The 144,179-nt window shown below is 44.7% G+C and overlaps 2 protein-coding genes across 6 annotated transcripts; both read right to left on the bottom strand.

Annotated features, from left to right (window-relative positions):
• ZC3HAV1L (zinc finger CCCH-type containing, antiviral 1 like) lies at positions 46,958 to 66,828 on the bottom strand. The gene is given in 6 exon segments (XM_021079067.1): positions 46,958 to 49,358; positions 49,505 to 49,630; positions 51,410 to 51,668; positions 64,794 to 64,929; positions 65,825 to 65,957; positions 65,960 to 66,828. Coding segments are annotated over 6 exon segments (900 nt in total). The 5' UTR covers positions 66,189 to 66,828; the 3' UTR covers positions 46,958 to 49,341.
• ZC3HAV1 (zinc finger CCCH-type containing, antiviral 1) lies at positions 70,459 to 129,567 on the bottom strand. 5 transcript variants are annotated; one of them, XM_013990769.2, is made up of 14 exons: positions 127,363 to 129,566; positions 126,543 to 127,215; positions 106,392 to 106,527; positions 103,252 to 103,504; positions 98,690 to 99,451; positions 97,220 to 97,318; positions 94,158 to 94,281; positions 91,370 to 91,544; positions 87,332 to 87,449; positions 85,318 to 85,420; positions 83,851 to 83,941; positions 82,701 to 82,831; positions 82,223 to 82,344; positions 71,566 to 74,818 (listed from the first exon to the last, which is right to left on the bottom strand). In XM_013990769.2, the coding sequence occupies exons 2-14, from the start codon at positions 126,848 to 126,850 to the stop codon at positions 74,556 to 74,558; spliced, it is 2,685 nt and encodes an 894-aa protein (XP_013846223.2). In that variant the 5' UTR covers positions 126,851 to 127,215; positions 127,363 to 129,566; the 3' UTR covers positions 71,566 to 74,555.

Genomic DNA, 144,179 nt, shown 5'->3' with positions numbered 1-144,179 from the left:
GTGGTTGACAACACAGGGTTTAGACCAACACAGATCTGACTCTGAATCCTGTTTTATCATTTAAGAACTGTGTAACTTGGGGCATAACTCTTCTGAGCCTTGGTTTCCTCCCCTAAAAATGGAACTGTTAATACCTTTCTCATAGTGGTGTATGACAAAGAAAATCAGGTAAGTCACTCAGTATTGTAATTAGCATCTAATTATATACAATAATTATTATGGCTCAGTGCTTTGCTGGAATTTCATTTGAGAATTTTGTAACTATGTTCAAAAATGAAATTGGCTTCTAAGAGAATTTTTAAGGTGTTAAGAATAGCACCTATTTAACTCACAGATATAATTTGGGATTATGCCATATCATTTTTCTAAAAGAACTTAAATTTTTTATTACACATTGTAGAAAAAGCAGAACACGCCAAGAAGTATAGTTATGAATATTAAAATTATCTGTAATCTCACCACCCCAAAAGAAGCACTATTAATATAATTAGACTGCTCTTCCAGACACCTTAAACACATAAATGTGTGTGCACACAGACACACAAACACACACGCACACACATACAACGCTGATATAAAATTGGAAACAGACTCTATACAAAACTTTGTTTAATTCAACAATATATTATTGTTGACTCATCGGTAATGAAACCAACTGTATACATGAGGATGAGTATTTGATTCTTGGCCTCGATCAGTGGGTTGCCGTGAGCTATGCTGCAAGTCTGTAGGTTGCAGACTTGGCTCAGATCTGGCACTTCTGTGGCTGTGGATAGGCTGGCAGTTGCAGCTCCAATTCGATCCTTAGCCCGGGAACTTCCATATGCCATGGATGTGGCCCTAAAAAGACCCCCCGTCAAAAAAAACCCCCATAAAAAACCCCAATATAATATAAACATATTTTCACCTTAATAAATACTGCCAAGACATTATTTTTAATGAGGGCATTGTATTCCCAGATATGAACCTAACCTAAGTTGTTCAGCAAATTCCCTAATGTTGGACCTTGGATGGTTTCTAGTATTTTAGCATCATAAGCTAGGCTACACCACACATTGTGCTAGATTTTCTTTCTTTCTTTCTTTTTTTTTTGGCTGCACTCGAGGCACATGGAAGTTCCCAGGCCAGGGATCGAACTCACCTCGTCACTGTAGCCTGCACCGCAGTTGCAGCCTGTGCTACCGCTGCAGCACCAATCAGATCCTTAACCTGCCGCGCCACATGGGAACTTCCTGTGCGAGAGAGTTCTATCAGCCCATGTCCATCCTCCCCTCTGTCCACCATGCTGCTTGCTTCAGGAAGCTGGCTTCTGCAAGACCACATCACTGGCCTTCCTTTCTCTCTGGCTTCCTATGGCTTTGATCACTGGCAGGCACCAGCAAGAAATCAGATCAGAGAAAAAAAGGGAGATAAGCGTGTTTATTTCCTCGGCTCCCTCCCTGACGCACTACTAGTTGGCAGTGTCCTCGCTCCTGAGAACTAGAAGGCATCTGGTGGGAGGTTCCGTGGTGTGGCGCTCTCCCCAGGTTCCTGTCACGGGCCTCCCTTTGCACCTTCATGCTTAAGGCAGGGGGGTGTCCTTCTCCCGCCTGCCCAACTGCTCCACTGACCTCTGCTGGTTTCTCTGAACCTGGCCCACAGTTTTGTCAATAGCTTCTGCATGAAATTCTCACTTACCCAGTTTTAAGTGTGCCCTCTGTTTCTTGCGTGGACCCTAAAAAACATAAACAATTCTGTAAGTGAATCCCTCTACATATATTTATTATGAATGAATACTAGATGCATTGAGATGAATTTCTGAAACTGGAATTATTCAATCAAAGCGATGTGTATATTTTTCTCTTCTTTTTGGCTTTTTAGGGCCACACTCATGGCTGGGGGTTGAATTGGAGCTGCAGCTGCCAGCCTACACTGCAGCCACAGCACTTGGGATCCGAGCCATGTCTATGACTGAATGCCGCAGTTCACAGCCATGAAACTGAGTGAGGCCAGGGATGGAGCCCACATCTTCATGGACACTATGTTGGGTTCTTAACCCACTGAGCCACAATGGGAACTCCCAAATCCATTGTAGCTGTGGCCGTGGCATAGGCTCCAACCCCTAGCCTGCGAACTTTCCTATGCTGTGGGCGTGGGTCCCCCCCACCGCAAAAAAAAAGGATGTGTATTTTTAAGACCTCTTATGATATGACCAACTTGTCTTCCAATGGACTCTTCCTCCAGCGGCGCCCATCAGTGGCGGCCTTCAGGCCCCGTATCCACCTGGTTATTATAACCTATCTTGGGCTGTGTTTGTCAGCATTTCTATCATCTAGAGGTCATCTCATCCTTGTAAGTGTGTCAGAGGGGAGACTACTTACCCATCATTGCAGTCTATTTGTCTTGGCTGTTCCTGTATAACTTTCTCTGCTTTCCTCTGCTAGACCCATTAAACCGACTCACTCACCCACATTTGGCCTTTACGTACTCATTAAAATCTACCTGACCTCATCTTACCCATTTGCATGGGGCCATCTCCTCCCCCACGCTCTGTCCGTGGGGAAATTGTTTTCGTGTCCCCTTTCTTTGCAGAACCTTGTCACTCTTTGGATTTCAGTGAAGTTGACTGACTTGTGACCACAGCTCTCTCTGGGGCTCAATAAGAGTAATGCTTTTATGCATTATCTGGCTTTTTCTCGTAACGACCTGCGTCATGCGGTGAAGTGCAACTCCCCGGTGAAAGTTTTAAAACGTTAGTGAAATCTTAAGGATCTTTTTATAAAAATAAATTATGAAATTATTCAACACCACCTCCAGTGTGCATGTAATTGCTAATGGAAGGAATGAATACCTTACCTCTTGCATGTGACGTGGAAAACTGCTTGTAAAAATATGAATTGCTTAATAGTGCAAAATGCTCCCCCCACCCCTGTGCGCAAATACTGTCTAATGCGTGAGCACCTCCGGAACAACTGATTAGAACACAAAAGGAGAGAAAATGGACGCTGGAAGCTACTGGGGAAAACGATTTCGTTTTGTCAGATTCTCTTGCATCCACACTATGGGAAAGGTAGGACTTGCCAAGTTCATTTTGGTTTTGCTCACCTGCATGTTGGCACCAGTAAAATCCTGTGCAAAGTCTAACATCCTATCTGTTTCCAATATTGGTGGTGAAACTCACAGACCTGCCCAGCACTCAGAACCCATCACTTTTTGGAGCTCCTATTGTGGCTCAGCGGTAACGAACCCAACTAGTATCCGTGAGCCCACCGGTTGGATCTGTGGCCTCCCTCAGTAGGTTAAGGATCTGGCATTGCTGTGAGCTGTGGTGTGGATCACAGACTCAGCTCGGATCTGGTGTTGCTGTGGCTGTGGTATAGGCTGGCAGAAGCTCTGATTCAACACCTAGTCTGGGGATTTTCATATGCCATCAGTGCTGCCCTAAAAAGCAAAAAAGCAAAAAAAAAAAAAAAAAAAGAACCCACACTTTCTGTGTTGAGGACAGAGCATAAGCGATGTGGAGAAACATCTCTAATGATGTAAATGATGAGCAGAGAGAAGCAGAGGCCCATAGCAGGACCCCTCTTGCCCAGGTTTAAGGGCAGCGTTGATCTAACTCATCTCCATTTTGTTGAAGAGTTAAAGGACTTAGAAGAGTATTTGTCACACAAGAAATGAATGGAAGTTGTTATAATTATCACTACTTCTCTCTCTCTTTTTTTTTTTTTTTTTGTCTTTTTGTCTTTTTAGAGCCACACCCCCAGCATATGGAGGTTCCCAGGCTAGGGGGCTCAATCAGAGCTGTAGCCTCCAGCCTACGCCACAGTCACAGCAACGCAGGATCTGAGCAGCCTCTGTGACCTACACCACAGCTCACAGCAACACCGGATCCTTAACCCACGGAGCAAGGCCAGGGATGGAACCCCTGTCCTCATGGATACTAGTCAGGTTCATTACTGCTGAGCCACAATGGGAACTCCACTATTTCTCATTATTGATTAGACATATTTGCTTTATGTATCTTCTGGATATTGATTTTGGACCCTATGGCCTTTTATTTGGATTCCTAGTTCCAAAGTAGTTCTTTTTTGGTATTACTTTAATCTACCCCTTCTTGGTTGCCAAAACATTCTTGGTTATTAAAGTTCAATAATTTAAAATATTTATTCACATTTCTTGTTTTAAATGATGATATTTGACTCCCAAAGCAATAGAAATTAGAGCAAAAATAAACCCATGGGACCTCATCAAACTGAAAAGCTTTTGCACAGCAAAGGAAACCAAAAAGAAAACAAAAAGACAACTTTCAGAATGGGAGAAAATAGTTTCAAATGATGCAACCGACAAGGGCTTAATCTCTAGAATATATAAACAACTTATACAACCCAACAGCAAAAAAGCCAATCAATCAATGGAAAAATGGGCAAAACACCTGAATAGACATTTCTCCAAAGAAGATATACAAATGGCCAGCAAAAACATGAAAAAATGCTCCACATCGCTGATTATAAGAGAAATGCAAATCAAAACTACCATGAGATACCACCTCACACCAGTCAGAATGGCCATCATTAATAAATCCACAAATAACAAATGTTGGAGGGGTTGTGGAGAAAAGGGAACCCTCCTTCACTGCTGGTGGGAATGTCAACTGGTACAGCCACTATGGAGAACAGTTTGGAGATACCTTAGAAATCTATACATAGAACTTCCATATGACCCCGCAATCCCACTCTTGGGCATCTATCTGGACAAACTCTACTTAAAAGAGACACATGCACCCGCATGTTCATTGCAGCACTATTCACAATAGCCAGGACATGGAAACAACCCAAATGTCCATCAACAGATGATTGGATTCGGAAGAGGTGGTATATATACACAATGGAATACTACTCAGCCATAAAAAAGAATGACATAATGCCATTTGCAGCAACATGGATGGAACTAGAGAATCTCATACTGAGTGAATTGAGCCAGAAAGACAAAGACAAACACCATATGATATCACTTATAACTGGAATCTAATATCCAGCACAAATGAACATCTCCTCAGAAAAGAAAATCATGGACTTGGAGAAGAGACTTGTGGCTGCCTGATGGGAGAGGGAGGGAGTGGGAGGGATGGGGAGCTTGGGCTCATCAGACACAATTTAGAATAGATTTACAAGGAGATCCTGCTGAGTAGCATTGAGAACTTTGTCTAGATATTCATGTTGCAACAGAAGAAAGGGTGGGGGAAAAAATGTAATTGTGATGTATACATGTAAGGATAACTGACCCCCTTGCTGTACAGTGGGAAAATAAAAAAAAATTAAATTAAAAAAATGATGATATTTGACAGAATCTTTGGTATATTTTTGACCTTAAGGTTGAGGGTTTTTTTTGTTTCTGATTCTAGGAATCGCTCCTGTATTACCACTCTGATTAAGCTGCTAGGTTGGCACTTCCTCAGAGATTCTTTTTAATCTACAGTTGTATTTCTGGGTTCTGTTACCCAGGTCAATAATTTTGCTGGTAATACTATAACTCTCTTACTCAACCCTTCCCTGGAATGAATTTGATTTTTCAATTAATCTTTGGCATTGCCGATTGGCTATACTACAGATTTAATTATATAGTTATATACTTTTACTAAGCTTAAAACAATTAAGTATTATCTTAATTTGTATAGTACTTACAAACATATTAAAATCATCTTCGGAGTTCCCATCTTGGCACAGCGGAAACGAATCTGACTAGGAACCATGAGGTTGTAGGTTCGATCCCTGGCCCCACTCAGTGCATTAAGGATCTGGTGTGGCCATGAGCTGGGTGTAGGTCACAGATGCAGCTCGGATCCTGAGTTGCTGTGGCTGTGGTGTAGGCAGGCAGCTACAGCCTGAGTAGACCCCTAGCCTGGGAACCTCCATATGCCGTGGGTGTGGCCCTAAAAAGACAAAAGACAAAATAAATAATAAATAATACAATAAAATAATTTTCATCCTCATCTGTTTTTCCTCTAGTATTATTCCTCTAGTAGATTCCCAAGTAGATTTACTATTCTGCTTGGAATTTGTACTTCTACCATTGGTTTTGCTTTCTCTGCACGGTAACTTTTTTTGTTCTCAGGCTGTTTTCTCCCTTTCCTCATTCTTTGAGTGTTTTTCTACTGATTTTTTGATGTTAAAGTTTTTGTTTCAGATGCCTATGGGTATTTTAGAGGACTTTGTCAGTTTCAGTAGATATTACCTTAGAAAGAAGCTCAAAAAAGGTAAATTTATGTTTGGGGCATCCACCATGTTAGAAAACTTCAATTCACATCAACAACCTTTTTTTTTTTTTTTTTTTTTTTGTCTTTTCTTTAGGGATGCAGCCACAGCACACGCATGTCCCCAGGCTAGAGGTCGAATCGGAGCTGCAGCTGTCAGCCTATGCCACAGCCACAGCAACACCAGATCTGAGCTGTGTCTGTGACATACACTGCAGCTCTTGGCAACACAGGATCCGTAACCCACTGAGCAGAGCCAGGAATTGAACCCACATCCTCATGTGTACTAGTCAGGTTTGTTATTGCTGAGCTACAACAGGGACTCCAATGTGAATAACCTTTGAGATAAAAAATATATATGTAATTATTAACATAATGACATAATTATATCAGTGTCTTTACCTATCATATTTTTTTCTGCGCCTGTGGCATGTAGAAGTTCCTGGATGAGGGATCAAATCCATATCACAGCAGTGACAACACCAGATCCTTAACCCACCGAGCCACAGGGGAACTCCTAAAACCTTTCATTTAAATGAAACATGAGCCAAGAAGCAAAGCTTAGCAGTTAACTTCATTTTAATGAGGAAAATATTTAGGAAAATGTTTTTAGTTCTTTTCCTCTTAAGAACAGTCTTAGTTTCCTCAATAGGGTAGCAAATAAGACCTGGCACCTTGCGCCACCTACTTGTGCAGAATTCCTTCCCTGCCGAGAACTTCTACCAGTACTTGGTCAAATATCAGAGTGATTTTCATTAAATTATGGAAGGAAAATCATTGGGATAAATCTCTGTGTCCTATTTGTGAACATCCAGCTTATCACGCTTGGTAGACAGTGACTGCCAACACTGCTAGAACTTTGTTCTGCTTTTTTTTTCTTTCCAGGTTTGTGTCATTAAAATTGCCTTCTTGAGTTTATCAAAAGTAATGCCTGTAATTAATTTTTTAAATCATATAGATCATAAAGAAATTGAATCAATAATTTAAAAACTCAGAGTTCCCGTCATGGCTCAGTGGTTAACAAACAAGATTAGTATCTATGAGGACGAGGGTTCCACCCCAGCCTTGTTCAGTGGGTTAAGAATCTGGCGTTGCCATGAGCTGTGGTGTACGTGGCAGACACGGCTTGGATCCTGTGTTGCTGTGGCTGTGGTGTAGGCTGGCAGCTACAGCTCCGATTCGACCCCTCGCCTGGGAACCTCCCTATGCCACAGGTGCGGCCCTAAAAAGACAAAAGACAATAATAATAATAATAATTTTAAAAACTTCCCAAACAGAAAGCAACAGGCCCAGGCAGGTTCATGGGTGATTTTTACCAAAAATTTAAGAAAGAAACTGTACCAATTCTCTACCATCTTTTTCAGAGAATAGAAGCAGAAGGAATAATCCCTAACTCATTCTATGAGCCCAACATTATCCTAATACCAAAACCAGAAAAAAACATGATAAGAGGGGAGTTCCCGTTGTGGCGCAGTGGTTAACAAATCCGACTAGGAACCATGAGGTTACAGGTTCGATCCCTGCCCTTGCTCAGTGGGTTAACAATCCGGCGTTGCCATGAGCTGTGGTGTAGGCTGCAGACTCGGCTCATCCCCGTTGCTGTGGCTCTGGCGTAGGCCGTGGCTACAGCTCCGATTGGACCCCTAGCCTGGGAACCTCCATATGCTGCGGGAGTAGCCCAAAGAAATAGCAAAAAGACAAAAAAAAAAAAAAAAAAAAGATGAGAAAAGAGCCCACGAGCATAGTCTTGTGAGCATCTCTCTCATGAACACAGATGCAAAAGTGCTCAACAAAATATTCACAAATTGAACCCCAAACAGTTTGAAAAGAATTATACACCATGACCAAGTGGGATTTAATCACAGATATGCAAGGCTGCGTCAACTTTTAAACATCAGTGAGTGTAATCCAACACATTGACAGACTGAAAGAGAAAAATCACATGATTATATCAATAGATGCACAAGAAGCACTCGACAAAATCCAACCCAACAGTGTTAAAAACTCTCAGTAAACTAGAAGTAGAGGGAAATGTCTCCACTTGATAAAAACTGCCTATAAAAAACCTACAGCTAACATCATACTTAACAATGAGAAACTCCAAGTTTTAAGACAAGGATGTCCCCTTCTCAGCATTTCTTTTCAACATCAAACCAAAGTCCCTGCTAACGCAATAAGATAAGAAAAGGGTGGTATAGTCACCTTGGAAGAGTTTGGTGGTTTCTTATAAAGCTAAACATTCTCTTACCATGTGACTCAGCAATCATATTCCTTGGTATTTACCCAAAGAACTGAAAGACTTAGGTCCACACAAAAATTTTCACAGGCATATTACACTTTTGTTCATAATTGTCAAAACCTGGAGGCAACTGAGATGTCCTTCAGGAGGTGAACGAATAAACTGTGGTACATTCAGGCAATAAAGTATTATTCAGCACTAAAAAGAAATGAGCCTCCAAAAGACATGGAGGAAAGAAATGCATGTTACTAAGTAAAAGAAGCCAATCTAAAAAGACTACCTAGGAGTTCCCGTCATGGCCCAGTAGCTAACGAATCCGACTAGGAACCATGAGGTTGCGGGTTCGATCCCTGGCCCTGCTCAGTGGGTTGGGATCTGGTGTTGCCGTGAGCTGTGGTGTAGGTTGCAGATGCAGCTCGGATCCGCGTTGCTGTGGCTCTGGCGTAGGCTGGCTACAGCTCCGATTCGACCCCTAGCCTGGGAACCTCCATATGCTGCGGGAACAGCCCAAGAAATGGCAGAAAGACAAAAAATAATAATAATAATAAATAAAATAAAATAAAAAATAAAAAGACTACTTACTAAAAAAAATTTTTTTTAGTAAATAAAATAAATAAAAAAGACTATGTACTGTATAATTCCAACTATATGACATTCTGGAAAAAGGAAAACTATGGAAACAATAAAAAGATCAGTGTTTGTCAAGTAGAGGAGGGGAGATGACAGGCAGAGCACAGAGGTTTTTAAGGTAGTAAAAATACTCTGTATGATATTATAACGATGGATACATGTCATTATACATTATCCAAACCTACAGAATATGCAACACAAAGAGGGAACCCTAAGGTAAACTACGGACTTTGGGTGATAAGGATGTGTCAAAGCAGGTTTACCCTTGCTAAATAGTATGCCATTCTGGTGAGTGATGCTGATAATGGGAGAGGTTCTGTATTTGTGGAAGCAGAGGGTACATAAGAAATCTCTGTACTTTCCTGTCAATTTTGTTATAAACCTAAAACTGCTCTAAAACAATCAAGAGTACGAAAATGCAGCAAATAATAAATGCCCGCCAAGAGAATTGGGTTTAAATAAATGGTATATAAAAGTATAATGCAGCGATCAAATACAATTGTGAATGCTTTCACTTATGTGGGAAAATATCAATGCAGAAGCGCATAATATAAAATTACATTTAGGGAGTTCCCATCATGGCTCAGTGGTTAAGGAATATGCCTAGGAAGCATGAGGTTGCACGTTCGATCCCTTGCCTTGCTCAGTGGGTTAAGGATCTGGCGTTGCTGTGAGCTGTGGTGTAGGTCGCAGACTCGGCTCAGATCTGGCATTGCTGGGACTCTGGCGTAGGTCGGTGGCTACAGCTCCCATTAGACCCCGAGGCTGGGAACCTCCATATGCCACGGGTGCGGGCTTAGAGAAAGGCAAAAAAATAAATAGATAAACAAAATTACATTTATAGTATACTCTCAATATTTAAGAATTGTACATGAAAAAAGATTGAAAAATATCTTAAGTTATTAATACTGATTGTCTCTACCCGGTGGTTTTATGGGTGATTACGTCTTCCTTCTTAATGCTTAATTACTATACTCTCCAAAATTTCCACAATGATATATTATTATATTAAAAAAAAACTTCTAGAAAAACATCTCTAAATAATAATAGAGTAATTTAAGGATATAATAATATATTCTTTTAAAATTAATAAGGAAGGTGAAATGATAAGTGTGCTAACTAACCTTATGTGATAAACACTTTGCAATGTATACCTTAAACATATACAATGCTATTAGTTACATCTCAGTAAAGCTGGAAAAAATTTTAGTAAAATTATAATAACTTTACAAATCAATTTACTGAAACTTAAAACAGAACGTAGAACAAAATTTATATTTTGAGAATATAGCAATAAAAAGGAAATGACTACATATATATATAACATAAATGAATTTTATTTATATTTAGATGCATACACATAAAAGTTACCAAATATGAAAAAAAACATTAAAAGAATATATGCTATTATCAAACAGAGCTTATTCAAGAATTTAAGTTTTTTTAATATTATGAAAACCATGAATATACTCATATTAAGTGATTTAAATGATTTAAATTACATGATTATATCAAAAGATACCAATTCCTACCAAAAGCTTCCAACAACCAAGAATAGCAGATATTATTGCCCTTAGTACAGTAGAGAATATTTGTTTAAAACCAATAACTAACTTCATATTTAATGAAGAAATATCCAAAAATTTTTTTCTCCCAATTTTAACACCAAGACATAATAGAAATACATGAGAGAACAAATATTTTTGCAGCTATGATTTTATATTTAAAAAACTCAAACACGCCACCTAATACTGTTAGAACAAAGATAAACACAGATAAACACCTAAACACAGATAATATGGAAACCCAACAGCATAATGATAGAGATTCCCATAGTGAGTAGCAATACAGATACATTTAGCCAAGAAAGAATTTACGTAATAAGGGACATCTAACACCCTGACAAAAACACGAAAAAATTGTAATGAAAGAAATCAAGAGATACAGCATGAATGAAGAGACTTGATTCCTTAATGAAAAGGATTAGTAACATAAACGTGTCTTAAAGATTTAATTTTAGACCTAGGCAATTCAAGTTGAAGCATCAAAAGGATGTTTACCTTATATAACACATTCCTTCGGGAAAAAGTTTTTTGTGTTTTGTGAGTTTTTTTGGTCATTTTTGGCCATTTTGCAGCACATGGAGCTCCTGGGCCAGGGATCATACTGGAGCCGCAGCTGTGACCTAAGCTGCAGCTGCGGCAAGGCTGAATCCTTAACCCACTGTATTGGTCCAGGCATCAAGCCCATGCCCCCATGGCTCCCAAGACGCCACCAATCCTGTTGCGCCACACAGAAGCTCCAAAAAGTTTTTTTTTTTTTTTTTTTTTTTTGGTTTTTGGGAGTTTTTGGCCACACCCATACATAGCACACGAAAGTTCCCAGGGCCAGGGATGGAACCCATACTACAGCAGCAACCCAAGCCACAACAGTGACAACACAGGATCCTTTACCCACTGAGCCACCAAGGAACTCCAAAAAGATTTTTGGATATTATAATTTTAAAAATAGGAGTTCCCATCGTGGCTCAGTAGTTAACGAATCCAACTAGGAACCATGAGGTTGCAGGTTCGATCCCTGGCCTCCCTCAGTGGGTTAAGGATCTGGTGATGCCATAAGCTGTGGTATAGGTTGCAGACGCAGCTCGGATCCAGGGTTGCTGTGGCTCTGGCGTAGGCCGGCGGCTACAGCTCCGATTTGACCCCTAGCCTGGGAACCTCCATATGCCGCGGGTGCAGCCCTAAAAAGACCTCCCAAAAAATATGTATATATATATATATGCAGGGAGAAGATTTAAAATATATACGTGGGGAGAAAAACAATCGGTGAAGAGAAACATGATACTGATACAACAGATTCAAACGCAGTGTTTAATTCATTATACAGCAAAAAATACTTAACTCCAAAGTGTTGTAATTACCAAGAAGAATAAATAATGTTTTTGCTCAAAGTCAGGGAATCCCAACACACAGCACTGCAAAGCGATGTAGTTAAGTGCCAGAGCTGTGGGAACCCTAAGACAGCCACTTCTCTTGGGGTCAGGAAAGGCTAACCTGGCTTTTGAAAGAATCTCATTTCACCAGGTTTTGAGGCAGAAGGAGGGAGAGAGTGACACTGAGAGGGAACATCATTTACAAACAGTCACAAGATAAAACTGGCACATTCTAAAAATCACAAGTAGGCCAGTACACACAATATCAGTCTACATTTTAAAAATGCAGAAGTCAGAGTTCCCGTCGTGGCTCAGTGGTTAATGAATCCGACTAGGAACCATGAGGTCGTGGGTTCGATCCCTGGCCTCACTCAGTGGGTTATGGCTCTGGCGTTGCCGTGAGCTGTGGTGTACCTCGCAGAGGTGGCTCGGATCTGGTGTTGGTGTGGCTGTGGCATAGGCCGGCGGCTACAGCCCCAATTGGACCCCTAGCCTGCGAACCTCCATATGCCACAGGTGAGGCCCTAGAAAAGGCAAAAAGACAAAAAATAAATAAATAAAAAATAAAAATGCAAAAGTTAATTTTTAAAAATCAGAAAATATCTCATAAAAATCTGGATCTCTGGCTTCTTTTGACAAATTGGACAACAGGTCCAAACGGGCCAGGATTCCCACATGGAAATAAGAGGGAGTTGTCCCTTTCGTGTGGGACAATTTGCCACTGTGCTTCCTCTCTTCCCCGTTCCTTTTACACGCAGCTCCCTTTAACCTTTAACTCACTTCTGACCCCTGTAGGGATGTGAGTTTAGGACGCCCACTCTCTATGACGGGGACTAACGAAGGTTATAGCAGAAAAAAGCAAGGCAATTAGGTCTGCATTTCAAAAGGCCAACCAGGCAGCAGAGGGAGAGAAGGATGGTAAGGAGCTCAATAACATCTGCAAAAACCTATTCCACTACAAATTACAATGGGGGGAGTTCCTGTCATGGTGCAGTGGTTAACGAATCCGACCAGGAGCCATGAGGTTGCGGGTTTGATCCCTGCCCTTGCTCAGTGGGTCGAGGATCCAGTGTTGCCTTGAGCTGAGGTGTAGGTCGCTCAGATCCCACATTGCTGTGGCTGTGGTGTAGACTGGCGGCTACAGCTCTGATTCGACCCCTAGCCTGGGAACCTCCATATGCCTCGGGAGTGGCCCAAGAACTGGCAAAAAGACAAAATAAATAAATAATAAATAAAATAAATTAAATTAAAATAAAAATTACAACGGGGCTGTTGGGGGGGTGGGAGGGATGGACTGGCGATCCGGGATTGGCATGTGCACACTGAGGGATATGGAGTGACTGGCCAACAGGGAACTCTGCCCAGTGTTCTGTGACAATCCATGTGGGAAAGGAACCTGAGAGAGAAGGGATATGTGTCTGTGTCTGACTGGGTCACTGTGCTGTACAGTAGAAATGATCACAGCCTTGTAAATTAACTATATTTCCATAACACTTTCCAAATTTACAGTTGCGGCTGCCATTGTTGAAGTGGAGCAGCTGGTCACCTCGCACCTCCTACAAACATACTCTCAGAGGCACGACTTGGAAACCACTGAGTTATGCATCTGTGACATAAATGCAAGAGGTGATAAGGGTTTGGAAAAAAGACAGTGGGTTGGGGATGGAAAGGAAGGGGGAGAGAAGGTTAAAAATTTGATTTTTTTTTTTTTTTTGGTCTTTTTTTGCCATTTCTTGGGCTGCTCCCGCAGCATATGGAGGTTCCCAGGCTAGGGGTCGAATCAGAGCTGTAGCCGCCAGCCTACGCCAGAACCACAGCAACACCAGATCCGAGCCGTGTCTGCAACCTACACTACAGCTCACAGCAACGCCGGATCGTTAACCCACTGAGCAAGGGCAGGGATCAAACTCGCAACCTCATGGTTCCTAGTCGGATTCGTTAACCACTGCGCCACGATGGGAACTCCTGTTTTTTTTTTTTTTTTTTTTTGGCCACTCCCATGGCATACGGAAATTCGCAGGTAGGGACTGAACCCATGCCACAGCAGGGACCTGGGCCACAGCAGTGACAACATCGGGTCCTTAACCCACTGAGCCACCAGGGAACTCCTGAGAGATTTTTAAGGTGGAAAATTTTCTAACATGGGGTAACCAATCTGACAGAGGGAATAAGGAGAAAGAACACAGGACAATCTGCAGGATTTCGGCATAAGTCATCAGGTAATGACCCTCCAAAATAAAGAACAAAAGGAGGAAGAAATCTGGAGGAAAGTCAATCATTCACTTTGGAGTATGTTGAATTCATGGAGCCTAGAGATGCACAATTTCATCTCAGAAGCCCTGATAGATTGCCAAAGAAAACGCTAACCTGATAATTCTCTACTGGCTGAGTCATCAGATTAAAATAAATAAGAGAGAGAGGTACAATTACATCAAATGTTTCTATAGGATGAAAAGCAGCAGAACTAAGATTAAAATGAAATATTATAGAACTGAATAAAATATTGTAACCAAGATGATAGAGGGTCAATAACTTCATATATAAAAGCATAATTACAGGAGTTTCCACAGTGGCACAGTGGGTTAATGATCCTGCTTGTTTCTATGGCAGCACTGGTTTCTCCCCAAACTGGTGCAGTGGGTTAAAAGGGCCAGCGTTGCTACAGCTGCAGCTCAGATTCAATCCCTAGCCTGGGAACTTTCATATGCCTTGGGTATGGCCATTAAAAAAAAGGATACTTTAGAAGATCTATAAAAAGAATACAATAATGTAAAAGGCTACCAAGTCTTTTAATGTAAAGAATATGCATTTTTAAACTACACTGTTTCCATTAAGGATTTAATATGGATTATAAAAGAAATATAATAGTAAAAGAATAAAAATGAATGTAATAATAATAATGAATGTAAACATAAATTTAAAAAAATAGCACCAGGAGAAATTATAACTAGGAGAAAAAAAACAAGACGGCAGAACATAAGAACTTTCAGAAATACTGTTGTTGACAGTCAAAATGAAGAGATTAACCTAAGCCGCATGACTCTTTTTGTCCATCAGGAGAAAAGAGCAATTTCTCACTTTATAAAGGACATTTCTGCACACCTCCTCCAATAGAAATGTTTCATAATTTAAATTTTTCTAAATTAGGTAATTTAGCTTAATGAAAAGCTCACAACTTTGGCCCTGTTTCTCCAATGTTCTGTTATTGCTGGACAGTTAAATTAAAAAAAACAAAAAAACAAAAAACTTTACACGCCAACATTTGAGGCTATTACTGCAGCAAACACAGGAAAGAATCTCAAAAATCTGCTTCTCTGTGGTACCCCTCAATGAAAACAAAGAACTAAACAGCAGCTACAACTAGATAGACAGCTGGGTGCATGGAGGCAGAGAGAAGGGAGGGATGGGTCGGTATGAACCGGGTGAGGTGTGCAGACTTCTGATGGTCCATCCTGATCACAGGAAGAACGGATATAACTGAGAGGGATGGATGAGCTACGCAGCCTTCACACGACCCCATCTGAGCTTTGGTAGAAGGGGAATAAGGAAGAGAGACTAGACAGAGGGAGGTAGAAATCTCTGGGGAGCACCCGAAAGTTACACCCTCTGCGGTGTTGCCTGAGGATGGATCCATTAGAGCTGGATCTCATGCCACAGACAGGTGACACCCTTTTACGAAAATCAAGGAGCCTAATTAAAGGTCAACTCATATCCGCAGAGAGGACGGCCCCAGCAATAAAGGGCCTCCACAAACTGTACAAAATAGACACAGAGACAACAAAGAAAAATATTTACGTGCATATTTTTAAAGAAGAGAAAAATCACAAGACCGTATCATTCAGCAACTATAAGTGAAACAAGGAAAGGAATGGCTTTAAAAATTCAATACAGTGGGGGTTTTAAGAAAAGGGTTACACTCAAAGTTTGTCAGAAAGAATTAAAAGAGCCCAGAATAAGGGAAATGTTTAAGTAAACTACAATATATTAGTGTATGTGTGATTAAAATAATTATGCACGATAAACGTGAACATATGGAGAGATGCTTATGGACCATAAAGCAAAACAAATGCAGCATAATGTGTATGTATTCTGTGAATAGCACAGGGTAAACCGAGCGTCTCGGCGGATAGAAAAGCCCTTGGCTGGGTCCCAGAACCAGTCGGCAGGGTCTTGCCTCTTTAAGAGCTGGGGACAGCCAGCCTTGGGAAGGCCATCGGGGGCTGGAGGTTTGCCCGGGGCCAGCTCCACCTGCGCTCAGGCTTTACCCTCTCTCTGCCTGCTCAACATCCCACCTCATCCCCAGCCAACCACTCCCAGTCTTACCCTCCCAGCCTGGCACCTTCTACTGCTCCATCCTCTTCAATTCTCACAACAACCTGTGAGGTAGGTATAATTACGGCTATTATTCATAAACAATTAAAGACATGAATGGTTACAAAATAAAGCTCAGCGGAAGCCTGGTTTTCAGACCTTCCCACTGGACGAGTTGCTTCTTATTCCACTGACGTCCTTTAAGGTTTACCCGCATTGGGCTTCTTGGCCGAATCGGCAGGGACAGAGACCAGGGGACTGGTTTCTGCAGCCCCAGTTCTGTGGAGCCCTCGTGTCTCCAGGCCCTGGGAATGCTCAGCAGAAGAAGCTGAATTATCTAAAAAGAAGAAGAAAGAGATGAGGTGTCCTAAGAGAGCCCTTCATCATTCTAAATTTCTTTTTAGGCGTTCCCGTCGTGGCTCAGCAGAAGCAAACCTGACTAGCATCCATAAGGACGCAGGTTCGATCCCTGGTCTCACTCAGTGGGTTAAGAATCTGGTGTTGCCGTGAGCTGTTCCGTAGGTCGCAGATGCAGCTCGGATCTGGCGTTGCTGTGGCTGTGGTGTAGGCCAGCCCCTACAGCTCCGATTTGACTCCTCGCTTGGAAATCTCCATATGCCACGGGTGTGGCCCTAAAAGACAAAATAAATACACACATACATACATAAATACATTTCTTTTTATGTTGGGAGCATCAGCCCAGCTTATTGGATCTCAGATAAAATTCCCAGTACTCTGGATGTGGAGAGTTTGTGTCTTCTGGATTAATATATATATTAATATATATGTATATAATAACACATATAAAATGTATAATAAGCATGTATATTATATATAATAACGTGTAAGTATATATATTATACTTACGTATCTCAATAGCAAGTAGAAAGTCACATTTCATAGTTAGGAGAGACCCACTAAACAGGACCAGGTGAAGAAAATGACAGGCCCCAGTCATCATACAGAGTAGAAGGTCCCTGCCACCCTTCAGGGACACCCCTAAACAGCCTCTGACACTGCAGAGCCCTCCCTACCTTCAAACCACCACTCCTAAAGTCAGCCACTACCATCCTAACACAAGGAAATTCGATATCATAGCTTAGAGACTCTGACTCTGGTTTTTCCATTTTCCAAGGCTCCCCCCCCACCCACTGAAACTGATTTTCAGCTACAAGCAAATCTAATGGCATCAGTACTCTAAATGCATTATAAGTAAAAGAAGATTAAACCATACTTTGTATACCTTAAAAAAGGAAGACTAGGAGTTCCCATCATGGCTCAGCGGTTAGTGAACCATGAGGATGCGTGTTTGATCCCTGGCCTTGCTCAGTGGGTTAAGGATCTGGCGCTGCCCTGAGCTGTGGTGTAGGTTGCAGACGCAGCTCGGATCCCATGTGGCTGTGGCTGTGGCCTGCAGCTATAGCTCTGGTTCGACCCCTAGCTTGGGAACCTCCATAAGCCACGGGTAGAGCCCTAAAGAAGACAAAAAGAAAAAGAAAAAAGAAAGACTATGCAGTCATGTGGGAAAATATTTATGAAGTTGTATAATGTGAAAATGAAAGATATTAAACTAAAGCAGACTTAGACTGCTCGTATTTTTTAGTAACAGGACTGAAAAGCCTATAATTAAATGGTAACAATTACTGTGGATTAGAGTGAGTGGAATCATATGTGATTTTTATTTCTACTCTCTATTTTCCAAATTCTTCTGTAATGTGGTTAAAAATTTAAAAGGAAAAAGAACTCACTTTAATAAAAGGAAGCCATCCTTCCAATATCCTTACCTTTCTAGTAACTAGCCCACATCCCACCTCTTTTTTCCTAACAAGAGACTGTTTAGACTCTACTTCCTACTTTCTGACCCCGATTTATGAAGAAGCTACACTGTTCAAACACTTGGGCAGAAGCCATTAGCTGGCAGCGCTGAAAATAAACACCATCCTTCCCCGCCTTTGGTTAGAATCACAGTTCCAGATCACAGAATGTTGACTGATGAAGCTTCCCGAATAACAGAGCAGCAATTAACCCACTAAGCGCTTTCTACCCAGACTCACTTTCAGGTCAGAACTACATTACTGACAACACTTTGTCTATCTCCGAGAGTCTCACCTTTATTTTCAAGCATCTTGTGCAGCTTCACGTGCTTGTAGGTAGAAATTATCTGAAAATTAACAACACTTGAAATATTCAGTCCTTGGTCCTGCAGCATCTTCAGGGCTGCAGAGTGAATGAGCTGATGGGATCGCTTGCATTTCTGCAGCCTGCACTCTCCCCTGACAAACAACTTGCACACATGAAACTTGTTGCATTTATCCTTGAGGTTGCAGTAACCATACAGGGCTTCGCCTTTGTTGTAGAGCAAACAGACCTGGTACAGAAAGGAGGCAACACTTGCAACATTCATTTTCACTGTATCTCTTAAGGCAAGAAAGGACAGCTTCTCTAAACATCTTCTGACCCTCAAGAGCTGTTAAAATCACTGGGTGAAAGATGGCTTTGTATGTAGCAGTTCCTCCACCCACATCTCCCCTTCACCTTGCCTGGAGCGCTTCCTTCCCTTTTTTTTTAACCTTACAGATTTTCCCCAAGCATCCGTCCTTCAGTATATGACATGCACCTACATCCCAATGGCAGGCTCCACTGGGAAACCGACTTGGACAAACAGCATGAACACACAGTTCATCAGACCAGGGCATTTTCTGGGGAGCACCTTCAACACTGGCATTGGGACAACTAATGTAAATCGGGTCTGTCCCAGGCAAACCAAGACCCTCCCGATGGGGAACTTTATAATGGTGGAGCGGGCGGTCAGTCCCGAAACCACTAGTCAATCTGGACCTCACACACATAAAAAATGACCAGACATGGAGTCCCCGTGATGGCGCACTAAAGACGAATCCAACTGGGAACCATGAGGTTGCTGGTTCAATCCCTGGCCTTGCTCAGTGAGTTAAGGACTAGGCGTTGCCGTGAGCTGTGGTGTAGGGTGCAGATGCGGCTCGGATCCCGCGTTGCTGTGGCTGTGGTGTAGGTCAGCGGCTACAGCTCCGAATGGACCTCTAGCCTGGAAACCTTCCTATGCCGCAGGAACGGCCCAAGAAATGGCAAAAAAAAAAAGAAGAAGAAGAAGAAGAAGGAAATACAACTTCCCTGGTTTCAGCGTGAAAGCCCCCATGGATGGAAACGCCTTGGTCCAAGCAGGGTCTGTTCCTCACCCTAAGAGTAAACCACATTATCCAAAAAACTTACTGCCACGAAAATCAAGCCTAAATCCAATCACGGCTCAGACCTAACTATCAATTTATGTCCATTCAGGGTACAGAGGAATGTGGCAAATGACATTAGAGGCACACAATTATCTGAACCTAAAATGTGGGCAATTCTGCTGGACACAAACGACCTGGTTTAAAACAAGATGGTATCCGAGAACTATGGGTGGTTGCCAGAGGGGAGAAGAGGGAGGGACGGGCGGAATGGGTGAAGGAAATTAAGAGGTACAAGCTTTCTTTAGAAAACAAGTCATGGGGGAGTTCCCATTGCTGTGCAGTGGAAACGAATCTGACTAGTATCCATGAGGACATGGGTTCAATCCCTGGCCTCACTCAGTGGGTCCGGGGTCTGGTGTTGCCATGAGCTGTGGTGTAGGTCATAGACGGGGCTCAGATCCCACATTGCTGTGGCTGTGGCGTAGGCCAGCAGCTGCAGCTCTGATTTGACCCCTTAGCCTGGGAACATCCATGTGCCGCAAGTGCAGCCCTAAAAAACAAACAAACAAACAAGTCATGGGGCTGTAACATACAGTATCAGGAATATGGTTAGAAATACTGTAATAACTTTATACAAAGACAGATGTTAGACTTACTGTGATGATCACTTCATAATGTGTACATGTGAAACTAACATAATACTGTGCATCAATGATATTTCAATCAATAAGGCAAAAAATGGTATCCTACCTATAACTGTGATGCCCGTTTTCTAAAATGAACTCATAATTTTAGTGCCAATCCTACCTCCTCCAAAGAATTCCTATAAAATAGTTTTAGGAATTTAAACAATTCTAAAGCTTATCTGAAAAAGGAAACAAATGAGAATCGGTTAAAAGAAAAAAATGTGAAAAAGAGTAATGGGCACAGAGGCTTGTACCATCAGATCTTAAAAAATATAAACTACTTTCATTAAACAGCATGATTCTGTTTCCAGAATGTACCAGAGATCAAAGAAAACAGGTCCTAATAATTGATTCACTTTGCTGTACACCTGAAACTAATACGACATCATTAAGTCAAATATCCTCCGGTAATGCCAAAAAGAGAGAGAGGAAACATGGGGGAAAAAGTGAAAAGAAAAAGAAATTTGATAGCCATGTCACAAAATACTGTGTTTTGGAGTTCTCTCGTGGCAGAGTAGGTTAAGGATCCAGTGTTGTCACTGTAGCAGCTTAAGTCACTGCTGTGGCACTGGTTTGATGCCTGGCCTGGGAACTTCCATATGCAGCTCACATAGCCAAAAAAACAAAACAAAACAAAATACTGTGTTTTATATGTTGAGAAATATTTCCCAGTTGCCCTGTAGGCTCCAACCTGAGTCAGTGCTACAGAGAGGTTTTAATGGGCAAAATCAGGAATTAGACTCAAGTCTATCTGCAGAATCCATGAGGTCTTAACCGTAGCGCCCGTCGGCGTTAGGCTTTTCACACATGTTGTGATGCGATAAATCCCTTCTACCTTATACAGTGATTGAATGACATGGTGCCTGTACAGTGTTTCACCACCTGCCTGGTACATACTAAGTGATCAGTAAGTTATTAAAAAAAAGAAAAAAGAAAATAGACCCTAGACCTACTTCTTCAAGATTTGTTAGAGCAGAGCAATAAGACCATTTGAGCTTAATATCATCTTGCAGAAGACTTCACTGATATTGTTTCATGAGTTTTTTACATTTCTATTTTAATGCCTTTATTTTTAAGAAAACTGATTCTAACTTTCTCTTTCTTCTTGAATCAATTTTGACAAGTCACATTTATTCTAGAAATGTGTCCATTTCATGTAAGTTTTCAAATGTATCAGCATAACAAGTTTCCTTTTCCTTTTGTTTTTTTTTTTTTTTTTTCTGTCTTTTTAGGGCCGCACCCACAGCATATAGAAGTTCCCACGCTATGAGTCGAATTGGAGCTGTAGCCACCAGCCTACACCAAAGCAACGCCAGATCCGAACTATGTCTGCAACCTACATTGCAGCTCACAGCAACCCCGGATCCTTAAACAAGGGAGCGAGGCCAGGGATCAAACCCACGTCTTGATGGACACTAGTCAGGCTTGTTACACAGAGCCACCAGGGAACCCCCAACAAATCTTCCTATTTCCAATGTATGTGCTTTCCAACACCCCATTTTCCAATTCCCAAGTTTAACACAATTCCGACAATGACTTCGAGGAGACAGACTTGGAGACAATGTCAGATCCTACAGGTTGCAGATCACATGTCCAGGTTGTCACCTGTGCATCTGACCTAGCGCAAACTCTCCCTTGGGTTCAATTAATTTGCTAGAAAGACTCGCAGACCTCAGAGAAACATGTTACTCACTAGATTGTTACAAACGGATATAACTCGCAGCAGCTGGATGGGAGAGAGGCTGGGGAGGGTACGTGGGAAAGGGCTTGGAGCATCCACGCACCTTCTGGGTGCCACTCTCCCCAAATCCCCACATGTCACAAACCCCAAAGCTCTCTGAAGCCATCCTTCTGGATTTTTATGGAGGCTTCTTTACAATGGCATGGCTGATTAAATCACTGGCCACCGGTAAGTGAACTCAATTTCTAGCCCCTCGGAGTTCAGTGGTTAACGCATCTGACTAGGAACCATGAGGTTGTGGGTTCGATCCCTGACCTTGCTCAGTGGGTTAAGGATCCAGCGTTGCCGTGAGCTGTGGTGTAGGCCATCGGCCTGCAGCTCTGATTTGACCCTTAGCTTGGGAACCTCCATGTACCGTGGGAGTGGCCCTAGAAAAGGCAAAAAGACACACACACACACAACACACACACACAAATTTCTAGCCCCTCTTGCCTCCCAGGAGGCAAGGGTGGAACTGAAAGTGCCAACCTTCCAATCACATGACGGGTTCTTCTGGAAACCAGCTTCCATGCCTAGGTTACCTAGGGGTTTTCCAAAAGTCACTTCAGGAACAAAACGGAAGTCACGTTTTTTTATCGTTGTCAACTTTTAGGAATTCCAAGGGTTTTAGAAGCTCTGTGTCTGAGGCAGAGACGAAGCCAAATATGTGACTCTTATTATAAATCACAAGATCACAATGTGTCCCGCACTGGTTTTTGTATGTATACGGTGTCTACAGTATGTACTGTATCTTTAAGATAGTGGTAAAAAGGGATCATGAGGCATTTTCACATAAAAGACGCGAGGGGCCATTGCTGCCTCATCCGCTGTGCTTGTCCATGATCCCTGGGTGTCCAAGTGGCCATGATTTGAGCCACATGACACACACCGTCCGAACCCAGATGATTAGACCAAAAGCCAGGCTCTTGTCGTAAGTGCAGCCAACGCATCACTCACAGAGGCCTAAGTGCAGCTCACAGAACAGTGAAGTAGTTTAATACGACAAGATGAGGCTGAACCCAGGATACTTGGGCAGAAACCATAAAGAAAGATTCAGGAGTTCCCATCGTGGTTCAGCAGTTAACGAATCTGACTAGCACCCATGAGGACACGGGTTCAAGCCCTGGCCTCGCTCAGTGGGTCAAGGATCTGGCGTTGCCATGAGCTGTGGTGTAGGTCACAGATGTGGCTTGGATCCTGCATTGTTGTGGCTGTGGTGTAGGCTGGCAGCTACAGCTCCAACTGGACCCCTAGCCTGGAACCTCCCATATGCCGTGGGTGTGGCCCTAAAAGACAAAAAGAAAGAAAAGGGATTCAATAAGTTTAACAATGTAAAAGTGTTAAATTTCGATATGTCAAAAAATTCTCATAAACACTAACGGTAAAGAGAGGAGTTCCCTGGTAACCTAGCAGTGTAAGGAACCAGCACTGTCAGTGCTGTGCAGCAGGTTTGATCCCTGGCCTGGAAAACTTCCACATGCCCATGGTGTGGACAAAAAGAAAAAAGGTAACAGGGAGTTCCCATATTGGCACAGTGGAACAAAGCCGACTAGTAACCATGAGGTTGGGGGTTTGATCCCTGGCCTTGCTCAGTGGGTTAAGGATCCAGGTTGCTTGATATGTGAGGTCACAGACGCAGCTTGATCTGGCGTATGTGACTGTGTGTAGGCCGGCAACTGTAGCTCTGATTGCACCCCTAGCCTGGAACCTCCATATGCGCAAATGCAGCCTAAAAAGATAAAAGACAAAAAAAAAAAAAAAAAAAAAGAAAAAAAAAAGGTAAAAGATGTTGCACGGCCTTTCTCTTGGAACAGAAGGACGAGACCTGCCTAGTCTGCCTTATAGCTGCCTCATGCTCCTTCCTTCCTGCAAGAACCAGCTCCAGTGGCTGCTGGATTCCATCTGGCAAAATGGTTGGAATCTATTTGCTATGACATCCAAACCTGGCTTCAAACTTGAGATGAGAAAAGTGATGGATGTGGAAAGTACTCAATTCTGTCTTACCATCTTTTTTCAGAGAATAGAAGCAGAAGGAATAATCCCTAACTCATTCTATGAGCCCAACATTATCCTAATACCAAAACCAGATAAAAAACATGATAAGAGGGGAGTTCCCGTTGTGGCGCAGTGGTTAACGAATCCGACTAGGAACATGAGGTTTGCGGTTCGGTCCCTGCCCTTGCTTCAGTGGGTTAACAATCCGCATTGCCCGTGAGCTGTGGTATAGGCTGCAGACTCGGCTCATCCCGCGTTGCTGTGGCTCTGGTCTGGCGTAGGCCAGTGGCTACAGCTCCGACTGGACCCCTAGCCTGAACCTCCATATGCTGCGGGAGTAGCCAAAGAAATAGGCAAAAAAGACAAAAAAAAAAAAAAAAAGATGAGAAAAGAGCCCACGAGCATAGTCTTGTGAGCATCCTCTCCATGAACACAGATGCAAAAGTGCTCAAAAAATATTCACAAATTGAACCCCAAACAGTTTGAAAGAATTATACACCATGACCAAGTGGGATTTAATCACAGATATGCAAGGCTGCGTCAACTTTTAAACATCAGTGAGTGTAATCCAACACATTGACAGACTGAAAGGAGAAAAAATTCACATGATTATATCAATAGATGCACAGAAGCACTCGACAAATCCAACCAACAGTGTTAAAAACTCTCAGTAAACTAGAAGTAGGAGGGAAATGTTCTCACTTTATAAAAATCGTCTATAAAAAACCTACACTAACATCATACTTAACAATGAGAACTCCAAGTTTTAAGAACAAGGCTGTCCTCTTCTTCAGCATTTCTTTTTAACATCAAAGCCAAAGTCCCACACTAACGCAATAAGATAAGATAAGGGTGGTATAGCCACCTTGGAAGAGTTTGGTTGGTTTCTTATAAAGCTAAACATTCTCTTTACCATGTGACTCAGCAATCATATTCCTTGGTATTTACCCAAAGAACTGAAAAACTTTAGGTCCACACAAAATTCTTCACAGGCACATTCACCATTTTGTTCATAATTGTCAAAAACCTGGAGGCAACTGAGATGTCCTTCAGGAGGTGAACGAAATAAACTGAGGTACATTCAGGCAATAAAGTATTATTCAGACACTAAAAGAAATGAGCCCCCAAAAGACATGGAGGAAAGAAATGCATGTTACTAAGTGAAAGAAGCCAATCTAAAAAGACTACCTAGGAGTTCCCGTCGTGCCCAGTAGTTAACGAAATCCGACTAGGAACCATGAGGTTGCAGTTCGATCCCTGGCCCTGCTCTGTGGGTTGATGATCCGCGTTGCCGCTGAGCTGTGGTGTAGATTGCAGATGCGGCTCGGATCCCGCTTGCTGTGGCTCTGGCGTAAGGCCGGTGGCTACAGCTCCGATTGGACCCCTAGCCTGGGAACCTCCATATCTGCAGGAACAGCCCAAGAAATGGCAGAAAGACAAAAAATAATAATAATATAAATAAAATAAAATTAAAAAAAAAGACTACCTACTTAAAAAAATTTTTTTAGTAAAAAAAATAAATAAAAAAGACTACGTACTGTATAATTTCCAACTATATGACATTCTGGAAAAAGGAAAACTTATGGAAACAATAAAAAGATCAGTGTTTGTCAAGTAGAGGAGGGGAAGATGACAGGCAGAGCACAGAGGTTTTTAAGGTGGTAAAAATACTCTATGATAATTTATAACGATGGACACATGTCATTATACATTATCCAAACCTACAGAATATGCAACACAAAGAGGGAACCCTAAGGTAAACTACGGACTTTGGGTGATAAGGATGTGTCAAAGCAGGTTTTCCTTGCTAAATAGTTATGCCATTCTGGTGAGTGATGCTGATAATGGAGAGGTTCTGTTATGTGGAAGCAGAGGTACATGAGAATCTCTGTACCTTCCTGTCAATTTTGTTATAACCTAAAACTGCTCTAAAACAATCAAGAGTACGAAAATGCAGCAAATAATAAATGCCCGCCAAGAGCAATGGGTCTTAAATAAATGGTATATAAAAGTATAATGCAGCGATCAAATACAATTGTGAATGCTTTCACTTATGTGGGAAGATATCAATGGAGAGAGCATAATATAAAATTACATTTAGGGAGTTCCCATCATGGCTCAGTGTTAAGAAATCTGCCTAGGAAGCATGAGGTTGCACGTTCGATCCCTGCCTTGCTCAGTGGGTTAAGGATCCGGCTGTATGCTGTGAGCTGTTGTTGTAGGTCGCAGACTCGGCTCAGATCTGGCATTCTGGGACTCTGGCGTAGGTCGGTGGCTACAGCTCCCATTAGGACCCCGAGGCTGGGAACCTCCATATGCACGGGTGCGGGCTTAGAGAAGGCAAAAAAATAAAATAGATAAACAAAATTACATTTATAGTATACTCTCAATATTTAAGAATTTGTACATGAAAAAAGATTGAAAAATATCTCAAGTTATTAATACTGATTGTCTCTACCCGGTGGTTTTATGGGTGATTACGTCTTCCTTCTTAATGCTTAATTACTATACTCTTCCAAAAATTTCCACAATGATATATCTATTATATTAAAAAAAACTTCTAGAAAAACATCTCTTAAATAATAATAGAGTAATTTAAGGATATAATAATATATCTTTTAAAATTAATAAGGAAGGTGAAATGATAAGTGTGCTAACTAACCTTATGTGATAAACACTTTGCAATGTATACCTTAAACATTATACAATGCTAGTTAGTTTACATCTCAAGAAAGCTGGAAAAATATTTAGTAAAATTATAATAACTTTACAAATCAATTTACTGAAACTTTAAAACAGAACGTTAGAACAAAATTTATATTTTTGAGAATATAGCAATAAAAAGGAATGACTACATATATATATAACATAAATGAATTTTATTTATATTTAGAGCATACACATAAAAGTTATACAAATATGAAAAAAACATTAAAAGAATATATGCTATTATCAAACAGAGCTTATTCAAGAATTTAAGTTTTTTTTAATATTATGAAAACCATGAATATACTCATATTAAGTGATTTAAATGATTTAAATTACATGATTTATATCAAAAGATACCAATTCCTCCAAAAGCTTCCAACAACCAAGAATAGCAGATATTATTGCCCTTAGTATAGTAGAGAATATTTGTTTAAAACCAATAACTAACTTCATATTTAATGAAAGAATACCCACAAATTTTTTTCTCCCAATTTTAACACCAAGACATAATAGAAATACATGAGAGAACAAATATTTTTGCAGCTATGATTTTATATTTAAAAAAACTCAAAACACGCCACCTAATACTGTTAGAACAAAGATAATTCACCTAAACACAGATAATATGGAAACGCAAACAGCATAAATGATAGAGATTCCCATAGTGAGAGTAGCAAATACAGACACATTTAGCCAAGAAAGAAATTTACGTAATAAGGGACATCTAACACCTTGACAAAAACATGAAAAAAATTATAATGAAAGAAATCAAGAGATACAGCATGAAATGAAGAGACTTGATTCCTTAATGAAAGGATTAGTAACATAAACGTGTCTTAAAGATTTAATTTTAGACCTAGGCAATTCAAGTTGAAGCATCAAAAGGATGTTTTACATTATATAACGCATTCCTTAGGGAAAAAGTTTTTTTGTGTTTTGTGAGTTTTTTGGTCATTTTTGGCCATTTTGCAGCACATGGAGCTCCTGGGCCAGGGATCATATTGGAGCCACAGCTGTGACCTAAGCTGCAGCTGCGGCAAGGCTGAATCCTTAACCCACTGTATTGGTCCAGGCATCAAGCCCATGCCCCCGTGGCTCCCAAGACGCCAACCAATCCTGTTTCGCCACACAGAAGCTCCAAAAAAGATTTTTTTTTTTTTTTTTTTTTTTTGGTTTTTGGGAGTTTTTGGCCAACACCCATACATAGCACAACGAAAGTTTCCCAGGGCCAGGGATGGAACCCACTACCACAGCAGCAACCCGAGCCACAAACAGTGACAACAACAGGATCCTTTACCCACTGAGCCACCAGGGAACTCCAAAAAGATTTTTTGGATATTATAATTTTAAAAAATAGGAGTTCCCATCGTGGCTCAGTGGTTAACGAATCCAACTAGGAAACCATGAGGTTGCAGGTTCGATCCCTGGCCTCCCTCAGTGGGTTAAGATCTGGTGATGCCATAAAGCTGTGTAGGTTGCAGATGCAGCTCGGATCCAGGGTTGCTGTGGCTCTGGCGTAGGCCGGCGGCTACAGCTCCGGATTTGACCCTAGCCTGGAACCTCCATATGCCGCGGGTGCAGCCCTAAAAAGACCTCCCAAAAAATATGTTGTTATATATATATATACAGGGAGAAGATTTAAAATATATACGTGGGGAGAAAAAACAATCGGTGAAGAGAAACATGATACTGATTACAACAGATTCAAACGCAGCGTTTAATTCATTATACAGCAAAAAATAACTTAACTCTCAGGTGTTGTAATTACCAAGAAGAATAAATAATTGTTTTGCTCAAAGCAGGGAATCCCAAACACACAGCACTGAAACGATGTAGTTAAAGTGCCAGAGCTGTGGGAAGCCTAAGACAGCCACTTTCTCTTGGGGTCAGGAAAGGCTAACCTGGCTTTTTGAAAAATCTCATTTCACCAGGTTTATTTGAGGCAGAAGGAGGGAGAGAGTGACACTGAGAGAACATCATTTACAAACAGTCACAAGATAAAAACTGGACATTTCTAAAAACCACAAGTAGGCCAGTACACACAAACATCAGTCTACAATTTAAAAATGCAGAAGTCAGAGTTCCCGTCATGGCTCAGTGGTTAATGAATTCGACTAGGAACCATGAGGTCGTGGGTTCGATCCTGCCTCCACTCAGTGGGTTTAAGGCTCTGGCGTTGCCGTGAGCTGGTGGTGTACCTCGCAGAGCGGCTCGGATTCTGGCGTTGCTGTGGCTGTGGCGTAGGCCGGTGGCTACAGCCCCAATTGGACCCCTAGCCTGCGAATTTCATTATGCCCATGGTGAGGCCCTAGAAAAGGCAAAAAGACAAAAATAAATAAATAAAAATAAAAAATGCAAAAGTTAAATTTTTAAAAATCAGAAAATATCTCATAAAAATCTGGATCTCTGGCTTCTTTTGACAAATGGACAACAGGTTCCAAACGGGCCAGGATTCCCCATGGAAATAAGAGGGAGTTGTCCCTTTCGTGTGGGACAATTTGCCACTGTGCTTCCTCTCTTTCCCGTTCCTTTTACACGCAGCTCCCTTTAACCTTTAACTCACTTCTGACCCCTGTAGGGATGTTGAGTTTAGGACGCCCAGTCTCTATGAAGGGGACTAACGAAGGTTATAGCAGGAAAACGCAAGGCAATTAGGTCTGCATTTCAAAAGGCCAACACGCAGCACAGAGGGAGAGAAGGATGGTAAAGGAGCTCAATAACATCCGCAAAAACCTATTCCATTACAAATTACAATGGGGGGAGTTCCTGTCATGGTGCAGTGGTTAACGAATCTGACCAGGAGCCATGAGGTTGCGGGTTTGATCCCTGGCCTCGATCAGTGGGTCGCAGGATCCAGTGTTGCCTTGAGCTGTGTGTAGGTCGAAACGCGGCTCAGATCCCGCATTGCTGTGGCTTGTGTGTTAGACCGGCGGCTACAGCTCTGATTCGACCCTAGCCTGGAACCTCCATATGCCTCGGGAGTGGCCCAAGAACTGGCAAAAAAGAAAAAAAATAAATTAATTAATTAAATTTAAATTAAATTAAAAAAAAAATTACAACGGGGCTGTTGGGGGGTGGGAGGGATGGACTGGCGATCCGGGATGGGCATGTGCACACTGAGGGATATGGAGTGACATGGCCAAACAGGGAAACTTCTGCCAGTGTTCTGTGACAATCCATGTGGGAAAGGAACCTGAGAGAGAAGGGATATGTGTCTGTGTCTGACTGGGTCACTGTGCTGTACAGTAGAAATGATCACAGCCTTTGTAAATTAACTATATTTCCATAAACACTTTCCAATTTACAGTTGCGGCTGCCATTGTTGAAGTGGAGCAGCTTGTCACCTCGCAACCTCCTACAAACATACTCTCGAGGCACGACTTGGAAACACTGAGTTATGCATCTGTGACATAAATGCAAGAGGTGATAAGGGTTTTGGAAAAAGACAGTGGGTTGGGGATGGAAAGAAGGGGAGAGAAGGTTAAAAATTTTGTTTTTTTTTTTTTTTTTTGTTCTTTTTTTTGCCATATTCTTGGGCTGCTCCCGCCAGCATATAGAGGTTCCCAGCTAGGGTCGAATCAGAGCTGTAGCCTGCCAGTCTACGCCAGAGCCACAGCAACACCAGATCCGAGCTGTGTCTGGACCTACACTATAGCTCACGGCAAATGCCGGATCGTTAACCCACTGAGCAAGGGCAGGGATCAAACTCGCAACCTCATGGTTCCTAGTTCGGATAGGTTAACCAACTGCACCATGATGGAACTCCTGATTTTTTTTTTTTTTTTTTTGGCCACTCTCCCATGGCGTACGGAAATTCGCAGGTAGGGACTGAACCCATGCCACAGCAGGACCTGGGCACAGCAGTGACAACATCGGATCCTTAATCCACTGAGCCACCAGGGAACTCCTGAGAGATTTTTAAGGTGGAAAATTTTCTAACATGGGGTAACCAATCTGACAGAGGAATAAGAGAAAGAACACAGGACAATCTGCAGGATTGGCGTAAGTCATCAGGTAATGACCCTCCAAAATAAAGAAACAAAAGGAGGAAGAAATCTGGAGAAAGTCAGTCATTCACTTTGGAGTATGTTGAATTCATGGAGCCTAGAGATGCACAATTTCATCTCAGAAGCCCTGATAGATTGCCAAAGAAAACGCTAACCTGATTAATTCTCTACTGGCTGAGTCATCAGATTAAAATAAATAAGAGAGAGAGGTACAATTACATCAAATGTTTCTATTAGGATGAAAAGCAGCAGAACTAAGATTTAAAATGAAATATTATAGAACTGAATAAAATATTGTAACCAAGATGATAGAGGGTCAATAAACTTCATAAATAAAAGCATAATTCAAGGAGTTTCCACAGTGGCCACAGTGGGGTTAATGATCCTGCTTGTTTACTGTGGCAGCACTGGTTTTTGATCCCCAAACTGGTAGTGGGTTAAAAGGGCCAGCCATTGCTACAGCTGCGGCTCAGATTCAATCCCTAGCCTGGGAACTTTCATATGCCTTGGGTATGGCCATTAAAAAAAAAAGGATACTTTAGAAGATCTATAAAAAGATACAATAATGTAAAAGGCTACCAAGTCTTTTAATGTAAAGAATATGCATTTTTAAACTACACTGTTTCCATTAAGGATTTAATATGGATTATAAAAGAAATATAATAGTAAAAGAATAAAAATGAACGTAATAATAATAATGAATGTAAACATAAATTAAAAAAAAATAGCACCAGGAGAAATTTATAACTAGGAGAAAAAAAAACAAGACAGGCAAACATAAGAGCTTTTCAGAAAATACTGTTGTTGACAATCAAAATGAAGAGATTAACTAAGCCGCATGACTCTTTTTGTCCATCAGGAGAAAAGAGCAATTTCTCACTTTATAAAGGACATTTCTGCACACCTCTCCAATAGAAATGTTTCATAATTTAAATTTTTCTAAATTAGGTAATTTAGCTTAATGAAAAACTCACAACTTTGGCCCTGTTTCTCCAATGTTCTGTTATTGCTGGACAGTTAAATTAAAAAAACAAAAAAAACAAAAAACTTTACACGCCAACATTTGAGGCTATTACTGCAGCAAACACAGGAAAGAAATCTCAAAAATCTGCTTCTCTGTGGTACCCCTTGATGAAAACAAGAACTAAACAGCAGCTACAACTAGATAGACAAGCTGGTGCACGGGGCAGAGAGAAGGGAGGGATGGGTCGGTTAATGAACCGGGTGAGGTATGCAGACTTCCATGGCCCATCTGATCACAGGAAGAAGGATATAACTGAGAGGATGGATGAGCTACGCAGCCTTCACACGACCCCATCTGAGCTTTGGTAGAAGGGGAATAAGGAAGAGAGACTAGACAGAGGGAGGTAGAACTCTCTGGGAGCACCCCGAAAGTTACACCCTCTGCGGTGTTGGCTGAGGATGGATCCACTAGAGCTGGATCTTCATGCCATAGACAGGTGACACCCTTTTACGAAAATCAAGGAGCCTAATTAAAGGTCAACTCATATCCGCAGAGAGGACGGCCCCAGCAATAAAGGGCCTCCACAAACTCTACAAAAATAGACACAGAGACAACAAAAGAAAAATATTACGTGCATATTTTTAAAGAAGAGAAAAATCACAAGACCGTATCATTCAGCAACTATAAGTGAAACAAGGTAAGGAATGGCTTTAAAAATTCAATACAGTTGGAGGTTTTAAGAAAAGGGTTACACTCAAGTTGTTTTCAGAAAGAATTAAAGAGCCCAGAATAAGGGAAATGTTTAAGTAAAACTACAATATATTAGTGTATGTGTGATTAAAATAATTATGCACGATAAACGTGAACATATGGAGAGATGCTCATGGACCATAAAGCAAAACAAATGCGCATAATGCGTATGTATTCTATGAATAGCACAGGGTAAACGAGCGTCTTGGCGGATAGAAAAGCCCTTGGCTGGGTCCCGAACCAGTCGGCAGGGTCTTGCCTCTTTAAGAGCTGGGGGCAGCCAGCCTGGGGAAGGCCGTCGGGGGCTGGAGGTTTGCCCAGGGCCAACTCCACCTGCGCTCAGGCTTTACCCTCTCTCTCTGCCTGCTCAACATCCCACCTCATCCCCACAGCCAACATCCCAGTCTTACCCCCAGCCTGGCACCTTCTACTGCTCCATCCTCTTCAATTCTCACAAACAACCTGTGAGGTAGGTATAATTATGGCTATTATTCATAAACAATTAAAGACATGAATGGTTACAAAATAAAGCTCAGCGGAAGCCTTGGTTTTCAGACCTTCCCACTGGACAAGTTGTTCTTATTCCAACTGACGTCCTTTAAGGTTTACCTGCATTCGGCTTCTTGGCCGAATCGGGCAGGGACAGAGACAGGGGACTGGTTTCTGCAGCCCCAGTTCTGTGGAGTCTCGTGTCTCCAGGCCCTGGAATGCTCAGCAGAAGAAGCGAATTATCTAAAAAAGAAGAAGAAAGAGAAGGTGTCCTAAAGAAGCCCTTCATCATTCTAAATTTCTTTTTAGGGCGTTCCGTCGTGGCTCAGCAGAATGCAAACCTGACTAGCATCCATAAGGACGCAGGTTTGATCCCTGCTCTTCGCTCAGTGGGTTAAGAATCTTGGTGTTTGCCTGAGCTGTTCCGTAGGTCGCAGATGCAGCTCGGATCTGGCGTTGCTGTGCTGTGGTGTAGGCCAGCGCCTACAGCTCCGATTTGACTCCTCGCTTGAAATCTCCATATGCCACGGGTGTGGGCCCTAAAAGACAAAATAACATACATACATTACATAGTAAATACATTTCTTTTTATGTTGGGAGCATCAGCCCAGCTTATTGGATCGATCTCAGATAAAATTCCCAGTACTCTGGATGTGGAGAGTTTGTGTCTTCTTGGATTAATATATATATTAATATATATGTATATATACACATATAAAATGTATAATAAGCATGTATTATATATAATAACGTGTAAGTATATATATTATACTTACGTATCTCAATAGCAAGTAGAAGTCCATTTCTTTTTTTTTTTTTTTTTGTCTTTTGTGTTGTTGTTGTTGCTATTTCTTGGGCCGTCCCGCGGCATATGGAGGTTCCCAGGCTAGGGGCTGAATCGAGCTGTAGCCACCGCTACGCCAGAGCCACAGCAACTCGGATCCGGCTGCGTCTGCAACCTACACCACAGCTCACGGCAACGCGGATCTTAACCCACTGAGCAAGGGCAGGGACAACCCGCAACCTCATGGTCTAGTCGGATTCTTACCACTGCGCCACGACGGGAACTCCGAAAGTCACATTTCATAGTCTAGGAGAGACCCACTAAACAGGACCAGGTGAAGAAAATGACAGGCCCCAGCTCATCATTACAGAGTAGAAGGTCCCTGCCACCCTTCAGGGACACCCCTAAACAGCTCTGACACTGCAGAGCCCTCCCTACCTTCAAACCACCACTCCTAAAGTCAGCCACTACCATCCTAACACAAGGAAATTCCATATCAAAGCTTAGAGACTCTGACTCTGGTTTTTCCATTTTCCAAGGCCTCCCACCCACTGAAAACTGATTTTCAGCTACAAAGCCCAATCTAATGGATCAGTACTCTAAATGCCATGATAAGTAAAAGAAGATTAAACCATCTTTGTATACCTTAAAAAAGGAAACTAGGAGTTCCCATCATGGCTCAGTCGGCTAGTGAACCCGTAAGAACCATGAGGATGCGGGTTTCGATCCCTGCCTTGCTCAGTGGGTAAGGATCCGGCGCTGCCTGAGCTGTGGTGTAGGTTGCAGACGCAGCTCGGATCCCATGTGGCTATGGCTGTGGCCTGCAGCTATAGCCTCTGGTTCGACCCCTAGCTTGGGAAACCTCCATAAGCCATGGGTAGAGCCCTAAAGAAGACAAAAAAAGAAAAAGAAAAAGAAAGACTATGCAGTCATTGGGGAAAATATATTTATGAATTGTATAATGTGAAAACGAAAGATATAAACTAAAGCAGACTTAGACTGGCTCGTATTTTCTTAGTACAGGACTGAAAAGCCTATAATTAAATGGTAACAATTACTGTGGATTAGAGTGATGGAATCATAATTGATTTTTATTTCTACTCTCTATTTTCCAAATTTCTTCTGTAATGTGGTTAAAAATTTAAAGGAAAAAGAACTCACTTTAATAAAAGGAAGCCATCTTCCAATATCCTTACCTTCTAGTAACTAGCCCACGTCCCGCCTCTTTTTTCCTAACAAGAGACTGTTTAGACTCTACTTCCTACTTTCTGACCCCGATTTATGAAGAAGCTACACTGTTCAAACACTTGGGCAGAAGCCATTAGCTGGCAGCACTGAAAATAAACACCATCCTTCCCCGCCTTTGGTTAGAATCACAGTTCCAGATCACAGAATGTTGATGATGAAAGCTTCCCGAATAACAGAGCAGCAATTAACCCACTAAGCGCTTTCTACCCAGACTCACTTTCAGGTCAGAACTACATTACTGACAGTACTTTGTCTATCTCCGAGAGTCTCACCTTTTATTTTCAAGCATCTTGTGCAGCTTCACGTGCTTGTAGGTAGAAATTATCTGAAAAATTAACAACACTTGAAATATTCAGTCCTTGGTCCTGCAGCATCTTCAGGGCTGCAGAGTGATGAGCTGATGGGATCGCTTGCATTTCTGCAGCCTGCACTCTCCCCTGACAAACAACTTGCACACATGAAACTTGTTGCATTTATCCTTGAGGTTGCAGTAACCATACAGGGCTTCGCCTTTGTTGTAGAGCAAAACAGACCTGGTACAGAAAGGAGGCAACACTTGCAACATTCATTTTCACTGTATCTCTTAAGGCAAGAAAGGACAGCTTCTCTAAACATCTTCTGACCCTCAAGAGCTGTTAAAATCACTGGGTGAAAAATGGCTTTGTATGTAGCAGTTCCTCCACCCACATCTCCCCTTCACCTTGCCTGGAGCGCTTCCTTCCCTTTTTTTTTAACCTTACAGATTTTCCCCAAGCATCCGTCCTTCAGTATATGACATGCACCTACATCCAATGGCAGGCTCCACTGGGAAACCGACTTGGACAGACCGCATGAACACACAGTTCATCATCCAGACCAGGGCATTTTCTGGGAGGCACCTTCAACACTGGCATTGGGACAACTAATGTAAATCGGGTCTGTCCCAGGCAAACAAGACCTCCCGAATGGGGAACTTTATAATGATGGAGCGGGCGGTCAGTCCCGAAACCACTAGTCAATCTGGACCTCACACACATAAAAAAATGACCAGACATGGAGTCCCGTGATGGCGCACTAAAGACGAATCCAACTGGGAACCATGAGGTTGCTGGTTCAATCCGCCCTTGCTCAGTGAGTTAAGGACTAGGCGTTGCCCGTGAGCTGTGGTGTAGGGTGCAGATGCGGCTCGGATCCCGCGTTGCTGTGGCTGTGGTGTAGGTCAGCAGCTACAGCTCCGAATGGACCTCTAGCCTGGAAACTTCCTATGCTGCCAGGAACGGCCCAAGAAATGGCACAAAAAAAAAAAAAAGAAGAAGAAGAAGGAAATACAACTTCCCTGGTTTCAGCGTGAAAGCCCCCAGGGATGAAACGCCTTGGTCCAAGCAGGGTCTGTTCCTCACCCTAACAGTAAACCACATTATCCAAAAAACTTTCTTGCCACGAAAATCAAGCCTAAAATCCAATCACGGTCAGACCTAAACTATCAATTTATGTCCATTCAGGGTACAGAGGAATGTGGCAAATGACATTAGAGGCACACAATTATCTGAACCTAAAATGTGGGCAATTCTGCTGGACCAAACGACCTGTTTAAAAACAAGATGGTATCCGAGAACTATGGGTGGTTGCCAGAGGGAGAAGAGGGAGGGATGGGCGGAATGGGTGAAGGAAATTAAGAGGTACAAGCTTTCTTTAGAAAAACAAGTCATGGGGAGTTCCCATTGCTGTGCAGTGGAAACGAATCTGACTAGTATCCATGAGGACATGGGTTCAATCCCTGGCCTCACTCAGTGGGTCCGGGATCTGGCGTTGCCATGAAGCTGTGGTGTAGGTCATAGACGGGGCTCAGATCCCACATTGCTGTGGCTGTGGCGATAGGCCAGCAGCTGCAGCTCTGATTTGACCCTTAGCCTGGGAACATCCATGTGCCGCAAGTGCAGCCCTAAAAAACAAACAAACAAACAAGTCATGGGGCTGTAACATACAGTATCAGGAATATGGTTAGAAATACTGTAATAACTTTATACAAAGACAGATGTTAGACTTACTGTGATGATCACTTCATAATGTGTTTATATGTTGTACATGTGAAACTAACATAATACTGTGCATCAATGATATTTCAATCAATAAGGCAAAAAATGGTATCCTACCTATAAGTGTGATGCCCGTTTTCTAAAATGAACTTATAATTTTAGTGCCAATCCTACCTCCTCCAAAGAATTCCTATAAAATAGTTTTAGGAATTTAAACAATTCTAAAGCTTATCTGAAAAAGGAAACAAATGAGAATCGTTTAAAAGAAAAAAATGTTGAAAAAGAGTAATGGCACAGAGGCTTGTACCATCAGATCTTAAAAAATATAAACTACTTTCATTAAAACAGCAGTGATTCTGTTTCCAGAATGTACCAGAGATCAAAGAAAACAGGTCCTAATAATTGATTCACTTTGCTGTACACCTGAAACTAATACGACATCATTAAGTCAAATATCCTCCGTAATGCCAAAAAGAGAGAGAGAGGAAAACACGGGGAAAAGTGAAAAGAAAAAGAAATTTATACATGTCACAAAATACTGTGTTTTGGAGTTCTCTTGTGGCAGAGTAGGTTAAGGATCCAGTGTTGTCACTGTAGCAGCTTTAAGTCACTGCTTGTGCACTGGTTTGATGCCTGGCCTGGGACTTCCATATTGCAGCTTCACATAGCCAAAAAAAGAAAACAAAACAAAATACTGTGTTTTATAGTTGAGAAATATTTCCCAGTTGCCCTGTAGGCTCCAACCTGAGTCAGTGCTACAGAGAGGTTTTAATGGGCAAAAATCAGGAATCAGACTCAAGTCTATCTGCAGAATCCATGCAGTCTTAACCGTAGCGCCCGTCGGCGTTAGGCTTTTCACACATGGTTGTGATGCCGATAAATCCTTCTACCTTATACAGGATTTGAATGACATAGGTTCCTGTACGTGTTTCACCACCTGCCTGTACATAACTAAGTGATCAGTAAGTTTATTAAAAAAAAGAAAAAAGAAAATAGACCCTAGACCTACTTCTCAAGATTTGTTAGAGCAGAGCAATAAGACCATTTGAAGCTTAATATCATCTTGCAGAAGACTTCACTGATATTGAGTTTCATGAGTTTTTTACATTTCTATTTTAATGCCTTTATTTTTAAGAAAACTGATTCTTTCTCTTTCTTCTTGAATCAATTTTGACAAGTCACATTTATTCTAGAAATGTGTCCATTTTCATGTAAGTTTTCAAATGTATCAGCATAACAAGTTTCCTTTTCCTTTTGTTTTTTTTTTTTTTTTTCTGTCTAAAAATGAATTGTGATGAACATGTAAGATAACTGACCCCTTGCTGTACAGTGGGAAAATAAAAAAAAATTAAATTAAAAAAATGATGATATTGACAGAATCTTTGGTATATTTTTGACCTTAAGGTGAGGGTTTTTTTGTTTCTGATTTAGGAATCGCTCCTGTATTACCACTCTGATTAAGCTGCTAGGTTGCACTTCCTCAGAGATTCTTTTTAATCTACAGTGTATTCTGGGTTCTGTTACCCAGGTCAATAATTTTGCTGGGTAATACTATACTCTCTTACTCAACCCTTCCCTGAATGAATTTGATTTTTCAATTAATCTTGGCATTGCGATTGGCTATACTACAGATTTAATTATATAGTTATATACTTTACTAAGCTTAAAACAATTAAGTATTATCTTAATTTGTATAGTACTTACAAACATATTAAAATCATCTTCGGAGTTCCCATCTTGGCACAGCGGAAACGAATCTGACTAGGAACCATGAGGTTGTAGGTTCGATCCCTGGCCCCACTCAGTGCATTAAGGATCTGGTGTGGCATGAGCTGGGTGTAGGTCACAGATGCGGCTCGGATCCTGAGTTGCTGTGGCTGTGGTGTAGGCAGGCAAGCTACAGCCTGAGTAGACCCCTAGCCTGGGAACCTCCATATGCCGTGGGTGTGGCCCTAAAAAGACAAAAGACAAAATAAATAATAAATAATACAAAAAATAATTTTCATCCTCATCTGTTTTTCCTCTAGTATTATTCCTCTAGTAGATTCCCAAGTAGATTTACTATTCTGCTTGGAATTTGTACTTCTACCATTGGTTTTGCTTTCTCTGCACGGTAACTTTTTTTTGTTCTCAGGCTGTTTTCTCCCTTTCCTCATTCTTTGAGTGTTTTTCTACTGATTTTTTGATGTTAAAGTTTTTGTTTCAGATGCCTATGGGTATTTTAGAGGACTTTGTCAGTTTCAGTAGATATTACCTTAGAAAGAAGCTCAAAAAAGGTAAATTTATGTTTGGGGCATCCACCATGTTAGAAAACTTCAATTTACATCAACAACCTTTTTTTTTTTTTTTTTTTGTCTTTTCTTTAGGGCTGCAGCCACAGCACACGCATGTCCCCAGGCTAGAGGTCGAATCAGAGCTGCAGCTGCCAGCCTATGCCACAGCCACAGCAACACCAGATCTGAGCTGTGTCTGTGACCTACACTGCAGCTCTTGGCAACACAGGATCCGTAACCCTCTGAGCAGGGCCAGGAATTGAACCCACATCCTCATGTGTACTAGTCAGGTTTGTTATTGCTGAGCTACAACAGGGACTCCAATGTGAATAACCTTTGAGATAAAAAATATATATGTAATTATTAACATAATGACATAATTATATCAGTGTCTTTACCTATCATATTTTTTTCTGCGCCTGTGGCATGTAGAAGTTCCTAGATGAGGGATCAAAACCACATCACAGCAGTGACAACACCAGATCCTTAACCCACCGAGCCACAGGGGAACTCCTAAAATCTTTCATTTAAATGAAACATGAGCCAAGAAGCAAAGCTTAGCAGTTAACTTCATTTTAATGAGGAAAATATTTAGGAAAATGTTTTTAGTTCTTTTCCTCTTAAGAACAGTCTTAGTTTCCTCAATAGGGTAGCAAATAAGACCTGGCACCTTGCGCCACCTACTTGTGCAGAATTCCTTCCCTGCCGAGAACTTCTACCAGTACTTGGTCAAATATCAGAGTGATTTTCATTAAATTATGGAAGGAAAATCATTGGGATAAATCTCTGGGTCCTATGTGTGAACATCCAGCTTATCACGCTTGGTAAACAGTGACTGCCAACACTGCTAGAACTTTGTTCTGCTTTTTTTTTCTTTCCAGGTTTGTGTCATTAAAATTGCCTTCTTGAGTTTACCAAAAGTAATGCCTGTAATTAATTTTTTAAATCATATAGATCATAAAGAAATTGAATCAATAATTTAAAAACTCAGAGTTCCCGTCATGGCTCAGTGGTTAACAACAAGACTAGTATCTATGAGGACGAGGGTTCCACCCCTAGCCTTGTTCAGTGGGTTAAGGATCTGGTGTTGCCATGAGCTGTGGTGTACGTGGCAGACACGGCTTGGATCCTGTGTTGCTGTGGCTGTGGTGGAGGCTGGCAGCTACAGCTCCGATTCGACCCCTCGCCTGGGAACCTCCCTATGCCACAGGTGCGGCCCTAAAAAGACAAAAGACAATAATAATAATAATAATTTTAAAAACTTCCCAAACAGAAAGCAACAGGCCCAGGCAGGTTCATGGGTGATTTTTACCAAAAATTTAAGAAAGAAACTGTACCAATTCTCTACCATCTTTTTCAGAGAATAGAAGCAGAAGGAATAATCCCTAACTCATTCTATGAGCCCAACATTATCCTAATACCAAAACCAGATAAAAACATGATAAGAGGGGAGTTCCCGTTGTGGCGCAGTGGTTAACGAATCCGACTAGGAACCATGAGGTTGCGGGTTCGGTCCCTGCCCTTGCTCAGTGGGTTAACAATCCGGCATTGCCGTGAGCTGTGGTATAGGCTGCAGACTCGGCTCATCCCGCGTTGCTGTGGCTCTGGCGTAGGCCGGTGGCTACAGCTCCGACTGGACCCCTAGCCTGGGAACCTCCATATGCTGCGGGAGTAGCCCAAAGAAATAGCAAAAAGACAAAACAAAAAAAAAAAAAGATGAGAAAAGAGCCCACGAGCATAGTCTTGTGAGCATCTCTCTCATGAACACAGATGCAAAAGTGCTCAACAAAATATTCACAAATTGAACCCCAAACAGTCTGAAAAGAATTATACACCATGACCAAGTGGGATTTAATCACAGATATGCAAGGCTGCGTCAACTTTTAAACATCAGTGAGTGTAATCCAACACATTGACAGACTGAAAGAGAAAAATCACATGATTATATCAATAGATGCACAAGAAGCACTCGACAAAATCCAACCAACAGTGTTAAAAACTCTCAGTAAACTAGAAGTAGAGGGAAATGTCTCCACTTTATAAAAATCGTCTATAAAAAACCTACAGCTAACATCATACTTAACAATGAGAAACTCCAAGTTTTAAGACAAGGCTGTCCTCTTCTCAGCATTTCTTTTTAACATCAAGCCAAAGTCCCCACTAACGCAATAAGATAAGATAAGGGTGGTATAGCCACCTTGGAAGAGTTTGGTGGTTTCTTATAAAGCTAAACATTCTCTTACCATGTGACTCAGCAATCATATTCCTTGGTATTTACCCAAAGAACTGAAAAACTTAGGTCCACACAAAAATCTTCACAGGCACATCACACTTTTGTTCATAATTGTCAAAACCTGGAGGCAACTGAGATGTCCTTCAGGAGGTGAACGAATAAACTGAGGTACATTCAGGCAATAAAGTATTATTCAGCACTAAAAAGAAATGAGCCCCCAAAAGACATGGAGGAAAGAAATGCATGTTACTAAGTGAAAGAAGCCAATCTAAAAAGACTACCTAGGAGTTCCCGTCGTGGCCCAGTAGTTAACGAATCCGACTAGGAACCATGAGGTTGCAGGTTCGATCCCTGGCCCTGCTCTGTGGGTTGATGATCCGGCGTTGCCGTGAGCTGTGGTGTAGATTGCAGATGCGGCTCGGATCCCGCGTTGCTGTGGCTCTGGCGTAGGCCGGTGGCTACAGCTCCGATTGGACCCCTAGCCTGGGAACCTCCATATGCTGCAGGAACAGCCCAAGAAATGGCAGAAAGACAAAAAATAATAATAATAATAAATAAATAAAATAAAAAATAAAAAGACTACCTACTAAAAAAATTTTTTTTAGTAAATAAAATAAATAAAAAGACTACGTACTGTATAATTCCAACTATATGACATTCTGGAAAAAGGAAAACTATGGAAACAATAAAAAGATCAGTGTTTGTCAAGTAGAGGAGGGGAGATGACAGGCAGAGCACAGAGGTTTTTAAGGTGGTAAAAATACTCTATGATATTATAACGATGGACACATGTCATTATACATTATCCAAACCTACAGAATATGCAACACAAAGAGGGAACCCTAAGGTAAACTACGGACTTTGGGTGATAAGGATGTGTCAAAGCAGGTTTATCCTTGCTAAATAGTATGCCATTCTGGTGAGTGATGCTGATAATGGGAGAGGTTCTGTATTTGTGGAAGCAGAGGGTACATGAGAGATCTCTGTACCTTCCTGTCAATTTTGTTATAAACCTAAAACTGCTCTAAAACAATCAAGAGTACGAAAATGCAGCAAATAATAAATGCCCGCCAAGAGCACTGGGCTTAAATAAATGGTATATAAAAGTATAATGCAGCGATCAAATACAATTGTGAATGCTTTCACTTATGTGGGAAGATATCAATGGAGAAGAGCATAATATAAAATTACATTTAGGGAGTTCCCATCATGGCTCAGTGGTTAAGGAATCTGCCTAGGAAGCATGAGGTTGCACGTTCGATCCCTTGCCTTGCTCAGTGGGTTAAGGATCCGGCGTTGCTGTGAGCTGTGTTGTAGGTCGCAGACTCGGCTCAGATCTGGCATTGCTGGGACTCTGGCGTAGGTCGGTGGCTACAGCTCCCATTAGACCCCGAGGCTGGGAACCTCCATATGCCACGGGTGCGGGCTTAGAGAAAGGCAAAAAAATAAATAGATAAACAAAATTACATTTATAGTATACTCTCAATATTTAAGAATTGTACATGAAAAAAGATTGAAAAATATCTCAAGTTATTAATACTGATTGTCTCTACCCGGTGGTTTTATGGGTGATTACGTCTTCCTTCTTAATGCTTAATTACTATACTCTCCAAAATTTCCACAATGATATATTATTATATTAAAAAAAAACTTCTAGAAAAACATCTCTAAATAATAATAGAGTAATTTAAGGATATAATAATATATTCTTTTAAAATTAATAAGGAAGGTGAAATGATAAGTGTGCTAACTAACCTTATGTGATAAACACTTTGCAATGTATACCTTAAACTTATACAATGCTAGTAGTTACATCTCAGTAAAGCTGGAAAAATATTTAGTAAAATTATAATAACTTTACAAATCAATTTACTGAAACTTAAAACAGAACGTAGAACAAAATTTATATTTTGAGAATATAGCAATAAAAAGGAAATGACTACATATATATATAACATAAATGAATTTTATTTATATTTAGATGCATACACATAAAAGTTACCAAATATGAAAAAAAACATTAAAAGAATATATGCTATTATCAAACAGAGCTTATTCAAGAATTTAAGTTTTTTTAATATTATGAAAACCATGAATATACTCATATTAAGTGATTTAAATGATTTAAATTACATGATTATATCAAAAGATACCAATTCCTACCAAAAGCTTCCAACAACCAAGAATAGCAGATATTATTGCCCTTAGTATAGTAGAGAATATTTGTTTAAAACCAATAACTAACTTCATATTTAATGAAGAAATACCCACAAATTTTTTTCTCCCAATTTTAACACCAAGACATAATAGAAATACATGAGAGAACAAATATTTTTGCAGCTATGATTTTATATTTAAAAAACTCAAACACGCCACCTAATACTGTTAGAACAAAGATAATTCACCTAAACACAGATAATATGGAAACGCAACAGCATAATGATAGAGATTCCCATAGTGAGTAGCAATACAGACACATTTAGCCAAGAAAGAATTTACGTAATAAGGGACATCTAACACCTTGACAAAAACATGAAAAAATTATAATGAAAGAAATCAAGAGATACAGCATGAATGAAGAGACTTGATTCCTTAATGAAAAGGATTAGTAACATAAACGTGTCTTAAAGATTTAATTTTAGACCTAGGCAATTCAAGTTGAAGCATCAAAAGGATGTTTACATTATATAACGCATTCCTTAGGGAAAAAGTTTTTTGTGTTTTGTGAGTTTTTTTGGTCATTTTTGGCCATTTTGCAGCACATGGAGCTCCTGGGCCAGGGATCATATTGGAGCCACAGCTGTGACCTAAGCTGCAGCTGCGGCAAGGCTGAATCCTTAACCCACTGTATTGGTCCAGGCATCAAGCCCATGCCCCCGTGGCTCCCAAGACGCCACCAATCCTGTTTCGCCACACAGAAGCTCCAAAAAGATTTTTTTTTTTTTTTTTTTTTTTTGGTTTTTGGGAGTTTTTGGCCACACCCATACATAGCACACGAAAGTTCCCAGGGCCAGGGATGGAACCCACACCACAGCAGCAACCCGAGCCACAACAGTGACAACACAGGATCCTTTACCCACTGAGCCACCAGGGAACTCCAAAAAGATTTTTGGATATTATAATTTTAAAAATAGGAGTTCCCATCGTGGCTCAGTGGTTAACGAATCCAACTAGGAACCATGAGGTTGCAGGTTCGATCCCTGGCCTCCCTCAGTGGGTTAAGATCTGGTGATGCCATAAGCTGTGGTGTAGGTTGCAGATGCAGCTCGGATCCAGGGTTGCTGTGGCTCTGGCGTAGGCCGGCGGCTACAGCTCCGATTTGACCCCTAGCCTGGGAACCTCCATATGCCGCGGGTGCAGCCCTAAAAAGACCTCCCAAAAAATATGTATATATATATATACAGGGAGAAGATTTAAAATATATACGTGGGGAGAAAAACAATCGGTGAAGAGAAACATGATACTGATACAACAGATTCAAACGCAGCGTTTAATTCATTATACAGCAAAAAATACTTAACTCTCAGGTGTTGTAATTACCAAGAAGAATAAATAATGTTTTTGCTCAAAGCCAGGGAATCCCAACACACAGCACTGAAAGCGATGTAGTTAAGTGCCAGAGCTGTGGGAACCCTAAGACAGCCACTTCTCTTGGGGTCAGGAAAGGCTAACCTGGCTTTTGAAAGAATCTCATTTCACCAGGTTTTGAGGCAGAAGGAGGGAGAGAGTGACACTGAGAGGGAACATCATTTACAAACAGTCACAAGATAAAACTGGCACATTCTAAAAACCACAAGTAGGCCAGTACACACAACATCAGTCTACAATTTAAAAATGCAGAAGTCAGAGTTCCCGTCATGGCTCAGTGGTTAATGAATCCGACTAGGAACCATGAGGTCGTGGGTTCGATCCCTGGCCTCACTCAGTGGGTTAAGGCTCTGGCGTTGCCGTGAGCTGTGGTGTACCTCGCAGAGGCGGCTCGGATCTGGCGTTGCTGTGGCTGTGGCGTAGGCCGGTGGCTACAGCCCCAATTGGACCCCTAGCCTGCGAATTTCCATATGCCATGGGTGAGGCCCTAGAAAAGGCAAAAAGACAAAAAATAAATAAATAAAAAATAAAAATGCAAAAGTTAATTTTTAAAAATCAGAAAATATCTCATAAAAATCTGGATCTCTGGCTTCTTTTGACAAATGGGACAACAGGTCCAAACGGGCCAGGATTCCCACATGGAAATAAGAGGGAGTTGTCCCTTTCGTGTGGGACAATTTGCCACTGTGCTTCCTCTCTTTCCCGTTCCTTTTACACGCAGCTCCCTTTAACCTTTAACTCACTTCTGACCCCTGTAGGGATGTGAGTTTAGGACGCCCAGTCTCTATGAAGGGGACTAACGAAGGTTATAGCAGGAAAAACGCAAGGCAATTAGGTCTGCATTTCAAAAGGCCAACCAGGCAGCAGAGGGAGAGAAGGATGGTAAGGAGCTCAATAACATCCGCAAAAACCTATTCCATTACAAATTACAATGGGGGGAGTTCCTGTCATGGTGCAGTGGTTAACGAATCTGACCAGGAGCCATGAGGTTGCGGGTTTGATCCCTGGCCTCGATCAGTGGGTCGAGGATCCAGTGTTGCCTTGAGCTGTGGTGTAGGTCGAAGACGCGGCTCAGATCCCGCATTGCTGTGGCTGTGGTGTAGACCGGCGGCTACAGCTCTGATTCGACCCCTAGCCTGGGAACCTCCATATGCCTCGGGAGTGGCCCAAGAACTGGCAAAAAGACAAAATAAATAAATTAATTAATTAAATTAAATTAAATTAAAATAAAAATTACAACGGGGCTGTTGGGGGGTGGGAGGGATGGACTGGCGATCCGGGATGGGCATGTGCACACTGAGGGATATGGAGTGACTGGCCAACAGGGAACTCTGCCCAGTGTTCTGTGACAATCCATGTGGGAAAGGAACCTGAGAGAGAAGGGATATGTGTCTGTGTCTGACTGGGTCACTGTGCTGTACAGTAGAAATGATCACAGCCTTGTAAATTAACTATATTTCCATAACACTTTCCAAATTTACAGTTGCGGCTGCCATTGTTGAAGTGGAGCAGCTGGTCACCTCGCACCTCCTACAAACATACTCTCGGAGGCACGACTTGGAAACCACTGAGTTATGCATCTGTGACATAAATGCAAGAGGTGATAAGGGTTTGGAAAAAAGACAGTGGGTTGGGGATGGAAAGGAAGGGGGAGAGAAGGTTAAAAATTTGTTTTTTTTTTTTTTTTTGGTCTTTTTTTGCCATTTCTTGGGCTGCTCCCGCAGCATATAGAGGTTCCCAGGCTAGGGGTCGAATCAGAGCTGTAGCTGCCAGTCTACGCCAGAGCCACAGCAACACCAGATCCGAGCTGTGTCTGCGACCTACACTATAGCTCACGGCAATGCCGGATCGTTAACCCACTGAGCAAGGGCAGGGATCAAACTCGCAACCTCATGGTTCCTAGTCGGATAGGTTAACCACTGCACCATGATGGGAACTCCTGATTTTTTTTTTTTTTTTTTTTTTGGCCACTCCCATGGCGTACGGAAATTCGCAGGTAGGGACTGAACCCATGCCACAGCAGGGACCTGGGCCACAGCAGTGACAACATCGGATCCTTAATCCACTGAGCCACCAGGGAACTCCTGAGAGATTTTTAAGGTGGAAAATTTTCTAACATGGGGTAACCAATCTGACAGAGGGAATAAGGAGAAAGAACACAGGACAATCTGCAGGATTTGGGCGTAAGTCATCAGGTAATGACCCTCCAAAATAAAGAACAAAAGGAGGAAGAAATCTGGAGGAAAGTCAGTCATTCACTTTGGAGTATGTTGAATTCATGGAGCCTAGAGATGCACAATTTCATCTCAGAAGCCCTGATAGATTGCCAAAGAAAACGCTAACCTGATAATTCTCTACTGGCTGAGTCATCAGATTAAAATAAATAAGAGAGAGAGGTACAATTACATCAAATGTTTCTATAGGATGAAAAGCAGCAGAACTAAGATTAAAATGAAATATTATAGAACTGAATAAAATATTGTAACCAAGATGATAGAGGGTCAATAACTTCATATATAAAAGCATAATTACAGGAGTTTCCACAGTGGCACAGTGGGTTAATGATCCGGCTTGTTTCTGTGGCAGCACTGGTTTGATCCCCAAACTGGTAGTGGGTTAAAAGGGCCAGCATTGCTACAGCTGCGGCTCAGATTCAATCCCTAGCCTGGGAACTTTCATATGCCTTGGGTATGGCCATTAAAAAAAAGGATACTTTAGAAGATCTATAAAAAGAATACAATAATGTAAAAGGCTACCAAGTCTTTTAATGTAAAGAATATGCATTTTTAAACTACACTGTTTCCATTAAGGATTTAATATGGATTATAAAAGAAATATAATAGTAAAAGAATAAAAATGAACGTAATAATAATAATGAATGTAAACATAAATTAAAAAAAAATAGCACCAGGAGAAATTATAACTAGGAGAAAAAAAACAAGACAGGCAGAACATAAGAGCTTTCAGAAATACTGTTGTTGACAATCAAAATGAAGAGATTAACCTAAGCCGCATGACTCTTTTTGTCCATCAGGAGAAAAGAGCAATTTCTCACTTTATAAAGGACATTTCTGCACACCTCCTCCAATAGAAATGTTTCATAATTTAAATTTTTCTAAATTAGGTAATTTAGCTTAATGAAAACTCACAACTTTGGCCCTGTTTCTCCAATGTTCTGTTATTGCTGGACAGTTAAATTAAAAAAAACAAAAAAACAAAAAACTTTACACGCCAACATTTGAGGCTATTACTGCAGCAAACACAGGAAAGAATCTCAAAAATCTGCTTCTCTGTGGTACCCCTTGATGAAAACAAAGAACTAAACAGCAGCTACAACTAGATAGACAGCTGGGTGCACGGGGGCAGAGAGAAGGGAGGGATGGGTCGGTATGAACCGGGTGAGGTATGCAGACTTCCGATGGCCCATCCTGATCACAGGAAGAACGGATATAACTGAGAGGGATGGATGAGCTACGCAGCCTTCACACGACCCCATCTGAGCTTTGGTAGAAGGGGAATAAGGAAGAGAGACTAGACAGAGGGAGGTAGAACTCTCTGGGGAGCACCCGAAAGTTACACCCTCTGCGGTGTTGGCTGAGGATGGATCCACTAGAGCTGGATCTCATGCCATAGACAGGTGACACCCTTTTACGAAAATCAAGGAGCCTAATTAAAGGTCAACTCATATCCGCAGAGAGGACGGCCCCAGCAATAAAGGGCCTCCACAAACTGTACAAAATAGACACAGAGACAACAAAGAAAAATATTTACGTGCATATTTTTAAAGAAGAGAAAAATCACAAGACCGTATCATTCAGCAACTATAAGTGAAACAAGGTAAGGAATGGCTTTAAAAATTCAATACAGTGGAGGTTTTAAGAAAAGGGTTACACTCAAAGTTTGTCAGAAAGAATTAAAAGAGCCCAGAATAAGGGAAATGTTTAAGTAAACTACAATATATTAGTGTATGTGTGATTAAAATAATTATGCACGATAAACGTGAACATATGGAGAGATGCTCATGGACCATAAAGCAAAACAAATGCAGCATAATGCGTATGTATTCTATGAATAGCACAGGGTAAACCGAGCGTCTTGGCGGATAGAAAAGCCCTTGGCTGGGTCCCAGAACCAGTCGGCAGGGTCTTGCCTCTTTAAGAGCTGGGGGCAGCCAGCCTGGGGAAGGCCGTCGGGGGCTGGAGGTTTGCCCAGGGCCAACTCCACCTGCGCTCAGGCTTTACCCTCTCTCTGCCTGCTCAACATCCCACCTCATCCCCAGCCAACCATCCCCAGTCTTACCCCCAGCCTGGCACCTTCTACTGCTCCATCCTCTTCAATTCTCACAACAACCTGTGAGGTAGGTATAATTATGGCTATTATTCATAAACAATTAAAGACATGAATGGTTACAAAATAAAGCTCAGCGGAAGCTTGGTTTTCAGACCTTCCCACTGGACAAGTTGCTTCTTATTCCACTGACGTCCTTTAAGGTTTACCTGCATCGGGCTTCTTGGCCGAATCGGCAGGGACAGAGACCAGGGGACTGGTTTCTGCAGCCCCAGTTCTGTGGAGTCCTCGTGTCTCCAGGCCCTGGGAATGCTCAGCAGAAGAAGCTGAATTATCTAAAAAGAAGAAGAAAGAGATGAGGTGTCCTAAGAGAGCCCTTCATCATTCTAAATTTCTTTTTAGGCGTTCCCGTCGTGGCTCAGCAGAAGCAAACCTGACTAGCATCCATAAGGACGCAGGTTTGATCCCTGCTCTCGCTCAGTGGGTTAAGAATCTGGTGTTGCCGTGAGCTGTTCCGTAGGTCGCAGATGCAGCTCGGATCTGGCGTTGCTGTGGCTGTGGTGTAGGCCAGCCCCTACAGCTCCGATTTGACTCCTCGCTTGGAAATCTCCATATGCCACGGGTGTGGCCCTAAAAGACAAAATACATACATACATACATATGTAAATACATTTCTTTTTATGTTGGGAGCATCAGCCCAGCTTATTGGATCGATCTCAGATAAAATTCCCAGTACTCTGGATGTGGAGAGTTTGTGTCTTCTGGATTAATATATATATTAATATATATGTATATAATAACACATATAAAATGTATAATAAGCATGTATATTATATATAATAACGTGTAAGTATATATATTATACTTACGTATCTCAATAGCAAGTAGAAAGTCACATTTCATAGTTAGGAGAGACCCACTAAACAGGACCAGGTGAAGAAAATGACAGGCCCCAGTCATCATACAGAGTAGAAGGTCCCTGCCACCCTTCAGGGACACCCCTAAACAGCCTCTGACACTGCAGAGCCCTCCCTACCTTCAAACCACCACTCCTAAAGTCAGCCACTACCATCCTAACACAAGGAAATTCCATATCAAAGCTTAGAGACTCTGACTCTGGTTTTTCCATTTTCCAAGGCTCCCCACCCACTGAAACTGATTTTCAGCTACAAGCCAATCTAATGGCATCAGTACTCTAAATGCATGATAAGTAAAAGAAGATTAAACCATACTTTGTATACCTTAAAAAAGGAAGACTAGGAGTTCCCATCATGGCTCATCGGCTAGTGAACCCGACTAAGAACCATGAGGATGCGGGTTCGATCCCTGCCCTTGCTCAGTGGGTTAAGGATCGGCGCTGCCCTGAGCTGTGGTGTAGGTTGCAGACGCAGCTCGGATCCCATGTGGCTGTGGCTGTGGCCTGCAGCTATAGCTCTGGTTCGACCCCTAGCTTGGGAACCTCCATAAGCCACGGGTAGAGCCCTAAAGAAGACAAAAAGAAAAAGAAAAAGAAAGACTATGCAGTCATGTGGGAAAATATTTATGAAGTTGTATAATGTGAAAATGAAAGATATTAAACTAAAGCAGACTTAGACTGCTCGTATTTTTAGTAACAGGACTGAAAAGCCTATAATTAAATGGTAACAATTACTGTGGATTAGAGTGAGTGGAATCATATGTGATTTTTATTTCTACTCTCTATTTTCCAAATTCTTCTGTAATGTGGTTAAAAATTTAAAAGGAAAAAGAACTCACTTTAATAAAAGGAAGCCATCCTTCCAATATCCTTACCTTTCTAGTAACTAGCCCACATCCCCCTCTTTTTTCCTAACAAGAGACTGTTTAGACTCTACTTCCTACTTTCTGACCCCGATTTATGAAGAAGCTACACTGTTCAAACACTTGGGCAGAAGCCATTAGCTGGCAGCACTGAAAATAAACACCATCCTTCCCCGCCTTTGGTTAGAATCACAGTTCCAGATCACAGAATGTTGATGGATGAAGCTTCCCGAATAACAGAGCAGCAATTAACCCACTAAGCGCTTTCTACCCAGACTCACTTTCAGGTCAGAACTACATTACTGACACACTTTGTCTATCTCCGAGAGTCTCACCTTTATTTTCAAGCATCTTGTGCAGCTTCACGTGCTTGTAGGTAGAAATTATCTGAAAATTAACAACACTTGAAATATTCAGTCCTTGGTCCTGCAGCATCTTCAGGGCTGCAGAGTGAATGAGCTGATGGGATCGCTTGCATTTCTGCAGCCTGCACTCTCCCCTGACAAACAACTTGCACACATGAAACTTGTTGCATTTATCCTTGAGGTTGCAGTAACCATACAGGGCTTCGCCTTTGTTGTAGAGCAAACAGACCTGGTACAGAAAGGAGGCAACACTTGCAACATTCATTTTCACTGTATCTCTTAAGGCAAGAAAGGACAGCTTCTCTAAACATCTTCTGACCCTCAAGAGCTGTTAAAATCACTGGGTGAAAGATGGCTTTGTATGTAGCAGTTCCTCCACCCACATCTCCCCTTCACCTTGCCTGGAGCGCTTCCTTCCCTTTTTTTTTAACCTTACAGATTTTCCCCAAGCATCCGTCCTTCAGTATATGACATGCACCTACATCCCAATGGCAGGCTCCACTGGGAAACCGACTTGGACAACAGCATGAACACACAGTTCATCAGACCAGGGCATTTTCTGGGGAGCACCTTCAACACTGGCATTGGGACAACTAATGTAAATCGGGTCTGTCCCAGGCAAACCAAGACCCTCCCGATGGGGAACTTTATAATGATGGAGCGGGCGGTCAGTCCCGAAACCACTAGTCAATCTGGACCTCACACACATAAAAAATGACCAGACATGGAGTCCCGTGATGGCGCACTAAAGACGAATCCAACTGGGAACCATGAGGTTGCTGGTTCAATCCCTGGCCTTGCTCAGTGAGTTAAGGACTAGGCGTTGCCGTGAGCTGTGGTGTAGGGTGCAGATGCGGCTCGGATCCCGCGTTGCTGTGGCTGTGGTGTAGGTCAGCGGCTACAGCTCCGAATGGACCTCTAGCCTGGAAACCTTCCTATGCTGCAGGAACGGCCCAAGAAATGGCAAAAAAAAAAAAAAAGAAGAAGAAGAAGGAAATACAACTTCCCTGGTTTCAGCGTGAAAGCCCCCAGGGATGGAAACGCCTTGGTCCAAGCAGGGTCTGTTCCTCACCCTAACAGTAAACCACATTATCCAAAAAACTTCTTGCCACGAAAATCAAGCCTAAATCCAATCACGGCTCAGACCTAACTATCAATTTATGTCCATTCAGGGTACAGAGGAATGTGGCAAATGACATTAGAGGCACACAATTATCTGAACCTAAAATGTGGGCAATTCTGCTGGACACAAACGACCTGGTTTAAAACAAGATGGTATCCGAGAACTATGGGTGGTTGCCAGAGGGGAGAAGAGGGAGGGATGGGCGGAATGGGTGAAGGAAATTAAGAGGTACAAGCTTTCTTTAGAAAACAAGTCATGGGGGAGTTCCCATTGCTGTGCAGTGGAAACGAATCTGACTAGTATCCATGAGGACATGGGTTCAATCCCTGGCCTCACTCAGTGGGTCCGGGGTCTGGTGTTGCCATGAGCTGTGGTGTAGGTCATAGACGGGGCTCAGATCCCACATTGCTGTGGCTGTGGCGTAGGCCAGCAGCTGCAGCTCTGATTTGACCCCTTAGCCTGGGAACATCCATGTGCCGCAAGTGCAGCCCTAAAAAACAAACAAACAAACAAGTCATGGGGCTGTAACATACAGTATCAGGAATATGGTTAGAAATACTGTAATAACTTTATACAAAGACAGATGTTAGACTTACTGTGATGATCACTTCATAATGTGTACATGTGAAACTAACATAATACTGTGCATCAATGATATTTCAATCAATAAGGCAAAAAATGGTATCCTACCTATAACTGTGATGCCCGTTTTCTAAAATGAACTCATAATTTTAGTGCCAATCCTACCTCCTCCAAAGAATTCCTATAAAATAGTTTTAGGAATTTAAACAATTCTAAAGCTTATCTGAAAAAGGAAACAAATGAGAATCGGTTAAAAGAAAAAAATGTGAAAAAGAGTAATGGGCACAGAGGCTTGTACCATCAGATCTTAAAAAATATAAACTACTTTCATTAAACAGCGTGATTCTGTTTCCAGAATGTACCAGAGATCAAAGAAAACAGGTCCTAATAATTGATTCACTTTGCTGTACACCTGAAACTAATACGACATCATTAAGTCAAATATCCTCCGGTAATGCCAAAAAGAGAGAGAGAGGAAACACGGGGGAAAAAGTGAAAAGAAAAAGAAATTTGATAGCCATGTCACAAAATACTGTGTTTTGGAGTTCTCTTGTGGCAGAGTAGGTTAAGGATCCAGTGTTGTCACTGTAGCAGCTTAAGTCACTGCTGTGGCACTGGTTTGATGCCTGGCCTGGGAACTTCCATATGCAGCTCACATAGCCAAAAAAAGAAAACAAAACAAAATACTGTGTTTTATATGTTGAGAAATATTTCCCAGTTGCCCTGTAGGCTCCAACCTGAGTCAGTGCTACAGAGAGGTTTTAATGGGCAAAATCAGGAATCAGACTCAAGTCTATCTGCAGAATCCATGCAGTCTTAACCGTAGCGCCCGTCGGCGTTAGGCTTTTCACACATGTTGTGATGCGATAAATCCCTTCTACCTTATACAGTGATTGAATGACATGGTGCCTGTACAGTGTTTCACCACCTGCCTGGTACATACTAAGTGATCAGTAAGTTATTAAAAAAAAGAAAAAAGAAAATAGACCCTAGACCTACTTCTTCAAGATTTGTTAGAGCAGAGCAATAAGACCATTTGAGCTTAATATCATCTTGCAGAAGACTTCACTGATATTGAGTTTCATGAGTTTTTTACATTTCTATTTTAATGCCTTTATTTTTAAGAAAACTGATTCTTTCTCTTTCTTCTTGAATCAATTTTGACAAGTCACATTTATTCTAGAAATGTGTCCATTTCATGTAAGTTTTCAAATGTATCAGCATAACAAGTTTCCTTTTCCTTTTGTTTTTTTTTTTTTTTTTCTGTCTTTTTAGGGCCGCACCCACAGCATAAGAAGTTCCCACGCTATGAGTCGAATTGGAGCTGTAGCCACCAGCCTACACCAAAGCAACGCCAGATCCGAACTATGTCTGCAACCTACATTGCAGCTCACAGCAACCCCGGATCCTTAAACAAGGGAGCGAGGCCAGGGATCAAACCCACGTCTTGATGGACACTAGTCAGGCTTGTTACACAGAGCCACCAGGGAACCCCCAACAAATCTTCCTATTTCCAATGTATGTGCTTTCCAACACCCCATTTTCCAATTCCCAAGTTTAACACAATTCCGACAATGACTTCGAGGAGACAGACTTGGAGACAATGTCAGATCCTACAGGTTGCAGATCACATGTCCAGGTTGTCACCTGTGCATCTGACCTAGCGCAAACTCTCCCTTGGGTTCAATTAATTTGCTAGAAAGACTCGCAGACCTCAGAGAAACATGTTACTCACTAGATTGTTACAAACGGATATAACTCGCAGCAGCTGGATGGGAGAGAGGGCTGGGGAGGGTACGTGGGAAAGGGCTTGGAGCATCCACGCACCTTCTGGGTGCCACTCTCCCCAAATCCCCACATGTCACAAACCCCAAAGCTCTCTGAAGCCATCCTTCTGGATTTTTATGGAGGCTTCTTTACATGGGCATGGCTGATTAAATCACTGGCCACCAGTAAGTGAACTCAATTTCTAGCCCCTCGGAGTTCAGTGGTTAACGCATCTGACTAGGAACCATGAGGTTGTGGGTTCGATCCCTGGCCTTCCTCAGTGGGTTAAGGATCCAGCGTTGCCGTGAGCTGTGGTGTAGGCCATCGGCTGCAGCTCTGATTTGACCCTTAGCTTGGGAACCTCCATGTACCGTGGGAGTGGCCCTAGAAAAGGCAAAAAGACACACACACACAAATTTCTAGCCCCTCTTGCCTCCCAGGAGGCAAGGGTGGAACTGAAAGTGCCAACCTTCCGATCACATGACGGGTTCTTCTGGAAACCAGCTTCCATGCCTAGGTTACCTAGGGGTTTTCCAAAAGTCACTTCAGGAACAAAACGGAAGTCACGTTTTTTTATCGTTGTCAACTTTTAGGAAATTCCAAGGGTTTTAGAAGCTCTGTGTCTGAGGCAGAGACGAAGCCCAAATATGTGACTCTTATTATAAATCACAAGATCACAATGTGTCCCGCACTGGTTTTTGTATGTATACGGTGTCTACAGTATGTACTGTATCTTTAAGATAGTGGTAAAAAGGGATCATGAGGCATTTTCACATAAAAGACGTGAGGGGCCATTGCTGCCTCATCCGCTGTGCTTGTCCATGATCCCTGGTGTCCAAGTGGCCATGATTTGAGCCACATGACACACACCTCCGAACCCAGATGATTAGACCAAAGCCAGGCTCTTGTCGTAAGTGCAGCCAACGCATCACTCACAGAGGCCTAAGTGCAGCTCACAGAACAGTGAAGTAGTTTAATACGACAAGATGAGGCTGAACCCAGGATACTTGGGCAGAAACCATAAAGAAAGATTCAGGAGTTCCCATCGTGGTTCAGCAGTTAACGAATCTGACTAGCACCCATGAGGACACGGGTTCAAGCCCTGGCCTCGCTCAGTGGGTCAAGGATCTGGCGTTGCCATGAGCTGTGGTGTAGGTCACAGATGTGGCTTGGATCCTGCATTGTTGTGGCTGTGGTGTAGGCTGGCAGCTACAGCTCCAACTGGACCCCTAGCCTGGAACCTCCATATGCCGTGGGTGTGGCCCTAAAAAGACAAAAAGAAAGAAAGGATTCAATAAGTTTAACAATGTAAAAGTGTTAAATTTCGATATGTCAAAAAATTCATAAACACTAACGGTAAAGAGAGGAGTTCCCTGGTAACCTAGCAGTTAAGGAACCAGCACTGTCAGTGCTGTGCAGCAGGTTTGATCCCTGGCCTGGAAACTTCCACATGCCCATGGGTGTGGACAAAAAGAAAAAAGGTAACAGGGAGTTCCCATATTGGCACAGTGGAAACAAAGCCGACTAGTAACCATGAGGTTGGGGGTTTGATCCCTGGCCTTGCTCAGTGGGTTAAGGATCCAGTGTTGCCGTGAGCTATGCTGTAGGTCACAGACGCAGCTTGGATCTGGCGTAGCTGTGACTGTGGTGTAGGCCGGCAACTGTAGCTCTGATTGCACCCCTAGCCTGGGAACCTCCATATGCCGCAAATGCAGCCCTAAAAAGATAAAAGACAAAAAAAAAAAAAAAAAAAAAAAAGAAAAAAGAAAGAAAAAAGGTAAACAGATGTTGCACGGCCCTTTCTCTTGGACACAGGAAGGACTAGACCCTGCCTAGTCTGCCTTATAGCTGCCTCATGCTCCTCTTCCTTCCTGCCAAGAACCAGCTCCAGTGGCTGCTGGATTCCATCTGGCAAAATGGTTGGAATCTATTTGGCTCATGACATACCAAACCTGGCTTCAAAACTTGAGATGAGAAAAGTGATGGATGCTGAGATGAAGCCTGTTGAGTCCTAAGACGGACGCCAGTGCCGCCTCCGGGTGCAAGACTCTGCTGCCTTGAGGGCTGCCCCTGCCCTCTGAACCAACAGCTCCAGCTCTTGCCTCCAGCCTTCTGACTTTTTTCCCTGCTCGACCCTGAAATACCTTAGTGTTAAAAATGGGACCACGGTCATGAGCTACCCTCTATTTTCCCACCATCCTCCCTTCTTCCCAACCATTTTCTGGCAACTTAGAAAATGTCTATGACAGAATCATTGTGCTAGATTAGAAAACGCTAATTTTTTTTTAATGGCCGCACCTGCAGCATATGGATGTTCCCGGGCCAGGGATCAAATTGGAGCTGCAGCCTACACCACGGACACAGAAACACCAGATCCAAGCCACATCTGTGACCTATGCCACACCTTGTGGCAATTTAGGATCCTTAACCCTCTGAGGGAGGCCAGGGATCGAACCCACATTCTCACAATGTCAGATTCTTTAACCTGCTAAGCCACAACAGGAACCCCCAGAAAACTCAACTTTTAACTGAAGATCTCTTGTAATATTTTCTTTGAGGATTCCACTTTTTTTTTTTTTTTTTGTCTTCTTGCCATTTCTTGGGCCGCTCCCGCGGCATATGGAGGTTCCCAGGCTAGGGGTCGAATTAGAGCTACAGCTGCCGGCCTACGCCAGAGCCACAGCAACGCGGGATCCGAGCCGCGTCTGCAACCTACACCACAGCTCACGGCAACGCCGGATCCTTAACCCACTGAGCAAGGGCAGGGATCGAACCCGCAACCTCACAGTTCCTAGTCGGATTCGCTAACCACTGCGCCACGACGGGAACTCCCACTTTTTTTTTTTTTTTTTTGGCTTTTTGTCTTTTTAGGGCTGCACCCACAGCATATGGAAGTTCCCAGGCTAGAGGTCTAATTGGAGCCTGTAGCTGCCAGCCTATGCCACAGCTGCAGCCACACCAGTTCCAAGCCATGTCTGCAAGCTACAATGCAGCTCACGGCAATGCTGGATCCTTAACCCACTGATTGAGGCTAGGGATCGAAGGCACAACCTAATGGTTCCTAGTTGGATTCATTTCTGCTGTCCCAATACGGGAACTCCCAGCTATTTTGTTTTAAAAAATTCTTTGTGAGGCGTTCCTTTGTGGTGCAATGGGTTGAGGATGTGGTGCTGTTGCTGTGGCTGCTCGGGTTGCTGCTATGGCAGAGGTTGAATCCCTGGTGCAGGAACTTCCACCTGCTTCAGGTGCACACAAAAAAAAAAAAAAAATCCTTTGTGTATAGCTAAACAGATGCAAACATGCTAATTTTGCCATGATAGCAGTTATAATGGGTATTTTTTAAGCATTTGGAATTATATTGTTATTCCAAAGCAATTAAAATTAATATCTAAAGCCCAAAAAAAGTAAATGGGGAGGAGGGGGAAGAATACTTTTAAAAATGCGACCAAAAAAGTAATTTGTATCATTAAAGACATCTTATGAATTAACAAGAAAAGACAAATTCCTTGATAGAAAAATCAGCAAAATAATAAACAGGCGATTTATGAAAGACAGCCTTCATAGGCAGACCTAAATTTAAATTTTCCATTTACAGAGTTCCCATTGTTGCTCATCAGGTTAAGGACCTGACATAGTCTCCATGAGGATGTGGGTTCAATCCCTGGCCTCGTTCAGTGGGTTAGGGATCTGGTGTTGCCACAAGCTGGGGCGTGGGCTCAGATACGTTGTTTCTGTGGCTGTAGAGTATGCCTGCAGCTGCAGCTTCAATTCAACTGAACCCTGGCCCAGGAATTTCCACATGGTGTGGGTGCCGCTGTAAAAATAAAAAATAAATTTGCCACTTACTATGTGACCTTGGGTAAGTTATTTAATATATCCAAGCCTCAGCTGCCTCACCTGTATTTTTTTTCTTTTTTGTCTTTTTAGGGCTGCACCTGTGGCATATGAAGGTTCCCAGGCTAAGGGTCAAATTGGAGCTACAGCTGCTGGCCTATACCACAGGCACAGCAACACCAGATCTGAGCTGTGTCTGCACCCTACACCACAGCTCATGGCAACACTGGATCCTTAACCCTCTAAGCAAGATCAGGGGTCAACCTTTGTCCTCATGGATACTGGTCAGATTTGTTTCCTCTAAGCCATGAGGGGCACCCCTGCCTCACCTGTAAAATGGGGACAGCCATCCCTCACTCACGGGTTATTAATGAGCTAAGGTATGCGAATTGCTTAACATTCAGGAAGCACTCAAAAAACCTAGAACAGGGAGTTCCTGTCATGGCTCAGTGGTTAATGAATCTGACTAGGAACCATGAGATTGCGGGTTCCATTCTTGGCCTTGCTCAGTGGGTAAAGGATCTGGCGTTGCTGAGAGCTATGGTGTAGGTCGCAGATGAGGCTTGGATCCTGCATTGCTGTGGCTCTGGTGTAGGCCAGTGGCTACAGCTCCGATTAGACCCCTAGCCTGGGAACCTCCATATGCCATGGGAAGCAGCCCTAGAAAAGGCAAAAAGACAAATAAATAAATAAATAACAAAACCTAGAACAAGATATAAAAATTGTAAATACATATGCACCCAACATAGAATCACCTCAATATATAAGGCAACTGCTAACAACCTTAAAAGGAGAAATTGGCAATAACACAATAATAGTGGGGGACTTTAATACCCCACTTACAGCACTGGACCGATCATCCAGACAGAAAATCAATAAGGAAACACAGGTCTTAAATGATGCCTTAGACCAGATGGACTTAATACATATTTACAGAATACTCCATCCAAAAGCAGCAAAATACACTTTTTTCTCAAGTGCACATGGAACATTCTCTAGGATAGATCACATCCTGGGCTACAAATCAAGCCTTGATAAATTTAAGAAAATTGAAATCATATCAAGCATCTTTTCTGACCACGATGTTATACGACTTCAACAACAAGAAAAAAAAATGCAGGAGTTCCTGTACTGGCTCAGCAGAAACAAATCCAACTAGTAACCATAAGGTTTTGATTCCATCCCCAGCTTCACTTAGGGAGTTAAGGATCCAGGATTGCCATGAGCTTGGTGTAGATCAGAGATGTGGCTTGGATCTGGTGTTGCTGTGGCTGTGGCATAGGCCAGCGCCTACAGCTCTGATATGACCCCTAGCCTGGAAACTTCCATATGCCACAGGTGGGGCCCTAAAAATAGCATGAAAAAAATACGAAAGACACAAGCTTGTGGAGACTGAACAACATGCTACTAAACAGCCAATGGATCACTGAAAAAAAAATCAAAGAGGAAATTAAAAAATATCTAGAAGCAAATGACAACAAAGACACAACAACCCAAAACCTATGGGATGCAGCAAAAGCAGTTCTAAGAGGGAAGTTTATAGCAATACAAGCCTACCTCAGGAAACAGGAAAAAGCTCAAATTAACAACCTAACTTTACACCCAAAGCAACTAGAGAGAGAAGAACAGACAAAACCCAAGAAATCATAAAGATCACAGCAGAATCCAATGAAACAGAAATGAAGAAAACTATAGAAAAAAAGTCAATGAAACCAAAAGCTGGTTCTTTGAAAAGATCAACGAAATTGATAAACCCTTAGCCAGACACATCAAGAAAAAGCAACGAGGACTCAAATCAATAAAATTAGAGGAGTTCCCGTCGTGGCGCAGTGGTTAACAAATCTGACTAGGAACCATGAGGTCGCGGGTTTGGTCCCTGCCCTTGCTCAGTGGGTTAACGATCTGGCGTTGCCCTGAGCTGTGGTGTAGGCCGCAGACGCGGCTCGGATCCCGCGTTGCTGTGGCTCTGGCGTAGGCCAGTGGCTACAGCTCCGATTCGACCCCTAGCCTGGGAACCTCCATATGCCGCGGAAACGGCCCAAGAGACAGCAACAACAACAACAACAACAACAACAAAAGACAAAAAAAAAAAAAAAAAAAAATAGAAATGAAAACAGCAAAGTTACAATGAACATCATAGAAAAACAAAGAATCATAAAAGACTACTGCAAGCAACTATATAAGCCAATAAAATGGACAACCTAGAAGAAATGGACAAATTCTTGGAAAATACAATCATCCAAGACTAAATCAATACGAAATAGAAAACATGGACCAATTACAAGTACTGAAATTGAAACTGCGATTAAAAAACTTCCAACAGGGGAGTTCCGTCGTGGCGCAGGGTTAACGAATCGACTAGGAACCATGAGGTTGCGGGTTCGGTCCTGCCTTGCTCAGTGGTTAACGATCCGGCGTTGCCGTGAGCTGTGGTGTAGGTCACAGATGCGGCTCGGATCCTGCGTGCTGTGCTCTGGATAGCTGGTGGCCACAGCTCGATTAGACCTAGCCTGGAACCTCCATATGCGCAGGAGCCCAAAATAGCAAAAAAAAAAAACTTCCAACAAACAGAGCTCCAGGACTAGATGGCTTCACAGGTGAATTCTATCAAACATTTAGTGATGAGCTAACACCTATCCTTCTGAAACTATTCCAAAAAATTGCAGAGGAAGGAACACTCCCAAACTCATTCTGTAAGGCCACCATCACCCTGATAGAAAAACCAAAGATACTACAAAAAAGGAAAATTATGAGCCAATATCACTGATGAACATAGATGCAAAAATCCTCAACAAAATACTGAATCCAGCAATATATTAGAAGGACTGTACACCATGATCAAGTGGGATTTATCCCAGGGATGCAAGATTTTTCAGTATCTGCAAATCAATCAGTGTGATACACCACATTAACAAACTAAAGAATAAAAACCATATGATCCTCTCAATAGTTACAGAAAAAGCTTTTGACGAAATCCAACACCCATTTCTGATTAAAAAAAAAAAAAAAAAAACCTCCAGAAAGTTGGCATAGAGGCAACCTCAACATAATAAAGTTCATATATGACAAACCCACAGCTACCATCATTCTCAATGGTGAAAAGCTGAAAGAATTCCCACTAAGATCAGGAACAAGACAAAGATGTCCACTTTCGCCACTAGCATTTGACATAGCTTTGGAAGTCCTAGCCATGGCAATCAGAGAAGAAAGAGAAATAAAAGGAGTCCAAATTGGAAAGGAAGAAGTAAAACTATCACTGTAGCGTCCTAAAGACGATACCAGAAAGCCCTTAGAGTTCATCAGTGAATTGGTAAAGTTGCAAGATACAAAATTAACACACAGAAATTGACTGCATTTCTATATTCTAATGATGAAAGATCAGGAAGAAAATTAGGGAAACGGTCCCATTTACCATCACATCAAAAAGAAAAAATACCTAGGAACAAACCTACCTAAAAAGACCAAAGACCTGTACTCTGAAAACTATAAGATGCTGATGAAAGAAATCAAAGACGACACAAACAGGTGGAAAGATGTACCACGCTTTTGGATTTGAAGAACGAATATTGTCAAAACGACTGTACTACCAAAGGCAATCTACAGATTCAATGCAATCCTTATAAAATTACCAATGGCACTTTTCATAGAACTAGAACAAAATATTTTAAAATTTGTTTGGAAGCACAAAAGACCCAGAATAGCCAAAGTCAACTGAGAAAGAAAAATGGAACTGGAGCAATCAGGCTCCCTGACTTCAGACTGTGCTACAAAGCTTCAATCATCAAAACAGTATGGGAGTGCCCATTGTGGTGCAGAGGGAACAAATCCAACTAGTATCCATGAGGATGCGGGTTCAATCCCTGGCCTCACTTGGTAGGTTGGGTATCCAATGCTGCCATGAAATGTGGTGCTGGTCACAGATGCGGCTCAGATCCCGTGTTGCTGTGGCTGTGGTATAGGCCAACCGCTACAGTTCCAATTCAACCCCTAGCCTAGGAACTTCCATATGCTGTGGGTGTGGCCCTAAAATGCAACAACAACAACAAATACATTACGGTACTGGCACAAAAACAGAAATATGGATGAGTGGAACAGGATAGAAAGCCCAGAATTAAACCTACACCCCTGTGGTCAACTCATCTATGAAAAAGGAGGCAAGAATATACAATGGAGAAAAGACAGCCCCTTCAAGAAGTGGTGCTGGGAAAACTGGACAGCCACATGGAAAAGAATGAAATTTGAACACTCCCTAACACCATACACAAAAATAAACTCAAAATGGATTAAAGACCTAAATACAAGACTGGATACTCAAAACTCTTAGATAAAAACACAGGCTAAACACTCTCTGACATAAACCACAGCAATATCTTCTCAGATCCACCTCCTAGAGTAATGACAATAAAAACAAAAATAAAAAACGGGATCTGGGAGTTCCTGTTGTGTCGCAGTGGTTAACGAATCCGATTAGGAACCATGAGGTTGCGGGTTCGATCCCTGGCCTTGCTCAGTGGGTTAAGGATCCGGCGTTGCCGTGAGCTGTGCTGTAGGTAGCAGACGCGGCTTGGATCCCGAGTTGCTGTGGCTCTGTCGTAGGCCAGTGGCTGCAGCTCTGATTCGACCCCTAGCCAGGGAACTTTCATATGCCTCGGGAGCGGCCCAAGAAATGGCAAAAAGACAAAAAAAAAAAAAAAAAAAGGATCTAATTAAACTTAAAAGTTTCTGCACAGCGAAGGAAACTCTAAAGAAAACGAAAAGACAAAACACAGAATGGGAGAAAATAGTTGCAAATGAAGTGACTGACAAGGGTTTAATCTCCAAAATATATAAACACCTTCTGAATCTCCGTACCAAAAAAACTAGACAACCCCATCAAAAAATGGGCAGAAGATCGTTTAGATAAGTCTCTAAAGAAGACATACAGATGGCCAAAAAACACATGAAAACACTCATTATTAGAGAAATGCAAATCAAAACCACGATGAGGTACCACCTTACACCAGCCAGAATGGCCAGCAACCCAAAGTCTACAAACAAGAAGTGCTGGAGAGGGTGTGGAGAAAAAGGAACCCTAGTACACTGTTGGTGGGATTGTCAATTGGTGCAACCACTGTGGAAAACAGTATGGAGATTCCTCAAAAGAGTAAAATTAGAATTACCATTTGATCCAGCAATCCCAGTCCTGGGCATCTACCCAAAGAAAACCATGACTCGAAAAGAAACATGTACCCCAGTGATCACTGCAGCACCATATACAATAGCCAAGCCGTGGAAGCAACCTCAGTGTCCACGGAAGAAGATGTGGTACATATACACAATGGACTCTTAGCCATAAAAAGGAATGAAAAATAATGGCATTTGCAGCAACATGGATGGACCTAGAAATCATCACACTAAGTCAGACAGTGAGACACACAATGAACTTCTTTGCAAAACAGAGTCACAGATGTTGAAAAACTTATGGTTACCCAAGGAGACAGGTTGTTGGGGGAGGGATGGGCTGGGGGTTTAGGACGGAAACACTGTAAAATTAGATTGTGATGATTGTTGTACAACTATAATAAAATTCATTGAGTTTTAAAAAAACAAACAGGAGTTCCTGTCGTGGCACAGTGGTTAACAAATCCTACTAGGAACCATGAGGTTGCAGGTTCGATCCCTGCCCTTGCTCAGTGGGTTAACGATCTGGCGTGGCTGTGGCTGTGGTGTAGGCTGGCAGCTACAGCTCCGATTAGACCCTAGCCTGGGAACCTCCATATGCCCGCAGGAGCGGCCCAGGAAATAGCAGAAAAAGACAAATAAATAAATAAATAAAAATAAAATAAAACAAACAAACAAACCTGGAGCTATTGTTATTATTTCTACACCACATAGGTCCATTGCTCCTCATGCATGGAAGCCCAGTAAAATCAGAGACTCCAGAAAGGCCAGCTTTGTACATACGCAGCCCCCTTCCGCGCAGGCTGTCCTCTATAAGCAGACTTTTGGCGCTCTCCCCTGACTTTTTTCATGATGCAAACCTATGAGGGTGACCTCTTGGGGACTCACCTCTGGTAAAAGGCAGGGGTCATTCTGTAAAAGCAAGATCCGAAGCTGGGCCTCATTGAGGCCAAACAGTCCATGGTTTTTCAGGACTTGGATGTTGACAGGTGTGTGGATATCATGAGAAAGGGTGCAGGTAGACCTAGATAGGACACAAAAGTCTCAATCAAAGGCCCAGAGGGGGTCAGCCTGTCAAATTCCTTGCCTAGGGCCACTTTCAACTTACAGATGAAGTTCAAGAATTTTCCATGAACCCATAGATCCCGCCTAAAAGCTCTGATAATAAGAAAGCTGGGTTGAAGCAACTCCCCTCCCAGGCCATTTTCACTCTGAATGAGGACTCTTGAAGACCAAGGTTACCCCTTCCTCCAGTCACCCGCCTTGACAGAGGGCGCTCGCCAGTTGTGCAGACAGACCACTGCTCCCAAGCCCACCAGCCAAGCTTAAATAGAACGCTTGCCCCTCCCCCACCCCGCGGTGGGGCGCGGGGGCGGGGCTCGAGTAAAGCCCTGAGTCGGGGGGCAGCCAGAAACCACCTCGCCAAAATCATCCAGCCCTCGGTTTCCTGGGGGGTCCGAGAGACAGATCGCGCTTTCTAAACCTGGACGGCACAGATTCGCTTCTGTAAAACTTTGTGCTTGAGTGGGAAGGGCCAATCTCTGAATAAAGGCTCCGTGCATCTCGTGCGGTCTGCAAATGGCCTTAAAAGGACCACTGCAGGAAACAAACCAAAAAGCTCCAGTCTTGATTTATCCCGGCCTTGTCGTGGAGGATCCCGGGGGGGCAGAAGCTGCAAGTGGGGGGTCGGGGGATGTGGCTGAGAAATGCAAACCAAGACTAACTTTCGCCTCGCTCCGCAGCGGAGCAGGGGGCACGAGGGAGGCCTCCCCTGGAGGACGCGGAGGGGTCCCTTCCCCAGGCTTCCCTTCCACCCTGCCGGAGGGGAGTCGCCCGGACCAACTATCGCTTTTCTCTTTCCTTCCGGGCCCCGCTGCGTCCCGCCTGCCGCCCTGCCCCCCACCTCCCTGCAGCCTCACCAGCAGTCGCGGTTTGGGCACTTGCCCAGCATGTGGCGGTGGCAGAGGTGCAGCTGGTCGCAGGCCTGGCACTCGCCGCGCTGGTAGCGGGCGCAGACGCGCGCGGAGGACACGGCCACCACCCTCCAGGCCAAGGACCGCCGCCGCCGCCCGCTCCGGCCGCCACCTCGGCCTCGGCGTCCCACGGGCCCTCCCGCACCTCCACCTCCTGCAGCAGGAAGCGGTCGGGCCCCGCCTGGCGCAGCACGTCCCGGAGCCGGGCCTCCGAGAGCTCCACGTGGCCGCGCAGGTCCTGCAGGAACATGCGGCCGCCGTGGGCGCACAGCACCTTGGTGAGGAAGGAGCACACGGTGGGCTCCGCCATCGTCGCTGCCCCGCTCCCTGCGCGGCCGAGCGCGGAAATCCGAGGCGGGCAGACTCCTCCCAGTCACGTCCATGACTTCAAACCCGCTTCCCAGGAACGCGCCTGGAGGGCGGGCGAAAGGCGGCCGCCGTGGGCCGCGGCGCGGAGAAGAGGGCCCCGGGGTCTGGGTCCTCTTGGGTGCGGATCAGGCAGGGACAGTACTGATGGTGCGCCTGCTCTGGGCCAGGAACCCTGAGTCCTCGCCTGGAGGGATTTGTATAGTCGCGGAGAATTTGAGATACTTGGTAAGGGCTGCAAAGACGGTGGAACAGGTAATGTGGTAGAAGGTGCATAGAGCTGCGGGGTCTTAGGTGGTTGGGAGGGGAAGATGTCAGGAGGCAGTCACTAGCCACGGGAGGCTGTTGAGCCCTTGAAATGTGACCAGTCCGAATTGGGGTGTGTGAAATATACACACACTGGATTGGGGCGCTTTGGACTGTAGAGTGTCAACTACCTCATTAATGACTGTATTCGTCATGTTACATTGATAATATTAAATAAAATGATACTATAATTTCATGTTTCTTTTACTTCTCATGTCGTGATGAGAAAATGTTCAATTGCATGCACTGCTCACTTTATATTTCTTTCTTTTTCTTTTGTTTTTGTCTTTTCAGGACCGCACCCGCAGCATATGGAGGTTCCCAGGCTAGGGGTCTAATCAGAGCTGTAACTGCCGGCCTACACCACAGCCACAGCCACGCCAGATCCGGGCTGGGTCTGTGACCTACACCACAGCTCATAGCAACGGCTGATCCTTAACCCACGGAGTAAGGCCAGGGATTGAACCCGAAACCTCATGTTTCCTAGTCGGATTCATTGCCACTGCGCCACTACGAAGGAGCTCCTCAGTTTCTATTTCTGTTGGACAGCACTGATTTAGACCTGAACATTCGCTGAGGGGCTTTTTGCCCAACACCATACTGATTTTCAATGAGCATTAAATCATTTGAGCCAACTGCTGATGCGTGTCAGAGTGCAGAGATGAATAAAACATAACTGAGGAACTCAGTGAGGGGAGCTGCTGTCTTCCAGGGTGGTCGTGAAGATTAAATGAGTTGATGTCATGTAAAGAAACTAAAGAGGAGGGCGACCGGCCGATTTCTCTGCCTCATGAAGAAATTTGGACTTACCAGGAGTTCCTGTTGGGGTTCAGCAGGTTACCAACCCGGCTAGTATCCATGAGGATGTGAGTTCCATCCCTGGCCTCGCTCAGTGGGTTAAGGATCCAGTATTGCCGTGAGCTGTGGTGTAGGTCGCAGACTCGGCTCAGATCCCGCATTGCTGTGGCGTCAACCAGCAGCTGTGCCTCTGATTCTACCGCTGGCCTGGGAACCTCCATATGCTGCAGGAGCGGTCCTGAAAAGCAAAAAGGATGTAAGGAAGGAATATGGATTTACTGAAGGCTGGGGAGTGACCCCTCTGCCTAGAATGAGGCCACCCCCACCCCCAGCTAGATGTCTCCTTTTTGTCATTCAAGTCTGAGCTTAAATATCTTCTCTGCAATGTGGTCTTTCCTAACCTCCCAATCGAAAGCAGCTCCCAGTCTCTGTATGGAGCTTATCACACGTTTTCTTATTTACATATTCAAGAGTGTGGAAGCAGAAATCTCATGTGTTTTGTTCCTTGCTGTATCCTCAACACTTAAAAGCAGTGCCTGGCTATACTGCAGAATAGGTGTTTTTTGTTTGTTTGTTGTTTCCAAAAAAAAAAAAATTGTAGCACAGAATTTTTCAAGCGGTATATTAGAAGAGAGTGAAATATGCATCCATATATGTTTCCTATAGCTAGAAAATCTTAGCACATCCTACTTTATTTGCCTGATTGTTTTGGCTGAGAATTTGTAAAAGTTTCCATTCCAGTTTCTAAATACTTCAATCCTAAACACTTCAGTAGGCATGACTTTTAAAAACGGTACCAAAAAAAAAAAGGGAGTTCCCGTCGTGGTACAGTGGTTAATGAATCCGACTAGGAGCCATGAGGTTGCGGGTTCGGTCCCTGCCCTTGCTCAGTGGGTTAATGATCCAGTGTTGCCGTGAGCTGTGGTGTAGGTTGCAGACGTGGCTTGGATCCCGAGTTGCTGTGGCTCTGGCGTAGGCCAGCAGCTACAGCTCCGATTTGACCCCTAGCCTGGGAACCTCCATATGCCGCGGGAGCGGCCCGAGAAATAACTAAAAAGACAAAAAAAACAAAACAAAAAAGTTACCTTTTCCTACATAATCCTAATGTTATTTTCATAACTAACAAAAGTAACTGTAATTTTTCTTAATACCTCTAACGTAGGATAGGTGTTTTAGCAAGATCCCTGGCAATAATAAGAATGGATTTCTAGAAAAGCAAGACAGGATAAGGAATGACAGAAGAAAAAAAGGAATTTTTCTTTTTTTTTTCTTAGGGCCTTACCTGCAGCATATGGAAGTTCCTGGGCTAGGGGTCAAATTGGAGCTGCAGCTGCTGGTCTATGCCACAGCCGCAGCAATACTGGATCTGAGCCACGTCTATGACCTACACCACAGCAACTCACTGAGCAAAGCCAGGGGTCGAACCCACATCCTCATGGACCCTATGTCGGGTTCTTAACCCGCCAAACTGCACCATGAACTTCAGAAAAGCAGGATTCGAGGAATTATTATCTCAACTTTTATGGTGTGGAGTTCGCAGTGGATAATCCAAGGTCAAATGCTTAGTAGGCAGTTGTATTTATGGGGGAAGAACTTAAAAAGATGGAGGGAAACATGGATTTGAGCGACAGCAGAGCATTGGGTAGTTAAAGCTGTGAGGACTGCTAAGATCCCTCAGCACAGTGTCAAGAGGTGGGAGGAGAGAATCTAGGGGAGTAGCCACATCAAACATTTCTGAAAACTTGAGAGCCTGCTGTGACAAAGTAAATAAACCAATAGAACAGGGAGTTCCTGTTGTGGCTCAACGGTAATGAACCTGACTAGGTGACTAGGATCCATGAGGATGCAAGTTCGATCCTGGCCTCGCTCCGTGAGTTCAGGATCTGGTGTTGCCCTGATCTGTAGGTCGCAGACTTTGCTTGGAACCCAAGTTGGCTATGGCTGTGGCATAAGCTGGCAGCTGCAGCTCCAATTCCACCCCTAGCCTGGGAACCTCCATGTGCCACAGGTGCGGCCCTTAAAAGCCAAACCAAACCAAAAAAACCAAGTAGAACAAATAGCTAATGGGAAAAACTCAAAGCGCTGCTTATGCATGGTTTGATGCCCCTTTCGTATACTGGAATGTGGGTGCTTTGACAGCAGTGGGTTGGCCATACACTGTTTTATTCACACTGAAGTCCAAATCACATGGCAATTTTACCTTTACCTGCCATATGGAGATTCCTCTCTTCATCCAAAGCGCTTTGATTAAAAAGAATGGGTGGATCACAGACATAGAGAACAGACTTGTTGCCAAGGAGGAGTGGGGGGAGGAAGAGGGACGGATCGGGAGTTTGGGATGAGCAGATGCAAACTTGTATATACAGGAGAGATAAACGAGGTCCTACTGTCTAGCACAGGGAACTATGGTCAATATCCTCTGATCAACCATAACGGAAAATATGAAATGAATAGATTTATGTATAACTGAGTCACTTTGCCATAGAGCAGAAACTAACAGAACATTGTAAATCAGCCACACTTCAATAAAATACTTTAAAAATAAGAGGCGTTCCCATCTGACTAGCATCCATGAGGACGAAGGTCGATCCCTGGCCTTGCTCAGTGGGTTAAGGATCCGGTGTTGCTGTGAGCTGTGGTGTAGGTCACAGACTCAGCTCGGATCTGGCACGGCTGTGGCTGTAGGCCGGCAGCTGTAGCTCCAATTTGATCCCTAGCCTGGGAACTTCGGCCCTAAAATTAAAAAAAAAAAAAAGAATGAGTGAAGAAGGGCGTTTGAAGGAGTGACTGATGGAACAATTCTGCTGATGATCATTTACACGTTTCACTCTCACGCCTCAGCCTGGTCCGATTCCCGCCCCTCAGGTGTGTTAACAGCTTCTAGCACCTCTCTCAGCCCCGAGACAAAAGATGGCTTCCCCACTGCCATCCCCACCACCCGGCCTTTCCCTGGCAGTGTGCTAAGGGCTCCTTGGTCATTAGGTCCTGGAATGATGAAGGGGGAAAAGGGAAACACATGCTCTATCCCCCGTGAATCAACTGGTGTCTGCCGTTGATTATCTTTTCTGGAGATACCTAGAAATAGAGCAAATAAAGGCAGCAGAGCAAAATTAATACTTATTTTCTTTTATTAGGTAATCACACATTGAACTTGCAGAAGAACAAGAATACAATTCCACTACTGAATTATAGAAAGTTGAGCTTTATTGAACAACATTCATCCAATGTATCAGCGTATCAAGCACTCAGCTGGCTATCGGGGGTGGCACAGTGAACAAGACAGGCTGACTCTTAGGGAACTCACATTCGAATGAGGAAAACAGACAACACCAAGTTGGATAGATGCTAAAAACAAACAAAGCGAGTCGCAAAGTATTTTTAAAACTGGGGATCTGGGAGGCAAGCATCCAAAGTTATCTATAGGAGGACTCCTTAGGGAGGTAACAAGCTAAAGATGCTAGGGCTTAACTAAGGCAGTGGTCCTCTCTCTTCTATCTTGGAAATTGGTGGGTTGTTGTTTTCATAATTGCGGACTTTTACTGGCATTGAGTGGATGCTGCCAGGATAACAGATGTCCTGCAGTGTATGGGTTAGTCCCACACAACGAAGAGTTATCCTGTACCTTATACGACTTTCTAATGTCCTAATGGACACTTATGTAGGACCTACAGCTCGCCTGCGAGAATGTAATTCACTTTTTCCTCTTAGACAATCTCTAATCTGTCCTTTTATTCTTCTTCCAATCAAGGTAACTTCGCTCTTGCCCTTACTACATACAGGTAAGATTTCTTACTCCAAGACTAATTTTCATTCTGGTGTCATCCGTAACTCTACTCTTTCCTTTTCCTGTACTTTGTTATAGGCAGTAGCCTCTGACCGACTCTTAAACCCAAACCTATTCACTATAACTAGGAATAAATGTCTATTTCATGATGTCATATAGCGTAGTTATGCCAGAGCATTTACATGTTGATACTTAGTTTATTACAAATTTCTTTTCTTCTGTTTCTCCATTATAATAGGACACTAAATTGATTTCCTAAGAAATTCATAAAGATTGTAATATTGATGAATCATCTCAGCACAGCCAAGGAGATGTTACAAAATATCTGCTCGGAAAAAGGTGAATAGATCTGACAGGGTTGTGGTTGCCACCATAATGGGGGGGGGAGGCGGGCGCATTTAGTGTGTGAGAGCCAAGGATGCTGAGTATCTTGCAATACACTGGACAGCTCCTCAAGATAAGGAATTGCTCTGCACCCTATACGAAGTTTGAATGTCTCACCAGACATTCATGTATGACCTACAGCTCGTCTGCAAAACTCTACTATTTTCTCCATCTCGACAATCTGTAGATTTTCTTGTACAGTATCCTCATTTCAGTTAAGGTTGCTTCGTTCTTTCTCCTACAGAAATAAGCATTATGCCATGCAAATGACTGGTTGTGTCACTAGTTTTTCTTCTCATGTCCTCTCGCACCCCTGCTTTTTTATCTCCCCATACTTCTTTATACAAAACAGCGTCTGATCTCCTACCTTCTTCTAAGTTCAGATTTATTCTGTATGAGTAGATTTATGCTTTATTCTGACAACTTAGTGAGGTTCTCTGGTAGAGTCCTGCCCAAGTTATGGACTTTCATTCCCTTTTGTGTTGGTATTAATTTTATTTGATTTTAAATTTACTTCCAAAATTGTGTGCAGGTAGAGTATCTTACCACCGAGTGGCATTTTGAGGATAATGAAGCGGATGTTACGAAGTATTTGTCGTTTGAAAAAAAAGAAGGCAGGAGTGCTGGTTGAGAACCACTGAGCTAGGTGAACAGGGGCGCCAAAGAGCTGAAAGGAAGAAAGCCAGAGTGATTGGGCAGAAAATAAATGAGGGGAGGGAAAGAAGGGAGCATGTGGGGCCATGGTGATGACTGTGAACTTTATTCTAAAGACTTCATCAGGCATTCCCGTCGTGGCGCAGTGGAAACGAATCCCACTAGGAACCACGAGGTGGTGGGTACCACCTGTGACTTCGGTCAGTGAGGTAAGGATCTGGCGTTGCCGTGAGCTGTGGTGTAGGTTGCAGACACGGCTTGGATCTGGCATGGCTGTGGCTGTGGCGTTAGGCCGGCAGCTACAGCCCCAATTCGACCCCTAGCCTGGGAATCTCCATATGCCACAGGTGTGGCCCTAAAAAGACAAAAAAATAAAAATAAAAAATTAAAAAAAAAATAAAGGCATGATCAGATGTGTGTTTTGAAAGGCTAATACGAAGTAAAAAGAAAATTCATTCTTGCTGCTAAGACCCCTGAATAGGAGACAAAGAGAGGTTTAGGAAGGAAAATGGGACATGGGAACGGCTCAGAGGTGCGGGGGGAGTGGGGGGGTGGGGAGAGGCGTTGGGGATGACCTCTGCTCGAGCAGATGTTTTTCTGGGGAAGAACTGATGTGTTGGAAGGAGGCAGATGGAGCGCTCCATTCTGGACACACATGGAATTAGAGATACGTGTGAAATATCCAGTTAAAGATGTCCAATGGGCCGTCAAGAAGAGACATCGCATCTCTCCAAGGTGAGGGTGGAGATCAGGAAGTGAAAACTCCAAAACAGAAGCTACCAGGAAGAAAATAAGTGAATGAGACGCTCTGTGGCAAGCCTCTTAGAAAACGACCCTACCCTAAAAATGCCTATATATTTGCTACTCTTGGAGCCCTTTAAGGCCAGGGAGTTGTAGAGATCTTTCCACTAATCTAAAACTTAATGTATAATCAACTCTAATGAGTGTTACTTTTTTTTTTTTTTTTTTTTTTCCATTTTCAGCTGCACCTATGGCATCGGGAAGTTTCCGGGCCAGAGATCAAATCCAAGGGGCGACTGTGACTTATGTGTGCCACAGCGGCAGCAATGCTGGATCGTTCACCCACTGGGCTAGGAACAAACTGTGCCTCCACGGAAACAAGCCCCATCATGAACCCACTGCGCCACAGCAGGAACTCCCTGATTGACTTTGATGACATGTCTGTTGGAGGAACTACAACAGGAAATTTTGGGTATGGAATGTTGAAAAGGAAAACTGGAAGGAAAAACATGATTCATAATAAGAAAGAAACTCTTGGTCCAGGCACCTCAACTGCTCTAAAAACTGACTGTGCTACAATTCCACACAATCCGTTATATTTAGAAAAAGAAGCCCCTCACAGGTGCAAGGCTTGTATGGGGCATGTCCTCTTCGTGCTAATTCTGTGCTCACCCCTTAGGGGGCCCATCCTTCTGTCGGATGACCCTGCTCCTAAGTTCTTGGTGAGCCTCCAAAGCTACAGCGAACAACTACAACAGCACTCGGATTTATCAGGTATGTTTGTGTGAATCTGGTTACTGCAACTCGGTCCCCCCCCCCCGACACTTCATGAAAGTCTGACCTGAAAAGAAGTCTTCTCTGTAATCAAATTAATTAGAATCTGTCTATTTTGCTATAATTATATAAAGAGCCCCAACGGGCAGTTAACTCCAGTTGGTTGCTTCCCTCTGAGCCACCCAGAGCGGCAATTTTTATTGCATTCCAGCGTCAACCTCTGGAGCGCCCTAAATAAACGTAGAGATAAAGAAATGCATGCTCCCAAGTCAGTTTCATCACAAAGATAAGGTGCAGTACTGCAGTTATGTCTGTACTAGCATTTAAATTATCCTTACATTCCCCGTCCCCCCCGCCCCGTATATTTCTAAGTACTTTCCCCCAACTTTTCAGTCTTCCATCCAAGGCTGTACTGTCTTATGTCATGATCTCAGTAGGCCTGTTTAGCTTTCTCTCAAATTTCTCAAACTAATTTCTTTCGATTCAACCAAAACAACAAAACAAAACCCTGCCAGGCGGTAAATTAAAGGAGCAGTTGGGAGAGAAAGGTTGTTGCAATTACAGAAGTATTAGAAATCAGTCTCTACCCGTTCTATCTCAGGCAGTGATTCCCAAACTTGATGACACATTTCAATCTTCTCCCAGCCTCCCACCCCCAGAAAAGGTGATGCAGCAGGAATGGGGTGCTGTCTGGACCCTGGAATTTTTAGAGCATCCCAGATGATTTAAATGTGCGGCCAAGTTTGGGAATCCCTCCTCTAAGGCATTCAGTCGAGAAAATGTAAAAGTTGAAACCATGATTGGGGGCGATCTGGCTCTGTAAGTGGACAGAAGGGTTATGGTCTCCTTGTGATGCCCTGCCCATCATGTCTAACTGATCACGCAGGGTTTGTCTGTTTCGGTATATTCGATCAGATATTCTGGGTAAATCTGATCTTTTTCAAAGATGACAAAAACGGAGGGATTCAACCTTGTGTCCACACAGCTGTTGAATCCCAGAGGAGGGCTCGTGAAATACGGATGTCCTTCAACAAAATTTCCGACGAGGACTCGGACTACGAACATGGCCACGTTTTTGGAATCATACGGGCAATCTTTATGAGAACTGATGGCATCTTTTGTGAAGTAAATTCCTAGAAATAACCAGAAAAAGAAAAAGGTTAAGACTGATCATTTTTAAAAAAACGCATGTAGTTTCTACGATTTTTACACATAATCAGATGATGGATGTGGACTATATGTCAACAATATTCTACTGATATTTACAGCTTTCCTTTGTACATAAAAAAAAAAAAAAAGCTTATTAGGCAAATCAACTTGAATATAGTATATAACCCTGCTGAAATGACAGAAACAGTTGCTACTGTGCAGAGTTCACAGGGATGATAGTGAGTCATTGTGGCCAAGTGGCCAGATTCATGCACCTCACGTAACTCAGGCAAGGCAGGTTGAACTGGAACCGATAAACCAGATCAGCCACTTTAGAGCAGTAGAGGCCACTTTATATTGTGTACAATTTAAGGAACAGAGGTCATTTACTACCGATGGGAAGGTCCTGAAAAAAGGGAAGGGAGAGATGAAGCATGGCAGAGCTTTTCAGACAGCTGATCCCATCGTCCTCAACTCTAATAAAACAACCTCCGATAATCACCGGCATCTCCATACTCGGCAGATCCCCAGAAAACTCCCCATCTGTACTTTTACTGTTGCCCATGTTTTTCTGCCCTTCAACAAAAATGAGTAGCTACTAAAATGATGATTTTCTACACAAAAATTATTAAGCAAAATGCATTTGTTGGGTTTATGGTAACACGTTTACTACATTTTTTCTTTTGTTTGATTGGTTGTTTGGTTTTAATGGCCATGCCCACGGCGTATGGAAGTTCCCAGGCCAGGGACTGAATCTGAGCTGCAGCTGTAACCGACACAGCAATGCCAAATCCTTTAACCCACTCTGCTGGGCTGGGGCTCAAACCTGCACCTCCGCAGGGACCTGAGCTGCTACGCTCGGATTCTTAATCTACTGTGCCTACTAAAGTTTGATATTACAAACTGGCCTCTAAAAGTGATCTAAACATTTTACCACCAACAATAAAGATAGTCTGATTTCTCCACATCCTTACCAACACTCGGTGATATCAATTCTTTCAGTTTTGTCAATATACTGGACCAAAAAAAAAAGTCTGATTTTAATATGCATTTCCAGATACTAGTACTTTGAGCATCTTTTCATATGCTTATTGGCATATTTCATATGCTTTTTATCTGAACTGCTTTTGATCTTTTTTTCCCCTGTTGTAATAGTTTGTCATTTTTTTTTTTTTTAACTGTGTGACCAAAACAAGCTTAAATTCAAAAGCTAGTAGGTCCGTCAAGATCTTTTTCCTGTCGTATAAAATGGCCCAGGAGATAACTGGAAAATGAGCAGGGATACAAAGAGAAATCAACCCACTACATTTCTATGGTGACACCCACTCCACCTCCTGACAACGATGCCCCCCTTCCCAGCGAGTCCCAGCTGCTCAGTTTGAGTGGGTCGAGGATCACAGCCGCATACCGCACTGCTCTGCTGCAGCCGCCCAACAAACTGGGGCTAGAGGCTGTGCCCTCTTTATCTGTATTGCTCTCACTATAGGTTCTGTATGCACGCCCCATCTCCACAGCACAGCACCATCATACCTCAAGTGTCGGCAGAGAGCCATTTCTCGCACGTCAGTCTCCAAATTTCTAAACCCTTCAAGCTATTTTAGAAAGATATCTTTCTCTTTTTTTTGTCTTTTTGCTATTTCTTGGGCCACTCCCGCGGCATATGGAGGTTCCCAGGCTAGGGGTCCAATCGGAGCTGTAGCCACCAGCCTACGCCAGAGCCACAGCAACACGGGATCCGAGACGCGTCTGCAACCTACACCACAGCTCACGCAACGCCGGATCGTTAACCCACTGAGCAGCCAGGACGACCCGCACCTCATGTCCTAGTCGATCGTTACCACTGCCCACGACGGAACTCCTTCTCGATTTTATCAGGCACAGCTGAGACAAATCCTAACCATGAGTTTCTATCCTACTGCTCAGTTAAGATCCGGAGCTGCGATGCAACCCATGTTCAAAATGAAGCATCAGGAGTTTCCAGCGTGGCACAGCAGAAACAGATCTGACTAGGAACCATGACGTTGAGGGTTCGATCCCTGGCCTCGCTCAGTGGGTTAAGGATCCGGTGTTGCTGTGAGCTGTTGTGTAGGTCGCAAACATGGCTTGGATCTAGCGTTGCTGTGGCTCTGGCGGAGGCCAGTGGCTACAGCTCCGATTAGACCCTAGCCTGGGAACCGCTATAGGCCGCAGGTGCAGCCCTTAAAAAAGAAAAAGACAAAAAAAAAAAATGAAGCATCAGTTGTTTTATTAAAATCATTCTTATATAATGTAGAATCTATCCAAATGATCCAAATCAAAGACCCAACTTTATAGCCCACTCTCCTAAGGCCTGCACTCTGTCTTGCTGCAAATACCTCTTTCAAGGTCTAGATCCTTTGAACCCCGACATCCTCTCCATCCCTTCTCCCACTATGTCGACCTGGACCACCCTCATTTGTGGCCGAGACTCTTGAGAAAACCTCCTAACTTCTCTCTACCTGCAGCCCTGGTCCTGCCCATCCTTTCGTCACATGGCAGCCAGAGACCTGTCATTTCCTTCCTAAAGCCATTGGTGGTCTGCAGTTGGTCTCAGGATAAAATTCATCCCTTTAGCATGGCTTTTGAGGTCCTTTAAGACCTGACCCCAACCTACAGCTCCAGCTTCATCTTCCATCACTCCCACTGCCCCTTCAACGAGCCGAGCCGTGCTGTGCTGTCCACAGCCTTCCCGGCCACGCCTGTCAATCTCGTGTCGTCATAAATACTCTTCTCTCAACTTCTTTTCCCTCGCTAGTTTTGGTTTCTCCTAGAGATCACACTTAGACTTCACAATGTGACGATCTTCTTTCTTTCTTTCTTTCTTTTTTTTGTTTTTTTGTTTTTTTGGTTTTTTGCTATTTCTTGGGCCGCTCCCACGGCACATGGAGGTTCCCAGGCTAGGGGTCGAATCGGAGCTGTAGCCACCGGCCTACGCCAGAGCCACAGCAACGCGGGATCCGAGCCGCGTCTGCAACCTACACCACAGCTCATGGCAACGCCGGATCCTTAACCCACTGAGCAAGGGCAGGGACCGAACCCGCAACCTCATGGTTCCTAGTCGGATTCATTAACCACTGCGCCACGACGGGAACTCCCTTTCTTTCTTTTTTTTTTTCTGCTTTTTAGGGCTGTTCCCAGGCTAGGGGTCGAATCAGAGCTATAGCTGCCAGCCTACACCACAGCCACAGCAACACGGGATCCCAGCTGCGTCTGTGACATACACCACAGCTCACGGCAATGCCGGATCCTTAACCCACTGAGCGAGGCCAGGCATCAAACCTGTATCCTCATGGTTCCTAGCTGGATCCGTTTCCACTGCACCACTACAGGAACGCCCTGATTTTTTTTTTTTTAATTTTTTTTATCCCCGACCCACTGAGCAAGGCCAGGGATCAAACCTGCATCCTCATGAATACTAGTCGGATTCATTTCTTGCTGCACTACGATGGAAACACCTGTGCTGATTTTCTAGAGTCTACTTTGATTCATCTTTTCATTCATTCAATATAATCGATGTTGAGTGATAATACTATCAAAAATAATGTGCTTTTTTTGTCCTCAGTTCTTTATACACAACCATCCTTCTTTTAGCCGGATGCATTCTCTACCTCAAAGAGAAGCAGAATCTTGGAAGGAATATTTAAGGAGAGAGAAAGACCCATGGTCCACTTTCAATGTCCAAACTAGGATCTAGACATACATTGCAAAAAATGTCCAACTTCAACTAGAAAGAACTCCAAGACCCAGAGTCTGATTTTTCCAGTTTCACTTCACTAGACACCTTCTCTAGGTGGAGAGTCAAAAGGGGCCAACTTGGCTCTGACTAGTCTTTCAGGGACCCTGGCTCTGGGCCCAGAGGGTGGTAGGTGGCTTGGAAGTAGGAGCTGACAGAGGCAGGTCGAGGAGCAGAGTTAAACACGTGCCCACTCCCTGGGCAGAACACCAACACTCCAGCGCCCCGGAGATGCTTGTCTACACAAACACTCGGATAATCTTCAAATAACGTTTTTGTTCCTTTCCAACCATTTAGCATCTTGGGGTACCTGGTGGCAGATTCTTGAGATCTAATAGGTGCTGTGACACTTGTAACTCCCTGAATCCTAAATGCGTTTCCTGACCTTGGACGTGGCCCATGTAGCTTCTTGAAGCCAGTTTGTACCAGGACAGGGGCTTCCTTGCTTAGCTGCCCCCGCCCCACACAAGTGCTTGTTTTTCTATTTTCACTTCGCTTCTGCTTTCTATCCAAATCTGAGTTTTACAATCTCCTCTGCTGTTAAGGCGGGTGGCTTTAAGTGAACTGCTGCATTTCTTCCTCTTGGTCCAGACTCATCAGCAGTTCTGGGTCAACTTCGAAGTCCCAAGAACCCGCTTCTATGCCTGGTTTCCACCTCCAGTTTATCAAGATGTAACCCAGAGCCCTGCAGCCCTTCCAGCATGTCCTATCCCCGCTTACAGTCATGTACTAAATCACACAGGTCACAGCCTAACCAGAGTGGTTTCACATGTGCTGCGGGGTGGGGGTGGGGGGCTTTGCTTTCTCGCGAGAACGGCCCTCTCTTTGCGACCTACCACGTGGCCTCTTTCAGAATAACTGCCTGATTACGGGCCCAGTGATTCATACCGGTCTATCTAGCCTGTATGAACAGCATCACGGGGGACGATGGGACTGGAAAGCTGACATTAAAAATAAATGCAAAGCAAAAAAAACCTCCTAATTCTATGAAATAGGAGACAGACCAAGGGGCAGGACCCTCCCTGAGCTTCCCAAGGGAGGGTGACATGGGAAACAATGCCTTGAGAAATGCCCTGCCCATCCACGAGAAACGCAGGCTACAGCCTTGCCCTTTCTTCCAAGCTGCACAAGGGTGTTTTCTTGGCCGTCAACAACTTTCCCCTTTTACCAAGTTCAAGGAAAAACGCTAGCAAGTGAGGAACACTGCCAAACCATCAAAATCTATTTCTGAGGGTTTCAGTACCCTTTTTTATAAAAGAGAAGAAACAGACTCAGCATTCTTGTATGTCACTATCAGAGCCAGTTATGGCCCCAACTTTGGAAGGTCAGGCAGTTATCCTGCAAGTACTTATTATAATTTCCTTTTTTTTTTTCCTTTGGCCGCACCTGTGTCATGTGGAAGTTCCTGGGGCAGAGATGAATCCGAGCCACAGCTGCGACCTATGCTGCATCTGCAGCAATGCTGGATCCTTAACCCACCGCTCCATGATGGGAACTCCAGTATTTCCATTTTCTAGATAAATATTTGTTTAACTTCTGACATAAGACAGACTCATGAAAAACTGATGGGTTTAAATGTCACACATGTCATGGAGCTCTCATTGTGGCTCAGCAGTAACAAACCCGACTCATAGCCATGAGGATGCAGGCTCGATCCCTGGCCGCGCTCAGTGGGTTAAGGATCTGGCATTGCCGTGAGCTGTGCTGTAGGTTGCAGATGCCTCTTGAGTCTGGCATTGCTGTGGCTGTGGTGTAGGCCAGCAGCTGCAGCTCTGATTCAACCCCTGGCCTGGGAGCTTCCATATGCCGCAGGTTCGGCCCTAAAAAAACAACAACAAAAAGTCACACGTTATGCTTCATTCAGGATGGTTACTCCGCTTTCTTCCAGCATTTCTAGGTTAAGTGAGAGTGATGCATTTAAATTTAATGAACATATGAAATGCTGTGCTCCCAGCTTAAAGCCCTTTATTAAGGAGTTCCCGTTGTGGTGCAGTGGTTAACGAATCCAACTGGGAACCATAAGGATACGGGTTCGATCCCTGGTCTCGCTCAGTGGGTTAAGGATCCGGCGTTGCCGTGAGCTGTGGTGTAGGTCACAGATGCAGCTCCGATCCCGTGTTGCTGTGGCCGTGGTGCAGGCCGGCGGCTACAGCTCCAATTCCACCCCTAGCCTGGGAACCTCCATATGCCATGGGTGTGGCCCTGAAAAGACAAAAAAAAAAAACCCCTTTATTAGCTTCCCATGCCCTGAGGGTCAAGTCTAAACTCTTTGTTGTGTGGCCAAGTCTTAGACTAATGGTGCCTGACTCTCTGAGGTGGGATGAACCCCTACTTTCCCTTAGGAACGCCTTTCCGGCCAACGTGGGTGTCCAGAGGGCCTGTTCTTTTCATCTACAGCAGCAGATTGCACATCTGCAATCATTAAATTATGTGAAATAACAGGGGAGGGGCACGTCGAACTTGTTCACCACTGTGTCCCCAGCATCGAGAACACAGAAGGCACTCAGAAATATCTGTTTGGAGTTTCCAAGGTGGCACAGTGGGTTAAGGATCTGGCCTTGCCACTGCTATGGCTCAGGCCCCCGCTGTGGCTCGGGGCCCTGCTGGGCTCAGGTGCCTGATGTGGTGCTGGTCCCAGAACTTCCGCATGCTGTAAGCACGGCCCAAAAAAATAATTGTCATCTGTTCACTGACCGACTGCTATCTTGCTGGTTCACTGACTGGTATCTTGCCCGCTAGGGATGTGTTTGAATTTAATCTTAGTTATAGGAGCTGAGTCCCCTTTGAAGCCATGATAAACTCTTATCTGTTCCCTTAAGATAAGTGATTCTCTGAGTTTTAATGTTTTGTGGGTTTTTTTGGTTGGACGTTTTTGTTTATGTTTCTGAACTGCATAAAGAGGTTTAGGAACAAAAGACAAAAAAAAAAAAAAAGAAGTTTAGGAACAGAAGTTCCCATCGTGGCGCAGCGGAAACGAATTCGACTAGAAGCCATGAGGACACGGGCTCGATCCCTGGCCTTGCTCAGCGGGGTAAGGATCTGGCATTGCTGTGAGCTGTGGTTTAAGTCGCAGACACGACTCAGATCCCGCTATGCTGTGGCTGTGGTATAGGCCGGCGGCTACAGCTCTGATTCAATCCCTAGCCTGGGAACCACCATAGGGCATGTGTGTGGCCCTAAAAATACAAAAAAAAAAAAGCTGAAAAGATTTTGTGTGTGGACAGACCTGCCAATTCAGTCCCCAAGTGACCAGTGTGGCCTGAGAAGGGGAGAGGCCTTGCCTCCCATCAGTGTCGAGAGCAGAGGCGGGCAGGGGTCAGGGAGAGCCGTGACCAGAACGGAGCAGCACTGGCGGACGACAGAGGGAGGGCTCTGCAAGCACGAACGAGGGGCTCTGGCTCCCCTCCTTCCAAAACACAGACGACAGTAGGGGGCCAGGGCGAAAGCAGAGCAATCAAGTCTCGCGTCAACTCCCACTCTAATGTGGACGTTTCAGGTTAACACGAGCTTATGTTCTATGACTCTGAAGGCCTGGATGCGCTGATTCATACCCAGTAATGACATACAGCTCATAACAGGACATGGGTAGAGCCCGCGTTATGATTCCACCAGTTCAGCTTCTCTAGTCCATACAAACCTTTTCCATATTTGGTGTCATGCGTTCCATCTGAGTCAAAGTTATTCGCACAGATAGACTCCACGTCGGCGCGTCTCTTTACACAAAAGAGGATTCTTTCAACTTTCACCTCGTGCTTCTTCCTAACACAGGAATCGTGAGACTTAACACTGAGAACATCCATCATCCATTCCGGTTAATAATATTAATCCCAACTAATGTCTCATCGTCTTAAACTTGGATTCCACTAGCTTTCGGGATGGACCCAACATTAAAGCAACAGTGTAAATATACATACATTTATGAAAACGTGAAAATAACAGACACGTGCGTAAGCTAAAGCTGAAGGAGAAGCTCGAGTTGGCACAATGAAAACGCCAGAGATGGAAGAGACTGCGGACTCCTACAACAAACCCGTGACCACATCAACCCGAAAAGACAGCTCTTCACTAACCGCTTCCAACGTTATGGACAGAAACCCGACGAGGCAGCCACCCACCTTTCAAAAGCGTTCAAGAGCTTCGTGTTCTGGATCTTCTTTATCTTGTCGATCTTGAAGTTTTTCATGGACGCTTTAAAGCGCCCACTTACTTCGACATATTCCGGAGTGTAGTTATGGATCTCAAGCAACTAAAACATGATACATATTTTAAAAAAATAAACAAAAATACACACATGTGAAACGGGAAGCACGTAAGGCATGATAGGTCCATATGTGTGGCCACCGACGCCATGGAGCATCCCTGCCGGGCAGAGGACAGCCAGTGGGATAAGCTGGCTTAGGGTTTCCCCACCTGGCAGGTCACTCCAATACCAAACTAAATGGCACTGGGCCTGACTTAAGGCTAAGAAAGCATCATGGCTGAAGGCAAAGGGAGTGTCCCCCTCCCCTGGTGTATGACTTAGTCCAGTGACCTGGTGGGTTCTTGCCTAAAGCCGATGTAAGGGCAGAGGCATGGGAGGTACCCACGGAGCCCAAGCAGAGCCCTGCACACAAAGCTGGACTGTGATGGGGGGGCCAAAGGATCGCCCCAACCCGGTGAGGCGATGTCGGAAGGCACGCTTCGCCTGCCCTCGGACGCCAGGTAGTGGACACGTCACTTTTCCTGAGTTCTCATCCTTAAATGAGAACTAGTATTTATTTTACAAGGTCGTCCTGAGGATTAGTCCAAAGGAGACTGTGTGTGCCTGGACCGTGGAACAGTGAGGTGCCCCGTGGAGGAGCTGTTCTCTGGGAAAGTGATACTGGACACCATATAGACGTCGGCCTTTGCATCCCGATGCAAGAGTTTTGCAGAAGCCATTCATTCACATATACACATGGAGTTCCCATCATGGCTCAGCAGTAATGAACCCGACTAATTTCCATGAGGACATGGGTTCGATCCCTGGCCTCGATCCTGGGTTAAGGATCTGGTGCTGCCATGAGCTGTGGTGTAGGTCGCACACGCGGCTCAGATCCTGCGTTGCTGGGGCTGTGGTGTAGGCTGGCAGCTATAGCTCTGATTCGATCCCTAGCCTGGGAACCTCCATATGCTGTGGGTACAGCCCTAAAAAGCAAAAAAAAAAAAACCCAAACACATACGTATTGCAAAGTACTTTGTCCCACCTTTAAACAATTCACCCCCTAAAAAGTAAACACCCAGTACCTTGTAGCCATTCGAGGCTGAGAAGTGTGTGTCCCACTGAGGAAGGAATGTCGGGGCTGGAGGCTCTAATTGTGGCTGCACCTGGGGAGGGCTGCAAACAACAGTGAGAAATTCACTCGGCTCTCTGTTTCACGTGCCCAAGTCACTTTCTGTGCTTAATTTCAAGGAAGACAAGGTTCCTCAGATACTTTCTCTTTGTATTTCCTTTTTTTTTTTTTCCTTTCTTATTACAGCCACATCTACAGCATATGGACGTTCTCCAGCCAGGGACTGAATCAGAGCTGCAGCTGAAGCCTACGTCACAACCACAGCAACAATGGATCCAAGCCACATCTGAGACCTATGCTGCAGCTTACATCAACCCCGGATCCTCAACCCACTGAGCCACGCCAGGGATCGAACCCACATCCTCACAGAGACAACACTGGGTCCATGACCCACAGAGCATCAACAGGAACTCCTCTCTGTATTTTGTTTTTTTCTTTTTGGCCATACACACAGCATGAGGAAGTTCCATGGCCAGGGACTGAACCCAAGCCACAGCAGTGACAATGCCAGGTCCATAACCCACTGAGCCACCAGGGAACTCCTTCTCTTCATATTTTCTTTGCACAACATCCCCTGCATATTCCTGGTACAGACATACCAGTACTCATGCTTTTTTAAAAAGTGGCAAATACTCATGATTTCATAAATAATTATTTCCCATTGATTTAAAATATAAAAAACTTGATCCTTTTTTACTTCTTAACCTTCAAAGGTCCTAATGTGTTAGCTTTAAGTAAATTTGTCTTACAGCTTCTTTGTCAAGTGATAAACATTTAAGTACTTTGGGGGTATAGGGGAAAGAATCCTGCCTTTCTTGTACGAACTGTATTTCAGGGTAACCATGCAAGTGGGGGTTCTCTGCAATGAGCCCCCCCAACTAACACATACATAGGGGTTTATTGTATACTTTTCTCTAAGTTTGAAAATTTCCATAATGAGAAAATTTAAATTTTAAAAATACTTCAAGGGAGTTCCCTTTGTGGCTCAGTGGTAATGAACCCAGCTAGTATCCATGAGCTGTGGTGTAGGTAACAGACATGGCTCAGATCCCACGTTGCTGTGGCTGTGGTGCAGGCCACCAGCTACAGCTCTGATTTGACCCCTACCCTGGGAACATCCATATGTCAGGAGTGTGGCCCTAAAAAGACCGAAAAAAAAAAGAGAATCTGAGCCCAGGGTAAGAGCTTCACCCAAAGTCCCTGTGAGTTTGAGGGAAAGACAGATTTCCTGCTCTAGAATTCTTCCGGTCACGCTGGGCTGCTTAACAAGTACCTTACTCAGAATTAAAGCAAAAGGAAACAGCAACTAGGAGAGGCGGTACATTTCAGAGAACAGCGTCTGGATTCGTGAGGGACTGGTTGAAATCAGTGCATGAGCATCTCAGACATGTGGCAGCAAGCAGTGCCTCCCATCACCTACCCCATTCCCCGTTTCATCTGCTCCACATCCCAGTGGGACACAAAGGTCGGCCTTCTGACGACATCCTTTTGCACCTTGGAAGCTACGTTTGTCTGAATCATTCCTTTAGACAGAAAAAAAGAAAACACAGATCAAGAGTTAATCCTAGAAAATGATTTTTTTTTTTGTCTTTTTGTCTTTTAGGGCCACATTGGTGGCATATAGAGGTTCCCAGGCTAGGGATCCAATAGGAGCTGCAGCCACCAGCCTACGCCAGAGCCACAGCAATGTGGGATCCAAGCCACGCCTTAGACCTACACTACAGCTCATGGCGACACTGGATCCTTAACCCACTGAGCGAGGCCAGGGATTGAACCTGCATCCTCATGGATGCTAGTGGGGTTCGTTAACCACTGAGCCATGACGGGAACTCCTAGAAAATGATTTGTTGTTATTTTTCAGAGGCTAGCAACCCAGCAAATATTCATGACTCAACCTTACATGAAGGAGCTGAGAAAATCCTTTTGGATGGAAATTGCTCATGATAAAAATGTGTATCCTTCACTGCCCTTATTATAAGACCCAAGAAACAAAGAGGCAAATGAACAGTCTATCATTAATCTCATCTTTATTTCTTCCCCCCTTTTCTTTTCTTTTCCTCTTTTTCAGGCTGGGCCTGTGGCATAGGGAAGATTCCTGGGCTAGGGGTCAAATCAGAGCTGCAGCTGCCGATCTACATCACGGCCACGGCCACACCAGATCCTTAATCCACTGAGCAAAGCCAGGGATCGAACCTGCATCCTCATGGATACTGGTGGGGTTCGTAACCTGCTGAGCCACAACAGCAACTCCTACTCTTTAAACCAAAGTCAGGTGGTAAAGACGAGAGCCAGGGCAACCAGATAACAAGACATCACCCGTGAAAACTGTCCTCTACCAGGCATCAGTGATCATGGGTTAGAACGAGGTAGCTATATCCTGAAGTTTTTTCCTACCTCGAATGTGACGTATCATTTTCAATTCATGCATGCTGTACTCCTAGGTCTAAGCTTTTGCCAGCATGAGTCCTTTAAAAAGTAAATTACTGGGAGTTCCTGTCGTGGCTCAGTGGTAACGAACCAGACTAGTATCCACAAGGATGCGGGTTCAATAACTGGTTCAGTCAATGGGTTAAGGATCTGGAGTCGCCGTGAGCTGTGGTGTAGGTCGCAGGCTCAGATCCTGTGTTGCTGTGGCTGTGGTGTAGGCTGGCAGCTGTAGCTCTGATTCGACTCCTAGCCTGGGAACTTCCACATGCCGCAGGTGCTGCCTTAAAAAACAATAGGAAAAAAAAAGTATATTATCCTATATGGCTAGTGAAAAGGCAGAAGGTAACCAGATCTTTCTAGGGGGCTCAAATAAACATGGCAGAAGGCAAGGTCTTTAGGAAAGGTGATGGATCAAACATTGACCTAGATGATGAAACCTAAAAGGAACAGCAAGGTTCTAACATTTCGAAGGCACCTACAGGCCCAAGGACTCTAATGCAGTCATTGGCACCTGAAAATTCTGCCTCCACCTGAGAAGCAACCCGCCTGGAATCAGAGATTTTTTTTTTTTTTTTTGCAGTGGGTGGTGGGCGGGGTGGAGTCTGCACCTGCGGCCTGTGGAATATCCCAGGCCAGAGATCAAACACACCATAGCAGCCACTGGAGCTGCTGTGCAGTGACCACGACGGATCCTTAACCCACTGTGCTGCAAGGGAACTCTCGGAATCCAGAGATTTAGAATGGCAGCGCCAGAAGTAACCCCAGAGACCACATCATCCTGTCCCCCATTGTACAATGCTGTTCCACGTGTTGCACAGCTACTGTGTGTCAAGGCCAAGGCTCTGCAGCACAGAGGCTGCCACTGGCTCCCACCCCCTGGACTGCTTGCCTTGCTAGAAAGAACCCCAGTCCTGAGTGCAGCTCCCATGGCCCCTGTGTCCCCTCCCCTACACGGAGGCTGCAGGCCAGCTTCCCACGAAAGGCACCACCGCCACATTCCCACTTACCTGGGAAACTCAGCTCGAAGTTTTGTGAGCCTGCTTGAAATGGCACGATTCCCCTTGGACAGGATAGAAAGAAAGACTCCAGGTACGCAGAGTCAATGTTTGAAATCTGATTGTCTTTCTATTTAAAAAAAAGGGAAAGACTTCAGGAGGCTTTTAAGACATTTCTATCATGACAGAGCTTCTGTATTTTAGCTCTGGGATTTGAGCAGGAATGCATTCTGCCTCCCAAACCAGACTGCAAAGGCTTCCACATGGGGCCATGTCACCCTCTTCTGGGCTTTTCTCCACTGTGGGGCTGGGAGCACAGCTGACCCTGCAGAAACCAACCGTACCCTTGGTGGAAGCCTGAAAAATAGAGCTCTTTACAGTATTCTTTTTTTTTTTTTGTCTTTTTGCTATTTTCTTGGGCCGCTTTCACGGCATATGGAGGTTCCCAGGCTAGGGGTCTAATGGGAGCTGTAGCCACCAGCCTACACCAGAGCCACAGCAACTCGGGAACCGCGCCTGCAACCTACACCACAGCTCACGGCAATGCCGGATCGTTAACCCACTGAGCAAGGGCAGGGACCGAACCCGCAACCTCATGGTTCCTAGTCGGATTCGTTAACCACTGCGCCACGACGGGAACTCCATCTTTACAGTATTCTTTTTAAGTCTACCATAAAATACGACCAAGAGTTCCCGTTGTGGCGCAGCGGAAATGAATCCAACTAGGAACCATGAGGGTGCAGCTTTGATCCCTGGCCTCGCTCAGTGGGTTAAGGTTCTGACGTTGCTGTGAGCTGTGCTGTAGGTCGAAGACACGGCTGGGATCCTGCATTGCTGTGGCTGTGGTGCAGGCCAACAGCTACAGCTCAGATTCAGTCCCTAGTCTGGGAACCTTCATATGCTACAGGTGCGGCCCTAAAAACAAAGCAAAACAAAAAAATATGAGCCAAGTGTACAGAGCAACCTGTACCCGACGAGCAGACATCAGGGCTACACTCGTTGTCTAACAGAATCCAACCCCCTGGCATGAAGTAGAACATTGTGGCTATTTCAGCCTATCATCCGATGAGAAAGCGTGGTTTCAAGGTGGAATGAAGGCTGAGTTCCCATTGTGGCTCAGTGGTAACAAAGCCGACGAGCACCCATGAGGACGTGGGTTCGATCCCTGGCCTCGCTCAGTGGGTTAAGAATCCACCATTACTGTGAGCTGTGGTGTAGGTCGCAGATGTGGCTGGGATTCGGCGTTGCTGTGGCTGTGGCGTAGGCCGGCTGCTACAGCTCTGATTCAGCCCTTAGCCTGGGAACTTCCATGTGCTGCAGGCGTGGCCCTAAAAAGCAAAAAAAAAAAAAAAAAAAAGCTGGGGGGTGCTTATTATGTATTCTTTTTTTTAAATTTTGACTTTTTCCATTATAGCTGGTTTACAGTGGTGTTTTTTTTGTTTTTTTTTTTTTTCTCGGTCTTTTTGCCTTTTCTAGGGCCCCACTGAGGCACATGGAGGTTCCCAAGCTAGGGGTCAAATGGGAGCTAGAGCTGCCAGCCTACACCAGAGCCACAGCAACATGGGATCTGAGCTGCGTCTGTGACCTACACCACAGCTCACGGCAATGCCAGATCCCGGCAATGCCAGATCCTTAACCCACTGAGCAAGGCCAGGGATCAAACCTGCAACCTCATAGTTCCCGCTTGTACGCGTTAACCACTGAGCCACGACAGGAACTCCTACAGTGTTCTGTTTTATTATGTATTCTTGAATTTACGTCTCAGTTTCAGTACCCAGGGCTTGGCTTTTGTCTTGTGCCTACACTATTGCCTTTCTTGGCTTTCTAGAGCTGTGGCTTGCCCTGGGCCTGGGCAATGAACTCCTGCCCCTCAAGGCCAGCTCTCCCAGTGGCTAAGCTTGGCTATCGGCGAGGAAACTTCTCCAGGGTCTGGGTCTGCACCCCCTGCCTGATGCAAAGCCCATGAGTCCCTGGCTCCACCTCCAGTTACTCCTAACTCTGTCCTCTCCCTGGCCCCCATCTGTGTAGGCGCCAAGTCCTGGCTTAGCACCTAAACTTCCACCTCTTAATTCTACCTTCCAGAGAGTTCACTGTCAAAACATACGCATCTACCCTTTTTTGGCCAAAGTTTCTACTCTCCCTGTTCCTATCAAGAAGGTTCCTAGCCCAGAAATTTCAGTTGCCCAACTCTTATTAAAAATTCAGTCAGCGACCCCTAGCCTGGGAACCTCCATATGCCGCGGGAGTAGCCCAAGAAATAGCAAAAAGACCAAAAAAAAAAAAAAAAAAAAATTCAGTCAGGAGTTCCCATCGTGGCTGAGTGGTTAACGAATCCGACTAGGAACCATGAGGTTTCGGGTTAGATCCCTGGCCTTGCTCAGTGGGTTAAGGATCTGGTGTTGCTGTGAGCTGTGGTATAAGTTGCAGACTCTGCTTGGATCCCACATTGCTGTGGCTGTGGTGTAGACCAGCAGCTGCAGCTCTGATTCCACCCCTAGCCTGGGAACTTCCATATGCTGTGGGCATGGCCCTAAACAGCAAAAAAAAAAAAAAAAAGTTTCTTGATGTTTTAGTAGGGAACATGAGTGACAGAATTTGTATAAATTTAAATGTGATCTATTCTCTGCTGAGCGTTCTTTAGTTATTTTATCTAATCACCAAGCTGAAGAACTGGAGTTTATAATTCCTGCTTCCACCGGCCCCTCACGGGGGAGTCACTTTTCCGCAAGTGCACTTTGCCATGATCCTCAGCTTAAACGAAGAAGAGCCCATACAAAGCTAGGGGTCAAATCAGAGCTGTAGCCGCCAGCCTACACCACAGCCACAGCAACTTGGGATCCGAGCCGCCCCTGCGACCTACAGCACAGCTCACAGCAACGCTGAATCCTTAACCCACTGAGCAAGGGCAGGGATCGAACCCGTGACCTCATGGTTCCTAGTCGGATTCGTTAACCACTGCGCCACGACGGGAACTCCTATTTCTTAATTTAAATTTTATTTTGTACTGGGGTATAATTGATTAACAAGGTTGTGTTAGTTTCAGGTGTACAGCAAACTGATTCAGTTATGTGTACGCATATATCCATGTTTCTTCAGATTCTTTTCCCATATAGGTTCCTGAAACGAGTTCCCTGTGCCATACAGCAGGCCTCTCTTTCTAATCCTATGAATCAAAGTGAAGAAAGACATTACACGGAAGCTCTGCTTATCTAAACTTCTCTCCCCTGTTTCTCCGTCCCTTTGTGGGTAAGCCTAGCATCTTCCAGTCTCTCTGAATCCAGACTGTGACTGAATCCCAGTGGCCACCTCCATCAGTCTTCTGATTGCTCACTCTTGCCCCTCTTCTGGCTGAAAGCAATGGCCTCTGTACATTTCTGTACCAACACATAGAGAGTCATCTCAAGGGGAGTTGCCGATGTGGCTCAACAGTAACAAACCCGACTAGTATCAGCAAGGATGCAGGTTGATGCCTGGCCTCGCTCAGTTGCCTAAGAATCTGGCATTGCTGTGAGCTGTGGTGTAGGCCGCAGACACAACTCAGATCCTGCATTGCTATGGCTGTGGTGTAGGCTGGCAGCTACAGATGACCCCTAGCCTGGGAACCTCCATGTACAGAGGGTGTGGCCTTAAAAAAAGCAAAAAAGAAGTTCCCGTCATGGCACAGTAGAAACAAATCTGACTAGGAACCATGAGGTTGCAGGTTTGATCCCTGACTTCATTCAGTGGACTAAGGATCCGGTGTTGCCGTGAGCTGTGGTGTAGGTCAGCGGCTGTAGCTCCGATTCAACCCCTGGCCTGGGAACCTCCACACGCCGTGGATGTGGCCCTGAAAAGACAAAAGACCAAAAAAAAAAAAAAAAATTATAATTGTTATGATGCAATCGGAGTACGTACTTGCTGAAAAAGTGCGGACAGGGCTGTGGGTATAACGTAAAAACGTACAGCATCCTCTACCAGGTTCCGGCCCCACGGTAACCAGGCAGGCATCAGAGTTTCTTCGGAAGTTGGGTAGTTTACACAAGAGTGTCCACAAGGAGGCAGTGTACTCACCTTCTCCCCATATCGAACCCATGTGTTAGGTCCGCTCTTCCAGTACCAAACCCATTTCGTGGTGAAGACAGTACCGGGCGGCCTCGTGACAGATGAAGGCGTGGAGAGGCGTCGGATGGGATTATAATCACAAGTCATCTCCTGGAAATTGAGTTTATAATTTCCAATAGAAAGGCTGAGAAGGGAAAGCTCAGTGTTAACAACATGCTTCCCTGAAGCAAAACGCTTGTTTTCTATACTTTCCACACCGTGGTCGTCCCTGATAAGAGGACAGAATTCAAACTGGAGGGCTGAAGGGGACCTCTGAATTTCCTGTATGCAGCTTGCAAGGAAAAACTGCAGTACAGGCACGTAACCTGCCTATCCCACGTATTTAATGGTGTCACAAAATGTGTTCTTCCTTTGAGAAATATTCCCAAAGGAAACTGTACCCACAAAAAAACATTTGAGTGGCTCAGTGTTAGACAGTCAGTGAGGGAGTGCCCGTCGTGGCTCAGTGGAAACAAATCTGACTAGTATCCAAGAAGATGCAGGTTCAATCCCTGGCTTTGTTCAGTGGGTTAAGGATCTGGTGTTTGGGTGAGCTGTGGTGTAGGTTGCAAATGCAGCTTGGATCCCGCATTGCTGTGGCTGTGGTTGTAGGCCAGCGACTACAGCTCCAATTTGACCCCTAGCCTAGGAACCTCCACATGCTGTGGGTGTGGCCCTAGAAAAAAGACAAAAACAAAAAAAAAAGTCAATTAGAAACTCACAGTAGGTCACTTTCAGTATTTATTTATTTATTTTGTCCTTTTAGGGCTGCACCCACGGCCTATGGAGGTTCCCAGGCTAGGGGTCGAATCAGAGCTGTAGTCACTGGCCTACATCACAGCCACAGCAAAGCCAGATATGAGCCGCATCTTGGACCTACATCACAGCTCATGGCAATACTGGATCCTTAACCCACTGAGCAAGGTCAGAGATCGAACCCACAACCTCATGGCTCCTAGTCAGATTCATTTCTGCTGCCCCACGACGGGAACTCCTTCAATCATTATTCTTTAAATAGTTATCAAAGTGTAGACCGAGACTTTTGCAGGGTGCCAGCCAGGTCAAAGTTATTCTCATCGTAATATTAAGACATTACTTGCCTTTTTCACTTTCATACCCTCACGGGGGCACAATGGAGTTTTCCAGAGGCTACATGATGTCGATTTCACAACACAATAAATTTGCAAAATACAGAACAATTTCATTCTTCACAACAAATTTGGTTTTGTTTTGGAAAAGTTACTTTTGTAGTTATACATATATATAGTTGTAAGCGCTTATACGTACAGGTCATTATCAAAGATGTTACATTAACATAAATGAGTTTATTATTGGTTTTTAATGAATTAATTTCATTATTTTCATTGAATCAATAATCCTTTAATTTTTCTCAGTTGTGATTTTTTTTTTTTTTTTCTATTTAGGCTGTGCCCACGGCTTGGGGAAACTCCTGGGGGCAGGGGCTAAATCTGCGCCACAGCAGCAACCCGAGCCACGGCAGTGACAGTGCCAGGTCCTCCACCCGCTGCACCACAAGAGAACACCTCAGCTGTGATCTTTAATGCGGAATACATATCAGTATACACATCAATAGAAGTTCTTTGGGATCGTCAATACACTTTAACACTACGTAGGACTCCCAAGACCAGAAAGTTTGAGTGTTACCGATCTAAGAAACACCCCCTCGATTGGGGATGTTCGATCAGGAGCAATTTTGCCACCCGAACATTTGACAGCCCTGAAGCCATCTCCGGTTATCAAAACGAGCGTTATCACGGGTGGATGCCACGAAGGATGCTACACTGGCCCCCAACAAATAATTATCTGGTCCCCAAAGTCATTAGGGCCAAGGCTGAGAAACCCTGCTTCAGGTTTATCTGGTGGGGGGAACACACCCAGAAATAAGAAAATGGTTGATGTCACCCTCTAGTGGCAAAAGGCAGCCACACAGAATCTCTACCCCATTTCACTAAATGTGTGGATGATGAAATGTCCCTATTTCCCCTCAAGAATTTCCTTCTAAAAAAAGGAAACAGACACATGCTTAGGAGTGGTACTGCCCCTACCAGCCCTACAAGAAACAGAAATGGAAGGCAGCCTCTTAGAAACCGCCAGGATACAGAATACAGCAAGCAGGAAGGAAGGCAGGACATGCTAACGCGTTCAACCAAATCCTGCCCAGAACTATATGAAGTGACTCAAATCATTTCCTCAAACCATGAAATTAAAGAAAAGCCCCTCTTTTCTTTCTTCTTTTTTGGCCGCACCCATGGTGTACGGACGTTTCCGGGCCACATATCAAATCTGAGCCAAAGCTTCAATCTGCGCCACAGCTACAGCAATGCTGGATGCTTAACCCACTGAACCACAGAGGGAACTCCGCCAAAGGCTCTGTCAAGCTCATCATTCAATACTTGTAATAGTCCTGTGATGAGCTGAGAGGAATACAAACCGCCCCCTGCATCGTATTATTCTCCAGGACATGCTGCCAAGTATTAACAAATACTGTGTCCTTGTTTATTTCACCTAAGGGAACAATCCCAGAACCCCTTGTATCAGCCAGGCCCTGAGTGACTTCACACCTACCCCACTTATACTTTTTTCTTCATTAACCCAGCAGGCATTTGCCTTTTTTATCCCAAGAGTTAACCTGAACGGCATCCTGAGGGGAACCTGCTTTTTCTTCTTCCCATAAACATAGCACTAGGCGTTCCTTTGATGCTGTGGCTTTCATAAGCCAGTCCGGCCACCAACTTACACGGAGACTTTGGGGTCACAAAAGGCCTCCTCGACGTTCTCCATGAGCGAGAGGTCCATCCAGGTGTTCGCACTGAGCATCTGCCACCGGTAGGGCAGGTGGAAGTGAACTTTGCTGCAGTTCTCTGCAAAGACAGAAGAGAGGTCTGACCGATTCAGCCAAATTCACCGCTAACTTTCCCCATCAAGGTCTGCCGTCCCCAGCCCGCCAGCCCCGCAGGCACATGGCCTGGCTCCACCGCCATTCATGCTGGCCCCTGCCTGTACTGCCCCAAACCCTTACTTCCGTGTTCCTTTGTCACCCATGGAGATGCGCCAGAAAATGAAATGCTAACCCCCCCCAGAAGCCACATTATCCACAAGGAAATCTGAGGTCATTGTAAATTTACAGTTACCTTCTGCACTTCCCTCATGAATTTATTGAGTCGAAAGACTCTCCTGCATGGCCAACTGCTTGTTTCTTTGAAGCCCTGGCCTAAAAAGCACCCCTTCCAGAAGAATTCCCTCACTAATCTCTTAGGCTTCTGACCTGACTTCTATTTTGTATCCCCCAGCCAGTACCCCATCTTTAGTTTGGGCTTTATTATTCATGTATTTTAGGCAGTTTTCTAATCTGCGGATGTTCTGATGCCCCATTTTAATGACAAACTCATTGAAGAGAGGCCTGCATCATTGTTTAGCTTGCATCTCCCTTGCTTTACTGGCAGAGAGCAGGGCATGCAAAAGATAGCCATTCAATGACTGCTTGCCGAATAACGAATTAATGTCATAAGCCTATAATCTATAAGTACAGAAAATAGTTCTGTTTTTCACAATTTGCCTTATGTTTAGATTATCTTGAAATGTCTAAAAGTGTACGGAGATCCCGTCACGGCTCAGTGAAAATGAACCCAACTAGTAACCATGAGGACTCGGGTTCGATCCCTGGCCTCGCTCAGTGGGTTCAGGATCTGACGTTGCCATGAGCTGTGGCGTAGGTCACAGACGCAGCTCAGATTTGGCGTTGCTGTAGCTGTGGCGTACGCCAGCAGCTGTAGCTCCGATTCAACCTCTAGCCTGGGAACCTTCATATGCCAGCGGGTGGCCCTAAGAAGCAAAAAATAAATAAATGAATAAATAAGTGACTACTTCAGTAGCAGTAGAGGCAGACTCGGATGTCACGGGGAAACCCACAGAGCAGTACTGCCTGAGATTTGGTAGATTCAAAAGTAGCAGCATTTGATACAGTCCATTCCTGCCTCACGCTCATTAGAATGGCTGCTACAAACACACAAATTAACAAAATCAGACATTAACAACGGTTGGCGAGAACATGGAGAAATTGGAGCCCTGGTGCACTATTGGTGAAAATGTAAAATGATACAGCTGCTATGGAAAATTGCAGCTCCTCAAAAAACTAAACATAGATTTACCATATGCTCCAGCAATTTCACTACTGGGACTATACCCCAAAGAACGGAAAGCAAGGTCTTGGATAGATTTTTGCACAACTGTGTTCACAGCAGTATTACACACAGTAGCCAAAGGCAGAAACAACTCAAGAGTCCATTAGCGGATGAGTGGATCAACAAAACATGCTAGAACATAATGGGATAACACTCAGCCTTAAAAAGGAAGGAAAGTCTCACAAAGGCTACAACATGGACAAATCTTGAGGACACTGTGGTAAGTGAATAAGCCAGTGTCAGAAAAAGACAAATATAGGAGTTCCCATTGGGGCTCAGAGGGTTAAGCACCTGACTAGCGTCCATGAGGATGCGCATTGGATCCCTGGCTTCACTCAGTGGGTTAAGGATCTGATGTTGCTGTGAGCCATGGTGTAGACCAGCAGTTGCACCTCTGATTCAACCCCTAGCCTGGGAATTTCCAAGAAGAAAGACCAAAACAAATACTGTGTGACATCATTCACATGAGGGACACAGAGGAATCACACTCATAAAAACAGAAACCAAAACTGTGGCTGCCAGGGGATCCCTTGCCAAAAGGGGGAAATGATCCCTTGCCAAATGGGTTCAGAGTTTCAGTTTCACAAGACGAAAAGGGTTCTTAGAGACTGGGTGCACAACCAGATGAATGGAGTGATCACTACTGAACTATACACTTAAAAATGGATAAGACGGTGAAAGGGTAAAATCCATCTTATGTATGTTTTCCCATGGTCGAAAAGAACATTTTTTTAAGTTAAAGGTTTTTATGTTTGGGGCCGTACGTCTAAGAGAACACAGGGCAGAATCTCCTCTTCAGACACAAAGTGAGTGCATCTAAGACCACAAAGTGATCAAACAAATGAAACAGAAGTGGTGCCTAGGTCTGGAGCAGAAGCAGGCAAGGGAGAGAGTGATACAGAGCGAGAGGGCAGCAACACAGCCCAAGCCATCCCATGGGACATTTCTATAGGAAACTTGGTAGAAGGGGACAGTGAACAGGTGTGGCTCATTGGCTGGAATGACACACAAGCCACTGGTTATGTTGGGCACAGGTCCCTCAGTACTCACGAGAGGGGCAACTGCAAAGAGCCCACGGCCCAGAAGAGGCAATGCATAAATCACGACGGGAAATGAACTTTGAAGATGTGTCTGCTGGGATACTTTGGCTTGCTTTTAGTATGTAAAAAGATGAGTCCTTGATTAAATATAATAGTTCACTTAAAACTGAACTGAAAAAGGAGAAAGTATAGGAGTTCCCCTGTGGCACAGTAGGTTAGGATCCAGCACTGTCACTGCAGTGGCTTGGGTTGCTGCTGTGGCGTGGGTTTGATCCCTGGCCCGGGAAGTACCACACGCCACAGGCACATTCAAAAAAAAAAAAAAAAGAAAGAAAAAAAAAGAGAAAGTATAATGATCTGCAGGGGTGAAGTGGCTGTGGTTTAGGGTCAACACCCAAGGTCTGCCTGTGCATCCGTGAAACAGGTTAACAACAAAACCTAAGGCTGATGTGAAGTTTAAAGAAGATGCATGTTAAGAGTCCGAGTATTGCAGCTGACATACGGTAAACAATCAGCAAACGTTAGCCACATCACTGTTAATAAAGTTTCTGCTTCCAGAAAGTGCTTAAGTTACTTACTAAGCTGACAACCCTTATCCAGATGGTCAAGACAAATTTCATTTGAGCCGTGGTCATCCATCATGGAAGATGCAGTACTCCTGGCGTCAGGTGCAGAACCTACAAAACAAAAAAGGCTGCACGTGTGCCGATCCTAATAACGAAACCAAAAATCAAGACATCTGATCTCAGGGGGAAAGGATATCTGAAACGGGGGTCCAGGTCAGGAAAATTCCTATGATTCAGGAGTTCCTGTTGTGGCTCAGCAGTTAGTGAACCTGACTAGCATCCATGAGGACACAGGTTCGATCCCTGGCCTCGCTCAGTGGGTTAAGGATCCGGCATTCCTGTGAGCTGCGGTGTAGGTTGCAGACATGGCTCGGATCTGGTGTTGCTGTGGCTGTGGTGTAGGCCAGCAGCTGCAGCTCTGATTTGACCCCTAGCCTTCAAACCTCCATATGCCATAGATGTGGCCCTAAAAAGACAAAAAAAAAAAAAAAAAAGAAAGAAAGAAAGAAAAAGAAAAAAGAAAATTTCTAAGATTCATGTATCGCTCATGAGAACCTACAGCCCCTCCATGAAAGCACACATGGACATAAGGGTCCCCTGAGAGTTGTATTTATTTCTTAAACCATGGTTGAACTATTCTTGTTCTCAATAAATGTGGCCGCTTCTTCCATAAGGGTTTTACGGTTGGTCCTTCCGTCTTCACACGTCAGTCTCCCATCAGTATCGCTCCTTAACCCAAGACCTCCCCACCCTTTAATAACTGCTAAGGAACATCCAAAGAGAAACCACCAGCCATAGCTGCTCTGCTGGAGACACTAGACACGGGGCCCCCTTTGTTCCTCCATGAATCTTTTTTTTTTTTGGTCTTTTTGTCTTTTTAGGGCCACACCCACGGCATATGGAGGTTCCCAGGCTAGGGGTAGAATCGGAGCTGTAGCCACTGGCCTACACCACAGCCACAGCAACATCAGATCTGAGCCGCGTCTGTGACCTACACCACAGCTCACAGCAATGCTGGATCCCCAACCCACTGAGCCAGGCCAGGCATTGAACCCTCGTCCTCACGGATGCTAGTCAGGTTCGCTAACTGCTGAGCCCTGATGGGAACTCCTGTTTCTCCATGAGTCTAAAGTCCTCCTTGGAAGCTCCCTTGTAATTCTCCTCTACTCAATGGAGATTTGAGTAGATTTCTGACCACGAGGGGTCAGCTGCACCTCTGCCACTTAAGGAAGGTGTTATCAGAGGAACCTTGGGCAGTGTGCTGCCTGGAGCAGGGACAGTGGTCTCCCCATGCAGAGGCTTCTCAGTCTCTGACTTCTAGAACAGAAGGCAACACATCTTTCTCCCCTCTGACTGCTGATGTCAAGCCTGAACCAGTGGCACCAGTTTTACTGACATCAGCCGTCTCATCCATCACTTTACTAGAGCCACGAGGTGGCACTGCAGACAGACCAGCCCAGAATGTCTTCTCTAGGCATTTACCATTGCCAAAGGCCGCCGCAGCTGCATCTTCTGCCACTTTGCCAGCCGGCTGGAGAAGACCGTGAGCAGCGCCCGCGTCCGGGCTTCTAGGTAACGACTTTTCTCTCTGTCTGCTAGTTGCGCTTTTGTAGCTTAAAGATTTCCTGGAAGCGACATCTGTGGCCACTGCATCAACGTTATTATGAAAAAGCTGGAAAGGCTGGCCATCTTGATTCCCACTTCTGCCCTCGAGGTTCACGAAATCCGAGGAAAAGAGAGTCGGGCTCTTTCTGGTGGACGTGGCTTGGGGCGTTTGGGGAGAACCGAGAGGAGAGAAGGTGACGGCTTGATTCGGAGAAAACGAACTCTCTCTACTGGGGTCCTTGTTGTTCTGCCAGGAGGTGGGGCCCTTCCAGTTGGGAGCTGGGGGTGAAGCCAAACTGAAAATAGAACCTCCGCAATTCACCAACAAAAGAGACTCTGGGCTGCCATTCTCTAAAAAACTCTGGCTTCCTCCCCTTGGACCCGTTCCTCCCTGGCTGGTGGCTGCAGACGAGACAGAGGAAAGCTGAGGGCAATCATGGCTTCCCAAACCCTTGAACTTGGTGGCAAGATGCTCGACAAGGCCATCGTCTGGGGAGGAGTGGCGGCCGGCAGAGTCTGGACTGGGTGTGCGGGACACCCGAGCAGCAGCCGAAGCAGATGGAAGAAATTCGACACTGTCCTGGCATAATCGCTCCCTGCTCTTGCTTCTCCCTCTGTCTCTACGATGGGAGGAAGGAGCTGGGAAAGAAAAACAGAACGATGGAAGTTAGCGTTCACATGACCCACTTTTCTAGAAAAACGTTTTACTGAACTATCGTTGATTTTCAGTATGGTGTTCATTTCTGCTGTAGAGCAAAGTGACTCAACTCTACGGATTTATTTGTTTTCCTTTTCTTTTCTGTTAGTGTGTCACAGGTTACTGAATATAGCTCCCTGGGCTCTGCAAGAGAACCTTGCTGTTTATTCATTCTGTATATACTAGTTTGCACCTGCTCACCCCAAGCTCCCAATCCACCCCGCCCCAGCCCCTCAGGTCTCTTCTTTCCATCTGTGAGTCTGTTTCGTTTCATAGATAAGTTTAGGACTGACCTCTCACCCCTGCCCTTCCTCAGCTTTTCCAGGTTTGCTCTCCAAGTTCCACCAAATTACTGGGGTGTGAAAATCTTGAGAAGGTGGTCATGATGACGAAGAATCCCCTGTTGGACCAGAAGAGAACACCATCCTCCGGCCCAGGATAAGAGGAGAACTGACCCTGGCTCTTCTCGACTTCTCTCCTGGGACTCTAGCCCCCAAACGCCCACACGCCTAGGAGGCGCTGTCCACGGTCCCCTAGTTCCAGTCAACAGTCACTGCGATGGCGAAGGGGAGGGCACACAGACTAATGCCAATCACAGAAGAGCTTCGAAATTCGTTCAGAGTTTGCCCATACTGTGGTGGAGGTGTACCCAAGTCAAGAACGCACAATACTTAGAAAAACAACAAAAAGGAAACTTCAAAAAAGGTCTGATTTCATTCAAGCTAAAATATTTTCCAGAGTCCGTCATCTAGCCCCAAATGCCCAACCATAAGTGAATAATAACCCCCCAAATTGGCCTCTCAACATACATAGCGGAATACTACTCAGCCATAAAAAAGGACATAATGCCATTTAGAGCAACATGGATGGACCTAGAGATTACGATACTAAGTGAAGTAAGTCAGACAAAGACTAATATCATACGATATCACTTATATGTGGAATCTAAAATACGACAGAATGAACTTATCTATGAAACAGAAACAGACTCCCACAGAGAACAGCCCTGTGGTTGTCCAGAGGGAGGGGTGGCGGGGGGCAGGGTTGGGAGTTTGGGATTAGAAGACACAAACTAGTAGATATGTATGTATCCTTGATGGATAAACAATGAGATCCTCCTATATAGCACAGGGAGCTACATTCACTAGCCTGTGACAGACCATAATGGAAAAGAATATGAAAAAGAAATTTTTTTGCTTTTTTTTTTTTAGGGCCACACCCATGGAATACGGAAGTTCCCAGGCTAGGGGTTGAATTGGAGCTACAGCTGCCAGCCTACACTACAGCCACAGCAACTTGGGATCGAGCCGGATCTGCAGCCTACACCACAGCCATGGCAATGCTGGATTCTTAACCTACTGAGCGAGGCCAGGGATTGAACCCGTATCCTCATGGATACTAGTCGGATTCATTTCCAGTGCACCACAGCAGGAACTCCTGAAAAATAATTTATGTCTATGTATAACTGAATCACTTTGCTATACAGCAGAAACTAAAACAGCATTGTAAATCACCTACACTTCAACAAAATAAATTTTTTTTAAAAATTGGCCTCTTTCTACAAATATGGTAAGTCACAACCCTGGGAAGCAGAGAGGAAGGAGGGAATGAGCATGTATTGTGAGTGTGTGTAAAGTGTGGTATGTACGTGTGTGATGTTTATATGTGCCATGTGTTGTGCTGAGTTTGTGTATGCATGAAGTGTGTGCCGGTATGTAGTCAATATGCATGTGTGGTATATACGTGTTTGTGCGCACGCATGCATGCATGGGTGTGTGTGTGTATGTGTGAGGTACATGTATATGATACATCGTGGGTGTGTGACATGTCTGCTGGTGAGATGTGTGTGTGTGGTGTATGCAGTGTGCACGAGTATGCGAAGTGTGTCTATGAATGCATGTGTGAATGCGCTTGTGTTTGTGTGGCATGTATGTGTGCGAAGTGTGTGCTGTGTCTGTATTATGCGTGTTGTGTGCGAGCTCTGTGCATGTGTGGGGGAGGTACGTGTGTACGTCGATGGTTGTTTTTGTGTGTATGTGTGTGGAGTATGTGCGTGTGTGGCACAGGGATATAGCACAAGCCAGCCTCCTCCTCCGCCTACAAGACTTAACTGGGTAGATAAACTACTGTAACAACAAATAAAACTCTCTCTCACATATGATTAATGTATGTTGGGAGTTCCTGTTGTGGCACAGGGGGTTAAGAACCTGACTAGTATCCATGAGGATTCGGGTTCGATCCCTGGCCTCGCTCAGTGGGTTAAGGATCCAGTGTTGCCATGAGCTGTGGTGTAGGTCGCAGACGTGGCTCGGATCTCGTGTTGCTGTGGCTCTGGTGTAGGCTGGCAGCTGCAGCCCTGATTCAACTCCTAGCCTGGGAACCCCCATATGCTGCGGGTGTGGCCCTAAAAAAAAAGCAAAAAGCAAAAAAATTGTATTGAGAAAATACACCAAAGCCTGTTCCTTCAGAGGTTCCCCTGTTCAGAGAACACTCTGGTATGGGAGAAAAAATAGGAGACATGGAATCAGAACATGTGAGCGCCCCTCCTCTCTGGTGGTAAGAGGCACTGAACGCATTACTTTTCTTGATTCACCGTATTACCCTTCATTCTTCTAAAAATGATTTAAGGCTGGCTGCAAGAAAAGTCACTTAGTATTGCCAAGCCTTGTTTCCTCATCCATTATGTGAAGCCAAGAGTACACCTGCCTTTCCTCATGATGTTGCTGTGAGGAACAGTAATGAGATATTTGAGGTGAAAGTCCCTTGTAACCAGAAACCATTTCTCAAATACAAAAAGATGGAATGGTTTAGTACCTCTCACAGAATCTTAGAATTAGGTATTCTATTGGCTTCATAAAACTCACCTCCTCTATACCCATGCCGTAAAGACATTAAAACTGCAAGTATTCATTCCAGTAAACAACATGGAAATACTTAAGAAAGAGTGCTGTTCACTTTACACCCATTAAGATGGCTGTTATTCAAAGACAGAAACTAACAAGTGTTGGTGAGCAGGTGGAGAAACTGGGACCCTTGTGCATTACCAATAGGCATGGAAAATGATACAGCCACTGTGGAAAATGGTATGGTGGTTCCTCAAAAATTTAAAACAGAATTACCATGTGATCCAGGAATTCCACTTCAGCATATGTACTTAAAAGAACTGAAAGCAGGGTTTCAAAGAGATATCTGTATACCCATGTTCGTGGCAGCATAACTCACAAGAGCCAAAAGGCAGAAGCAACCCAAGTATCCATCAACAGATGAACGTGTAAACAAGCTCTGGTACATCTGTACAGTGGAATATTATTCAGCCTTAAAAAAGAAGGAAAGTCTCACACAGGCTACAACATGGATAAACTGTGAGCACATGATGCCAAGTCACAAAAAGGCAAATACTACATGATTTCATTTATATGAGCATCCTAGAGTGGTCAGATTCACAGACACAGAAACTAGAATGGTGGTTGCCAGTCGAACCTGACTAGTACCCATGAGGACTCAGGTTGGATCCCTGGCCTGGCTCAGTGGGTTAAGGATCTGGCATTGCTGTGAGCTGTGGTGCAGGTCACAGACACGGCTTGGGTCTGGTGTTGCTGAGGCTGCGGTGTAGGCTGGCAACTGTAGCTCTGATTAGACCCCTAGCCTGGAACCTTCATATGCTGTGGGTGCAGTCCTAAAAAGACCAAAAAAAAAAAAAAAAAAAAAAGAAAGAAAGAAAGAAAAGGTGGAGAGCACTCACCTCTAGCCCCAGAGGGTTTATTTCGGCGGTGTCTGCTGTTGCAGATGTCCTGGATATTCTGGACGACGCTCGAACTGAGCCCGTGTTCCCTCATGACGGCCAGGACCTTTCTGTCCATCAGGTTGTGGGACCGGAAGCAGTTGGAATAACTGCAGTTCCCTCGGGTAAAGTGTTCACAGACATGGAGCCTTTCACACGGTGGCTGCTGGTTACAAATCTGCCTTCCACCCTCTCCCTTATAATTTTTGCATATCTACAGAAGAGAGACAGAAACAACAGCCAAAGATAAAACACGTTTCTGTAGGTACCGCACAGTCATTAAAGAAAGCTTATATAAAAATCTCCAGAGGGAGTTCCCGTTGTGGCTCAGCGGGTTACAACCCTGACGAGTATCCATGAGGACTTGGGTTGGATCCCTGGCCTCGCTCAGTGGGTTCAGGATCCGGTGTTGTTGCCATGGGCTGTGCTGTAGGTCGCAGACCCAGCTCAGATCTGGCGTTGCTGTGGCTGTGATGTATCCCGGCGGCTATAGCTCCGATTCGACCCCAGGCCTGGGAACCTCCATATGCCGCGGGTGTGGCCCAAGAACAACCAGCAGCCTCACACACGATCTTTGGTTAACATTCCTGGTACCTTGTTGACAGAACTAAGGATGCTCCTGCCGGAAGGAAGGAAACCATCTCCTCCCTTAATGGGCACATGCCAATGAAATGAGTTTACATACCAGGACGTCAGATTTGCCTGATGTATATATGTCCTCACAGGTCAAGGTCAAGTGGCAAAGTGTGGACATGTGAAGTTTTTTAGGGCAGGCAGTGGGTTCTGTCCACTGCTGCCTCCAGAATTTAACTCAGTCCCTACCCTTACAGGTGCTCCTGAGTGTTCCTTGAATGAATACAAAACAATGCGTGAAGGGAGACCCACAAGGATGCAATGCCTGGTCCAAGCTCACACAGGTAGTGAGTGGCAGAGCCAGGACTTTGAGGGACATGCAAAGATCATCCTCCATCACCCACCCTTGGAAGTGGCTGAACCCTGGCCGACCCCCTCCAACACAAACCTTGGAAATATTCCACCTTCTTCCCCAGGTGACAACACCCCTTTAGAGACTACCCTTGCCCAGAATTTTCAAATAGATGGTTATGTTTTCAACGCTCTGGTCAATGTGCCACTACAGGAACCAGCTCCTCAGATCCTCGGTTCGGGACAGAGTGCCGCCCCCTCGTCTGCGATCCTAACCGTGACAAGTGGTAAATGGCAATTCAGTTACCAGCTGAAAATACACTTCAGGCACATATCTTCCCACAACCACCTGCTAATCATGGGCACTGAATTCTTCTTTTATTTTATTTTATTTTTTGGCTTTTTAGGGCTGCACCTACAACATATGGAGGTTCCCAGGCTAGGGGGTCAAATCGGAGATGCAGGTGCCAGCCACAGCAACGCAGAATCTGAGCCGAATCTACGACCTACACCACAGCTCACAGCAATGCCAGATCCTTAATCCACTGAGCAAGGCCAGGGATCAAACCTTTGTCCTCCTGAATACGAGTCAGGCTCATTTCTGCTGCGCCATAATAGGAACTCCTCAATACCATTCTTTAAAGAGCATCCTTTGCAGTTCCCATTGGGCTCAGCAGGTCAAGAACCCAACTAGTATCCATGAGGATGTGGGTTCGATCCCTGACCCCACTCAGTGGCTTAAGAATCTGGTATTGCCACAAGCTATGGAACGAGTCGCAGATGCGGCTCGGATCTGGCGTTGCTGTAGTGTAGGTCTCAGCTGCAGCTCCAATTTGACCCCTAGCGTGGGAACTTCCATATATCACAGGCACGGCCATAAATAGAAAAACAATAAAAAAAAAAATCTTGATTTTCAAATCAATATTCCCATGTGGATGTGACTTGATTATCTGCCATTGCCCCTATCTTTCTTCTAACAACAGATGCTCCCAAGTTTTAACTGGACACGTAGTTACCCAGCCAAAAACTACATTTCCCAAGTTCCCTTCTACCTAAGTGTGACCATGTGATAAGTTCTGACCAATGAGATGAGAGCCAATGTGCTTTATACACTGTCCAAGTAGCATCTTTTAAAAAGGAAGTTGCTTGGTGTTCCATTGTGGTCCAGAGGGTTAAGGATCTGGCATTGTCACTGCAGCAGCTTGGGTCACTGCTCTGGTATGGGTTTGATCCCTGGCCCGGGAACATGCCATAGGTGTGGTTGCCCGCCCCCGCCACCTCCCGCTGCCAGCAAAAGGAAGCTGCTTGCCTTTCACTTACTCCTTCTCTACATTCCTGTTGGCTAGAAAATGGTGACAATGAGAAGAGCCTTGCTGTATGTGGAGGAGGAAGCCAAATACTGAAGGAGAACAGAGATTATCTACTGGTCCAGTGATAGAACAGATATATTTAAGATAACAAGGCTGACCTACTGGCCAGAGTCCCTGCATGGCAATGTGGAATTTGGCTGCATGACCATCAGACTATCTGCCTGCCTACATCTAAGCAAGACCAAAAGTTGGCCAACTATTTCTGTAAAGGATCAAAGAGTAAATATTTTAGGCTTTGCAAGCCACTCAGTCTCTGTTGCAAATACTCAGCTCCCTCTTGTATGAGAAAGTGGCAAGAGACAATACATAAATGAATAGGTGTGGCTGTTTTCCAATAACCTACAAAAACAGGAGGTAGGCAGGATTTGGTCCATGAGCTGTGGTTTAATGACTACCAAGTGATAGAGAAAGCCATGAATCACTGCCTTTTCAGGTCTCTGTGTTAGGACAACTTAGCCTGTACCCTCAACCAAAATACCCTGTCCTTATCCAAAGCCTCACGTCAAAGCCCACCTCTTCCAGGAGGTCACCCAGATGTAAAGCATCCACCCACTGGTCTTACTGCTACTTCTTCAGATCACACTTGCTCACACAGGGTTCGCGCGAAGCCTGGCGCAGGAGGCATTCCAGACCCAAATTCTTGTAAAACTTCAAATAGGAAGGGAATTGCTGGACTCTCCCAGGTCACAGAGCAACAGCCATCTGCTAACTGCCACCTGCAGAGCCCTGGTTCTAAGCTTCCCTGCTCCTACTCTAACATGCCTATGACACGCTCCCTGGCTCTCAAACAAAGGAGTGGGAACTTACCTCCGGCATAAAAAAGGGGTCACTTTGGACAAGGAGCACGGCTAATTCCTCTTTGTTCAGTCCAGAGAGCTCATGACTGTTCAGGACTCTGAAGTTCTCGTCTGAGAGAACCTCATGAGAATATTTGCATAAATTCCTGGAAGAAAAATGACAACTGTCAGTGTTTTCACTTCACAGAAAGTAAAGAAAAATCAATCACCCAGGTTACTTTCAGTCATTGAAAATCAATGCCCATATACTTTGGTAACAAACATAGGTTGGTCTTTCTTTAAGAAGACACTTGAAAGGGAGCACCTGTTATGACTCAGTGGCAACGAACTCGACTAGTATCCATGAGGACACAGGTTCAATCCCTGGCCTCGCTCAGTGGGTTAAGGATCTGGTGTTGCTGTGAGCTGTGCTGTAGGTCACAGATGCAGCTGGGATCTGGCATTGCTGTGGCTGTGGTGTAGGCCGGCGGCTATAGCTCCAATTTGACCCCTAGCCTGGAAACTTCCATATGCCTCGGGTGAGGCCCTCGGAGAAGGAAAAAAAAAAAGATAGGGGAAAAAAAAAAGAATGCACTTAAAGAAATATGAACTGGTATAACATCTAGATGGAGAACGGGAATATAAGGATTTTCTTTCACAAATTAAACACACCTAGGAGTTCCTTGGTGGCTCAGCAGATTAAGGACCTGGCGTTGTCACTGCTGTGGGATGGGTTCAGTCCCTGCCCTGGGAACCTCTGCAAACCGCAGGCATAGACAAAAAAAACCAAGGAATGAAACAAGTCCTTAATTGTGTATTTTAAACTCTACAAAGAAAGAGGCAAAAATCTCTGTTACTTTAAGACCAATGATCTAGGTCTGATAGAACTTGCTAGTACGATGATAGACCCTGTTCTATAATCTGGGCTAAGATGTAAGCCATACATGACTGGTGACTACTTGAAATATAGATAATAACTACATTTCTGTTTTACTTTAAATCTGAATAGCCACACATGACTAGTGGCTACTACACTTCATGGCAGAGCTTTAAATCTTTGCGAAGTAGCTTCACCACTACCTGGGAGCTTGTCACAAATTTAGAATCTCAGACCCCATCCCGGTTCTACGGAATCAAAATCTGCCTTTCAGCAAGATCCTCAAATGACTGAATCCCACTGAGGTCCCACAAGCACCCAGATCACTGAGAAACCTTGACAGCCCTGTTTCCATACATACATCCATGTTTTGCTACATGTTTCAAACATAATTTGACAGGCGTTCCCGTCATGGTGCAGCAGGAACGAGTATGACTAGGAACCATGAGGTTGCGGGTTCGATCCCTGGCCTCACTCAACGGGTTAAGGATCCCGAGTTGCTGTGGCTGTGGTGTAAGCTGGCAGCTGTAGCTCCGATTTGACCCCTACCCTGGGAACCTCCATGTGCCACAGGTGCAGTCCTAAAAAATCAGAAAAAAAACCAACCAAACAAACAAAAAAAAACATAATTTGACAGAGTTATCAGGTCCACATAATAAACTCATTCCGCTTTTTTTTTTCCTTTGGCCACGACCGCAGCATGTGGAATTCGCCAGGCCAGGGATGGAACCCATGGCACAGCAGTGATCCAAGCCACTGCAGTGACACTGCTGGATCCTCAACCCACTGGGCCACACGATAACTCCCTCCTTCTCCTTTTAAACTTACATAGGCTCCCCTCCCTATAATATGGTCAGTGTCCTCAGATTTATGGTTTTAACAGCTGTTAATATGATGGGATAGAAATTATTTTCTAGTTTGCACAACCATTATCAAATTGTGAGGTATTTAAGTAATGGCGATTTTCACTACATGACCTTGGTACAAACTTTTCTTTTTTCTAAATTTTAAGGCCTTTTATTGAAGATATTAATTTACATTGATTTACAATGTTAGTTTCTGCTATACAGCAAAGTGATTCAGTTACACACATATATATGTGTGTATGTATATATACACACATTCTTTCTTTATATAATCTTTTCCACTATGGTTTACCATAGGACACTGAATATAGCTCTCCGCGCTACACTGTAGGACCTTGTTTTTCAACTTTTCTTCTTAGACATTATTTTCTTGAGATTGATTCCTTTAGAAGCATTGCCTCAAAGGACACAATAATTTTCCTGGCAGCTTGTGTGTCATTTTGATCTCCTGCAATCTAAGCATGTCTATTTCCCCACATGCACATTAACATGGAGTTTTATCACTTTGCTACTGCAGTGGCAAAGAAATAGACTTATGCTTTTATTTGCACTTCACTAGCAACACTGAAATATCCCCATATGTAGGCTTGAGGCTTGTATTCCCTCATACTATTTTGTTCACATCTTTTAACTGTTTATCTAGTGGAGAGTGGGTACTGATTTATATATTTGTAATTGTTCCTCACTTTTTTTTTTTTTTTGCTTTTTTTTTAGGACTGTGGCATATGGAAGTTACCAGGCTAGGGGCTGAATCAGAGCTGCAGCTACCAGCCTATGCCGCAGCAATGCCAGATCCAAGCTGCATCTGCAATCTACACCACAGCTTGAGGCAATGCCGGATCCTTAACCCACCGAGCAAGGCCAGGGATCAAATCCGTATCCTCATGGATACTAGCTGGGTTCGTAACCCACTGAGCCACAATAGGAATCCCATTCTTTACATTTTTTAATATTAATCTTTACCAACCTGATTTATTTTTATAATAATAATAGTTTTGCACTTTATAATATTATAAATATTATTGTTTTAATATTCAATATTAATAGTGATTAATGTTAATTAATATCAATGTTAATTATAGTAATCAATAATTATTTAATTTTAACTGATTTAGCTTTTAATTATTTAATATAACATGCTTATTTAGTTCATTAATTAATTTAATAATATAACAATATTTAATGTCATTAATAACACTGATATTTTATTAGAAAAAATTTTTTTTTGTCTTTTTAGGGCCGCACCTGCGGCATATGGAGGTTCCTAGGCTAGGGGTCTAATCAGAGCTGAAGCTGCCAGCCTATGCCAGAGCCATAGCCACAGCAACGCCGGATCCTTAACCCACTGAACGAGGCCAGGGATGGAAGTCGCAACCTCATGGTTCTTAGTTGGACTCGTTTCTTACATGCCATGACAGGAACTCCTATATTATTTCTACATTATTTTTATAATAATAGTTTTGCATTTTTCCCTGTTTGTCGAGAACTTATTAAGGTTGTTGTTGCTAAATTTCTATATGATCAGATCCTTACAATTTGCCATTCACAATTTAGCCCACTGTTTTTACACTTGAGAAATACTTCCTCCACCACAGCTATATAACTATAACATACCTTTTTGTTTCACTTTTAAAAGAGATAGTTTCAACTTTAGTTCTTTAAAACATCTGGAGCTTATATTGACAGCCTGCATCAGAAGAGGACAAAAATGCTTTCTATCAACTTTTCTCAATCATGTCTATTAAATAGAATTTCTTTCTTACTATTTTGTTACAGAGGATTACTGTTAACTTTTTAGCAAATTTAGAACTATTGGAATCCCTATTATGTTTTTATCAATCTATTGTTCTGTTTTGAATCTGATACCATACAATTTAAATGTCACTTGCACCACATTTTAAATATTAACAGAGTAATTGTTCCTATTCTATTTGCTTATTCCTTTTCAAAAAACTCTCGTGTGCTTACCTATCACTTTCTCTGTAGAAATTTTATTATGGTTTTTGTCAATCTCCACAAAATGTCATACTGAGACTCTAATTTGCGTTAACTCCATAAATTAGATTGGATATTATGTCATGTTAACTACATTAAATCTTCTGACTCTGGAACAGAAAATATCTTCGTTTATTCAAGACACTCTATTTTTCTTATTGAGAATTAAAATCTTTCTTTTAACAGTTCTCTCTCATTTCCCAAATATTAAACATGGATCTGTTGCCACTATTAGTTTTCAGTTGTTTGTCACTAGTGAACAGAAAGGCAAAATGACTGTGAAATTAGCTTATTGAAATTGACAATGGCTTTTTAAAAAATGTGAACATCTAAGTAAAAGTTGCTCTTTAAGAATTAATCTTAGGGAGCTCCTGTTGTGGCTCAGTGGGTTAAGAACCCAAATAATGTCCGTGAGGATGCAGGTTCGATCCCTGGCCTCGCTCAGTGAGTTAAGGATCCGGCATTGCAGCAAGCTGCCGCGTAGAGGGAAGATGAGGCTGGGATCTGGTGTTGCTGTGGCTGTGGTGCAGGCCAGCAGCTGCAGCTCCAATTTGACCCCTAGCCTGGGAACTTCCACAGGCCCAGGTACAGTCTAAAAAAGGGGAAAAAAAAAAAAAAAAAGGAATCTTGGAGTTCCCATTGTGGCTCAGCAGTAACAAACCCCACTAGTATCCATGAGATCGTGGGTCTGATCCCTGGCCTCATTCAATGAGTTAAGGATCCAGCATTGCCGTGAGCTGTGGTTTAGGTCGCAGACACAGCTTGGAGCTAGTGTTGCTGTGGGGTAGGCCGGAAGCTGTAGCTCCGATTCAACCCCTAGCCTAGAAACTTCCATATGCTGCAAGTGCAGCCCTTAAAAAAAAAAAGAATTACTCTTTGAAAGTCATTATTCATATAAATCAGCTATATTTCAATAAAACTTTAAAAAAACGAAAAAAGTCATTATTCATAAACAACAAGGCCCTGCCATATAGCATAACAGAAAAGAACATGAAAAAGAGTGTATACAACTGAGTCGCTTTGGCGTATGGCAGAAATGAACACAATACTGTAAATCACTAAGTACACATCGATACATTTTTTAAATGAAATGAAACTTTTTTTTTTTTTTAAAGTCACTGTTGAAATGCTGCTGTCTGTGTACAAGGCACTTCTGAAACACTCTGGAATTGCCTTCAGATCTAGCTATGGAACCTCATGAGAAAAATCAGAATCAACAACCATGGCAGTCACCGCCCCAGCCCTTGAAACGCAGCCAGCGCTCCCACACACCCTGCTTTGTGGAAGAGTCAAGGGCAGCTGATCTGGCTCTCGCCACAGCCTGTATCCCAGCCATTTGCTCAGGCGTGCCCTCTCCTCCTTTCTCCACTGGGAGTCCCTGGCTTTTAGAGTGTTTCTGGCGCTCCTTGATCAAGCTGACCTCAGCTCTCTGCTGGACCTTGGGATCTGTGGTTTCAAATAACCGTTCCCTCCCCAACAGCCACCCAGAGCCCCTCGGAAGCTGGGCTAAGGCTCCCCAGCCACCCCGGGAAGGGGGATCTATGAAATTCTACAGCAGGAAGGGGCCCCGCCGCCAGTCGAAAGGAGAAAAGCCCTCCCTGGCAGCCTGACCAGATGTGCCTGCACCTCATTACCCCATAAAGCCTCTCACTCCACTGGGCACTGCCAGTGATGGTCCCCTTGCTGTGTGGGCTGTGTCACTGACCTCGCCGAGACCCGGAGCCCTGGGCAGCCTCTACCCTTTGGCTTGGAGAGAACGGGCAGTGGCTCGTCATGAGGAACTAAGAGCCCTTCCTGAGCTCCAGTCCAGACAGGGTGAACACAGAGCCAAGGCGACGATACCTCTCCTTGTGGCCCCATAATGAGGGTCACAGAGGAGGAGGACCCAGCCCCTCTCCAGGTCCCAGCGAGATGAGCCCACAGTCACACCCATCCCCAGCCTGCTCTGTCCTAGCCAAGGAGCCGTGGGGCGCTGCCAGGGTCCTGGCACTCAACATTCCCTCAAAAGAACGAAAGGCCACCAGAGAAGCCCAACAAGGACCCCTGTGCCTGGAAGCCCGAGGGTCCTGGCTTCCCAAGGCCACCCAAGACACTCAAGCTTCAAGAAGAGCGGAGCCAGCACATGCGATGCTGGCTGGGTCTTCGAGGTTGACCATCTGAGCGCAGATTCACTTTTCATTTCTCAGCTCCTTCCTCAAGCTCTTCCCTCTGGATTCTTTAACACCCACCTTGACCCAGCTTCAGGCAGCAACATGTCTATACCTAGCCTTGGGTTCTGACCCTGTCCTCCTGTCCCGGGGAGGCCCTGCTCTGTTTTTCTGCATTCCATAGACGTCCCCAAACTTCTTAGAGGCTTTATCTCCACCCTAATCTCAACATATTGTTCCGGGTGGGACAGTGTGTGCTCACCTATCTGGGGAGGAGGTAAGACCAGAAGTACAGACTCTAACATTTATCATATTCTTCCTAAGTGACAGGAACTTGCACCTGTTACTTATAACCTATGAGGAAACGGTTTACTTTTTACTTTGGGAAACTGAGGCTGGGTAAAATGAGAAATCGAAGGTGACTCAAATAAGACGAAGGGCTGATGACGGAACCCAGATCTCAAAAGGCAAATAAAAACATCATCTGGAGAGCTCCCTGGTGGCCCAGTGGTTAGGGATCTGGTGTTGTCACGGCTGTGACTAGGGTCACTGCTCTATTTTGGGTTCAATCCCTCGCCGGGGAACTTCCACATGCTATGCAGATAGGTCTGAGATTTTTTCCAAACCAGAAAGAAAGAAAAACACTGTTCTGGATCATGCGGGCTCCTGTTTCCTCTAAGCAGAAAATTGAGAGTCAGGAGAAAGAGTGCACACAAATCACATAAGCGATGTAAGAGGGACCCCATCATGACAGGACCCCAGTAAGAGGGACCCCATCATGACAGAGCCGCTTTGTTAGGACCGGCAGTGAGGAGACACGTTCCGCAGCACCAGTCACGGTCAGGGCTTGAGGAAGCTCACCTTCAGGTTTAAGACGCACGAAGCTTCCTTCTTACTCTCTTCTGACCACTGTGTCCCAGCTCCAGGTCTCTCATATTGGCTACCAGGCTTTAGCCAGCAAGCACTGTGCACATCTCCCACCGCTTCTTGTGGGGACGGGGCGGGGGGCGGGGGGGGGTGTCCTCAAAGCCAGTGGTTCCCAAAGTGTGATTCCCTGGACCAGCATCATTTAGGAGGCTGTCAGAAACACAAATTCTCAGGCCCCATCCTAAACCTACTGGGTGAGTCACAAACGTCTAGCTCGCATCAGAAGCATCTAGAAGGTTCATCAGAACACAGACTGCTGAGTTTCCAAACCATAGGTCTGGGGCGAGGGCTGAGGATGTGCATTTCAGGAAGCTCCCAGGTGAGGCCGAAGCAGCTGGTCCAATGAGCACACGTGGAGTTTAGGACACTCGAGGTTACCTTCTCCAGCAAAGGACAAGAGGTCTGGCACACACAGGGACTCCCCACCTCCCGGCACAGAAAAGAGCTCACCCACAAATCATTATTAACTGCCTAGAGAAAAACAAGTGTTTGCCGAATGCTGCCTGCTCTTGGGGCAGAGCAATCTCAAACAGCATGAGTTGGAAGAAGAGATGGTTACTTAATTAAAAAACAGCAAAAACAAAAACGAAGACAGCCTTGAAAGACAGGACTCTCTCTCAGGAATCTCAAGCCCAAAGCCTAAACACAAATGGCCTTTTCCCTTTTCCCTTCCAGCCACAGAACAAAATGTTATTTTAACCCCGGTTATAAATCCTCCGCCAACCACAGACGAGGTCTAGCTTGCAGGGTGGTTCCCGCAGAGATGACCACACGTAAGCATCTAAGCATCGCCCGGGAGCCTGAGCCACACCCTCAGAAACTGATTTACTTTGACAGGCGGTGGGACCCCAGCTGATTCCAATGAGCAGCCCAGGCTGGGAACTGCAGGCTGGGCCCCCGAGATGCCATTTTAAGCCAGGTCCCTGCACGAGACATTCACCTGGGGTTTCACCAGTCTATAAACACAGGGCCAACACTGGGCTCAGCACGACCAGACCAGAGCCACCAGAGAGTCCTGTTTTTTTTGACAGTAATTTGTGTCAAAACCCTCCTTCCCTTCCCCGGCTCACCTCTTCCGCCCCCTCTCCCCCAACACCTTGTGGGGCAGGGCTGACAAAAATCAAAGGGCCAGACGATTTGTAGAGAAAACAGGAAACAGCTCACCGTGATAGATGCCAGGTGAAAAAGGAACCAGGACGTGCGAAAGATAAAATCTAGAGAAACTGGTCTGAAGAATAAAGCGTCATCAATCAAACCAACCCTGGAGTTCCTGCTGGGGTGCAGCAGAAACAAAACCGACTTGTATCCATGAGGACGCGGGTTCACTCCCTGGCCCTGCTCAGTGGGTCAAGGATCTGGCGTTGCCGTGAGCTGTGGTGTAGACTGCAGATGCGGCTCGGATCCTGCATTGCTGTGGCTGTGGTGTCGGCCGGCAGCTGTAGCTCCAACTGGACCCCTAGCCTGGAAACCTCCATATGCCGTGGGAGCACCCCCCCCCAAAAAAAACCCAACCCTGATGAGGATTATTTTAAAGTCCTATGACTCCTGTGTTCTCTACATGTTTGTACTTTTGATGTTCGAGATAAAATTGCCAGTAATGAGAGACAGGCGTGCTTCACTGAATCTGAAACTCCTAGTCAAATGGGGGAGAACCAGCCTAGACCAGCAGAGAGCACAGGTGCAGGCCAAGGAACACTCTGACGGAAGACAAAGGGTGGCGCCCAAGTAACTGACCTGCCTTTTTTGTCTTTTTAGGGCCGCACCTGCGGCCTATGGAGGGTCCCAGGCTAGGGGTCCAGTTGGAGCTACCGCTGCCGGCCTACACCACAGCCACAGAAATGCGGGATCTGAGCCGCAGACGCAACCTACTCCACAGCTCATAGCAACGCCAGATCCTTAACCTGCTGAGTGAGGCCAGGGATGGAACCCACATCCTCATGGATACTAGTCGGGTTCTTAACCCACTGAGGCACAACGGGAACTCTAGCATTTTCTTTTAATTCTTCAAGTGATCCCAAGGTGCAGCAAACATTGGGGAGCGTTGCTCTAAGGCCACATCAGGACGGAGCAAAAGCACAGGAAGTGAAGAGAGCGAAGCACAGGAGGAGGTGGGGGTATCACCAATATCTTGATTAGAGTAGGTCACACACAACGCATCTCTTCTCGAACATGCCTTTTCTCTCCCTGCCCAATTCCCAACATAAATCCCTTTGGAATAAAGAAGAATATTAAAGTAAACCAGAGAGGGAGTTCCCGTCGTGGCGCAGTGGTTAACGAATCCGACTAGGAATCATGAGGTTGCGGGTTCCATCCCTGCCCTTGCTCTGTGGGTAAACGATCCGGCGTTGCCGTGAGCTGTGGTATAGGTTGCAGAGGCGGCTCGGATCCCGAGTTGCTGTGGCTGTGGCGTAGGTGGGCGACTACAGCTCCGATTGGACCCCTAGCCTGGGAATCTCCATATGCTGCTGGAGCGGCCCAAGAAATGCCAAAAAGACAAAAAAATAAAAAAAATAACAAAATAACTAAACCAGAGAGAAGGAGGAATGAACTGGTCATGGTGTCTGAGGATCTCTTTAGTGAGAAAAGGGCAGAAGCTTCTAGAATAGCCTCCTGTTGGCAACACAAAGCATGTGCTCAATAAATATTTGCTGATGGAGTGAGGAGAATTCCTGAGGCTTCCCGTGTGTCTTATGGTTCCTTCATATAACAGTAACAGACATATCAGCCTACCCTGGAAAGAATGCAAGATGTTTTTCATCATAGGTTTGCCCCGTGGGTAACAATCCATTTCTCTTTTACGCCCTCAAACTCTGAGGCCACATAAAGCCTTGCATTTGCCATCTGCCAGGAAGCACATCCCCAGATAATGTTTCTAAAAGTGTGGTTCCTGAACCCTTGGGGTGATGGTTAAAACACAAATTCTCGGGGTGTTCCCCGATGGCCTAGTGGTAAAGGATCCAGCATTGTCACTGCTGTGGCTTGGGTTCCATCTCTGGCCAAGAACCTTCAGCATGCCGCCACAAGGCAAAAAAAAAAAAAAAAAAAAAAAAAAAAAAAAACAAAACCCCAAAACCAAATTCTCAGACCCCATTCATCCCTTCTGAACCAGAATTTCTGATATTTGATTAGGAATCTGCATTTGAATAAGCTCTCCCTAAAGTGATTCAGATATACCTCAAAGTCTAGGGCTACCCAAGATTAACCCTCAAGGTGTGGAGAAAAAAAAAAATGCTACACTTCTTTATTCTGTATCTAAGAAAGTAAAAACTTATTGCCTGGGCTGAAAAAAGGTAGAGGATTAGGGGGGATAAATTGGTTAACTTAGAAGGGGCACAAGAGAACCTCTAAGGCCGATGAAAATTTTCGGTACTTTAATCATGGTGGTTACATGAGTATACCATTTGTTATAAGCCTTCAAACCTCCCAGGCCAGGGATCGAACCCATGCCACAGCAGTGACAATGTCAGATCCTTAACTGCTAGGCTACCAGGCAACTCCTGAACTGTACACTTTTTTTTTAGGGCCACCCCCCTCCCCCCTCCCCACTCCTCCTGCATATGGGGGTGGCTATGGGTCATATCAGAGCTATAGCCACTGGCCTACACCACAGCTACAGCAACATCAGATCTGAGCCAAGTCTGCGACCTACACCGCAGCTCACAGCAACACTGAATCCTTAACCCACTGACGGAGGCCAAGGACCGAACCTGCATCTTCATGGATACTAGTCAGACTCAGATTCCGCTGAGCCATGGCGGGAACTCCCCAAACTGTCCACTTTAAATGGGTATGTTTTATTGTATATAAATGATACCTCAATCAAAGTTGATTTTAAAAGTTCTTTTAAAAGGTAAAAAAAAATTTACATATTTAATATATGAATTAAGAATTATATATCATACAGTTTTTAAATAAACACATAATAGGAGTATATGCTCAAAATGTTCTCTGTCAGGGGCGAGGAAACAAAATTGTTTGCTATCTGTTTCCCTAGGTAACCTCTCTTAACCTGAAGCTCTGAACTGGTCTGAAACACTGAAGTCTCTTCTCAGGACGGACGTATGAAAAGATCACATACTAGGAGTTCCCATGACAGTGGGAACTCCTCTTAGTTTAATTTTTGCAGATGGCTGCAGACACTGAAAGTCAAATTTGATCAAATTCAGGGAGTTTCCCAGTGGCTGAGAGGGTTAAGGACCCAGCGCTGTCACTGCTGTGGCTTAGGTCGCAACCATATAAAGCGGGTTCAGTCCCTGGCTGGAACTTCCACATGCGGTAGGCATGGCCCAAAAGAAAACAAACAGAAAAAAAGTTGACCGCATTCAATCAGATATGAGGCAAATCTGAAAAGAGAACACAAATTCCCAAAGGAGCTCACGGACACACACCCCTTCCTGCGGTGAGGTCACAGAAAACAGCAGGTCTCTTAAGCCATCAACCTGACCAGGCGACTCCCCTGATAGAGCACAACCAGTAACAAAGGAACTTTCGGGAAGACTCCTCCTTGGTAACCACACCCACTCAAAGGACGGGTAACAGGCAAAAGTGAAAGGCAAGCCTTGAAAACAATACTCTACGTGAAAGAAGCCAGACAAAATGGGACAGATATTGTGTGACTCCATTAACAGGAAACATCTAGAAGGGGCAAATCCATGCAGACAGAAAGTACAGTAGAGGTTGTCAGGGGCTGAGAGGAGGAAAGAATGACAGTGTGGATGGGTGTGGGGTTTCTTTTGGGGGTGATGAAAATGTTCTGGAACCAGATGGTGGTGATGGTTGCACAACATCGCGAATGTACTTATTGCCAATGCACTTTACACTTAAAGATGACAACAATAAAACATAATAAAGGCTGTTACTGACACAGAGTGCTAAGAGGACAGGAAAAGAAAAAACGCAAAGAAGAAGCAACTACTAAGAATCAGACACCAGAGTTCCCCATGTGGCACAAAGGAAATGAATCCGACTAGGAACCATGAGGTTGTGGGTTTGATCCCTGGCCTCGCTCAGTGGGTCAAGGATCTGGCGTTGGCGTGAGCTGTGGTGTAGGTCGCAGACGCAGCTCGGATCCCGCGTCCCTGTGGCTGTGGCGTAGGCTGACAGGCTACAGCTCCGATTCAACCCCTAGCCTGGGAACCTCTATATGCTGCACGTGTGGCCCTAAAAAGAAAAAAAAGAAAAAAAAATCAGACACCAAGTGATATAAACTTGAAAACCAAGCATTATGACTTAGAAGGGCTAGAGACTGAGAAAACAGAAAGAATGAAAACTAGGGAGTTCCTGTCGTGGCTCAGTGGTTAACAAATCCGACTAGGAACCATGAGGTTGCGGGTTCCATCCCTGGTCTCGGTCAGTGGGTTAAGGATCCAGCATTGCTGTGAGCTGGAAGACATGGCTCAGATGCCAAATTGCTGTGGCTGTGGTGTAGGCCAGCGGCTACAGCTCCAACTAGACCCCTAGCCTGGGACCCTCCATATGCCGCGGGTGCAGCCCTAGAAAAGGCAAAAAGACAAAAAAAAAAAAAAAAAAAAAAAAAAACAACAGGGAGGTACAATTTCACATTCCTTGTTCTGGCACAATTTGTAAAAGTCTGATATCAACTGGCAAGGATATGAAATAAGGGAATGCTCGTATTTTTCTGGTGGGATAAAAATTAGTATACACACTTGGAAAATAATTTGGTATTATCCCCTCACACTTAAGTATGGAGTTCCATTAGATACCTAGTTAACTCTTGCATCTTGGATAGATGCACCAAAATATTAGTTTAAAGTATCAAAATTACCCACCCTGAAAACAGTCTATATTTTAATCACAAGAAAATTGATACATAAATTGTGTACATTTGCCCCCCCCCCAGAAAGCTATACATTTGAAGGAACTAGAGCAGTCCCTTTCCTAAAAATTTAGGGGGGTTGGGGCAAAATAAATGGAGTCCCATGTATCTAAACACTTAAAAGTAATTAAACTAAAAATGGTTCAATAAAATATGTTCTCTTTTCCTATCTAGACAAACATACTTTCTCTCTCTCTTTCTCTTTTTTTTTTTTTTTTTTTTTTTTTGCTTTTTTTAGAGCCACACCTGCCACCTATGCAAGCGCCCAGGCTAGGGGTCAAATCAGAGCTGCAGCTGCCATCCTACATCACAGCCACAACCACAGCCACAGCCACAGCCACAGCCACACCAGATCCGAGCCTGTCTGCAACCTACACCACAGCTCACGGCAATGCCAGATCCTTAACCCACTGACCCAGGGTAAGGATTGAACGCACATCCTCATGGATATGAGTTGGATTCGTTACCACTGAGCCACAATGGGAACTCTGACAAACATCCTTTCATAATCCCCTGGAAGGCCAAGGTCAAATTTAGACTTCTCAGACTCCTCTGAGTTCTGCAAGAGGCTATAGCTGATGAAGAAAGTCAGCCTTGGCCCCCCACCTCCACTTCTCTCCTCCCAGGCTGTTAGCATCATCACACAGAGGCAAGGAACAGGCCAGCCTGTACACCCAAATTTCTTCTACAGGTAGGAAGACCTGGGAGAGAAGCCCACTCAGGCCCTGAATTCCAGAGTCCTGGGAACGCAGGGCATTGTCTGGATGGGGGTAGTGCCACAGATGGGGGTGGGGCACAGGTTCTAGATGGGCATGATTCCTTAACCCCACAGACTCCTCAAAAAGTAAGCAGGGGAGTTCCCTTGTGGCACAGCAGGTTGTTAGTCGAAGGGTATGAACTTTCAGTTATAAGATGAATAAGTTCTAGAGAGCTCCAGTACAGCGTGGTGACCAAAGTTGATAACAGTGTATTGTAGGGAGTTCCTGTTGCGGCTCAGTGAGTTAAGAATCCGACCAGTATCCATGAGGACGCAGGTTTGATCCCTGGCCTCTCTCAGTGGGTTAAGGATCTGGCATTGCCACAAGCTGTGGTATAGGTTGCAGACCACAGCTTGGATCTGGTGTTGCTATGGCTGTGGCATAGGCCAGCAGCTGCAGCTCCGATTGGACCCCCTAGCCCGGAAACCTCCATATGCGGTGGGTGCAGCCCTAAAGACCAAATTTTAAAAGGGGGGTGGGTAGAGAGTTCCCTGGTGGCTCAGGGGGTTAAGGATCAGGTGCTGTCCCTGCAGTGGCTTAGGTCACTGCTGTGGCTGGAGTTTGACATCTGGCCCAGGAACTTCCACATGCCATAGGTATGGCAAAAACAAAAACAAAAACAAAAACATGGTAAATAGATGTAATGATAAATAGGTTAATCAGCTTGATTGAGGAAATCATTTCACAGTGTATAGATTTATAAAAAACCACAATGTATGCCTTAAACATATACAGTGTTTATTGGTTAGTCTTACCTAAACCTGGTATGTTTACCTCTAGTTATCCCCTCTATAAGGGGGGAGATGATCAATGACAAGATTTCAGGGAAGTTTAACTGGATAATATTCTATTTCTGAAGCTGATTTGCAGGTACACAGATACACAGGTATTCATTGTATGCATTATATATTTCATAGGACTTAAATATCACATAAAAAACTTTACTGAGAAAATTCTTTTAAAAATTAGAACAATAAGATACCACTTTATACCGTTAAGATGGGCATAAATCAAAAATTCTGATAATATCAAGTGTGAATTAGCCATACAGTGGGGAACCTGAGACACTCAAACATGAAAATGTAAATTGTTATAACCACTTTTATCATATAACTTGCCAGAATCTGAAAATTTGACTTATTTATTTACTTTGTCTTTTTGTCTTTTTAGGGCCACACCCGCGGCATATGGAATAGCCCAGGCTAAGGGTCGAATCAGAGCTACAGCTGCCGACCTGTGCCACAGCCACAGCCACTCAGGATCTGAGCTGTGTCTGCGACCTACACCACAGCTCATGGCAACGCCGGATCCTTAACCCACTGAGCGAGGCCAGGGACTGAACCCGAAACCCCATAGTTCCTAGTTGGATTTGTTAACCACTGAACCATAATGGGAATTCCTCTTTTTTTTTTTTTCTTTTTTTCCAGAATCTGAAAAATTTAAAGCTGTGCACCTCCAACCTAGCAATTCCATTTCCTAATGACCTACCCTGGGGAAGCTTGTGTCATGAGCACCAAAAGACATGCACAGTCACCATCGGTTGTAGGAAGAAATTAGAAATACACTAATTGTTCTTTATTATGGGAAGAGGTGCTGAATTATGGTAAAAGTCATATGGTGAAATACTACACAGCTATTGAGATGAATAAGCTAGATCTTTGTAATAACATGAACAGATCTTAAAAACATAACATTGAGTAAAAATTCTAAAACACATAAAACAATACTTCATTCTATATATGAATACAGATATATATAAGAAGAAATTATAAAATCATGGAAAGGCAGGATATACACCAAAATATGATGGAGGTTGCTTCTGGGGAAAGAGGGGACTGAGATTAAGGGTTATGCTACGGGTTTATTTCTTTGGGGTTTTTTTTTTTTTTTTTTTTGGTCTTCTTTTTTAGGGCCGAATCCGTAGCATATGAAGTTCCCAGGCTAGGGGTCCAACCAGAGCTACAGCTGCCAGCCTAGGCCACAGCCACAGCCACAGCCACAGCAACGTGGGATCTGAGCCTCGTCTGCGATCTACACCACAGCTCACGCCAACACCAATCCTTAATCCACTGATAGAGGCCAGCGATCCAACCCGAGTCCTCGTGGATACTAGTTGGATTTGTTTCCACTGCACCACAGTGGGAACTCTCTATTTTATTTTAAAATAAAAGAAGTAAAAAATGAAAATGTTCTGGGAGGCGAGTTAGAAGCTTGTTAGATGCTATATATATGTAGTATAACTTTTGAAACACTGCTGATGTTTGCTATATTATCCTCTGTACTATTTGGTGGTTTCGTTTCAATTTATGAAACAGTCAGTTCTCTTCCCATCCCCCCACCCCCACCAAATATTTCAATTAAGGGAAAGGCGTACAAACAGGAAAGAGCCCAGAGGAAACACCCACATGGGCAGAAACCGCAAAGCTAGTTGAAGACACTCAGCCTGCTTTAAACAGTTAAACCAAAATTACCTGCTTTAAACAGTTAAACCAAAAGAAGATCTTGAATTAATGAAAGATCACACTTCTTACAGCTACTTGACAACACAAGTAACTAAGTTAAGAAGTCATGCAGATCAGGGTTCAACCGCTATCCGTGACCTTCGGTGAAAACAAAACAGCTCTAGGCCTGACTTTGCTTACGTTTCGATGAGACTTATAGAGCATTCTCTTCGTGGCTCAGAGGCTAACAAACCCAACTAGGATCCATGAGGATGTGGGTTCGATCCCTGGCCTCGCCCAGTGGATTAAGGTGCCATGAGCTGTGGTGTGGGTGGCAGACTCGGTGCCAATGCTGCGGCTGTGGCTGTGGTGTGGGCCAGAAGCGGTAGCTCCAATTCAACCCCTAGCCTGGGAACTTCCGTGTCCCACAGGTGCGGCCTTAAAAGACAAAAAAAAAAAAAAGAGAGAAATGAGACTTAGGACTCCTACATCAAGCATCACAGTAAAGACTAACTTGGACACCATCTTTAAAGTGCTTATCACAGTGCTTGGTACATAGTTATTTGTTCAATAACTGGTAGTTATTATTTGTGTCAGACCTGGGATGAGAACTCCACGTGTGCACATGTATTTCAGCAAAGCAAAAAGAAATACCCAAACCAATGGACCAAAACTAACTATCCAATGCAGAAGCCAGCCCTGTGGTTAACGAAAATGTATATACAGCTCAAACAATGGAAGAGAAAAGGCTGGAACTGCAGAATTGACAGGAGAAATCCCATCTATAAGTAATAGTATTACAGAGGAAAAGTCAAAAGTCCAGCAAAAGGGAAATTGTCCTCTGGCAAACAGAACAGTTACTGAACAGAATGGTCATCTCAACAGAGATCAACAATCTTAACCAATCTTAACAATCCACCTATAATCCACAAAGAAAACCCTTAGATGCCCATGTGCCGAGTTTTAGAAGATGAGGTTTTATAAGCTGCTAAGAGGAGGAGAATATTTTAAGACGTAATTGGCGGAAAAATGTATTTCTTAGGCTTTGAGATAAAAGAAAAAGAATTTTCCCGAGGCCTTATGAAGACAGAGTATACATTACTGGATTTAAAATGTGCAATTTCCGGAGTTCCCGTTGTGGCTCAGCAGAAGCAAATCTGACTAGCATCCATGAGGACGAGGGTTCCATCCCTGGCCTCACTCAGTTGGTTAAGGATCCGGCATTGCTGTGAGCTGTGGTGTAGGTCGCAGACATGGCTTGGATCTGGTGTTGCTGTGGCTCTGGCGTAGGCGGGCAGCTGTAGCTCCGACTGGACCCCTAGCCTGGGAACTTCCGTATGCCATGCGTGCGGCCCTAAAAAGACAAAAAAAAAAAAAAAATGCAATTTCCAAACTCAAAAGTGATGTCCAAAGAAATAAAAAATGTAACTAGACCGATACATTTAAGAAATAAGAATTTATCACTCAACCAAAAAAAGGGGGGGCTTTAATAAATTTCCCAGAGAATCCTCCAAATTTACATAGACCAAATTATTCCTACAGACCATTTATTCATATAGACCATATCATTCCTCTTTTAAAACATAGAAAATTGCAGGTTAACTACCCAATTTAGAAGTTTAAAATGGTTCTGATGTTTCAAACCAACAACAAAATAATAAACAAAAAAACTAAAATTTCTAAACATATATGTATAACAAATTAAAACAAAGTTTCTAAATATATTAGATTGTAACATACTAAAACAATTTTTGATTATGTCTGTGTAGGGTTTTTTCCCCTGAAAATGCAAGTTGGATTTCAGAGAAATTTGAACACCAACTGGATACTATGTGATATCAAAATTTTAATTTTTTTTTGTCTTTTTATGGAGGTTCCCAGGCTAGGGGTCAAATTGGAGCTGCAGCTGTCAGCCTACACCACAGCCACAGCAACAGCAACAATGGATCCAAGCTGCGTCTGCGACCTACACCACAGCTCACCACAACACCGGATCCTTAACCAGAGGATCGAGGCCAGGGTTCGAACCTGCAACCTCATGGATACTAGTCAGACTCGTTTCTGCTGAGCCACGACGGGAATGCCTCAAAATTGTAAAAGAAAGCGATCATTGTACCGTGGGTATATTAATAAAATAGAGATCTTCATTTTTGGTGATGCCAAAGCATTTATGAAGCAAATGATCTCTGGTATTTGGTTTAAAATAACACGCTGGAGTTGGGGATAGGGCTGGGAGGGGAGAATAAATGACGGCCATTTTTGAAAACTGCTGAAATGAAACGATGGCCACAGGGGGGTTCATCATTCTCTTTTCTCTGCTTTAGTGTATGTTGAAAATACTCATAGTGAAAAATTAAAAGATAAGAAGCCTATGTATTTAAAACCAAAAGTCAACGCTAACTAGTGACCAACTTTTCACAACAGAACAGAAAAAATAACAAAGTCTTCCATTTCCATTGTTGTGTGTGTGTGTGTGTGTGTGTATGTGTTTTGCTTTTTAGGGCAGCACCCACAGCATATGGAGGTTCCCAGGCTAGAGGTCTAACTGGAGCTGGAGCTGCCAGCCTGCGCCAGAGCCACAGCAAAGCCAGATCCAAGCTGCATCTGCGACCTACACCACAGCTTATGGCAACACCGGATCCTTAGCCCACTGAGCAAGGCCAGGGATCGAACCCGAAACCTCATGTTTCTTGGATTTTTTTCCGCTGCGCCATGACGGGAACTCCTCCATCTCCATTGTTACTCAGTAGAGTGCTTAGAAAGTTCCTTCTGCTTTTCTATTCTCTACTTTCTTCCCTCCTTCCCTCCTTCCTGATTTCATCCCTTGCTGACTTAGATGACTCCTTCCCTGCGCATAACTTCCTGAAACTCACAAACAGACTTTGCGGTTGTTGCATCACAACGTACGCAATAAATATTTTTTAACAGCAACAGAGCATTATTTTTAAATTTTTTTAACAGTTCTACTCTAAACAAAACTTTTGAAAACATCTCATTTACTTCATCCATTTAAAACATCTCTTTTTGTACTGTTTTATCACAAATACTGGGGGTGAGTGATCTAAAGGTTTTTGCCCATTCGTGCATCACAAAAAGTTTGATGATCACCCTTTTTGGGCACTAAGACACCACTTCAAGTTTTAAGGAGGGGTGGGTGAAGTGTGAAAAGTACTACATCAGGAAAAGTAATTTAGCAGAAGTACATACAGATAGAAAAAGTGAGGAGAAAGACGACAGTTTGAGGAAGTCACTCATTCATTCAACAAGGCATTCATTTAGAAGTGAGATGAGAAGTAGGAACCTGACAGGAACAGGAGGGCTGGGTGATTAAGGGGTCCCGAAAGTACTGTGAAGCAGAAGAGGTTGGGGGGCATGTCAGAGGATGAATTTGACTCCTATTGACAAGATATGCAGGCACAGATGCTCCTCAGACACCGGGAGACAAGAACCTAGAATCAGCAGGAAGGCCTGGACAGCGAATGTACACAAGGAGGCCATCTTTGTACATGTGACAACTGAACCCAAAGGGAGAGTGCTCCCACGGGGAGACTTGGCAGACAGGTACGTCAAAAGGCTTAACCCAAACCTTGGGCCACATCGGTATCAGGAGGCAAAAAAGAACAAGTGGAAACACAGAAGCAGCTGCCCGGGAGATCTGCCACCCTGTTCAAAGTGGTCCCAAGAGTGGGTGGTCAACCGTGTGAGTCACCACGGGGTGGGGGTGGGGGGGTCTTGGGGAAGCAACTCTGGTGGAGGACCCATCATCAATGACCTTGAATGGGACCATTCTAGTCTGGTGGTGCGGTCTACAGTCAGATATCAGAAGAATGATAACGAGGAGAAAGGAGGCACCGATGGAGGGCCAAGCAGGGACCCTCTGCGGTGGAGAGAGAATCGGATGCAAAGACCACAGAACGCCTGGGAGCTGGAGCGGGGCGGGGGGCGGGGGGGTGTGTGCGGAGGGACCGAGAGGGAAAGACTCAAGATTCCAGAGAGTGGGGGCATTTTCTTTCCTTCCCAAACCTGCTTCCAAATTCTCTAGGCCCCGGTTTACCCAAAAGTACTTTATTCTTAAGGACGTGGGGTTAATCGTCGTCTCCACCAGGGCAATAGCGCGCTAGCCATATTCAGGAAAGGTCTGACGGCGCCCGAAGGAAAGGACCCTCCAGGCGAAGAAGCGCGGGCCCAGCAAGAAGGGGAGCGAAGATGTGAACGTCTGGAGGACGCGGCACGGGGTGCGAGGTCCCCGCGAGGGCGCGCCCCTCCCGGAGCAGCAGCCGCGAGTCCTCCCCGACCACCACCCGGGGAGCCGCCCCTCCCGCTCAGGGCACTCACCGCTCCGACTGCGAATAGTGGCACCGGCCCAACAGGTTGAGCTTGCAGAGGTGCAGGTTGCCGCACTGTCTGTTGCAGTACTTGCGACGGCAGACCCGGACTCGAGTGGTGGCCACCACGGACCGGGTGACCCCCGCCTTGCCGCCGGTCTCCAACAGCACGAAGCGGTCGGGCCCGGCGGTTGTCAGCACCTCGCAGAGCTGCGCCTCGGAGAGCTTCACCTTTTGCAGCAGCTCCTCCAGGGCCATACGGCCCCCGTGGGTGCACAGGATTTTGGTGATGAAGCAGCACACCCCCGGGTCAGCCATGGCTCCCTGCGCTGGCCTGGCCGCGGCGGCGCGGGACTCCGCTCTGGGGAGAATCGAAACTTACTAGAATCCCGGGGGCGGGAGCGGGCGGCGCGCGGGCTGGGCGCGCCCGGGGCGAGCGAGCGAGCGTGCGCTCTCCGCCGCTGTTAGCTGAGCCCGGAGGTTTCGGTTTCCTCCAAGGCTTGGGTCGAGAGTCCAGATCGCACCGACCCGGTCCTTGTGTCAACTTAAAATCAATCGCGACGGCGAGCAACTGGAAAGAGAGCGAACAGGCTGGGACTAATCCGCCGGCGACAGTCGGACGGCTCCCTCTCGGTTCTCTGCTCCGCGAAGGTCAGGTTCCCCAGCTGGGCACCGCGAGGCTGCTTCGGAGAGAAGAGAAACTAAAAATCATCTCGGGGCTCTGAGGGAGTTTTAAAGCCAGCCCAAGTGGCGAATAACGCGAGTCTTGGGAGCCCTCTTGAGGAGTCTTCTATTCTCCACCACCCCCCCCATCCCCGCCAAGCACAGACCCGAGTGAGCCCTTGACTTGCTCCCAGCCGGCGCCCTGCCTCCTGTATTGGTGAGTCTTCACAACTAGTACTAGCTAGTTATTGCACTAGCTAGATATTGTTATCTTCGCTCTATTTGAGGAAGTAACCTGAGCACACAACAGCCGTCCCTCAAGCCGGATGTTCCCCAAATCTGGCCCCCAGGCTCCAGATTGGCCGGGACTGCTATGCACTTTCTCCCACACCACCCTGCCTTCTTAAAGGCCAGTGATTATTGGTTTCCCCTATTTTGCCTTCTCATAACTTTTTGTATGTATTTATTTATATTATGGAGGCATGTGGAAGTTCCCGGAGTCGAACCTACGCCACCGCAGCGACCAGAGAGGCTGCTCTGTCAATGCTGGTTGATTACCCTGCTGTGCCACAGGGGAATTCCTCTCGGGAGCTTTTTGAAGAACTGCTTCTTGACACATTCTTGCCTGTCTATAATCGCGAACAGAGGTGTCTCAGACGCTGAGACCCACACAAGGCTAAATATCGGATAGCAGTCAGTCACCGTCGGGCATGCTCAGACACATCCCAAGACTTGAGATTAGGTTCCTCTTCTCGGATGTTTGGACAAGATCTTTTCCTTCGGTGGGAACCCACTTGCACCCCCAGGCTTGGTATTAGGATTATTTTAAAGTGAAAACGTTTCAGCTACAGAAGATGAAGAAAGAAATCTTATCTGAACTGCTCCAAATCTGAATAAAGCAGAACCTACCTAACGTACAGCTGCCCTTAACCTCCTTCCAAGGGAGTTTCCTGCTAATTCAGTTGCGGTGAAGACAGATCAACCATTGCCATTAGCATCAAAAAGCCCGGCAGAACCTTCCCTACTCTCCCACTGTAGTCCTAAAAACCTCCCTTTTGTTAAACTGAGAGATATAAAGTTACTTTAGTCCTTCACTGGAGGTTTCCATTATTAGAAGTCCCCCCCGCCCAATGCTAAATAAATTTTGCCTTTTCTCCTGTTAATCTATTGTCAGTTAATTTGCAGGATCCAATCAATGGACTCATGTGGCGGAGGGAAAAAGTTTTTCCTTTTTCCTTCCAACATTCCCAAGTGAAATAAATGGGTCATTGATCAGATAGGTAATAAACCTTTTTTTTTTTAATGGTAGAATCCAGTTGTCAAACTAGAAAATCTGTAAAATGATCACTGGGTGTTCTCCTCAGATTGGCAGTTCTTGGTTGGCGAACCACGTCTCTCAGGTATAGAGCATTTTGTTATGAAAACCAGCCTAAACTGAGCTCAACCAGATCATCCCTCTACCTATTACTTTATAGCAACAGATGGCCTGATTTATAGTTACCTTTAATCCACGTGGCCTGATTTATAATCTGACAGATTCCCAGGGTCTGGGCTTTCAATATCAAATCAATTAAATTCATCATAACATCTTTTGTGTGGCTCATAAGTTAGTCGGTCTCTGTGGGCATACGGAAGCTCACAAAATAAGTTCCTGCTGTGGTCCAGGGGAAACGAATCCGACTACTATTCATGAGGATGCGTGTTCCATCCCCGGCCTCGCTCAGTGGGTTAAGGATCCAGCGTTGCCATGAGCCATGGGGTCGCAGATGCAGCTCAGATCTGGCGTGGCTGTGGCTGTAGTGTAGGCCAGCAGCTGTAGCTCCGATTCAACTCCTAGCCTGGGAACTTGCGTATGCCTCGGGTGTGGCCCTAAAAAGCAAAAATAAAATAAATGACAGAAGTTTACGAAATAATCCCTGCTCTCAAGGAACTTGTGTTTGGGAAGACATGAAAATGTAAGGGACATCCATGATTAAATGCTGCAAAGGGTATACAGGAGACTGGCGTCTAGAGTACTGTTAGACTTCAAGTCCCCTTCGAGGAGACTGAATTCAAGTGATGACCAGACCCTTAGCATCACCCCACCGGTCTCACTGTAATGCCCCTTCCCCCACCTTGAGCAACCTGTGTAGGCCAGCAGCTACAGCTCCGGTTCAATCCCTAGCCTGGGAACCTCCATATGCCACAAATACAGCCCTAAAAAGACAAAAAAAAAAAAAATGGACATGGCCATGCCTTCAGCCTTGGCTCTCTCAGATCATCAGCACATCGTCGGGTGCAAGTACAGCATCTCTCATCTGAAGCTCCTCTCTTCTGAGTCGGCTCTCCCTGATTATCAGGAATTTGGCCCACTGTGTTAACAGCGTCTCTCATCTCAATAAACTCTTTTTTTTGTCTTTTGTCTTTTTTGACGGCAGAGCCCATGGCATATGGAGGTTCCCAGGCTAGGGGTCTAATCAGAGTTACAGTTGCCAGCCTATGCCAGAGCCAGAGCCACAGCAATGCCAGATCTGAGCCGCATCTGTGACCTACACCACAGCTCACGGCAACGCCAGATCCTTAACCCACTGATAGAAGCCAGGGATCGAACCCTCAACCTCATGGTTCTTAGTCGGATTCGTTTCCGCTGCACCACAATAGGAACTCCAATAAACTCTTCTTTCTTTTCACATACCCCCTCCACTACGAGTCTGGAAAATTCTTCTTTCCAACCTGCATGCACAGACCACAGACAGTACAGTTTGGTTTGAGCGGTAGGGAACAACGATTATAAAATTTTTCTCAATTTGAGACCCTGTGAAACAATGTTGAGAGGGAAAAAGCAGGCATTGCGCCATTTGTATTGGGCTGTCTAGGAAGCAGGCACTGATAAGGAATTAAGGGTACAGACGCTGTCCTGGGGGGTAACACCAGAGAAAGTCAAGGGAAGAAGGGTTGGTCTGGGGGCTGTCAGACTGCGATGCAGCCCTGACAAAGTCTACGGTGGGCCCAACAGGAGCCAGAGTCTAGCTTGGGCAGAAAAACCTAGATCCTTTTACCACTGCCTTGGTTGGTCATTGGCAGGGGTCACTGGAGACGTACCTGACTTCAGTGCAGTCACTAAAGTGAATCCTGAAGAAGCTAAAGCTGGAGGCTCTCATCTAAAAACCCTCCTTGCAGCTGGGCAGCAAGCCTTGGCTTGAAGGGAAATCTGAGGGACTTCTGTGTCAGATCTGGTCCTCTCTTTGTGCCACGGGGATCTATTTCTTCAGTTTTTTTCACAGCCACGATGGGCTGTCCTTACTGAAAGGACACTTAAAAAAGGGAAGTTAAGGGAGTTCCTGCTGTGGCGGATTGAGTTAAGAATTTGGCGTTGTCTCTGCAGCAGCAGAGTTCCATCCCTGGCCCAGTGCAATGCACCAGGATCCAGTGTTGCCACAGCTGTGGCATAGTTGGCAGCTGTGACTCAGATCTGATGGATCCCTGGCCGGAGAACTTCTATATATGGAAAGTGCGGCATCCTCATGGATCCCAGGCGGGTTCGGATTCGGGTTCGTTAACAGCTGAGCCATGAGGGGAACTCCCTCTCTTTCTTTTTGGATTGGCACATAGTTGATTGACAATATTGTGTTAGTTTCAGGTATACAGCAAAGTGATTCCGTTATACATACGTGTAAATCTATTTTTTTCTATTCATTTCTGATATAGTTTATTATAAGATATTGACTATAATTCCCTGTGCTGTACAGTAAATCCTTGTTGTTTACCTATTTTATATATAGTAGTGTGCATCTGTTAATCTCACACTCCCAATTTATCCCTCCCCCCTTCTCCTTTGGTAACCATAAGTTTGTTTTCTTTGAGTCTATTTCTGTTTTGTAAATAAGTTCATTTGTACTATTTTTTTTAGATTCCTCATATAAGTGATATCATATAATATGTCTCTGTCTGACTTACTTTACTTAGTATGATAATCTCTAGGTCCATTCATGCTACAAATGGCATTCCTTCATTCTTTTCTATGGCTGAAGAGTGTTCCTCTCTCTCTCCATATATATATATATATATGCCACATCTTCATTATCCATTCTTCTGTTAATGGATACTTAGGTTGCTTCTGGGTCTTGGCTATTGTTAGTTGGGCTGCTATGGACATTGGGGTGCATGTATCTTTTTGAATTAGGGCTTCCATCTTTTATTGCTGGATCATATGATAACTCTACTTCTAGCTTTTTAAGGAACCTCCATATTGTTCTTCATAGTGGATAAGCCAGATTACATTCTCACCGACAGTAGGAGGGTTCCTTTTCCCCACAACCTCTCCAGCATTTATTATTTGTAGCCTTTTTTTTTTTTTTTTGCTTTTTTTTTTGCTTTTTAGGACCACACCCACAGCATATGGAGGTTCCCAGGTTAAGGTTCCATCGGAGCTGCAGCTGCCGGCCTACACCACAGCCACAGCAATGCCAGATCCGAGCCACGTCTACGACCTACACCACAGCTCATGGCAACCCAGATCCTTAACCCACAGAGCAAAGCCAGGGATTAAACCTGTGTCCTCATGGATACTTGTCGGGTTCATTACTGCTGAGACATGATGGCAACTCCAATTTGTGGACTTTTTGATGATGGCACCACTGTCCACTTCTAATTTCCCCTCACTCCCACCTAAGGTGGTCTCAGTAGCTCACCTGGGTGGTACCCCAAATCCACATTCCTAAGTGATCTGAGCACCTTCTTACATCACCGTTGCTGCTCTTGTCTTGAACATTCACAGTCGTATCTGGGTAAAAGAGTACCAGCTGACACCCAAATAGATCACTGGAGTGCACAGGTATTCCTCCCTGCCCCTCCCACAGCAGCCCTCCCTCCTCTGAGAAGGTCATCGATTGCCAATGATTCCTTGTTTCACCTGCAGGTCTCTTACCATTAGGAGGTCAAAGTGCCTGGTGGCAGCTGTAACTTTTAGTCCAGTGGGATCTTTGCTGTATCCCCGGGCAAGAATGTGCCCCTTTGGGGAGACCAAAGCCTCTAATTTTGTAGAACCTGGACTTATGGGTACAGGGAAGCCCAGTGGATTTGTAGGAGAGCAAAACTTGCCACCCCCAAAATGTCTCTAGCATGCGGATTATGTCAAGCTGAAAATAATCAAGGCCTGAAAGACTCAGGAAGAAACTGTGAGCTTTTCCTCAGCTGCCTAAAAGAAATTTAGATGTAGGGCATGTTCCCAAGCTAGAGTTATCACCAGAGATATCTGCAAAGAGAATGGGCTCGGTGTGGCAGGGGACATTCTCAGCAGGGCCTAGAGGTCAGAGTCTACTCTGTGTCCCCTTGTCTCTGCTGACCCAGCAAACATTTATTTACCAAATATTTGCACCACTACCCCCAACCTCCTCTTTGGTGTTTCTTTTTCTTTTTCTTTTTTTTTTTTTTTGGCCACACTTGGTGCATGCACAAGTTCCCAGCCAGGGATCAAACCAGAGCCATAGCAGTGACAAACATCAGGTCCTCAGCTGCTAGGCCATCAGGGAACTCTGTTCTCTTTTGTCTTCAGCTAAAGATGGTATTTAAGGTGAGGCTGTCAGGAGCTCCTGTCTTAGCTCAGCAGTAACCATCCTGACTAGGATCCATGAAGATGTGGGTTCAATCCCTGGCCTAGCTCCGAGGGTTAAGAATCCGGCATTGCCATGAGCTGCAGTTTGTGTCACAGACGCAGCTTGGATCTGCTGTGCTGTGGCTGTGGTGTAGACCAGCAGCTGTAGCTCCAATTTGACCCCTAGCCTGGGAACTTCCATAAGCTGCAACTGCGGCCCTAAAAAGAAAAAGAAAAAACATAAAAATAAAAATGTGAGGCTTTCAGCTCTTGGGGGGGAGTTATTCAGTTTTTCTGTATCTCTCCCATGTATACATATTATTCAGCTTCGGGTGATTTTTTCTCCTATTCATCTGTCCCATGTCAATTTAATTCTTAGACCAGCCAGAAGAACCTGGAAGAGAAGAGGAAAATTTCTTCCTCCCCAACCAGTCATTAGAAAGATACTAGCTGGGGCCACTCATGCTTCCCCAAGGTCTTCCCTCTGTTGGGAACCCAGCACCGTAGACATTCTCTGATGGAAGGCGTAGGCTCTGATGCCCTGGAGGAAACGTCGTCACTGCAGTGAATTGCCTCCATGCCAGAGCTTCAGCTGCGTCTCTGACCATTCCAGTGTTTTACCTATCAGCAGTTTTGGGGTTCCAGGGTGTGTGACAGGACCAGGAGATCCCATGTTCACGGACTGATTCCTCTATTTCCTGGGATGAAGAGCAGCTTCTGGTGGTCAGATACTGTGTTATGTGGGGTTCCGTATCTGTGGATCAGGCCGTCTTTAAGCACCCAGAGGAGTTCCAGTCGTGGCTCAGCAGAAATGAATCTGACTAGTATCCATGAGCACGCAGGTTTGATCCCTGGCCTTGCTCCGTGGGTTAAGGATCTGGTGTTGCCATGAGCTGTGGTGTAGCTTGCAGATTCAGCTGGGATTTCTTGTTGCTGTGGCTGTGATGTAGGCCAGTGGCTACAGCTCTGATTCAGTCCCTAGCCTGGGAATTTCCATATGCCATGGGTGCAGTCCTAAAAAGACCAAAAAAAAAAAAAAAAAAAAAAGCTCCCAGAGAGTGGTGCTACTGAGGTCCTGCAGGCAGGAAAGGCAACCCCATACTTGGAATCGGCGTCTGTTCCTGAGAAAGCAAACCTCTGGCCTTCCAGGAAAAATTGGCCCCAGTGTTGTCAACTGGTCACCAAGTATCTTATTGGTCTCCTTAAGGAATAGGGCTGAGCCTTGGTCTTGATGGCTGGCAGAGGGGCATTTAGAGGTGGCAGTAGCTGTATTGATTTTAGTAAATGAAGTTCATGCTGTTAGGTTTTTGTATTGCCTTCATCTCTGCCACCGTAGCCTTTCTGTTCAGGTCCCCATTGTGCAGTAGGGGTGGAAGAGGGGCTCTGACAAAGGCTGGCCACATCAACTGGCCAAGTCATTAAGTCTAGTTGGCACATCTTTCATCATAGATACTTACTAGTGGGCCTTAACACGTGATCCACACAACTTCCCATTTTGACATTTTTTTTTTTAGGGCCGCACCACGGCATATGGAGGTTCCCAGACTAGGGTTCGATTCGGAGCTATAGCTGCTGGCAATGCTGGATTCTTAACCTGCTGGGCAAGGCCAGGGATCAAACCTGTGTCCTCATGGATGCTAGTCAGATTCATTTCCACTGAGCTTTTTTTTTAATTATTATTATTATAGTTGATTTACAGTATTCTGTCAATTTATGCTGTATAGCAAACTGACCCAGTCATATGTGTGTATATATATATATATATCACACATATATTCATACATGTATGATATATATGAAAATATATAATGTCTAATATGTATGACTATATAATATGTATTATAGTCACATATATATGATATATATATATTCTTTTTCTCACATTACCCTCCGTCATGCTCCATCACCAGTGACTGGATACAGTTCCCTGTGCTGTACAGCAGGATCAATTCCCCACTTTGCATCCACTCCTATATGTCTGTCCACCTGCCTCTGTTCCAGATCTTCTTGTCTCTGACTTTACAATCTTTTTCAGCACGTCTACCCACTGGCCAGGCCACCCATCACTGTCCAGGAGTCCGCATCTGTTCTAACCTTGGGCCGTTCTCCTCCCACAGAAAGTGGAGAACCAGGTGCACGTCTCAAATCGCCTCCCATTGGGGAGATTTTCCTTCCCCACCGTTTTGCAAGGCCTCCCTGGAGTGAGACTGTAGCAGAAGTGCCCTCCGTTCTCAGCTTGCCTCCACAGAACAAGGTGCCTCGTCCATACTCCCAGCTCGGTCTTTTTCTTCTTACTTTATTGGTGCTATGGGGCCCCCACATATGGCCACAGTTATAAGCTTGGGAGGAGGTGCCAGTGCCAATGTAATGAGTGACGTGGAGAGCTGGGCTCCTTGGTTCATGCACCTTCCTTGTATCCCCTGGTTCTGCCTACGCTCAGTCCCAGATATACTCATTTCATCCCACAGTGGCTTTGATGCTGGGCCTGCCTGACTGTAGAAACTGATCTGTCCAACAGAACCTCACGAGCGACGGCGATGTGAACCCAAGGTCATTTAGCATCTCTACCAGGGCCCAGGAGCAAGCTAGGAGCTGTTTCTCCAAAGGAGTATAATTCTTCCCAGTAGTTGGCACACCTTGTTCCACCATCCCAAGGGGCCGCTCTTTTACGGAGACTTGCCATAAATGCCACACTCCATGTTGCTCCGTGGCTGACACTCCAACACTATAGACTCTGCCAGATCGCAGCGTCTAAGCAGAAGGGCTCTTTTTATCACTGTCTAGACACACTGCAGAGTTTTTCCTGCTCTGGATCTACTCACAGCTGGCAGCCCTCCATGTAACCCAGTATGTGGGCATCCATAGTATCCTCAGGTGTGAAATGTTCAAGAATGCACAGGTTCCAGAGTTCCTGTTGTGGCGCAGTGGAAACAAACGCAGCTCGTATCCGTGAGGATGCGGATTCAATCCCAGGCCTCCATCAGTGGGTTAAGGATCCAGCGTTGCCGTGAGCTGTGGTGTAGGTCGAAGATTTGACTTGGATCTCACCTTGCTGTGGCTGTCATGTAGGCCGGAAGCTACAGCTCTGATTCGACCCCTAGCCTGGGAACTTCCATATGCCGCAGGTGCAGCCCTAAAAAGCAAAAAAAGAAAAAGAAAGGATGCAAAGATTCCTAACAGGCTTTGTGCTTCCTTCCTTCCAGTAAAGGAGATATAATGCAGAAACATGTCTTTTACTTAGGAGGAAATATCCCAGCCCACTAGTGGCCATCAGACCTCTAAAATTCTTCGTGCAGTGGCAGGATTTCTCTCCCACTCTCTGGAGCACATGTCAGACTCTAGCATGCACCCCACCTTTTTCTCATCCTGCCTGAGCAGCACATCATCGAGGCAATGGATTTTTGTGATGTTACCTGCAATGCCCAAGTGCTCTGCTTCTCTTCAGACTATATTATGACCACGGAGCTGGGGGACCATGGAGTGAACACGGCCCTGAGGCAAAACTGCAAATGCTTGTCAGTATTCCTCCTGTGTGCATATAAACTATTTCTGACTGTCTTTCCTGATTGGGATCAAAAAGAATGCATTTACCAGAGTTCCTGTCGTGGCGCGGCGGAATTGAATCTGACTAGGAACCATGAGGTTGAGGGTTTGATCCCTGGCCTTGCCCAGTGGGTTAAGGAGCCGGCGTTGCTGTGAGCTGTGGTGTAGGTTGCAGACACGGCTTGGATCTGGCATTGGTGTGGCTCTGGCATAGGCTGGCAGCTACAGCTCCAATTAGACCCCTACCCTGGGAACCTCCATATGCCTCGGGTGCGGCCCTAAAAAGACAAAAAAAAAAGTGCCATTCATTTTCGTCATGCCTCCAGCCTGGGACACACTGCTATTTTGTAGTTACCATGTCGGGAAGAGAGGAGGAGAGGTGGTGCAGTTGCAGCCGCGTCCACTCGGCCTCTCCTCTACCATGGCTCTCACCCTAGAGGGCAGGAGACAACGTGAGGATTAGACCAGCTCCCAAGACTGTCAATCCCCACACGCATCTGGGATTAAGGGAATGACAACTAGGGGGCCTGTGCACCCAGAGGACCCGGCGGAAGTCGGGTCCTTTTCAGAAATCCATTTGCTCCCACACTAGTGGGGGTAGAGGGGGCATAAAGGGCTGCACATCTCAGGGTATCAGTTGACCTCTGACCTTGTGTTCAACAGTTATCCCGAAGTCCGGGCGTTCCCTTTTCCTAGTGTTCCTTCACCCATGTAGGTATCGTGGATCTCTTTGGGGAGGGGCTGGAGGAACCGTTACGACTCATTCTTGCCATGGTGTTTGCCAGTATTTCTCCCTGGGGATTGGGCCACCTCTCAGTCACTGGATCCTATATCTGAGTGCTACTTCAGGTATGGAAACCAGGCAAAAAACTGTGACCTGCTATTGGAGCGAATGTCTTCCTCATTATCCTTATTCATTCTTGCTCTTTTTATTTTTTAATTTTTTTTCCACTGTACAGCATGGGGACCAAGTTACACTTCCATGTATACATTTTTTTTCCACTCTTTGTTCTGTTGCGCTATAAGTACCTAGACATAGTTCTCAATGCTACTCAGCAGGATCTCATTGTAAATCCATTCCAAGTTGCAGCTGATATTTTAAAATTTTTTTATGTCTTGCTTTTCAGGGTAAACAGAGGCATATGGGGGTTCCCAGGGCGGAGGTCAAATCGGAGCTACAGCTACCAGCCAACACCACAGCCACAGCAATGCGGGATCCAAGCCGTGTCTGTAGCCTACACCACGGCTCAGGGCCACACCAGATCCTTAACCCACTGAGCGAGGCCAGGGATCGAACCTGCATCCTCGTGGATCCTAGTTGGGTTTGTTAATGGCTGAGCCACCATGGGAACTCCTAATTCTGGCTCTTTTTAGATTACACATGTGAAGCAATGCTTTGCTGGCTATCCATCTATTTCGCTCCTAGGGCCACTCCGTTCTCGTCACAGTCTCTGAAGCTCTCTGCAGGTCAGGCCCCGCTGGCTCTGTTGTTACAAACTCCTGGCCTCTGAAATCAAGGGTCCTCACCTGGGATCTACGGCATCTGGGTCCTGTCACCCCCACTGCCGTATCAGTGAGCCACGCCGTAGGACAGCCCCTCCCTCCATCACTTCGGTCCTGTGGAGAAAGTGGCACCGAACTTCTTAGCGACGTTGGTGTTCCTCTCACCAGTGTGTTGCTGCCAGCCTTGATGGATGTGATTCCTGTGAGCCACTCTGGACAGCCTAATTTTTGGGTGGACCTTCTGGCCTACCAGCATATCTATCTATTCGAGCATGTCTACCTTTCCGAGTCTTTTCATCGCTTCCTCTACTGCATGCCACAGAAATTTAGGCATTTCACCCTCACTCTTCATGGGCCACTACTTCCCCAGGCTTTTACGAGCCAACTGGCAGCAATTTGGCACCCTCCCCTGGTCCTTGATAGGATGCTAAATCCTGTATCCTGAGAGTGCGCCTTTGTCAATCAATTCCGTTTCCACACAGTCTTACATTCCAGCCCACTTGATAGTGGAGAGTTCTCTGAATGATCAGGTTGAAAACCAAAACACATCCCTCCCTGGAGTTCCTGTTGAGGTGCAGCAGTAACGAATCCAACGAGTATCCATGAGGTTTCGGGTTCAATCCCTAGTCTTGCTCAGTGAGTCCAGGATCCAGCGTTGCCATGAGCTGCGGTGTAGGTTGCAGACACGGCTCAGGTCCTGAGTTTCTGTGGCTGTCGTGCAGGCCAGTGGCTGCAGCTTGATTCAGCTACAGCTGGGAACGTCCATATGCAGCAGGTGTGGCCCTAAAAAGCAAAACAAAAATAGGCACATCGCTCACTTTAGAGGATTGACAAGGAAAGGAGAGAGGAATTACTCTATTTGGGCACCCAGAGAGATTTTTTTTTTCTTGTTTGCTTGAGTTTCGGGACATTTTTTGTTAGTTTTTGGCTGCACCCATGGCATAAGGAAATTCTGGGGCCAGGGACTGAATCCGTGTCACAACAATTACCCAAGCCACTGCAGCGACAGAGCCGGATCTTTAACCTGCTGTGCCACCAGGGAACTCCTGTTTGCTTATTCATTGGTGTTGTTTTGCTAGAAGATCTGGGTATAGGTGAAAGTTTCCAGGAAATAAATCCGGGGTTGATCGAAAAGTTACAGCTGCTTGCACACGTGAGTGTGACATCAGACTATGCGTGTCAGTTGAAGCACCAATCAGGGAGGGAGGCAAGACATACACAAGACAGCAATGAGTCCGCTCTGCCAAGTCATAGAAATTTAAAGTACACAAACCTTAGAGGGTTGAGTCAGATGGAATGTCCAAAGTCCACGGCCAACAGATGTTCTCCAGGAAATACAGGCATCAGAGGAGGCATTAGTCAGCCAGACACAGGAGGGCAGAGGCAGGAAGCAGGAAGGAAGGTTTCCCTAGGCTGAACCTGCCTAGCAGCGAGGTACCCTGGGACGAAGTACTGGGAAGGGATGGAGAAGGAGAATTCAGGTAGGGGTTAATGCCAGGGCAATGACGGCCATTTCTCTCTTTAAGAATGAACTTAGAGGAGTTCCTGTCATGGCTCAGTGGTAAACAAATCCGACTAGGATCTATGAGGTGGTGGGTTTGATCCCTGGCCTCGCTCAGTGGGTTAAGGATCTGGCGTTGCCGTGAGCTGTGGTGTAGGTCACAGACATGGCTTGGATCCTGCGTTGCTGTGGCTGTGGGGTAGGCCGGCAGTTGTAGCTCCGATTCGACCCCTAGCCTGGGAACCTCCACATGCCGTGGGAGCGGCCCTAGAAAAGGCAAAAAGACAAAAAAAAAAAAAAAAAAAAAGAATGACCTCAGAGACCTTGGTGGTGGTGGTAAAAAGAGGAACTTTGGACAGCAAGCCTTCTGATAACACTCTTCTGAAAGCATAGGCAACAGGCACACAGTAATCCAGAGGTGGGGCTGCCTAATGTGGCAGCCAGCTGTTCCCCAGCCAGCCTCACTTGCCGATATCTGCACACTTGCATGGTCCCCTCCCACACTGCACTGGACCGATTGTGCAATCCATGGGGTATTAGAGAAATGACAGTGTAAGTTCCAAAGCTAGGTCATATAAAAAACATCACGGAGACCAAAAAAAAAGGGAGTTCCTGTCGTGGCGCAGTGGTTAACGAATCTGACTAGGAACCATGAGGTTACGGGGCCGGTCCCTGCCCTTGCTCAGTGGGTTAACGATCCGGCGTTGCCGTGAGCTGTGGTGTAGGTTGCAGACGCGGCTCGGATCCAGCGTTGCTGTGGCTCTGGCGTAGGCTGGTGGCTGCAGCTCTGATTCGACTCCTAGCCTGGGAACCTCCATATGCCGCGGGAGCGGCCCCAAAAACAGCAAAAAGACCAAAAAAAAAAAAAAAAAAAAAAAAAAAAAACCATCATGGGAGTTCCCATTGTGGTGCAGCGGAAACAAATCTGGCTAGAAGCCACGAGGTTGCGAGTTCGATCCCTGGCCTTGCTCAGTGTGTTAAGGATCCGGTGTTGCCATGAGCTGTGATGTAGGTTGCAGACACAGCTCGGATCTGGCATTGCTGTGGCTGTGGTGTAGACTAGCAGTAACAGCTTCAATAAGACCCCTAGCCTGGGAACTTCCATACGCCACAGGTGCAGCCCTAAAAAGACAAAAAGACAAAAACAAAAACAAAAACAAAAAAACCCCACATTATAGGACTTCCTGGTGACTCAGTGGGTTAAGGATCTGTCATTGTACTGCTGTGGCTCGAGTCACTGCTAAAGCACAAGTTTGCTTTTTGTTTGTTTCGGGTTTTTTTTAAATATATATATTTTTAGGGTGGGGCCAGGGGTGGAACCTGCATCCTCACCGATGCCAGTTGGGTTTGTAACTGCTGAGCAACAATGGGAACTCCCAGTTGTTATGTTGTATGGACACTCAGGCAGCCCTCTGGAAAGGTCCATGCGGCAGGTAATCAAGACCTGCTGTCAGCAACCAGCACTAACTGACCAGCATGCAGCTGAGCCACTTGGAATGGGATCCTTCAGCTCCAGTCGAGAGAGCAGGTGACTCGAACCCCCAGCTGACAGCTTGGCTTCAACCTCATAAGACTCTGAGCCAGAATCACCCTGCCGAGCTGCTCAGCACTATGGGAGCTATTCAGTAACTATGGGAGATAAGAATATTGATTGCTTTAAGCTATGAAGTTAAATTGAAGGTAAATTGTTATGCAGCAGTGGATAATTAATAAAATACAGCCAAGAATAGACTTGTGGTTGCCAAGGGGGCCAAGGATGGCGGAGGGAAAAACTGGGAGTTTGGGGTTAGCAGATGCAAACTATTACATATGGAATGGACAAAGTAAGTCCTACTGTATGGCACAGGGAACTATATCAATATCCAGAGATAAACTATAATGGAAAAGAATTATGAAAAGAATGTATAGGGAGTTCTCTGGTGGCCCCAAGGGTTAGGGATCCAGCCTTGTCACTGTTATGGCTCTGGTTACTGCTGTGGCAAGGGTTCGATCCCCGGCTCCAGAACGTTCACATGCTGCAGGTGTGGCCGGAAAAAAAAAAAAAAAAGAATAAGGAAGATCCAAAAAGTAACTCTCATTTACACCAGTTAAAGCTAAGTGGCTTTGTCTGTGTAAGGATACTGAGCAAACTAGTTTTCAACTTTATCTTTTTTTCAAGGCCTCATCCTTGGCATATGGAAGTTCCTGGGCCAGGGATTGAATCTGAGCCACAGCTGCAGCAACTCCAGATCCTTTTAAGATTGAACCTGCACTTCACAGTGACTCAAGTCACTGCAGCTAGATTTCTTTCTTTCTTTCTTTCTTTTTTTTTTTTTTTGGTCTTTTTGCCTTTTCTAGGGCCTCTCCTGCGACATATGGAGGTTCCAAGGCTAGGGGTCTAATCAGAGCTGTAGCCTCTGGCCTACGCCAAAGCCACAGCAATGCGGGATCCGAGCCACGTCTGCGACCTACACCACAGCTCACGGCAACACCGGATCGTTAACCCACTGAGCAAGGGCAGGGAACGAACCTGCAGCCTCATGGTTCCTAGTCAGATTCGTTAACCACTGCGCCACGACGGGAACTCCTCTTTCTTTCTTTTTTTTTCTGTAGGCCCGAACCTGCTGCATATGGAAGTTCCCAGGCTAGGGGTCGAATCGGAGCCGCAGCCAGGGCAATGCCAAATTCGAGTCTCATCTTCAACCTACACCACAGTTAATGGCAACATCGGATCCTTAACACACTGAGGGAAGGCAGGGGATCGAACCTGCATCCTCATGGGTACTAGTTGGGTTCTTAACCCACTGAGCCACAATGGGAGCTCTGCAGCCATGTTCTTAACCCATTGTGCCATGGTGGAAACTCCTAATTTTCAACTTCTGATTGCTAATGTAATTGTTTAATTGGTGAAAAGATAATTGGACACTCTGAAAGCAGTATAATCATCATAACACGTACATGGGAAAAAATACCGTATGTTGTAATCCCATGACTCTAAGAGAAGGAACTCCCTGTGAGCGCCAGCTGTTGAGGTGTGGGATCCTAGGAAGGTCCAGGTCAGTCCCCACCCTAGTCAGTTGCTAGCAATAGCTGAAGGTGACATGGAGCTGTGTGCTTTGATATCAGAAAGACCTGATTTGAATCCTGCTTCCCTGGCTTCCCTCCTGTGCAACTTGGAGCAGGTTACTTAACCTCTCTGAGTTTTCTCTGTATTTTTAAAATTCTTTTACTCTCTCTCTTTTTTTTTTTTTTTTGTCTTTATAGGGTCGAACCCATGGCATATGGAGGTTCCCAGGCTAGGCGCTGAATCAGAGCTACAGCTGCCGGCCTACACCAGAGCCCATTAAACCAGGTCGGTAGCGTATATGGGAGCTCACGACAACGCCAGATCCTTAACCCACTGAGCGAGGCCAGGGACTGAACCTATGTCCTCATGGATACTAGTCAGATTTGTTTCCACTGAGCCACAATGGGAACTCCCTAGTTTTTTCCTCTGTAGAGAAGTACTGAAACCCACCTTGCTGATTTGCTTGTGACTCACCTGAGATCATTTATAAGCGAAAGGTAGTATAACATGATGAGTCAGCCTGTAGCCACAGGAGATAGATTGTCTGGGTTCAATTCTTGGCTCTAGCACTTGCTTTAGCTGTGTGACCTGGGCAAGTCATTTAACCTCTCTGTTTCAGTTTTCTCACCTATAAAAAGAAAATAATAATAGCCCTTACGTACTAGGTCCATTGGTTGTGAAAGTTAGATGAATTTTTTTTTTTTTGGTCTTTTCTAGGGCTGCACCTGCGGCATATGGAGGTTCCCAGGCTAGGGGTCAAATCGGAAGTTAGAAGAATTATTTACAGAAAGTATTAAGAATAGGGCTGGGCACACTGTCAGTGCTATTACACATGCTTCAGTGTTTTTTGTTTTTTGTTTTTTTTTTTTCTTTTTAGGGCCACATCTGTGGCATATGGAAGTTCCCAGGCTAGGGGTCTAATTGGAGCTGTAGCTGCCGGCCTATGCCACAGCCACAACAATGCAGGATCTAAGCCACATCTGCAACCTACACCACAATGCCGGATCCTCAACCCACCAATTGAGCCCAAGGATTGAACCCGAATCCTCATGGATTCTAGTTGGGTTTGTTAACCACTGAGCCATGAAGGGAACTCCCTGCTTAAATATATATGTTTAGTCCTTTTAGGGCCGCACCCGAGGCATATGGAGGTTCCCAGGGTAGGGGTCTAATCGGAGCTGTAGCTGCCAGCCTATGCCAGAGCCACACCAATGCCAGATCCGAGGCGCATCCAAGCTACACCACAGCTCACGGCAATGCAGGATCCTTAAACCACTGAGCGAGGCCAGGGATCGAACCCGAACCTCATGGTTCCTAGTTGGACAGTTTCTGCTGCGCCACAATGGGAAATCCTTCTTATATGTTTTTTGAGACATAATTTGCATGCTATGTAATTCTATTTATTTATTTGGCCATGCCTGTAGCATGTGGAAGTTCCTGAGTCAGGGATGGAACCTTTGCCATAGCAGCAACCTGAGTCACATGTGACAATGCCAATCCTCAAGTCACTGAGCCATCAGGGAACTCCACAATTTAGCGGGTTTTTAGTATGTTTACAAGATTGTGCATCATCATTATCTTATTTTAGAACATTTTCATTACCCCCCCAAAGAAACACCATGTACCCACCCTTTAACAGTCACTTTCTTTCTTTCTTTTCTTTTCTTTTTTTTTTTTTTTTTTTTTTTTTTGTCTTTTCAGGGCTGCGTCCATAGCATATGGACATTCCCAGGCTAGGGGTCAAATCAGAGCTGTAGCTGCCAGACTTTGCCACAGCCATAGTAATGCAGAATCCAAGCCTTATTTGCAAACTACACCA

The sequence above is a fragment of the Sus scrofa genome, chromosome 18 (assembly GCF_000003025.6).
Source record: "Sus scrofa isolate TJ Tabasco breed Duroc chromosome 18, Sscrofa11.1, whole genome shotgun sequence".
NCBI lineage: Eukaryota > Metazoa > Chordata > Mammalia > Artiodactyla > Suidae > Sus > Sus scrofa.
The sequence above is the reverse complement of the archived record's forward strand: the minus strand, read 5'-3'. Positions and strand labels throughout refer to the sequence as shown.

What these genes read in the sequence shown, in the direction of transcription:
- ZC3HAV1 (XM_013990769.2), bottom strand. Translation starts at nt 126,850, where the DNA reads ATGGCTGACCCGGGGGTGTGCTGCTTCATCACCAAAATCCTGTGCACC. An exon ending in CACTATTCGCAGTCGGAGCG is followed by an intron (nt 106,528 to 126,542) that starts GTGAGTGCCCTG and finishes TTTTTCTTCCAG; the next exon opens with GAATTTATGCAAATATTCTC. An exon ending in CTTCGAGCTGAGTTTCCCAG is followed by an intron (nt 85,421 to 87,331) that starts GTAAGTGGGAAT and finishes TTCTGTCTAAAG; the next exon opens with GAATGATTCAGACAAACGTA.